Source organism: Vicugna pacos, unplaced genomic scaffold (assembly GCF_048564905.1).
Source record: "Vicugna pacos unplaced genomic scaffold, VicPac4 scaffold_19, whole genome shotgun sequence".
Lineage (NCBI taxonomy): Eukaryota > Metazoa > Chordata > Mammalia > Artiodactyla > Camelidae > Vicugna > Vicugna pacos.
The window spans coordinates 37762569-37906747 of NW_027328740.1; the positions used below are offsets into that span (position 1 = coordinate 37762569).

The 144179-nt window shown below is 45.5% G+C and overlaps 2 long non-coding RNA genes across 2 annotated transcripts; both read right to left on the bottom strand.

Moving 5' to 3' along the window:
* Window positions 1-7227: 7227 nt before the first annotated feature.
* LOC140693386 (uncharacterized) lies at window positions 7228-38738 on the bottom strand. The gene is made up of 3 exons (XR_012069122.1): window positions 38525-38738; window positions 29988-30060; window positions 7228-7491 (listed from the first exon to the last, which is right to left on the bottom strand). It is a non-coding gene; the product is annotated as an uncharacterized lncRNA (long non-coding RNA).
* A 16120-nt stretch (window positions 38739-54858) lies between these two features.
* Window positions 54859-70329, bottom strand: LOC140693399 (uncharacterized). The gene is made up of 3 exons (XR_012069135.1): window positions 70193-70329; window positions 61656-61728; window positions 54859-55004 (listed from the first exon to the last, which is right to left on the bottom strand). It is a non-coding gene; the product is annotated as an uncharacterized lncRNA (long non-coding RNA).
* Window positions 70330-144179: the final 73850 nt, after the last annotated feature.

The following is a 144179-nucleotide window of genomic DNA, read 5'->3' on the forward strand; positions in this document are numbered from 1 at the left end:
TGACTTTGAAGACTGGGGAACAGAAATCCCTCGGTCAGAAGCACACATAGCAAAGCAAGTGCAAACCAATGAAAACATTGCTGTTGAATCCTGGTTGAAGACAAGGCATGAAAGACTAAAATTCGAAAGAGTCCCAGATGGAAAAGCAAGAGATAAAGAAACAAACAATGTTTGAAAAGTTATGTGTAGAAAAATCAGACTGAAACTTGCTGAAAGCCAAGATAGAATCATCTAGGCGAATTCAGGAAGTACACAGCATCCAAAAGAGGTGGAATCCCAATAGACTTAGCAGCAGCTGTATGATCCAAATCAACAAAGTTCATGAGCATCCCAGTGATTTAAAATGCGCCTGGAGGAAAGCAACATAGTCACAAGAGAACCTCCAGAGGGGTTTCAGCTGCTATCTCAGCAGCAATATTGAAGGACAGGGAGGAGTGCCAGGATATAGACCATAGCTTGAAAGGCAAAATGCTGCCATCTAGGGTAGCCTATGCAACATGACCACCATTTCTAATAACAGCAGAGCTAGAGAATGCCACAGACCTGCAAATCTTAAAAGAATTCAGCAGTTCGAAACTTATCCTAAAAGAAAGATTGAGAATTCTCCCCTGAAGGGATAAGCAGCAAGATGAAATGGAAAGAAGAAAACCCTTATTGGAAATGCAAGAAGAGCATGAGTGGAAAAGAAGAAACAAGAAGAAAGCAAGGAGGACATCAAAACCCTAAAGATGGGAGAGGGAAGCAGGAAATCATAGGGGATTGGAAGCACTATCTTAAGGGAGTCAGTTTATATGACTCTCTGTTGGAAGCAAACGGAGAGATGCATGGCCTGACGTGTTTGCAAAGCAAACGAGAAGCAGACCAAGAAAGGATCAAACAAACAAACAACACCAAAAGCGTAGGGTAACATGAATATTCAAAAGAAATTACTCAAGGTGATGTCAAGGATCATTCAGTACGCATCGACCCAGTATCGCGGCTTGAATGTACTCAGCACACCTGTATTCGGAAATCAGAGGCGTGCATTTATATTCGTAAATATTGATTCATATGAGCATATCGTGACCTAACCCAAATGCCGATTTGGAATCCAATGGATTCCTAGTCCGTGATATAGACTTGCAAGTCTTCCAACAGGATGAATGAATGCCATATTATACACTACGTCGAGAAGAAAAGGCACAAGCCTATAACAAGGAAAAGAAGCTCCGCAAAAGTGTACTAAGATCAAAAGAGACAGGCAGTAAAGTGCACATTGGGGATTGTATCATTCCTAGGAATTTCAGCCCCCTTGAAACAAATGGATAGATGTCCCGTGCATGCGGGTGTTTCAGCAGAAATCAACCGACGGCTATGTATTGCAGGTGTGCCCATATTACAGGAACAATAGTTTCCCTTAGTGGGTCTCTGTGTACTGTGAACTGTTAGAAAGTTTAAAGACGTGTGAAACATTCAACTGAATATGGACACACTTCCCTCCGTTGCAACAGTGCATACAGATCTGAGCAAAAGGAAAGAGGGAAGAACAAAGGCCAACTGGATGCTAGTGGGTAGAATCACATTTACCTTAGCAACCTCTCGTCGGATGCAGCCCCTCCCCCAACACTGACAAGATGCAGCAGCCATTGGAGATGGCAGATAGCGGTTGGATTCCAGGTGGAATGTTGGTGTGTACCGCGAGGCTTGTTGTGGCTGGTGGGTCCTAAGTAACCGGGCAGAGCTCTGTGGGTGGACTAGTGCGATGGAGGGGCTGACGCCCTCTGTGGAGCTTGGCTTAGGTCTTTGGTCCGGGAAGCTGTGTCAGTTCGAGATACTGCTGCTGCCCAAAGACCTGAGTCCACGGGTCAGTTTCCAGAACCTGAAAGGGCAGACAGTGGAAGATCTGCCTGTCTTCAGCTTACTGGAGAGGCTCCGAGGTCCTTTCAGACTTGCCCAGTCCTGTTGAAGTCGACTTTATGGGAGACACGAAGAGAAGCTGGCCGAAAACATGGCTGCACGGATTGAGGAGAGATGCGAACACATTGATGAGAGATGTTCTGCTACAATAGAGAATACTGGCCTGGAGACAGCTGTAGAGGATAGCAGGCTCGAAAGGCATTCATGAGACATATTGAACCTCGCTGATACTAGCAGAAACCTACGGAGGGCCACCGTGGACTGGAGGAAGTTCCTCAATTCTCTGCTCCAAGAACGGGTCCAAGATCCCTGACGTCTAAAGAGAAGAGATGGCAGAGATGATAAAAACGCTCATGTTCTTGAAAGAGGTCAGATAATCCACACGACCCAAGGGGCAATTCCAAGCCATTCAGATCAAAGTGCACCAAGCCCAGGTAAGCCTTTTCCCAGGTTTGGGCCTAGATATCAAGCACTTGCTCTTCCCTCCCCTCCACTCAGGCATCCATTTTGAGGGATCAGTACCTGAGCTGCAATGAAGCCAGTAAGAGAAGAGCAAGCCCCTCCTAGAATCAGAGTTCCTCTAGCTTCATCCTCTGTGAACAACAGGGAACCCCATAAAGGTCAAATACTCTCGTATGAAATAGATAGGAATTGAATACTTAGCTCCCACAAAGAAACGATGGCCTTCCGCTAGATTCAGCAAATGCTGGGTTTATGTCTTCTCTGGGGTGAAGGGAGTGTGGTAAGTGAGGGGAATCTTTGACTGAACTTGAATCTGTATTAGGCCTCCGTTTTTCAAGACAGTCTAGATAAATATTAGAAGTCAGATAGTGAACGGAACTGTAAAAGTCGCCAATGACATGAAAGACACAGCTTATGTGGACCGTCTTTCAATTGAGTCAAGCCCCCGGGGGCAATCTATCATGGGGGTGCAGACTTGGTTGCATTCAAGTGCTTTACCCAACATGATCGGATGATTAAGCGTTCTCATCACTGATAGAAGAACACCTGGTTCTCAGTAGCCTAGCATAGCTGCAGCAGGGTTCTCATAGCTATAATGCCTCTAGGTTCTTTGGATTCAAAGCTAAATGTATATATTTAGATCGTTTCCTCTTGTATTTTCCTTGAGAGGGATGTTACACCTTGAAATGCCAACATTGAGCAGTAGGTGTCATCGGGAGTAAAGGGCACCACATGCACAAGTGAATCCAAGCTTGGGGGTTATTTCATGTTTCCATTAGTTATTTCATGGTTCCTGTTGGTTTCGGAGGCTTCAACAGTAAAGAGCTGACATGACCCCTTTAAAAGTTCGGACTGCTACTTTGCATTCTATCTGTCTATGTTTTCTTTGAGCTGACAAAATGTTACCGAAATTGACAAGTCTGGCTTCTAGGTCGATTTAGTATGTTTCAGAAACTAACTTCATTTTCGTATAACTCCCATAACATTTCTATAAATTCTATTAAATTTTTAAAAACTGCAAATGAGATATCAACACAATGTCAAAACTGGAGTCTTCGGACAATCCCTCCCACCACGGCTGTATAGAAACCAAGAGATAAAAAAAAATCACATTTCTGTGAAATGTATCTGGAAAGTGTTGATTCATCGATGCCCAGTTGACAGAGAAGCAGTGCAACCTGCGCTCACTCGCTCCCATGAACACAGCAATGGAAACATCCACTCACCCAGCCCTTGGCACAGGACACTTGCCGACGAGAGGTCTGTTACTTCCAAAGACAGGATGAGGCCTCAGAACACCTGGAAGCAGGAGAAGGAAAAGCAGGGAATGGATACCAGTGCATGGTCTGAGCCCTGTTGATGGAGCAGTAAAGGTGAAACTCTCTTTAACTTGGACGCACACTCTCAAGCGGACAGGAGACATGGGATTGAAGGTGATGCGCTGAGTGTTAGAAGAGTGCACAGCAGATGCTTGGCTGACAGAACTCAAAGAATCCAGTGCAAAATATCCCCACAGTTGATTCTGAGACCAAGCTCCGAGCTGCCAAATTTGAGGTAGCAGAGGCAGCGTTCAGGGAGGGATAGGGCTACGGATGGTGGCACACGCTGAGTCTCAGGGATCTGGAGTGCGTTGTGGGATGTGGTGGGTCCTATCAAGAGAGCAAACCGACCTGGGACCCCAATGAGCAAGCAACCACCCTGGCGCGCGCAGTTGAAATTATCGATATATCCCATGGCCACACCCAGTGCATCTGCAGGACCAGAGACCAATTTGGCATTTTGCCAATAGAGCATGTGTGGGGCTGAATCAGAGATATTGTGCATCGGGTCTGAGGGATCCAGGGGGCCTTGGGTTTGAATTCAGAATGAAAAGCCTTAGGATCTGCTACATTCATAACCTGGGCTGTGATTATGGTTTGGTTTGAGGCACAGGATGTGCAACAGCTCTGTGGTTGCCTTCGTGCACCCTTGCCACAAGGATGAGAGGACAAGGAAGTGTGGTCCAAGACCACAGCGTGAGAAGAGGAAGGATTTCCTTCCGTTTATCTCTCAAAAGCGGATGCTACATTTTGGATGGTACCGGCACGGTTCGGCAGCGAGGACACCAAGTTCGGGCTGCGGGATCATTCCAGCAGGCCCTGATGTGTGACATCCATAGATATGCTTCCACTGGTGTTTCTGTAGACAGAGAAGCTCTTGGAAGAACTGGTTTCAGTGGGACATTCCCGTGGCACTACAAAGCACAAGCGCACTCACACTCTGCTCTTCTGGAAACACTCCAAAATAACATAGAGTAGAATGCAGAGCTGAGAACGTTTAGAAGCTCCATTTCCACCAGAGGAAGTGTCCTGTGCTCTTTCAGATTTGTGAGATAAGCGTAATCAAAGTGAGGTTATCTAAATCGAAATAGTATGGGGTGTTCATCCCAACAAAGGCAACACCAGCAATTGGAGATAGACCAGACAGCACACACAGGAACAGGACATGGCATCAATGTCTAGAAAAATTTGTCCTCACAGAAACCCATGCAATTGTGTAGAGCCAAGAGTCTAAAGTTTTCACTTAACCAAGCCCTAGAAGTCTACATTAGATACCTGAAATTACCTGACCAGTAGAGATGAAGAAATACAGTAAAAGGAAAAGGAAGTACCATTTTCAGTTCCAAAGAGATTGAAGGCCCTAAAGATAAGCTTTCAGACAACTAGACTGCAAAACGCTCTCCAGAGCAAGTATTGAAAATGGAGGTGAGGGAAACACTGAAGAACAACAGTGTCTCAGAATCACAAAAGGCAGAATACCAGAAAAGGGGAAGAGAAAGCCTAAAGATGAGCCAAATAATCTCAGAAAACTCAGTGGATGAGAAAATATCAGGGCTAACATTCCGTCCTAAGCAGACGAGATATTGCAGAGGGACGTGTGAATGTCTTTGAAGACTGGGGAACAGAAATCCCTCGGTCAGAAGCACACATAGCAAAGCAAGTGCAAACCAATGAAAACATTGCTGTTGAATCCTGGTTGAAGACAAGGCATGAAAGACTAAAATTCGAAAGAGTCCCAGATGGAAAAGCAAGAGATAAAGAAACAAACAATGTTTGAAAAGTTATGTGTAGAAAAATCAGACTGAAACTTGCTGAAAGCCAAGATAGAATCATCTAGGCGAATTCAGGAAGTTCACAGCGTCCAAAAGAGGTGGAATCCCAATAGACTTAGCAGCAGCTGTATGATCCAAATCAACAAAGTTCATGAGCATCCCAGTGATTTAAAATGCGCCTGGAGGAAAGCAACATAGTCACAAGAGAACCTCCAGAGGGGTTTCAGCTGCTATCTCAGCAGCAATATTGCAGGACAGGGAGGAGTGCCAGGACAAAGACCATAGCTTGAATGGCAAAATGCTGCCATCTAGGGTAGCCTATGCCACATGACCACCATTTCTAATAACAGCAGATCTAGAGAATGCCACAGACCTGCAAATCTTAAAAGAATTCAGCAGTTCGAAACTTATCCTAAAAGAAAGATTGAGAATTCTCCCCTGAAGGGATAAGCAGCAAGATGAAATGGAAAGAAGAAAACCCTTATTGGAAATGCAAGAAGAGCATGAGTGGAAAAGAAGAAACAAGAAGAAAGCAAGGAGGACATCAAAACCCTAAAGATGGGAGAGGGAAGCAGGAAATCATAGGGGATTGGAAGCACTATCTTAAGGGAGTCAGCTTATATGACTCTCTGTTGGAAGCAAACGGAGAGATGCATGGCCTGACGTGTTTGCAAAGCAAACGAGAAGCAGACCAAGAAAGAATCAAACAAACAAACAACACAAAAAGGGTAGGGTAACATGAATATTCAAAAGAAATTACTCAAGGTGATGTCAAGGATCATTCAGTACGCATCAACCCAGTATCGCGGCTTGAATGTGCTCAGCACACCTGTATTCGGAAATCAGAGGCGTGCATTTATATTCGCAAATATTGATTCATATGAGCATATCGTGACCTAACCCAAATGCCGATTTGGAATGCAATGGATTCCTAGTCCGTGATATAGACTTGCAAGTCTTCCAACAGGATGAATGAATGCCATATTCTACACTACGTCGAGAAGAAATGGCACAAGCCTATAACAAGGAAAAGTAGCTCCGCAAAAGTGTACTAAGATCAAAAGAGACAGGCAGTAAAGTGCACATTGGGGATTGTATCAGTCCTAGGAATTTCAGCCCCCTTGAAACAAATGGATAGATGTCCCGTGCATGCGGGTGTTTCAGCAGAAATCAACCGACGGCTATGTATTGCGGGTGTGCCCATATTACAGGAACAATAGTTTCCCTTAGTGGGTCTCTGTGTACTGTGAACTGTTAGAAATTTTAAAGACGTGTGAAACATTCAACTGAAAATGGACACACTTCCCTCCGTTGCTACAGTGCATACAGATCTGAACAAAAGGAAAGAGGGTAGAAGAAAGGCCAATGGGACGCTAGTGGGTAGAATCACATTTACCTTAGGAACCTCTCGTCGGATGCAGCCCCTCCCCCAACACTGACAAGATGCAGCAGCCATTGGGGATGGCAGTTAGCGGTTGGATTCCAGGTGGAATGTTGTTGTGTACCGCGAGGCTTGTTGTGGCTGGTGGGTCCTAGATAACCGGGCAGAGCTCTGTGGGTGGATCAGTGCGATGGAGGGGCTGCCGCCCTCTGTGGAGCTTGGCTTAGGTCTTTGGTCCGGGAAGCTGTGTCAGTTCGAGATACTGCTGCTGCCCAAAGACCTGAGTTCACGGGTCAGTTTCCAGAACCTGAAAGGGCAGACAGTGGAAGATCTGCCTGTCTTCAGCTTACTGGAGAGGCTCCGACGTCCTTTCAGACTTGCCCAGTCCTGTTGAAGTCGACTTTATGGGAGACACGAAGAGAAGCTGGCCCAAAACATGGCTGCACGGATTGAGGAGAGATGCGAACACATTGATGAGAGATGTTCTGCTACAATAGAGAATACTGGCCTGGAGACAGCTGTAGAGGATAGCAGGCTCGAAAGGCATTCATGAGACATATTGAACCTCGCTGATACTAGCAGAAACCTACGGAGGGCCACCGTGGACTGGAGGAAGTTCCTCAATTCTCTGCTCCAAGATCGGGTCCAAGATCCCTGACGTCTAAAGAGAAGAGATGGCAGAGATGATAAAAACGCTCATGTTCTTGAAAGAGGTCAGATAATCCACACGACCCAAGGGGCAATTCCAAGCCATTCAGATCAAAGTGCACCAAGCCCAGGTAAGCCTTTTCCCAGGTTTGGGCCTAGCTATCAAGCACTTGCTCTTCCCTCCCCTCCACTCAGGCATCCATTTTGAGGGATCAGTACCTGAGCTGCAATGAAGCCAGTAAGAGAAGAGCAAGCCCCTCCTAGAATCAGAGTTCCTCTAGCTTCATCCTCTGTGAACAACAGGGAACCCCATAAAGGTCAAATACTCTCGTATGAAATAGATAGGAATTGAATACTTAGCTCCCACAAAGAAACGATGGCCTTCCGCTAGATTCAGCAAATGCTGGGTTTATGTCTTCTCTGGGGTGAAGGGAGTGTGGTAAGTGAGGGGAATCTTTGACTGAACTTGAATCTGTATTAGGCCTCCGTTTTTCAAGACAGTCTAGGTAAATATTCGAAGTCAGATAGTGAACGGAACTGTAAAAGTCGCCAATGACATGAAAGACACAGCTTATGTGGACCGTCTTTCAATTGAGTCAAGCCCCCGGGGGCAATCTATCATGGGGGTGCAGACTTGGTTGCATTCAAGTGCTTTACCCAACATGATCGGGTGATTAAGCGTTCTCATCACTGATAGAAGAACACCTGGTTCTCAGTAGCCTAGCATAGCTGCAGCAGGGTTCTCATAGATATAATGCCTCTAGGTTCTTTGGATTCATAGCTAAATTTATATATTTAGTTCGTTTCCTCTTGTATTTTCCTTGAGAGGGATGTTACACCTTGAAATGCCAACATGGAGCAGTAGGTGTCATCGGGAGTAAAGGGCACCACATGCACAAGTGAATCCAAGCTTGGGGGTTATTTCATGTTTCCATTAGTTATTTCATGGTTCCTGTTGGTTTCGGAGGCTTCAACAGTAAAGAGCTGACAGGACACCTTTAACAGTTCGGACTGCTACTTTGCATTCTATCTGTCTATGTTTTCCTTAGAGCTGACAAAATGTTACCGAAATTGACAAGTCTGGCGTCTAGGTCGATTTAGTATGTTTCAGAAACTAACTTCATTTTCGTATAACTCCCAAAACATTTCTATAAATTCTATTAAATTTTTAAAGACTGCAAATGAGATATCAACACAATGTCAAAACTGGAGTCTTCAACAATCCCTCCCACCACGGCTGTATAGAAACTAAGAGATAAAAAAAAATCACATTTCTGTGAAATGTATCTGGAAAGTGTTGATTCATCGATGCCCAGTTGACAGAGAAGCAGTGCAACCTGCGCTCACTCGCTCCCATGAACACAGCAATGGAAACATCCACTCACCCAGCCCTTGGCACAGGACACTTGCCGAAGAGAGGTCTGTTACTTCCAAAGACAGGATGAGGCCTCAGAACACCTGGAAGCAGGAGAAGGAAAAGCAGGGAATGGATACCAGTGCATGGTCTGAGCCCTGTTGATGGAGCAGTAAAGGTGAAACTCTCTTTAACTTGGACGCACACTCTCAAGCGGACAGGAGACATGGGACTGAAGGTGATGCGCTGAGTGTTAGAATAGTGCACAGCAGATGCTTGGCTGACAGAACTCAAAGAATCCAGTGCAAAATATCCCCACAGTTGATTCTGAGACCAAGCTCCGAGCTGCCAAATTTGAGGTAGCAGAGGCAGCGTTCAGGGAGGGATAGGGCTACGGATGGTGGCACACGCTGAGTCTCAGGGATCTGGAGTGCGTTGTGGGATGTGGTGGGTCCTATCAAGAGAGCAAACCGACCTGGGACCCCAATGAGCAAGCAAACACCCTGGCGCGCGCAGTTGAAATTATCGATATGTCCCATGGCCACACCCAGTGCATCTGCAGGACCAGAGACCAATTTGGCATTTTGCCAATAGAGCATGTGTGGGGCTAAATCAGAGATATTGTGCATCGGGTCTGAAGGATCCAGGGGGCCTTGGGTTTGAATTCAGAATGAAAAGCCTTAGGATCTGCTACATTCATAACCTGGGCTGTGATTATGGTTTGGTTTGAGGCACAGGATGTGCAACAGCTCTGTTTTTGCCTTCGTGCACCCGTGCCACAAGGATGAGAGGACAAGGAAGTGTGGTCCAAGACCACAGCGTGAGAAGAGGAAGGATTTCCTTCAGTTTATCTCTCAAAAGCGGATGCTACATTTTGGATGGCACCGGCACTGTTCGGCAGCGAGGACACCAAGTTCGGGCTGCGGGATCATTCCAGCAGGCCCTGATGTGTGACATCCATAGATATGCTTCCACTGGTGTTTCTGTAGACAGAGAAGCTCTTGGAAGAACTGGTTTCAGTGGGACATTCCCGTGGCACTACAAAGCACAAGCGCACTCACACTCTGCTCTTCTGGAAACACTCCAAACTAACATAGAGTAGAATGCAGAGCTGAGAAGCTTTAGAAGCTCCATTTCCACCAGAGGAAGTGTCCTGTGCTCTTTCAGATTTGTGAGATAAGCGTAATCAAAGTGAGGTTATCTAAATCGAAATAGTATGGGGGGTTCATCCCAACAAAGGCAACACAAGCAATTGGAGATAGACCAGACAGCACACACAGGAACAGGACATGGCATCAATGTCTAGGAAAATTTGTCCTCACAGAAATCCCATGCAATTGTGTAGAGCCAAGAGTCTAAAGTTTTCACTTAACCAAGCCCTAGAAGTCTACATTAGATACCTGAAATTACCTGACCAGTAGAGATGAAGAAATACAGTAAAAGGAAAAGGAAGTACCATTTTCAGTTCCAAAGAGATTGAAGGCCCTAAAGATAAGCTTTCAGACAACTAGACTGCAAAACGCTCTCCAGAGCAAGTATTGAAAATGGAGGTGAGGGAAACACTGAAGAACAACAGTGTCTCAGAATCACAAAAGGCAGAATATCAGAAAAGGGGAAGAGAAAGCCAAAAGACGAGCCAAATAATCTCAGATAACTCAGTGGATGAGAAAATATCAGGGCTATCATTCCGTCCTAAGCAGACGAGATATTGCAGAGGGAAGCGTGAATGACTTTGAAGACAGGGGAACACAAATCCCTCGGTCAGAAGCACACATAGGAAAGCAAGTGCAAACCAATGAAAACATTGCTGTTGAATCCTGGTTGAAGAAAAGGCATGAAAGACTAAAATTCGAAAGAGTCCCAGATGGAAAAGCAAGAGATAAAGAAACAAACAATGTTTGAAAAGTTATGTGTAGAAAAATCAGACTGAAACTTGCTGAAAGCCAAGATAGAATCATCTAGGCGAATTCAGGAAGTACACAGGGTCCAAAAGAGGTGGAATCCCAATAGACTTAGCAGCAGCTGTATGATCCAAATCAACAAAGTTCATGAGCATCCCAGTGATTTAAAATGCGCCTGGAGGAAAGCAACATAGTCACAAGAGAACCTCCAGAGGGGTTTCAGCTGCTATCTCAGCAGCAATATTGCAGGACAGGGAGGAGTGCCAGGACATAGACCATAGCTTGAATGGCAAAATGCTGCCATCTAGGGTAGCCTGTGCCACATGACCACCATTTCTAATAACAGCAGAGCTAGAGAATGCCACAGACCTGCAAATCTTAAAAGAATTCAGCAGTTCGAAACTTATCCTAAAAGAAAGGTTGAGAATTCTCCCCTGAAGGGATAAGCAGCAAGATGAAATGGAAAAAAGAAAACCCTTATTGGAAATGCAAGAAGAGCATGAGTGGAAAAGAAGAAACAAGGAGAAAGCAAGGAGGACATCAAAATCCTAAAGATGGGAGAGGGAAGCAGGAAATCATAGGGGATTGGAAGCACTATCTTAAGGGAGTCAGCTTATATGACTCTCTGTTGGAAGCAAACGGAGAGATGCATGGCCTGACGTGTTTGCAAAGCAAACGAGAAGCAGACCAAGAAAGAATCAAACAAACAAACAACACAAAAAGGGTAGGGTAACATGAATATTCAAAAGAAATTACTCAAGGTGATGTCAAGGATCATTCAGTACGCATCGACCCAGTATCGCGGCTTGAATGTACTCAGCACACCTGTATTCGGAAATCAGAAGCGTGCATTTATATTCGTAAATATTGATTCATATGAGCATATCGTGACCTAACCCAAATGCCGATTTGGAATCCAATGGATTCCTAGTCCGTGATATAGACTTGCAAGTCTTCCAACAGGATGAATGAATGCCATCTTCTACACTACGTCGAGAAGAAATGGCAGAAGCCTATAACAAGGAAAAGTAGCTCCGCAAAAGTGTACTAAGATCAAAAGAGTCAGGCAGTAAAGTGCACATTGGGGATTGTATCATTCCTAGGAATTTCAGCCCCCTTGAAACAAATGGATAGATGTCCCGTGCATGCGGTTGTTTCAGCAGAAATCAACCGACGGCTATGTATTGCGGGTGTGCCCATATTACAGGAACAATAGTTTCCCTTAGTGGGTCTCTGTGTACTGTGAACTGTTAGAAAGTTTAAAGACGTGTGAAACATTCAACTGAAAATGGACACACTTCCCTCCGTTGCTACAGTGCATACAGATCTGAACAAAAGGAAAGAGGGAAGAAGAAAGGCCCATGGGACGCTAGTGGGTAGAATCACATTTACCTTAGGAACCTCTCGTCGGATGCAGCCCCTCCCCCAACACTGACAAGATGCAGCAGCCATTGGGGATGGCAGTTAGCGGTTGGATTCCAGGTGGAATGTTGGTGTGTACCGCGAGGCTTGTTGTGGCTGGTGGATCCTAGGTAACCGGGCAGAGTTCTGTGGGTGGATCAGTGCGATGGAGGGGCTGCCGCCCTCTGTGGAGCTTGGCTTAGGTCTTTGGTCCGGGAAGCTGTGTCAGTTCGAGATACTGCTGCTGCCCAAAGACCTGAGTTCACGGGTCAGTTTCCAGAACCTGAAAGGGCAGGCAATGGAAGATCTGCCTGTCTTCAGCTTACTGGAGAGGCTCCGACGTCCTTTCAGACTTGCCCAGTCCTGTTGAAGTCGACTTTATGGGAGACACGAAGAGAAGCTGGCTGAAAACATGGCTGCATGGATTGAGGAGAGATGCGAACACATTGATGAGAGATGTTCTGCTACAATAGAGAATACTGGCCTGGAGACAGCTGTAGAGGATAGCAGGCTCGAAAGGCATTCATGAGACATATTGAACCTCGCTGATACTAGCAGAAACATACGGAGGGCCACCGTGGACTGGAGGAAGTTCCTCAATTCTCTGCTCCAAGAACGGGTCCAAGATCCCTGACGTCTAAAGAGAAGAGATGGCAGAGATGATAAAAACGCTCATGTTCTTGAAAGAGGTCAGATAATCCACACGACCCAAGGGGCAATTCCAAGCCATTCAGATCAAAGTGCACCAAGCCCAGGTAAGCCTTTTCCCAGATTTGGGCCTAGCTATCAAGCACTTGCTCTTCCCTCCCCTCCACTCAGGCATCCATTTTGAGGGATCAGTACCTGAGCTGCAATGAAGCCAGTAAGAGCAGAGCAAGCCCCTCCTAGAATCAGAGTTCCTCTAGCTTCATCCTCTGTGAACAACAGGGAACCCCAGAAAGGTCAAATACTCTCGTATGAAATAGATAGGAATTGAATACTTAGCTCCCACAAAGAAACGATGGCCTTCCGCTAGATTCAGCAAATGCTGGGTTTATGTCTTCTCTGGGGTGAAGGGAGTGTGGTAAGTGAGGGGAATCTTTGACTGAACTTGAATCTGTATTAGGCCTCCGTTTTTCAAGACAGTCTAGGTAAATATTCGAAGTCAGATAGTGAACGGAACTGTAAAAGTCGCCAATGACATGAAAGACACAGCTTATGTGGACCGTCTTTCAATTGAGTCAAGCCCCCGGGGGCAATCTATCATGGGGGTGCAGACTTGGTTGCATTCAAGTGCTTTACCCAACATGATCGGATGATTAAGCGTTCTCATCACTGATAGAAGAACACCTGGTTCTCAGTAGCCTAGCATAGCTGCAGCAGGGTTCTCATAGCTATCATGCCTCTAGGTTCTTTAGATTCAAAGATAAATGTATATATTTAGTTCGTTTCCTCTTGTATTTTCCTTGAGAGGGATGTTACACCTTGAAATGCCAACATTGAGCAGTAGGTGTCATCGGGAGTAAAGGGCACCACATGCACAAGTGAATCCAAGCTTGGGGGTTATTTCATGTTTCCATTAGTTATTTCATGGTTCCTGTTGATTTCGGAGGCTTCAACAGTAATGAGTTGACATGACCCCTTTAACAGTTCGGACTGCTAGTTTGCATTCAATCTGTCTATATTTTCCTTAGAGCTGACAAAATGTTACCGAAATTGACAAGTCTGGCTTCTAGGTCGATTTAGTATGTTTCAGAAACTAACTTCATTTTCGTATAACTCGCAAAACATTTCTATAAATTCTATTAAATTTTTAAAGACTGCAATTGAGATATCAGCACAATGTCAAAACTGGTGTCTTCGGACAATCCCTCCCACCACGGCTGTATAGAAACAAAGAGATAAAAAAAAATCACATTTCTGTGAAATGTATCTGGAAAGTGTTGATCCATCGATGCCCAGTTGACAGAGAAGCAGTGCAACCTGCGCTCACTCGCTCACATGAACACAGCAATGTAAACATCCACTCACCCAGCCCTTGGCACAGGACACTTGCCGAAGAGAGGTCTGTTACTTCCAAAGACAGGATGAGGCCTCAGAACACCTGGAAGCAGGAGAAGGAAAAGCAGGGAATGGATACCAGTTCATGGTCTGAGCCCTGTTGATGGAGCAGTAAAGGTGAAACTCTCTTTATCTTGGATGCACACTCTCAAGCGGACAGGACACATGGGACTGAAGGTGATGCGCTGAGTGTTAGAAGAGTGCACAGCAGATGCTTGGCTGACAGAACTCAAAGAATCCAGTGCAAAATATCCCCACAGTTGATTCTGAGACCAAGCTCCGAGCTGCCAAATTTGAGGTAGCAGAGGCTGCGTTCAGGGAGGGATAGGGCTACGGATGGTGGCACACGCTGAGTCTCAGGGATCTGGAGTGCGTTGTGGGATGTGGTGGGTCCTATCAAGAGAGCAAACCGACCTGGGACCCCAATGAGCAAGCAACCACCCTGGTGCGCACAGTCGAAATTATCGATATGTCCCATGGCCACACCCAGTGCATCTGCAGGACCAGAGACCAATTTGGCATTTTGCCAATAGAGCATGTGTGGGGCTGAATCAGAGATATTGTGCATCGGGTCTGAGGGATCCAGGGGGCCTTGGGTTTGAATTCAGAATGAAAAGCCTTAGGATCTGCTACATTCATAACCTGGGCTGTGATTATGGTTTGGTTTGAGGCACAGGATGTGCAACAGCTCTGTGGTTGCCTTCGTGCACCCGTGCCACAAGGATGAGAGGACAAGGAAGTGTGGTCCAAGACCACAGCGTGAGAAGAGGAAGGATTTCCTTCAGTTTATCTCTCAAAAGCGAATGCTACATTTAGGAAGGCACCGGCACGGTTCGGCAGCGAGGACACCAAGTTCGGGCTGTGGGATCATTCCAGCAGGCCCTGATGTGTGACATCCATAGATATGCTTCCACTGGTGTTTCTGTAGACAGAGAAGCTCTTGGAAGAACTGGTTTCAGTGGGACATTCCCGTGGCACTACAAAGCACAAGCGCACTCACACTCTGCTCTTCTGGAAACACTCCAAACTAACATAGAGTAGAATGCAGAGCTGAGAAGCTTTAGAAGCTCCATTTCCACCAGAGGAAGTGTCCTGTGCTCTTTCAGATTTGTGAGATAAGCGTAATCAAAATGAGGTTATCAAAATCGAAATAGTATGGGGGGTTCATCACAACAAAGGCAACACCTGCAATTGGAGATAGACCAGACAGCACACACAGGAACAGGACATGGCATCAATGTCTAGGAAAATTTGTCCTCACAGAAATCCCATGCAATTGTGTAGAGCCAAGAGTCTAAAGTTTTCACTTAACCAAGCCCTAGAAGTCTACATTAGATACCTGAAATTACCTGACCAGTAGAGATGAAGAAATACAGTAAAAGGAAAAGGAAGTACCATTTTCAGTTCCAAAGAGATTGAAGGCCCTAAAGATAAGCTTTCAGACAACTAGACTGCAAAAAGCTCTCCAGAGCAAGTATTGAAAATGGAGGTGAGGGAAACACTGAAGAACAACAGTGTCTCAGAATCAAAAAAAGGCAGAATAACAAAAAAGGGGAAGAGAAAGCCAAAAGACGAGCCAAATAATCTCAGATAACTCAGTGGATGAGAAAACATCAGGGCTATCATTCCGTCCTAAGCAGACGAGATATTGCAGAGGGAAGCGTGAATGACTTTGAAGACAGGGGAACACAAATCCCTCGGTCAGAAGCACACATAGGAAAGCAAGTGCAAACCAATGAAAACATTGCTGTTGAATCCTGGTTGAAGACAAGGCATGAAAGACTAAAATTCGAAAGAGTCCCAGATGGAAAAGCAAGAGATAAAGAAACAAACAATGTTTGAAAAGTTATGTGTAGAAAAATCAGACTGAAACTTGCTGAAAGCCAAGATAGAATCATCTAGGCGAATTCAGGAAGTACACAGGGTCCAAAAGAGGTGGAATCCCAATAGACTTAGCAGCAGCTGTATGATCCAAATCAACAAAGTTCATGAGCATCCCAGTGATTTAAAATGCACCTGGAGGAAAGCAACATAGTCACAAGAGAACCTCCAGAGGGGTTTCAGCTGCTATCTCAGCAGCAATATTGCAGGACAGGGAGGAGTGCCAGGACATAGACCATAGCTTGAATGGCAAAATGCTGCCATCTAGGGTAGCCTATGCCACATGACCACCATTTCTAATAACAGCAGAGCTAGAGAATGCCACAGACCTGCAAATCTTAAAAGAATTCAGCAGTTCGAAACTTATCCTAAAAGAAAGGTTGAGAATTCTCCCCTGAAGGGATAAGCAGCAAGATGAAATGGAAAAAAGAAAACCCTTATTGAAAATGCAAGAAGAGCATGAGTGGAAAAGAAGAAACAAGGAGAAAGCAAGGAGGACATCAAAATCCTAAAGATGGGAGAGGGAAGCAGGAAATCATAGGGGATTGGAAGCACTATCTTAAGGGAGTCAGCTTATATGACTCTCTGTTGGAAGCAAACGGAGAGATGCATGGCCTGACGTGTTTGCAAAGCAAACGAGAAGCAGACCAAGAAAGAATCAAACAAACAAACAACACAAAAAGGGTAGGGTAACATGAATATTCAAAAGAAATTACTCAAGGTGATGTCAAGGATCATTCAGTACGCATCGACCCAGTATCGCGGCTTGAATGTACTCAGCACACCTGTAATAGGAAATCAGAAGCGTGCATTTATATTCGTAAATATTGATTCATTTGAGCATATCGTGACCTAACCCAAATGCCGATTTGGAATCCAATGGATTCCTAGTCCGTGATATAGACTTGCAAGTCTTCCAACAGGATGAATGAATGCCATCTTCTACACTACGTCGAGAAGAAATGGCAGAAGCCTATAACAAGGAAAAGTAGCTCCGCAAAAGTGTACTAAGATCAAAAGAGTCAGGCAGTAAAGTGCACATTGGGGATTGTATCATTCCTAGGAATTTCAGCCCCCTTGAAACAAATGGATAGATGTCCCGTGCATGCGGTTGTTTCAGCAGAAATCAACCGACGGCTATGTATTGCGGGTGTGCCCATATTACAGGAACAATAGTTTCCCTTAGTGGGTCTCTGTGTACTGTGAACTGTTAGAAAGTTTAAAGACGTGTGAAACATTCAACTGAAAATGGACACACTTCCCTCCGTTGCTACAGTGCATACAGATCTGAACAAAAGGAAAGAGGGAAGAACAAAGGCCCATGGGACGCTAGTGGGTAGAATCACATTTACCTTAGGAACCTCTCGTCGGATGCAGCCCCTCCCCCAACACTGACAAGATGCAGCAGCCATTGGGGATGGCAGTTAGCGGTTGGATTCCAGGTGGAATGTTGGTGTGTACCGCGAGGCTTGTTGTGGCTGGTGGATCCTAGGTAACCGGGCAGAGTTCTGTGGGTGGATCAGTGCGATGGAGGGGCTGCCGCCCTCTGTGGAGCTTGGCTTAGGTCTTTGGTCCGGGAAGCTGTGTCAGTTCGAGATACTGCTGCTGCCCAAAGACCTGAGTTCACGGGTCAGTTTCCAGAACCTGAAAGGGAAGACAGTGGAAGATCTGCCTGTCTTCAGCTTACTGCAGAGGCTCCGAGGTCCTTTCAGACTTGCCCAGTCCTGTTGAAGTCGACTTTATGGGAGACACGAAGAGAAGCTGGCCGAAAATATGGCTGCACGGATTGAGGAGAGATGCGAACACATTGATGAGAGATGTTCTGCTACAATAGAGAATACTGGCCTGGAGACAGCTGTAGAGGATAGCAGGCTCGAAAGGCATTCATGAGACATATTGAACCTCGCTGATACTAGCAGAAACATACGGAGGGCCACCGTGGACTGGAGGAAGTTCCTCAATTCTCTGCTCCAAGAACGGGTCCAAGATCCCTGACGTCTAAAGAGAAGAGATGGCAGAGATGATAAAAACGCTCATGTTCTTGAAAGAGGTCAGATAATCCACACGACCCAAGGGGCAATTCCAAGCCATTCAGATCAAAGTGCACCAAGCCCAGGTAAGCCTTTTCCCAGGTTTGGGCCTAGCTATCAAGCACTTGCTCTTCCCTCCCCTCCACTCAGGCATCCATTTTGAGGGATCAGTACCTGAGCTGCAATGAAGCCAGTAAGAGAAGAGCAAGCCCCTCCTAGAATCAGAGTTCCTCTAGCTTCATCCTCTGTGAACAACAGGGAACCCCATAAAGGTCAAATACTCTCGTATGAAATAGATAGGAATTGAATACTTAGCTCCCACAAAGAAACGATGGCCTTCCGCTAGATTCAGCAAATGCTGGGTTTATGTCTTCTCTGGGGTGAAGGGAGTGTGGTAAGTGAGGGGAATCTTTGACTGAACTTGAATCTGTATTAGGCCTCCGTTTTTCAAGACAGTCTAGATAAATATTAGAAGTCAGATAGTGAACTGAAAGGTAAAAGTCGCCAATGACATGAAAGACACAGTTTATGTGGACCGTCTTTCAATTGAGTCAAGCCCCCGGGGGCAATCTATCATGGGGGTGCAGACTTGGTTGCATTCAAGTGCTTTACCCAACATGATCGGATGATTAAGCGTTCTCATCACTGATAGAAGTACACCTGGTTCTCAGTAGCCTAGCATAGCTGCAGCAGGGTTCTCATAGCTATAATGCCTCTAGGTTCTTTAGATTCAAAGCTAAATGTATATATTTAGTTCGTTTTCTCTTGTATTTTCCTTGAGAGGGATGTTACACCTTGAAATGCCAACATTGACCATTAGGTGTCTCGGGAGGAAAGGGCACCACATGCACAAGTGAATCCAAGCTTGGGGGTTATTTCATGTTTCCATTAGTTATTTCATGGTTCCTGTTGGTTTCGGAGGCTTCAACAGTAAAGAGTTGACATGACCCCTTTAACAGTTCGGACTGCTACTTTGCATTCTATCTGTCTATGTTTTCCTTAGAGCTGACAAAATGTTACCGAAATTGACAAGTCTGGCTTCTAGGTCGATTTAGTATTTTTCAGAAACTAACTTCATTTTCGTATAACTCCCAAAACATTTCTATAAATTCTATTAAATTTTTAAAGACTGCAAATGAGATATCAACACAATGTCAAAACTGGAGTCTTCGGACAATCCCTCCCACCACGGCTGAATAGAAACCAAGAGGTTAAAAAAAATCACATTTCTGTGAAATGTATCTGTAAAGTGTTGATTCATCGATGCCCAGTTGACAGAGAAGCAGTGCAACCTGCGCTCACTTGCTCCCATGAACACAGCAATGGAAACACCCACTCACCCAGCCCTTGGCACAGGACACTTGCCGAAGAGAGGTCTGTTACTTCCAAAGACAGGATGAAGCCTCAGAATCCCTGGAAGCAAGAGAAGGAAAAGCAGGGAATGGATACCAGTGCATGGTCTGAGCCCTGTTGATGGAGCAGTAAAGGTGAAACTCTCATTAACGTGGACGCACACTCTCAAGCGGACAGGAGACATGGGATTTAAGGTGATGCGCTGAGTGTTAGAAGAGTGCACAGCAGATACTTGGCTGACAGAACTCAAAGAATCCAGTGCAAAATATCCCCACCGTTGATTCTGAGACCAAGATCCGAGCTGCCAAATTTGAGGTAGCAGAGGCAGCGTTCAGGGAGGGATAGGGCTACGGATGGTGGCACACGCTGAGTCTCAGGGATCTGGAGTGCGTTGTGGGATGTGGTGGGTCCTATCAAGAGAGCAAACCGACCTGGGACCCCAATGAGCAAGCAACCACCCTGGCGCGCACAGTTGAAATTATCGATATGTCCCATGGCCACACCCAGTGCATCTGCAGGACCAGAGACCAATTTGGCATTTTGCCAATAGAGCATGTGTGGGGCTGAATCAGAGATATTGTGCATCGGGTCTGAGGGATCCAGGGGGCCTTGGGTTTGAATTCAGAATGAAAAGCCTTAGGATCTGCTACATTCATAACCTGGGCTGTGATTATGGTTTGGTTTGAGGCACAGGATGTGCAACAGCTCTGTGGTTGCCTTCGGGCACCCGTGCCACAAGGATGAGAGGACAAGGAAGTGTGGTCCAAGACCACAGTGTGAGAAGAGGAAGGATTTCCTTCAGTTTATCTCTCAAAAGCGGATGCTACATTTTGGATGGCACCGACACGGTTCGGCAGCGAGGACACCAAGTTCGGGCTGCGGGATCATTCCAGCAGGCCCTGATGTGTGACATCCATAGATATGCTTCCACTGGTGTTTCTGTAGACAGAGAAGCTCTTGGAAGAACTGGTTTCAGTGGGACATTCCCGTGGCACTACAAAGCACAAGCGCACTCACACTCTGCCCTTCTGGAAACACTCCAAAATATCATAGAGTAGAATGCAGAGCTGAAAAGCTTTAGAAGCTCCATTTCCACCAGAGGAAGTGTCCTGTGCTCTTTCAGATTTGTGAGATAAGCGTAATCAAAGTGAGGTTATCTAAATCGAAATAGTATGGGGTGTTCATCACAACAAAGGCAACACCAGCAATTGGAGATAGACCAGACCACACACACAGGAACAGGACATGGCATCAATGTCTAGGAAAATTTGTCCTCACAGAAATCCCATGCAATTGTGTAGAGCCAAGAGTCTAAAGTTTTCACTTAACCAAGCCCTAGAAGTCTACATTAGATACCTGAAATTACCTGACCAGTAGAGATGAAGAAATACAGTAAAAGGAAAAGGAAATACCATTTTCAGCTCCAAAGAGATTGAAGGACCTAAAGATAAGCTTTCAGACAACTAGACTGCAAAACGCTCTCCAGAGCAAGTATTGAAAATGGAGGTGAGGGAAACACTGAAGAACAACAGTGTCTCAGAATCACAAAAGGCAGAATACCAGAAAAGGGGAAGAGAAAGCCTAAAGACGAGCCAAATAATCTCAGAAAACTCAGTGGATGAGAAAATATCAGGGCTAACATTCCGTCCTAAGCAGACGAGATATTGCAGAGGGACGCGTGAATGACTTTGAAGACAGGGGAACACAAATCCCTCGGTCAGAAGCACACATAGCAAAGCAAGTGCAAACCAATGAAAACATTGCTGTTGAATCCTGGTTGAAGACAAGGCATGAAAGACTAAAATTCGAAAGAGTCCCAGATGGAAAAGCAAGAGATAAAGAAACAAACAATGTTTGAAAAGTTATGTGTAGAAAAATCAGACTGAAACTTGCTGAAAGCCAAGATAGAATCATCTAGGCGAATTCAGGAAGTACACAGCGTCCAAAAGAGGTGGAATCCCAATAGACTTAGCAGCAGCTGTATGATCCAAATCAACAAAGTTCATGAGCATCCCAGTGATTTAAAATGCGCCTGGAGGAAAGCAACATAGTCACAAAAGAACCTCCAGAGGGGTTTCAGCTGCTATCTCAGCAGCAGTATTGCAGGACAGGGAGGAGTGCCAGGATATAGACCATAGCTTAAATGGCAAAATGCTGCCATCTACGGTAGCCTATGCCATATGACCACCATTTCTAATAACAGCAGAGCTAGAGAATGCCACAGACCTGCAAATCTTAAAAGAATTCAGCAGTTCGAAACTTATCCTAAAAGAAAGGTTGAGAATTCTCCCCTGAAGGGATAAGCAGCAAGATGAAATTGAAAGAAGAAAACCCTTATTGGAAATGCAAGAAGAGCATGAGTGGAAAAGAAGAAACAAGAAGAAAGCAAGGAGGACATCAAAACCCTAAAGATGGGAGAGGGAAGCAGGAAATCACAGGGGATTGGAAGCACTATCTTAAGGGATTCAGCTTATATGACTCTCTGTTGGAAGCAAACGGAGAGATGCATGGCCTGACGTGTTTGCAAAGCAAACGAGAAGCAGACCAAGAGAGAATCAAACAAACAAACAACACAAAAAGGGTAGGGTAACATGAATATTCAAAAGAAATTACTCAAGGTGATGTCAAGGATCATTCAGTACGCATCGACCCAGTATCGCGGCTTGAATGTACTCAGCACACCTGTATTCGGAAATCAGAGGTGTGCATTTATATTCGTAAATATTGATTCATATGAGCATATCGTGACCTAACCCAAATGCCGATTTGGAATCCAATGGATTCCTAGTCCTTGATATAGACTTGCAAGTCTTCCAACAGGATGAATGAATGCCATCTTCTACACTACGTCGAGAAGAAATGGCACAAGCCTATAACAAGGAAAAGTAGCTCCGCAAAAGTGTACTAAGATCAAAAGAGACAGGCAGCAAAGTGCACATTTGGGATTGTATCATTCCTAGGAATTTCAGCCCCCTTGAAACAAATGGATAGATGTCCCGTGCATGCGGGTGTTTCAGCAGAAATCAACCGACGGCTATGTATTGCGGGTGTGCCCATATTACAGGAACAATAGTTTCCCTTAGTGGGTCTCTGTGTACTGTGAACTGTTAGAAAGTTTAAAGACGTGTGAAACATTCAACTGAAAATGGACACACTTCCCTCCGTTGCTACAGTGCATACAGATCTGAACAAAAGGAAAGAGGGAAGAACAAAGGCCCATGGGACGCTAGTGGGTAGAATCACATTTACCTTAGGGACCTCTCGTCGGATGCAGCCCCTCCCCCAACACTGACAAGATGCAGCAGCCATTGGGGATGGCAGTTAGCGGTTGGATTCCAGGTGGAATGTTGGTGTGTACCGCGAGGCTTGTTGTGGCTGGTGGATCCTAGGTAACCGGGCAGAGTTCTGTGGGTGGATCAGTGCGTTGGAGGGGCTGCCGCCCTCTGTGGAGCTTGGCTTAGGTCTTTGGTCCGGGAAGCTGTGTCAGTTCGAGATACTGCTGCTGCCCAAAGACCTGAGTTCACGGGTCAGTTTCCAGAACCTGAAAGGGCAGACAGTGGAAGATCTGCCTGTCTTCAGCTTACTGGAGAGGCTCCGAGGTCCTTTCAGACTTGCCCAGTCCTGTTGAAGTCGACTTTACGGGAGACACGAAGAGAAGCTGGCCGAAAATATGGCTGCACGGATTGAGGAGAGATGCGAACACATTGATGAGAGATGTTCTGCTACAATAGAGAATACTGGCCTGGAGACAGCTGTAGAGGATAGCAGGCTCGAAAGGCATTCATGAGACATATTGAACCTCGCTGATACTAGCAGAAACATACGGAGGGCCACCGTGGACTGGAGGAAGTTCCTCAATTCTCTGCTCCAAGAACGGGTCCAAGATCCCTGACGTCTAAAGAGAAGAGATGGCAGAGATGATAAAAACGCTCATGTTCTTGAAAGAGGTCAGATAATCCACACGACCCAAGGGGCAATTCCAAGCCATTCAGATCAAAGTGCACCAAGCCCAGGTAAGCCTTTTCCCAGGTTTGGGCCTAGCTATCAAGCACTTGCTCTTCCCTCCCCTCCACTCAGGCATCCATTTTGAGGGATCAGTACCTGAGCTGCAATGAAGCCAGTAAGAGAAGAGCAAGCCCCTCCTAGAATCAGAGTTCCTCTAGCTTCATCCTCTGTGAACAACAGGGAACCCCATAAAGGTCAAATACTCTCGTATGAAATAGATAGGAATTGAATACTTAGCTCCCACAAAGAAACGATGGCCTTCCGCTAGATTCAGCAAATGCTGGGTTTATGTCTTCTCTGGGGTGAAGGGAGTGTGGTAAGTGAGGGGAATCTTTGTCTGAACTTGAATCTGTATTAGGCCTCCGTTTTTCAAGACAGTCTAGATAAATATTAGAAGTCAGATAGTGAACTGAAAGGTAAAAGTCGCCAATGACATGAAAGACACAGCTTATGTGGACCGTCTTTCAATTGAGTCAAGCCCCCGGGGGCAATCTATCATGGGGGTGCAGACTTGGTTGCATTCAAGTGCTTTACCCAACATGATCGGATGATTAAGCGTTCTCATCACTGATAGAAGAACACCTGGTTCTCAGTAGCCTAGCATAGCTGCAGCAGGGTTCTCATAGCTATAATGCCTCTAGGTTCTTTGGATTCAAAGCTAAATGTATATATTTAGTTCGTTTTCTCTTGTATTTTCCTTGAGAGGGATGTTACACCTTGAAATGCCAACATTGACCAGTAGGTGTCATCGGGAGTAAAGGGCACCACATGCACAAGTGTATCCAAGCTTGGGGGTTATTTCAAGTTTCCATTAGTTATTTCATGGTTCCTGTTGGTTTCGGAGGCTTCAACAGTAAAGAGTTGACATGACCCCTTTAAGAGTTCGGACTGCTAGTTTGCATTCTATCTGTCTATGTTTTCCTTACAGCTGACAAAATGTTACCGAAATTGACAAGTCTGGCTTCTAGGTCGATTTAGTATGTTTCAGAAACTAACTTCATTTTCGTATAACTCCCAAAACATTTCTATAAATTCTATTAAATTTTTAAAGACTGCAAATGAGATATCAACACAATGTCAAAACTGGAGTCTTCGGACAATCCCTCCCACCACGGCTTTATAGAAACAAACAGATAAAAAAAAATCACATTTCTGTGAAATGTATCTGGAAAGTGTTGATTCATCGATGCCCAGTTGACAGAGAAGCAGTGCAACCTGCGCTCACTCGCTCCCATGAACACAGCAATGGAAACATCCACTCACCCAGCCCTTGGCAAAGGACACTTGCCGAAGAGAGGTCTGTTACTTCCAAAGACAGGATGAGGCCTCAGAACACCTGGAAGCAGGAGAAGGAAAAGCAGGGAATGGATACCACTGCATGGTCTGAGCCCTGTTGATGGATCAGTAAAGGTGAAACTCTCTTTAACTTGGACGCACACTCTCAAGCAGACAGGAGACATGGGATTGAAGGTGATGCGCTGAGTGTTAGAAGAGTGCACAGCAGATGCTTGGCTGACCGAACTCAAAGAATCCAGTGCAAAATATCCCCACATTTGATTCTGAGACCAAGCTCCGAGCTGTCAACTTTGAGGTAGCAGAGGCAGCGTTCAGGGAGGGATAGGGCTACGGATGGTGGCACACGCTGAGTCTCAGGGATCTGGAGTGCGTTGTGGGATGTGGTGGGTCCTATCAAGAGAGCAAACCGACTTGGGACCCCAATGAGCAAGCAACCACCCTGGTGCGCGCAGTTGAAATTATCGATATGTCCCATGGCCACACCCAGTGCATCTGCAGGACCAGAGACCAATTTGGCATTTTGCCAATAGAGCATGTGTGGGGCTGAATCAGAGATATTGTGCATCGGGTCTGAGGGATCCAGGGGGCCTAGGGTTTGAATTCAGAATGAAAAGCCTTAGGATCTGCTACATTCATAACCTGGGCTGTGATTATGGTTTGGTTTGAGGCACAGGATGTGCAACAGCTCTGTGGTTGCCTTCGTGCACCCGTGCAACAAGGATGAGAGGATAAGGAAGTGTGGTCCAAGACCACAGCGTGAGAAGAGGAAGGATTTCCTTCAGTTAATCTCTCAAAAGCGGATGCTACATTTTGGAAGGCACCGGCATGTTTCGGCAGCGAGGACACCAAGTTCGGGCTGCGGGATCATTCCAGCAGGCCCTGATGTGTGACATCCATAGATATGCTTCCACTGGTGTTTCTGTAGACAGAGAAGCTCTTGGAAGAACTGGTTTCAGTGGGACATTCCCGTGGCACTAAAAAGCACAAGCGCACTCACACTCTGCTCTTCTGGAAACACTCCAAAATAACATAGAGTAGAATGCAGAGCTGAGAACCTTTAGAAGTTCCATTTCCACCAGAGGAAGTGTCCTGTGCTCTTTCAGATTTGTGAGATAAGCGTAATCAAAGTGAGGTTATCTAAATCGAAATAGTATGGGGTGTTCATCACAACAAAGGCAACACCAGCAATTGCAGATTGACCAGACAACACACACAGGAACAGGACATGGCATCAATGTCTAGGAAAATTTGTCCTCACAGAAATCCCATGCAATTGTGTAGAGCCAAGAGTCTAAAGTTTTCACTTAACCAAGCCCTAGAAGTCTACATTAGATACCTGAAATTACCTGACCAGTAGAGATGAAGAAATACAGTAAAAGGAAAAGGAAATACCATTTTCAGCTCCAAAGAGATTGAAGGACCTAAAGATAAGCTTTCAGACAACTAGACTGCAAAACGCTCTCCAGAGCAAGTATTGAAAATGGAGGTGAGGGAAACACTGAAGAACAACAGTGTCTCAGAATCACAAAAGGCAGAATACCAGAAAAGGGGAAGAGAAAGCCTAAAGACGAGCCAAATAATCTCAGAAAACTCAGTGGATGAGAAAATATCAGGGCTAACATTCCGTCCTAAGCAGACGAGATATTGCAGAGGGACGCGTGAATGACTTTGAAGACAGGGGAACACAAATCCCTCGGTCAGAAGCACACATAGCAAAGCAAGTGCAAACCAATGAAAACATTGCTGTTGAATCCTGGTTGAAGACAAGGCATGAAAGACTAAAATTCGAAAGAGTCCCAGATGGAAAAGCAAGAGATAAAGAAACAAACAATGTTTGAAAAGTTATGTGTAGAAAAATCAGACTGAAACTTGCTGAAAGCCAAGATAGAATCATCTAGGCGAATTCAGGAAGTACACAGCGTCCAAAAGAGGTGGAATCCCAATAGACTTAGCAGCAGCTGTATGATCCAAATCAACAAAGTTCATAAGCAGCCCAGTGATTTAAAATGCTCCTGGAGGAAAGCAACGTAGTCACAAAAGAACCTCCAGAGGGGTTTCAGCTGCTATCTCAGCAGCAGTATTGCAGGACAGGGAGGAGTGCCAGGATATAGACCATAGCTTAAATGGCAAAATGCTGCCATCTACGGTAGCCTAAGCCACATGACCACCATTTCTAATAACAGCAGAGCTAGAGAATGCCACAGACCTGCAAATCTTAAAAGAATTCAGTAGTTCGAAACTTATCCTAAAAGAAAGGTTGAGAATTCTCCCCTGAAGGGATAAGCAGCAAGATGAAATGGAAAGAAGAAAACCCTTATTGGAAATGCAAGAAGAGCATGAGTGGAAAAGAAGAAACAAGAAGAAAGCAAGGAGGACATCAAAACCCTAAAGATGGGAGAGGGAAGCAGGAAATCACAGGGGATTGGAAGCACTATCTTAAGGGATTCAGCTTATATGACTCTCTGTTGGAAGCAAACGGAGAGATGCATGGCCTGACGTGTTTGCAAAGCAAACGAGAAGCAGACCAAGAGAGAATCAAACAAACAAACAACACAAAAAGGGTAGGGTAACATGAATATTCAAAAGAAATTACTCAAGGTGATGTCAAGGATCATTCAGTACGCATCGACCCAGTATCGCGGCTTGAATGTACTCAGCACACCTGTATTCGGAAATCAGAGGCGTGCATTTATATTCGTAAATATTGATTCATATGAGCATATCGTGACCTAACCCAAATGCCGATTTGGAATCCAATGGTTTCCTAGTCCTTGATATAGACTTGCAAGTCTTCCAACAGGATGAATGAATGCCATCTTCTACACTACGTCGAGAAGAAATGGCACAAGCCTATAACAAGGAAAAGTAGCTCCGCAAAAGTGTACTAAGATCAAAAGAGACAGGCAGCAAAGTGCACATTGGGGATTGTATCATTCCTAGGAATTTCAGCCCCCTTGAAACAAATGGATAGATGTCCCGTGCATGCGGGTGTTTCAGCAGAAATCAACCGACGGCTATGTATTGCGGGTGTGCCCATATTACAGGAACAATAGTTTCCCTTAGTGGGTCTCTCTGTACTGTGAACTGTTAGAAAGTTTAAAGACGTGTGAAACATTCAACTGAAAATGGACACACTTCCCTCCGTTGCTACAGTGCATACAGATCTGAACAAAAGGAAAGAGGGAAGAACAAAGGCCCATGGGACGCTAGTGGGTAGAATCACATTTACCTTAGGAACCTCTCGTCGGATGCAGCCCCTCCCCCAACACTGACAAGATGCAGCAGCCATTGCCGATGGCAGTTAGCGGTTGGATTCCAGGTGGAATGTTGGTGTGTACCGCGAGGCTTGTTGTGGCTGGTGGATCCTAGGAAACCGGGCAGAGTTCTGTGGGTGGATCAGTGCGATGGAGGGGCTGCCGCCCTCTGTGGAGCTTGGCTTAGGTCTTTGGTCCGGGAAGCTGTGTCAGTTCGAGATACTGCTGCTGCCCAAAGACCTGAGTTCACGGGTCAGTTTCCAGAAACTGAAAGGGCAGACAGTGGAAGATCTGCCTGTCTTCAGCTTACTGGAGAGGCTCCGAGGTCCTTTCAGACTTGCCCAGTCCTGTTGAAGTCGACTTTACGGGAGACACGAAGAGAAGCTGGCCGAAAATATGGCTGCACGGATTGAGGAGAGATGCGAACACATTGATGAGAGATGTTCTGCTACAATAGAGAATACTGGCCTGGAGACAGCTGTAGAGGATAGCAGGCTCGAAAGGCATTCATGAGACATATTGAACCTCGCTGATACTAGCAGAAACATACGGAGGGCCACCGTGGACTGGAGGAAGTTCCTCAATTCTCTGCTCCAAGAACGGGTCCAAGATCCCTGACGTCTAAAGAGAAGAGATGGCAGAGATGATAAAAACGCTCATGTTCTTGAAAGAGGTCAGATAATCCACACGACCCAAGGGGCAATTCCAAGCCATTCAGATCAAAGTGCACCAAGCCCAGGTAAGCCTTTTCCCAGGTTTGGGCCTAGCTATCAAGCACTTGCTCTTCCCTCCCCTCCACTCAGGCATCCATTTTGAGGGATCAGTACCTGAGCTGCAATGAAGCCAGTAAGAGAAGAGCAAGCCCCTCCTAGAATCAGAGTTCCTCTAGCTTCATCCTCTGTGAACAACAGGGAACCCCATAAAGTTCAAATACTCTCGTATGAAATAGATAGGCATTGAATACTTAGCTCCCACAAAGAAACGATGGCCTTCCGCTAGATTCAGCAAATGCTGGGTTTATGTCTTCTCTGGGGTGAAGGGAGTGTGGTAAGTGAGGGGAATCTTTGACTGAACTTGAATCTGTATTAGGCCTCCGTTTTTCAAGACAGTCTAGATAAATATTAGAAGTCAGATAGTGAACTGAAAGGTAAAAGTCGCCAATGACATGAAAGACACAGCTTATGTGGACCGTCTTTCAATTGAGTCAAGCCCCCGGGGGCAATCTATCATGGGGGTGCAGACTTGGTTGCATTCAAGTGCTTTACCCAACATGATCGGATGATTAAGCGTTCTCATCACTGATAGAAGAACACCTGGTTCTCAGTAGCCTAGCATAGCTGCAGCAGGGTTCTCATAGCTATAATGCCTCTAGGTTCTTTGGATTCAAAGCTAAATGTATATATTTAGTTCGTTTTCTCTTGTATTTTCCTTGAGAGGGATGTTACACCTTGAAATGCCAACATTGACCAGTAGGTGTCATCGGGAGTAAAGGGCACCACATGCACAAGTGAATCCAAGCTTGGGGGTTATTTCAAGTTTCCATTAGTTATTTCATGGTTCCTGTTGGTTTCGGAGGCTTCAACAGTAAAGAGTTGACATGACCCCTTTAAGAGTTCGGACTGCTAGTTTGCATTCTATCTGTCTATGTTTTCCTTACAGCTGACAAAATGTTACCGAAATTGACAAGTCTGGCTTCTAGGTCGATTTAGTATGTTTCAGAAACTAACTTCATTTTCGTATAACTCCCAAAACATTTCTATAAATTCTATTAAATTTTTAAAGACTGCAAATGAGATATCAACACAATGTCAAAACTGGAGTCTTCGGACAATCCCTCCCACCACGGCTTTATAGAAACAAACAGATAAAAAAAAATCACATTTCTGTGAAATGTATCTGGAAAGTGTTGATTCATCGATGCCCAGTTGACAGAGAAGCAGTGCAACCTGCGCTCACTCGCTCCCATGAACACAGCAATGGAAACATCCACTCACCCAGCCCTTGGCAAAGGACACTTGCCGAAGAGAGGTCTGTTACTTCCAAAGACAGGATGAGGCCTCAGAACACCTGGAAGCAGGAGAAGGAAAAGCAGGGAATGGATACCACTGCATGGTCTGAGCCCTGTTGATGGATCAGTAAAGGTGAAACTCTCTTTAACTTGGACGCACACTCTCAAGCAGACAGGAGACATGGGATTGAAGGTGATGCGCTGAGTGTTAGAAGAGTGCACAGCAGATGCTTGGCTGACCGAACTCAAAGAATCCAGTGCAAAATATCCCCACATTTGATTCTGAGACCAAGCTCCGAGCTGTCAACTTTGAGGTAGCAGAGGCAGCGTTCAGGGAGGGATAGGGCTACGGATGGTGGCACACGCTGAGTCTCAGGGATCTGGAGTGCGTTGTGGGATGTGGTGGGTCCTATCAAGAGAGCAAACCGACTTGGGACCCCAATGAGCAAGCAACCACCCTGGTGCGCGCAGTTGAAATTATCGATATGTCCCATGGCCACACCCAGTGCATCTGCAGGACCAGAGACCAATTTGGCATTTTGCCAATAGAGCATGTGTGGGGCTGAATCAGAGATATTGTGCATCGGGTCTGAGGGATCCAGGGGGCCTAGGGTTTGAATTCAGAATGAAAAGCCTTAGGATCTGCTACATTCATAACCTGGGCTGTGATTATGGTTTGGTTTGAGGCACAGGATGTGCAACAGCTCTGTGGTTGCCTTCGTGCACCCGTGCAACAAGGATGAGAGGATAAGGAAGTGTGGTTCAAGACCACAGCGTGAGAAGAGGAAGGATTTCCTTCAGTTAATCTCTCAAAAGCGGATGCTACATTTTGGAAGGCACCGGCATATTTCGGCAGCGAGGACACCAAGTTCGGGCTGCGGGATCATTCCAGCAGGCCCTGATGTGTGACATCCATAGATATGCTTCCACTGGTGTTTCTGTAGACAGAGAAGCTCTTGGAAGAACTGGTTTCAGTGGGACATTCCCGTGGCACTAAAAAGCACAAGCGCACTCACACTCTGCTCTTCTGGAAACACTCCAAAATAACATAGAGTAGAATGCAGAGCTGAGAACCTTTAGAAGTTCCATTTCCACCAGAGGAAGTGTCCTGTGCTCTTTCAGATTTGTGAGATAAGCGTAATCAAAGTGAGGTTATCTAAATCGAAATAGTATTGGGTGTTCATCACAACAAAGGCAACACCAGCAATTGCAGATAGACCAGACAACACACACAGGAACAGGACATGGCATCAATGTCTAGGAAAATTTGTCCTCACAGAAATCCCATGCAATTGTGTAGAGCCAAGAGTCTAAAATTTTCACTTAACCAAGCCCTAAAAGTCTACATTAGATACCTGAATTTACCTGACCAGTAGAGATGAAGAAATACAGTAAAAGGAAAAGGAAATACCATTTTCAGCTCCAAAGAGATTGAAGGCCCTAAAGATAACCTTTCAGACAACTAGACTGCCAAACGCTCTCCAGAGCAAGTATTGAAAAAGGAGGTGAGGGAAACACTGAAGAACAACAGTGTCTCAGAATCACAAAAGGCAGAATACCAGAAAAGGGGAAGAGAAAGCCTAAAGACGAGCCAAATAATCTCAGAAAACTCAGTGGATGAGAAAATATCAGGGCTAACATTCCGTCCTAAGCAGACGAGATATTGCAGAGGGACGCGTGAATGACTTTGAAGACAGGGGAACACAAATCCCTCGGTCAGAAGCACACATAGCAAAGCAAGTGCAAACCAATGAAAACATTGCTGTTGAATCCTGGTTGAAGACAAGGCATGAAAGACTAAAATTCGAAAGAGTCCCAGATGGAAAAGCAAGAGATAAAGAAACAAACAATGTTTGAAAAGTTATGTGTAGAAAAATCAGACTGAAACTTGCTGAAAGCCAAGATAGAATCATCTAGGCGAATTCAGGAAGTACACAGCGTCCAAAAGAGGTGGAATCCCAATAGACTTAGCAGCAGCTGTATGATCCAAATCAACAAAGTTCATAAGCAGCCCAGTGATTTAAAATGCGCCTGGAGGAAAGCAACATAGTCACAAGAGAACCTCCAGAGGGGTTTCAGCTGCTATCTCAGCAGGAATATTGCAGGACAGGGAGGAGTGCCAGGACATAGACCATAGCTTGAATGGCAAAATGCTGCCATCTAGGGTAGCCTATGCCACATGACCACCATTTCTAATAACAGCAGAGCTAGAGAATGCCACAGACCTGCAAATCTTAAAAGAATTCAGCCGTTCGAATCTTATCCTAAAAGAAAGGTTGAGAATTCTCCCCTGAAGGGATAAGCAGCAAGATGAAATGGAAAGAAGAAAACCCTTATTGGAAATGCAAGAAGAGCATGAGTGGAAAAGAAGAAACAAGAAGAAGGCAAGGAGGACATCAAAACCCTAAAGATGGGAGAGGGAAGCAGGAAATCATAGGGGATTGGAAGCACTATCTTAAGGGAGTCAGCTTATATGACTCTCTGTTGGAAGCAAACGGAGAGATGCATGGCCTGAAGTGTTTGCAAAGCAAACGAGAAGCAGACCAAGAAAGAATCAAACAAACAACACAAAAATGGTAGAGTAACATGAATATTCAAAAGAAATTATTCAAGGTGATGTCAAGGATCATTCAGTACGCATCGACCCAGTATCGCGGCTTGAATGTACTCAGCACACCTGTATTCGGAAATCAGAGGCGTGCATTTATATTCGTAAATATTGATTCATATGAGCATATCGTGACCTAACCCAAATGCCGATTTGGAATCCAATGGATTCCTAGTCCGTGATATAGACTTGCAAGTCTTCCAACAGGATGAATGAATGCCATCTTCTACACTACGTCAAGAAGAAATGGCACAAGCCTATAACAAGGAAAAGTAGCTCCGCAAAAGTGTACTAAGATCAAAAGAGACAGGCAGTAAAGTGCACATTGGGGATTGTATCAGTCCTAGGAATTTCAGCCCCCTTGAAACAAATGGATAGATGTCCCGTGAATGCGGGTGTTTCAGCAGAAATCAACCGACGGCTATGTATTGCGGGTGTGCCCATATTACAGGAACAATAGTTTCCCTTAGTGGGTCTCTGTGTACTGTGAACTGTTAGAAAGTTTAAAGACGTGTGAAACATTCAACTGAAAATGGACACACTTCCCTCCGTTGCTACAGTGCATACAGATCTTAACAAAAGGAAAGAGGGAAGAACAAAGGCCCATGGGACGCTAGTGGGTAGAATCACATTTACCTTAGGAACCTCTCGCCGGATGCAGCCCCTCCCCCAACACTGACAAGATGCAGCAGCCATTGGGGATGGCAGTTAGCGGTTGGATTCCAGGTGGAATGTTGGTGTGTACCGCGAGGCTTGTTGTGGCTGGTGGATCCTAGGTAACCGGGCAGAGTGCTGTGGGTGGATCAGTGCGATGGAGGGGCTGCCGCCCTCTGTGGAGCTTGGCTTAGGTCTTTGGTCCGGGAAGCTGTGTCAGTTCGAGATACTGCTGCTGCCCAAAGACCTGAGTTCACGGGTCAGTTTCCAGAAACTGAAAGGGCAGACAGTGGAAGATCTGCCTGTCTTCAGCTTACTGGAGAGGCTCCGAGGTCCTTTCAGACTTGCCCAGTCCTGTTGAAGTCGACTTTATGGGAGACACGAAGAGAAGCTGGCCGAAAACTTGGCTGCACGGATTGAGGAGAGATGCGAACACATTGATGAGAGATGTTCTGCTACAATAGAGAATACTGGCCTGGAGACAGCTGTAGAGGATAGCAGGCTCGAAAGGCATTCATGAGACATATTGAACCTCGCTGATACTAGCAGAAACATACGGAGGGCCACCGTGGACTGGAGGAAGTTCCTCAATTCTCTGCTCCAAGAACGGGTCCAAGATCCCTGACGTCTAAAGAGAAGAGATGGCAGAGATGATAAAAACGCTCATGTTCTTGAAAGAGGTCAGATAATCCACACGACCCAAGGGGCAATTCCAAGCCATTCAGATCAAAGTGCACCAAGCCCAGGTAAGCCTTTTCCCAGGTTTGGGCCTAGCTATCAAGCACTTGCTCTTCCCTCCCCTCCACTCAGGCATCCATTTTGAGGGATCAGTACCTGAGCTGCAATGAAGCCAGTAAGAGAAGAGCAAGCCCCTCCTAGAATCAGAGTTCCTCTAGCTTCATCCTCTGTGAACAACAGGGAACCCAATAAAGGTCAAATACTCTCGTATGAAATAGATAGGAATTGAATACTTAGCTCCCACAAAGAAACGATGGCCTTCCGCTAGATTCAGCAAATGCTGGGTTTATGTCTTCTCTGGGGTGAAGGGAGTGTGGTAAGTGAGGGGAATCTTTGACTGAACTTGAATCTGTATTAGGCCTCCGTTTTTCAAGACAGTCTAGGTAAATATTAGAAGTCAGATAGTGAACGGAACTGTAAAAGTCGCCAATGACATGAAAGACACAGCTTATGTGGACCATCTTTCAATTGAGTCAAGCCCCCGGGGGCAATCTATCATGGGGGTGCAGACTTGGTTGCATTCAAGTGCTTTACCCAACATGATCGGATGATTAATCGTTCTCATCACTGATAGAAGAACACCTGGTTCTCAGTAGCCTAGCATAGCTGCAGCAGGGTTCTCATAGCTATAATGCCTCTAGGTTCTTTGGATTCAAAGCTAAATGTATATATTTAGTTCGTTTCCTCTTGTATTTTCCTTGAGAGGGATGTTACACCTTGAAATGCCAACATGGAGCAGTAGGTGTCATCGGGAGTAATGGGCACCACATGCACAAGTGAATCCAAGCTTGGGGGTTATTTCATGTTTCCATTAGTTATTTCATGGTTCCTGTTGGTTTCGGAGGCTTCAAAAGTAAAGAGTTGACATGACCCCTTTAACAGTTCGGACTGCTCGTTTGCATTCTATCTGTCTATGTTTTCCTTAGAGCTGACATAATGTTACCGAAATTGACAAGTCTGGCTTCTAGGTCGATTTAGTATGTTTCAGAAACTAACTTCATTTTCGTATAACTCCCAAAACATTTATATAAATTCAATTAAATTTTTAAAGACTGCAAATGAGACATCAACACAATGTCAAAACTGGAGTCTTCGGACAATCCCTACCACCACGGCTGTATAGAAACAAAGAGATAAAATAAAATCACATTTCTGTGAAATGTATCTGGAAAGTGTTGATTCATCGATGCCCATTTGACAGAGAAGCAGTGTAAACTGCGCTCACTCGCTCCCATGAACACAGCAATGGAAACATCCACTCACCCAGCCCTTGGCACAGGACACTTACCGACGAGAGGTCTGTTACTTCCAAAGACAGGATGAGGCCTCAGAACACCTGGAAGCAGGAGAAGCAAAAGCAGTGAATGGATACCAGTGCATGGTCTGAGCCCTGTTGATGGAGCACTAAAGGTGAAACCCTCTATAACTTGGACGCACACTCTCAAGCGGACAGGAGACAAGGGTTTGAAGGTGATGCGCTGAGTGTTAGAAGAGTGCACAGCAGATGCTTGGCTGACAGAACTCAAAGAATCCAGTGCAAAATATCCCCACCATTGATTCTGAGACCAAGCTCCGAGCTTCCAAATTTGAAGTAGCAGAGGCAGCGTTCAGGGAGGGATAGGGCTACGGATGTTGGCACACGCTGAGTCTCAGGGATCTGGAGTGCGTTGTGGGATGTGTTGGGTCCTATCAAGAGAGCAAACCGACCTGTGGCCCCAATGAGCAAGCAACCACCCTGGCGCGCGCAGTTGAAATTATCGATATGTCCCATGGCCACACCCAGTGCATCTGCAGGACCAGAGACCAATTTGGCATTTTGCCAATAGAGCATGTGTGGGGCTGAATCAGAGATATTGTGCATCGGGTCTGAGGGATCCAGGGGGCCTTGGGTTTGAATTCAGAATGAAAAGCCTTAGGATCTGCTACATTCATAACCTGGGCTGTGATTATGGTTCGGTTTGAGGCACAGGATGTGCAACAGCTCTGTGGTTGCCTTCGTGCACCCGTGCCACAAGATGAGAGGACAAGGAAGTGTGGTCCAAGACCACAGCGTGAGAAGAGGAAGGATTTCCTTCAGTTTATCTCTCAAAAGCGGATGCTACATTTTGGATGGCACCGGCACGGTTCGGCAGCGAGGACAACAAGTTCGGGCTGTGGGATCATTCCAGCAGGCCCTGATGTGTGACATCCATAGATATGCTTCCACTGGTGTTTCTGTAGACAGAGAAGCTCTTGGAAGAACTGGTTTCAGTGGGACATTCCCGTGGCACTACAAAGCACAAGCGCACTCACACTCTGCTCTTCTGGAAACACTCCAAAATAACATAGAGTAGAATGCAGAGCTGAGAAGCTTTAGAAGCTCCATTTCCACCAGAGGAAGTGTCCTGTGCTCTTTCAGATTTGTGAGATAAGCGTAATCAAAGTGAGGTTATCTAAATCGAAATAGTATGGGCTGTTCATCACAACAAAGGCAACACCAGCAATTGGAGATAGACCAGACAGCACACACAGGAACAGACATGGCATCAATGTCTAGGAAAATTTGTCCTCACAGAAATCCCATGCAATTGTGTAGAGCCAAGAGTCTAAAGTTTTCACTTAACCAAACCCTTGAATTCTACATTACATACCTGAAATTACCTGACCAGTAGAGATGAAGAAATACAGTAAAAGGAAAAGGAAGTACCATTTTCATTTCCAAAGAGATTGAAGGCCCTAAAGATAAGCTTTCAGACAACTAGACTGCAAAACGCTCTCCAGAGCAAGTATTGAAAATGGAGGTGAGGGAAACACTGAAGAACAACAGTGTCTCAGAATCACAAAAGGCAGAATACCAGAAAAGGGGAAGAGAAAGCCTAAAGACGAGCCAAATAATCTCAGAAAACTCAGTGGATGAGAAAATATCAGGGATAACATTCCGTCCTAAGCAGACGAGATATTGCAGAGGGACACGTGAATGACTTTGAAGACAGGGGAACAGAAATCCCTTGGTCAGAAGCACACATAGCAAAGCAAGTGCAAACCAATGAAAACATTGCTGTTGAATCCTGGTTGAAGACAAGGCATGAAAGACAAAAATTCGAAAGAGTCCCAGATGGAAAAGCAAGAGATAAAGAAACAAACAATGTTTGAAAAGTTATGTGTACAAAAATCAGACTGAAACTTGCTGAAAGCCAAGATAGAATCATCTAGGCGAATTCAGGAAGTACACAGCGTCCAAAAGAGGTGGAATCCCAATAGACTTAGCAGCAGCTTTATGATCCAAATCAACAAAGATCATGAGCATCCCAGTGATTTAAAATGCTCCTGGAGGAAAGCAACATAGTCACAAGAGAACCTCCAGAGGGGTTTCAGCTGCTATCTCAGCAGCAATATTGCAGGACAGGGAGGAGTGCCAGGACATAGACCATAGCTTGAATGGCAAAATGCTGCCATCTAGGGTAGCCTAAGCCACATGACCACCATTTCTAATAACAGCAGAGCTAGAGAATGCCACAGACCTGCAAATCTTAAAAGAATTCAGCAGTTCGAAACTTATCCTAAAAGAAAGGTTGAGAATTCTCCCCTGAAGGGATAAGCAGCAAGATGAAATGGAAAGAAGAAAACCCTTATTGGGAATGCAAGAAGAGCATGAGTGGAAAAGAAGAAACAAGAAGAAGGCAAGGAGGACATCAAAACCCTAAAGATGGGAGAGGGAAGCAGGAAATCATAGGGGATTGGAAGCACTATCTTAAGGGAGTCAGCTTATATGACTCTCTGTTGGAAGAAAACGGAGAGATGCATGGCCTGACGTGTTTGCAAAGCAAACGAGAAGCAGACCAAGAAAGAATCAAACAAACAAACAACACAAAAAGGGTAGGGTAACATGAATATTCAAAAGAAATTACTCAAGGTGATGTCAAGGATCATTCAGTACGCATCGACCCAGTATCGCGGCTTGAATGTACTCAGCACACCTGTATTCGGAAATCAGAGGCGTGCATTTATATTCGTAAATATTGATTCATATGAGCATATCGTGACCTAACCCAAATGCCGATTTGGAATCCAATGGATTCCTAGTCCGTGATATAGACTTGCAAGTCTTCCAACAGGATGAATGAATGCCATCTTCTACACTACGTCGAGAAGAAATGGCACAAGCCTATAACAAGGAAAAGTAGCTCCGCAAAAGTGTACTAAGATCAAAAGAGACAGGCAGTAAAGTGCACATTGGGGATTGTATCAGTCCTAGGAATTTCAGCCCCCTTGAAACAAATGGATAGATGTCCCGTGAATGCGGGTGTTTCAGCAGAAATCAACCGACGGCTATGTATTGCGCGTGTGCCCATATTACAGGAACAATAGTTTCCCTTAGTGGGTCTCTGTGTACTGTGAACTGTTAGAAAGTTTAAAGACGTGTGAAACATTCAACTGAAAATGGACACACTTCCCTCCGTTGCTACAGTGCATACAGATCTGAACAAAAGGAAAGAGGGAAGAACAAAGGCCCATGGGACTCTAGTGGGTAGAATCACATTTACCTTAGGAACCTCTCGTCGGATGCAGCCCCTCCCCCAACACTGACAAGATGCAGCAGCCATTGGGGATGGCAGTTAGCCGTTGGATTCCAGGTGGAATGTTGGTGTGTACCGCGAGGCTTGTTGTGGCTGGTGGATCCTAGGTAACCGGGCAGAGTTCTGTGGGTGGATCAGTGCGATGGAGGGGCTGCCGCCCTCTGTGGAGCTTGGCTTAGGTCTTTGGTCCGGGAAGCTGTGTCAGTTCGAGATACTGCTGCTGCCCAAAGACCTGAGTTCACGGGTCAGTTTCCAGAACCTGAAAGGGCAGACAGTGGAAGATCTGCCTGTCTTCAGCTTACTGGACAGGCTCCGAGGTCCTTTCAGACTTGCCAAGTCCTGTTGAAGTCGACTTTATGGGAGACACGAAGAGAAGCTTGCCGAAAACATGGCTGCACGGATTGAGGAGAGATGCGAACACATTGATGAGAGATGTTCTGCTACAATAGAGAATACTGGCCTGGAGACAGCTGTAGAGGATAGCAGGCTCGAAAGGCATTCATGAGACATATTGAACCTCACTGATACTAGCAGAAACATACGGAGGGCCACCGTGGACTGGAGGAAGTTCCTCAATTCTCTGCTCCCAGAATGGGTCCAAGATCCCTGACGTCTAAAGAGAAGAGATGGCAGAGATGATAAAAACGCTCATGTTCTTGAAAGAGGTCAGATAATCCACACGACCCAAGGGGCAATTCCAAGCCATTCAGATCAAAGTTCACCAAGCCCAGGTAAGCCTTTTCTCAGGTTTGGGCCTAGCTATCAAGCACTTGCTCTTCCCTCCCCTCCACTCAGGCATCCATTTTGAGGGATCAGTACCTGAGCTGCAATGAAGCCAGTAAGAGAAGAGCAAGCCCCTCCTAGAATCAGAGTTCCTCTAGCTTCATCCTCTGTGAACAACAGGGAAACCCATAAAGGTCAAATACTCTCGTATGAAATAGATAGGAATTGAATACTTAGCTCCCACAAAGAAACGATGGCCTTCCGCTAGATTCAGCAAATGCTGGGTTTATGTCTTCTCTGGGGTGAAGGGAGTGTGGTAAGTGAGGGGAATCTTTGACTGAACTTGAATCTCTATTAGGCCTCCATTTTTCAAGACAGTCTAGGTAAATATTAGAAGTCAGATAGTGAACGGAACTGTAAAAGTCGCCAATGACAAGAAAGACACAGCTTATGTGGACCGTCTTTCAATTGAGTCAAGCCCCCGGAGGCAATCTATCATGGGGGTGCAGACTTGGTTGCATTCAAGTGCTTTACCCAACATGATCGGATGATTAAGCGTTCTCATCACTGATAGAAGAACACCTGGTTCTAAGTAGCCTAGCATAGCTGCAGCAGGGTTCTCATAGCTATAATGCCTCTTGGTTCTTTGGATTCAAAGCTAAATGTATATATTTAGTTCGTTTCCTCTTGTATTTTCCTTGAGAGGGATGTTACACCTTGAAATGCCAACATTGACCAGTAGGTGTCATCGGGAGTAAAGGGCACCACATGCACAAGTGAATCAAAGCTTGGGGGTTATTTCATGTTTCCATTAGTTATTTCATGGTTCCTCTTGGTTTCGGAGGCTTCAACAGTAAAGTGTTGACATGACCCCTTTAACAGTTCGGACTGCTACTTTGCATTCTATCTGTCTATGTTTTCCTTAGAGCTGACAAAATGTAACCGAAATTGACAAGTCTGGCTTCTAGGTCGATTTAGTATGTTTCAGAAACTAACTTCATTTTCGTATAACTCCCAAAACATTTCTATAAATTCTATTAAATTTTTAAAGACTGCAAATGAGATATCAACACAATGTCAAAACTGGAGTCTTCGGACAATCCCTCCCACCACGGCTGTATAGAAACAAAGAGATAAAAAAAAATCACATTTCTGTGAAATGTATCTGGAAAGTGTTGATTCATCGATGCCCAGTTGACAGAGAAGCAGTGCAACCTGCGCTCACTCGCTCCCATGAACACAGCAATGGAAACATCCACTCACACAGCCCTTGGCACAGGACACTTGCCGAAGAGAGGTCTGTTACTTCCAAAGACATGATGAGGCCTCAGAACACCTGGAAGCAGGAGAAGGAAAAGCAGGGAATGGATACCAGTGCATGGTCTGAGCCCTGTTGATGGAGCAGTAAAGGTGAAACTCTCTTTAACTTGGACACACACTCTCAAGCGGCCAGGAGACATGGGATTGAAGGTGATGTGCTGAGTGTTAGAAGAGTGCACAGCAGGTGCTTGGCTGACAGAACTCAAAGAATCCAGTGCAAAATATCCCCACAATTGATTCTGAGACCAAGATCCGAGCTGCCAAATTTGAGGTAGCAGAGGCAGCGTTCAGGGAGGGATAGGGCTACGGATGGTGGCAGACGCTGAGTCTCAGGGATCTGGAGTGCGTTGTGGGATGTGGTGGGTCCTATCAAGAGAGCAAACCGACCTGGGACCCCAATGAGCAAGCAACCACCCCGGCGCACGCAGTTGAAATTATCGATATGTCCCATGGCCACACCCAGTGTATCTGCAGGACCAGAGACCAATTTGGCATTTTGCCAATACAGCATGTGTGGGGCTGAATCAGAGATATTGTGCATCGGGTCTGAGGGTACCAGGGGGCCTTGGGTTTGAATTCAGAATGAAAAGCCTTAGGATCAGCTATATTCATAACCTGGGCTGTGATTATGGTTTGGTTTGAGGCACAGGATGTGCAACAGCTCTGTGGTTGCCTTCGTGCACCCGTGCCACAAGGATGAGAGGACAAGGAAGTGTGGTCCAAGACCACAGCGTGAGAAGAGGAAGGATTTCCTTCAGTTAATCTCTCAAAAGCGGATGCTACATTTTGGATGGCACCGGCACGGTTCGGCAGCGAGGACAACAAGTTCGGGCTGCGGGAACATTCCAGCAGGCCCTGATGTGTGACTTCCATAGATATGCTTCCACTGGTGTTTCTGTAGACAGAGAAGCTCTTGGAAGAACTGGTTTCAGTGGGACATTCCCGTGGCACTACAAAGCACAAGCGCACTCACACTCTGCCCTTCTGGAAACACTCCAAAATAACATAGAGTAGAATGCAGAGCTGAGAACCTTTAGAAGCTCCATTTCCACCAGAGGAAGTGTCCTGTGCTCTTTCAGATTTGTGAGATAAGCATAATCAAAGTGAGGTTATCTAAATCGAAACAGTATGGGGTGTTCATCACAACAAAGGCAACACCAGCAATTGGAGATAGACCAGACAGTACACACAGGAACAGGACATGGCTTCAATGTCTAGGAAAATTTGTCCTCACAGAAATCCCATGCAATTGTGTAGAGCCAAAAGTCTAAACTTTTCACTTAACAAAGCCCTCGAATTCTACATTAGATACCTGAAATTACCTGACCAGTAGAGATGAAGAAATACAGTAAAAGGAAAAGGAAGTACCATTTTCAGTTCCGAAGAGATTGAAGGCCCTAAAGGTATGCTTTCAGACAACTAGACTGCAAAACGCTCTCCAGAGCAAGTATTGAAAATGGAGGTGAGGGAAACACTGAAGTACAACAGTGTCTCAGAATCACAAAAGGCAGAATACCAGAAAAGGGGAAGAGAAAGCCTAAGGACGAGCCAAATAATATCAGAATACTCAGTGTATGAGAAAATATCAGGGCTAACATTCCGTACTAAGCAGACGAGATATTGCAGAGGGACGCGTGAATGACTTTGAAGACAGGGGAACAGAAATCCCTCGGTCAGAAGCACACATAGCAAAGCAAGTGCAAACCAATGAAAACATTGCTGTTGAATCCTGGTTGAAGACAAGGCATGAAAGACTAAAATTCGAAAGAGTCCCAGATGGAAAAGCAAGAGATAAAGAAACAAACAATGTTTGAAAAGTTATGTGTAGAAAAATCAGACTGAAACTTGCTGAAAGCCAAGATAGAATCATCTAGGCCAATTCAGGAAGTACACAGCGTCCAAAAGAGGTGGAATCCCAATAGACTTAGCAGCAGCTGTATGATCCAAATCAACCAAGTTCATGAGCATCCCAGTGATTTAAAATGCGCCTGGAGGAAAGCAACATAGTCACAAGAGAACCTCCAGAGGGGTTTCAGCTGCTATCTCAGCAGCAGTATTGCAGGACAGGGAGGAGTGCCAGGACATAGATCATAGCTTGAATGGCAAAATGCTGCCATCTAGGGTAGCCTAAGCCACATGACCATCATTTCTAATAACAGCAGAGCTAGAGAATGCCACAGACCTGCAAATCATAAAAGAATTCAGCAGTTCGAAACTTATCCTAAAAGAAAGGTTGAGAATTCTCCCCTGAAGGGATAAGCAGCAAGATGAAATGGAAAGAAGAAAACCCTTATTGGAAATGCAAGAAGAGCATGAGTGGAAAAGAAGAAACAAGAAGAAAGCAAGGAGGACATCAAAACCCTAAAGATGGGAGAGGGAAGCAGGAAATCATAGGGGATTGGAAGCACTATCTTAAGGGAGTCAGCTTATATGACTATCTGTTGGAAGCAAACGGAGAGATGCATGGCCTGACGTGTTTGCAAAGCAAACGAGAAGCAGACCAAGAAAGAATCAAACAAACAAACAACACAAAAAGGGTAGGGTAACATGAATATTCAAAAGAAATTACTCAAGGTGATGTCAAGGATCATTCAGTACGCATCGACCCAGTATCGCGGCTTGAATGTACTCAGCACACCTGTATTCGGAAATCAGAGGCGTGCATTTATATTTGTAAATATTGATTCATATGAGCATATCGTGACCTAACCCAAATGCCGATTTGGAATCCAATGGATTCCTAGTCCGTGATATAGACTTGCAAGTCTTCCAACAGAATGAATGAATGCCATATTCTACACTACGTCGAGAAGAAATGGCACAAGCCTATAACAAGGATAAGTAGCTCCGCAAAAGTGTACTAAGATCAAAAGAGACAGGCAGTAAAGTGCACATTGGGGATTGTATCAGTCCTAGGAATTTCAGCCCCCTTGAAACAAATGGATAGATGTCCCGTGCATGCGGGTGTTTCAGCAGAAATCAACCGACGGCTATGTATTGCGGGTGTGCCCATATTACAGGAACAATAGTTTCCCTTAGTGGGTCTCTGTGTACTGTGAACTGTTAGAAAGTTTAAAGACGTGTGAAACATTCAACTGAAAATGGACACACTTCCCTCCGTTGCTACAGTGCATACAGATCTTAACAAAAGGAAAGAGGGAAGAACAAAGGCCCATGGGACGCTAGTGGGTAGAATCACATTTACCTTAGGAACCTCTCGTCGGATGCAGCCCCTCCCCCAACACTGACAAGATGCAGCAGCCATTGGAGATGGCAGTTAGCGGTTGGATTCCAGGTGGAATGTTGGTGTGTACCGCGAGGCTTGTTGTGGCTGGTGGATCCTAGGTAACCGGGCAGAGTTCTGTGGGTGGATCAGTGCGATGGAGGGGCTGCCGCCCTCTGTGGAGCTTGGCTTAGGTCTTTGGTCCGGGAAGCTGTGTCAGTTCGAGATACTGCTGCTGCCCAAAGACCTGAGTTCACGGGTCAGTTTCCAGAACCTGAAAGGGCAGACAGTGGAAGATCTGGCTGTCTTCAGCTTACTGGACAGGCTCCGAGGTCCTTTCAGACTTGCCCAGTCCTGTTGAAGTCGACTTTATGGGAGACACGAAGAGAAGCTGGCCGAAAACATGGCTGCACGGATTGAGGAGAGATGCGAACACATTGATGAGAGATGTTCTGCTACAATAGAGAATACTGGCCTGGAGACAGCTGTAGAGGATAGCAGGCTCGAAAGGCATTCATGAGACATATTGAACCTCGCTGATACTAGCAGAAACATACGGAGGGCCACCGTGGACTGGAGGAAGTTCCTCAATTCTCTGCTCCAAGAACGGGTCCAAGATCCCTGACGTCTAAAGAGAAGAGATGGCAGAGATGATAAAAACGCTCATGTTCTTGAAAGAGGTCAGATAATCCACACGACCCAAGGGGCAATTCCAAGCCATTCAGATGAAAGTGCACCAAGCCCAGGTAAGCCTTTTCCCAGGTTTGGGCCTAGCTATCAAGCACTTGCTCTTCCCTCCCCTCCACTCAGGCATCCATTTTGAGGGATCAGTACCTGAGCTGCAATGAAGCCAGTAAGAGAAGAGCAAGCCCCTCCTAGAATCAGAGTTCCTCTAGCTTCATCCTCTGTGAACAACAGGGAACCCCATAAAGTTCAAATACTCTCGTATGAAATAGATAGGCATTGAATACTTAGCTCCCACAAAGAAACGATGGCCTTCCGCTAGATTCAGCAAATGCTGGGTTTATGTCTTCTCTGGGGTGAAGGGAGTGTGGTAAGTGAGGGGAATCTTTGACTGAACTTGAATCTCTATTAGGCCTCCGTTTTTCAAGACAGTCTAGGTAAATATTCGAAGTCAGATAGTGAACGGAACTGTAAAAGTCGCCAATGACATGAAAGACACAGCTTATGTGGACCGTCTTTCAATTGAGTCAAGCCCCCGGGGGCAATCTATCATGGAGGTGCAGACTTGGTTGCATTCAAGTGCTTTACCCAACATGATTGGATGATTAAGCGTTCTCATCACTGATAGAAGAACACCTGGTTCTCAGTAGCCTAGCATAGCTGCAGAAGGGTTCTCATAGCTATAATGCCTCTAGGTTCTTTGGATTCAAAGCTAAATGTATATATTTAGTTCGTTTTCTCTTGTATTTTCCTTGAGAGGGATGTTACACATTGAAATGCCAACATTGACCAGTAGGTGTCATCGGGTGTAAAGGGCACCACATGCAAAAGTGAATACAAGCTTGGGGGTTATTTCATGTTTCCATTAGTTATTTCATGGTTCCTCTTGGTTTCGGAGGCTTCAACAGTAAAGAGCTGACAGGACCCCTTTAACAGTTCGAACTGCTAGTTTGCATTCTATCTGTCTATGTTTCCCTTAGAGCTGACAAAATGTTACCGAAATTGACAAGTCTGGCTTCTAGGTCGATTTAGTATGTTTCAGAAACTAACTTCATTTTCGTATAACTCCCAAAACATTTCTATAAATTCTATTAAATTTTTCAAGACTGCAAATGAGATATCAACACAATGTCAAAACTGGAGTCTTCGGACAATCCCTCCCACCAAGGCTGTATAGAAACAAAGAGATAAAAAAGTCACATTTCTGTGAAATGTATCTGGAAAGTGTTGATTCATCGATGCCCAGTTGACAGAGAAACAGTGCAACCTGCTCTCACTCGCTCCCATGAACACAGCAATGAAACATCCACTCACCCAGCCCTTGGCACAGGACACTTGCCGAAGAGAGGTCTGTTACTTCCAAAGACAGGATGAGGCCTCAGAACACCTGGAAGCAGGAGAAGGAAAAGCAGGGAATGGATACCAGTGCATGGTCTGAGCCCTGTTGATGGAGCAGTAAAGGTGAAACTCTCTTTAACTTGGACGCACACTCTCAAGTGGACAGGAGACATGGGATTGAAGGTGATGCGCTGAGTGTTAGAAGAGTGCACAGCAGATGCTTGGCTGACAGAACTCAAAGAATCCAGTGCAAAATATCCCCACAGTTGATTCTGAGACCAAGCCCCGAGCTGCCAATTTTGAGGTAGCAGAGGCAGCGTTCAGGTGGGGATAGGGCTACGGATGATGGCACCCGCTGAGTCTCAGGGATCTGGAGTGTGTTGTGGGATGTGGTGGGTCCTATCAAGAGAGCAAACCGACCTGGGACCCCAATGAGCAAGCAACCACCCTGGCGCGCGCAGTTGAAATTATCGATATGTCCCATGGCCACACCCAGTGCATCTGCAGGACCAGAGACCATTTTGGCATTTTGCCAATAGAGCATGTGTGGGGCTGAATCAGAGATATTGTGCATCGGGTCTGAGGGATCCAGGGGGCCTTGGGTTTGAATTCAGAATGAAAAGCCTTAGGATCTGCTACATTCATGACCTGGGCTGTGATTATGGTTTGGTTTGAGGCACAGGATGTGCAACAGCTCTGTGGTTGCCTTCGTGCACCCGTGCCACAAGGATGAGAGGACAAGGAAGTGTGGTCCAAGACCACAGCGTGAGAAGAGGAAGGATTTCCTTCAGTTTATCTCTCAAAAGCGGATGCTACATTTTTAATGGCACCGGCACTGTTCGGCAGCAAGGACACCAAGTTCGGGCTGCGGGATCATTCCAGCAGGCCCTGATGTGTGACATCCATAGATATGCTTCCACTGGTGTTTCTGTAGACAGAGAAGCTCTTGGAAGAACTGGTTTCAGTGGGACATTCCCGTGGCACTACAAAGCACAAGCGCACTCACACTCTGCTCTTCTGGAAACACTCCAAAATAACATAGAGTAGAATGCAGAGCTGAGAACCTTTAGAAGCTCCATTTCCACCAGAGGAAGTGTCCTGTGCTCTTTCAGATTTGTGAGATAAGCGTAATCAAAGTGAGGTTATCTAAATCGAAATAGTATGGGGTGTTCATCACAACAAAGGCAACACCAGCAATTGGAGATAGACCAGACAGCACACACAGGAACAGGACATGGCATCAAAGTCTAGGAAAATTTGTCCTCACAGAAATCCCATGCAATTGTGTAGAGCCAAGAGTCTAAAGTTTTCACTTAACCAAGCCCTTGAAGTCTACAATAGATACCTGAAATTACTTGACCAGTAGAGATGAAGAAATACAGTAAAAGGAAAAGGAAGTACCATTTTCAGTTCCAAAGAGATTGAAGGCCCTAAAGATAAGCTTTCAGACAACTAGACTGCAAAACGCTCTCCAGAGCAAGTATTGAAAATGGAGGTGAGGGAAACACTGAAGAACAACAGTGTCTCAGAATCACAAAAGGCAGAATACCAGAAAAGGGGAAGAGAAAGCCTAAAGACGAGCCAAATAATCTCAGAAAACTCAGTGGATGAGAAAATATCAGGGCTAACATTCTGTCCTAAGCAGACGAGATATTGCAGAGGGACCCGTGAAAGACCTTGAAGACAGGGGAACAGAAATCCCTCGGTGAGAAGCACACATAGGAAAGCAAGTTCAAACCAATGAAAACATTGCTGTTGAATCCTGGTTGAAGACAAGGCATGAAAGACTAAAATTCGAAAGAGTCCCAGATGGAAAAGCAAGAGATAAAGAAACAAACAATGTTTGAAAAGTGATGTGTAGAAAAATCAGACTGAAACTTGCTGAAAGCCAAGATAGAATCATCTAGGCGAATTCAGGAAGTACACAGCGTCCAAAAGAGGTGGAATCCCAATAGACTTAGCAGCAGCTGTATGATCCAAATCAACACAGTTCATGAGCATCCCAGTGATTAAAAATGCGCCTGGAGGAAAGCAAGATAGTCACAAGAGAACCTCCAGAGGGGTTTCAGCTTCTATCTCAGCAGCAATATTGCAGGACAGGGAGGAGTGCCAGGACATAGACCATAGCTTGAATGGCAAAATGCTGCCATCTAGGGTAGCCTATGCCACATGACCATCATTTCTAATAACAGCAGAGCTAGAGAATGCCACAGACCTGCAAATCTTAAAAGAATTCAGCAGTTCGAAACTTATCCTAAAAGAAAGGTTGAGAATTCTCCCCTGAAGGGATAAGCAGCAAGATGAAATGGAAAGAAGAAAACCCTTATTGGAAATGCAAGAAGAGCATGAGTGGAAAAGAAGAAACAAGGAGAAAGCAAGGAGGACATCAAAACCCTAAAGATGGGAGAGGGAAGCAGGAAATCATAGGGGATTGGAAGCACTATCTTAAGGGAGTCAGCTTATATGACTCTCTGTTGGAAGCAAACGGAGAGATGCATGGCCTGACGTGTTTGCAAAGCAAACGAGAAGCAGACCAAGAAAGAATCAAACAAAAAAACAACACCAAAAGCGTAGGGTAACATGAATATTCAAAAGAAATTACTCAAGGTGATGTCAAGGATCATTCAGTACGCATCGACCCAGTATCGCGGCTTGAATGTACTCAGCACACCTGTATTCGGAAATCAGAAGCGTGCATTTATATTCGTAAATATTGATTCATATGAGCATATCGTGACCTAACCCAAATGCCGATTTGGAATCCAATGGATTCCTAGTCCGTGATATAGACTTGCAAGTCTTCCAACAGGATGAATGAATGACATATTCTACACTACGTCGATAAGAAATGGCACAAGCCTATAACAAGGCAAAGTAGCTCCGCAAAAGTGTACTAAGATCAAAAGAGACAGGCAGTAACGTGCACATTGGGGATTGTATCAGTCCTAGGAATTTCAGCCCCCTTGAAACAAATGGATAGATGTCCCGTGAATGCGGGTGTTTCAGCAGAAATCAACCGACGGCTATGTATTGCGGGTGTGCCCATATTACAGGAACAATAGTTTCCCTTAGTGGGTCTCTGTGTACTGTGAACTGTTAGAAAGTTTAAAGACGTGTGAAACATTCAACTGAAAATGGACACACTTCCCTCCGTTGCTACAGTGCATACAGATCTGAACAAAAGGAAAGAGGGAAGAACAAAGGCCCATGGGACGCTAGTGGGTAGAATCACATTTACCTTAGGAACCTCTCGTCGGATGCAGCCCCTCCCCCAACACTGACAAGATGCAGCAGCCATTGGGGATGGCAGTTAGCCGTTGGATTCCAGGTGGAATGTTGGTGTGTACCGCGAGGCTTGTTGTGGCTGGTGGATCCTAGGTAACCGGGCAGAGTTCTGTGGGTGGATCAGTGCGATGGAGGGGCTGCCGCCCTCTGTGGAGCTTGGCTTAGGTCTTTGGTCCGGGAAGCTGTGTCAGTTCGAGATACTGCTGCTGCCCAAAGACCTGAGTTCACGGGTCAGTTTCCAGAACCTGAAAGGGCAGACAGTGGAAGATCTGCCTGTCTTCAGCTTACTGGAGAGGCTCCGAGGTCCTTTCAGTCTTGCCCAGTCCTGTTGAAGTCGACTTTATGGGAGACACGAAGAGAAGCTGGCCGAAAACATGGCTGCACGGATTGAGGAGAGATGCGAACACATTGATGAGAGATGTTCTGCTACAATAGAGAATACTGGCCTGGAGACAGCTGTAGAGGATAGCAGGCTCGAAAGGCATTCATGAGACATATTGAACCTAGCTGATACTAGCAGAAACATACGGAGGGCCACCGTGGACTGGAGGAAGTTCCTCAATTCTCTGCTCCAAGAACGGGTCCAAGATCCCTGACGTCCAAAGAGAAGAGATGGCTGAGATGATAAAAACGCTCATGTTCTTGAAAGAGGTCAGATAATCCACACGACCCAAGGGGCAATTCCAAGCCATTCAGATCAAAGTGCACCAAGCCCAGGTAAGCCTTTTCCCAGGTTTGGGCCTAGCTATCAAGCACTTGCTCTTCCCTCCCCTCCACTCAGGCATCCATTTGAGGGATCAGTACCTGAGCTGCAATGAAGCCAGTAAGAGAAGAGCAAGCCTCTCCTAGAATCAGAGTTCCTCTAGCTTCATTCTCTGTGAACAACAGGGAACCCCATAAAGGTCAAATACTCTCGTATGAAATAGATAGGCATTGAATACTTAGCTCCCACAAAGAAACGATGGCCTTCCGCTAGATTCAGCAAATGCTGGGTTTATGTCTTCTCTGGGGTGAAGGGAGTGTGGTAAGTGAGGGGAATCTTTGACTGAACTTGAATCTCTATTAGGCCTCCGTTTTTCAAGACAGTCTAGGTAAATATTCGAAGTCAGATAGTGAACGGAACTGTAAAAGTTGCCAATGACATGAAAGACACATCTTATGTGGACCGTCTTTCAATTGAGTCAAGCCCCCGGGGCAATCTATCATGGGGGTGCAGACTTGGTTGCATTCAAGTGCTTTACCCAACATGATCGGATGATTAAGCGTTCTCATCACTGATAGAAGAACACCTGGTTCTCAGTAGCCTAGCATAGCTGCAGCAGGGTTCTCATAGCTATAATGCCTCTAGGTTCTTTGGATTCAAAGCTAAATGTATATATTTAGTTCGTTTTCTCTTGTATTTTCCTTGAGAGGGATGTTACTCTTTGAAATGCCAACATTGACCAGTAGGTGTCATCGGGAGTAAAGGGCACCACATGCACAAGTGAATCCAAGCTTGGGGGTTATTTCATGTTTCCATTAGTTATTTCATGGTTCCTCTTGGTTTCGGGGCTTCAACAGTAAAGAGTTGACATGACCCCTTTAAGAGTTCGGACTGCTAGTTTGCATTCTATCTGTCTATGTTTCCCTTAGAGCTGACAAAATGTTACCGAAATTGACAAGTCTGGCTTCTAGGTCGATTTAGTATGTTTCAGAAACTAACTTCATTTTCGTATAACTCCCAAAAAATTTATATAAATTCTATTAAATTTTTAAAGACTGCAAATGAGATATCAACACAATGTCAAAACTGGAGTCTTCGGACAATCCCTCCCACCAAGGCTGTATAGAAACAAAGAGATAAAAAAATCACATTTCTGTGAAATGTATCTGGAAAGTGTTGATTCATCGATGCCCAGTTGACAGAGAAGCAGTGCAACCTGCGCTCACTCGCTCCCATGAACACAGCAATGAAACATTCACTCACCCAGCCCTTGGCACAGGACACTTGCCGAAGGGAGGTCTGTTACTTCCAAAGACAGGATGAGGCCTCAGAACACCTGGAAGCAGGAGAAGGAAAAGCAGTGAATGGATACCAGTGCATGGTCTGAGCCCTGTTGATGGAGCAGTAAAGGTGAAACTCTCTTTAACTTGGACGCACACTCTCAAGCGGACAGGAGACATGGGATTGAAGGTGATGCGCTGAGTGTTAGAAGAGTGCACAGCAGATGCTTGGCTGACAGAACTCAAAGAATCCAGTGCAAAATATCCCCACAGTTGATTCTGAGACCAAGCTCCGAGCTGCCAAATTTGAGGTAGCAGAGGCAGCGTTCAGGTGGGGATAGGGCTACGGATGATGGCACACGCTGAGTCTCAAGGATCTGGAGTGCGTTGTGGGATGTGGTGGGTCCTATCAAGAGAGCAAACCGACCTGGGACCCCAATGAGCAAGCAACCACCCTGGCGCGCGCAGTTGAATTTATCGATATGTCCCATGGCCACACCCAGTGCATCTGCAGGACCAGAGACCAATTTGGCATTTTGCCAATAGAGCATGTGTGGGGCTGAATCAGAGATATTGTGCATTGGGTCTGAGGGATCCAGGGGGCCTTGGGTTTGAATTCAGAATGAAAAGCCTTTGGATCTGCTACATTCATAACCTGGGCTGTGATTATGGTTTGGTTTGAGGCACAGGATGTGCAACAGCTCTGTGGTTGCCTTCGTGCACCCGTGCCACAAGGATGAGAGGACAAAGAAGTGTGGTCCAAGTCCACAGCGTGAGAAGAGAAAGGATTTCCTTCAGTTTATCTCTCAAAAGCGGATGCTACATTTTGGATGGCACCGGCACTGTTCGGCAGCGAGGACACCAAGTTCGGGCTGCGGGATCATTCCAGCAGGCCCTGATGTGTGACATCCATAGATATGCTTCCACTGGTGTTTCTGTAGACAGAGAAGCTCTTGGAAGAACTGGTTTCAGTGGGACATTCCCGTGGCACTACAAAGCACAAGCGCACTCACACTCTGCTCTTCTGGAAACACTCCAAAATAACATAGAGTAGAATGCAGAGCTGAGAAGCTTTAGAAGCTCCATTTCCACCAGAGGAAGTGTCCTGTGCTCTTTCAGATTTGTGAGATAAGCGTAATCAAAGTGAGGTTATCTAAATCGAAATATTATGGGGGGTTCATCACAACAAAGGCAACACCAGCAATTGGAGATAGACCAGACAGCACACACAGGAACAGGACATGGCATCAAAGTCTAGGAAAATTTGTCCTCACAGAAATCCCATGCAATTGTGTAGAGCCAAGAGTCTAAAGTTTTCACTTAACCAAGCCCTAGAAGTCTACATTAGATACCTGAAATTACCTGACCAGTAGAGATGAAGAAATACAGTAAAAGGAAAAGGAAGTACCATTTTCAGTTCCAAAGAGATTGAAGGCCCTAAAGATAAGCTTTCAGACAACTAGACTGCAAAACGCTCTCCAGAGCAAGTATTGAAAATGGAGGTGAGGGAAACACTGAAGAACAACAGTGTCTCAGAATCACAAAAGGCAGAATACCAGAAAAGGGGAAGAGAAAGCCTAAAGACGAGCCAAATAATCTCAGAAAACTCAGTGGATGAGAAAATATCAGGGCTAACATTCCGTCCTAAGCAGACGAGATATTGCAGAGGGACGCGTGAATGACTTTGAAGACAGGGGAACACAAACCCCTCGGTCAGAAGCACACATAGCAAAGCAAGTGCAAACCAATGAAAACATTGCTGTTGAATCCTGGTTGAAGACAAGGCATGAAAGACTAAAATTCGAAAGAGTCCCAGATGGAAAAGCAAGAGATAAAGAAACAAACAATGTTTGAAAAGTTATGTGTAGAAAAATCAGACTGAAAATTGCTGAAAGCCAAGATAGAATCATCTAGGCGAATTCAGGAAGTACACAGCGTCCAAAAGAGGTGGAATCCCAATAGACTTAGCAGCAGCTGTATGATCCAAATCAACAGAGTTCATGAGCATCCCAGTGATTTAAAATGCGCCTGGAGGAAAGCAACATAGTCACAAGAGAACCTCCAGAGGGGTTTCAGCTGCTATCTCAGCAGCAATATTGCAGGACAGGGAGGAGTGCCAGGACATAGACCATAGCTTGAATGGCAAAATGCTGCCATCTAGGGTAGCCTATGCCACATGACCACCATTTCTAATAACAGCAGAGCTAGAGAATGCCAGAGACCTGCAAATCTTAAAAGAATTCAGTAGTTCGAAACTTATCCTAAGAGAAAGGTTGAGAATTCTCCCCTGAAGGGATAAGCAGCAAGATGAAATGGAAAGAAGAAAACCCTTATTGGAAATGCAAGAAGAGCATGAGTGGAAAAGAAGAAACAAGAAGAAAGCAAGGAGGACATCAAAACCCTAAAGATGGGAGAGGGAAGCAGGAAATCATAGGGGATTGGAAGCACTATCTTAAGGGAGTCAGCTTATATGACTCTCTGTTGGAAGCAAACGGAGAGATGCATGGCCTGACGTGTTTGCAAAGCAAACGAGAAGCAGACCAAGAAAGAATCAAACAAACAAACAACACAAAAAGGGTAGGGTAACATGAATATACAAAAGAAATTACTCAAGGTGATGTCAAGGATCATTCAGTACGCATCGACCCAGTATCGCGGCTTGAATGTACTCAGCACACCTGTATTCGGAAATCAGAGGCGTGCATTTATATTCATAAATATTGATTCATATGAGCATATCATGACCTAACCCAAATGCCGATTTGGAATCCAATGGATTCCTAGTCCGTGATATAGCCTTGCAAGTCTTCCAACAGGATGAATGAATGCCATCTTCTACACTACGTCGAGAAGAAATGGCACAAGCCTATAACAAGTAAAAGTAGCTCCGCAAAAGTGTACTAAGATCAAAAGAGACAGGCAGTAAAGTGCACATTGGGGATTGTATCAGTCCTAGGAATTTCAGCCCCCTTGAAACAAATGGATAGTTGTCCCGTGAATGCGGGTGTTTCAGCAGAAATCAACCGACGGCTATGTATTGCGGGTGTGCCCATATTACAGGAACAATAGTTTCCCTTAGTGGGTCTCTGTGTACTGTGAACTGTTAGAAAGTTTAAAGACGTGTGAAACATTCAAGTGAAAATGGACACACTTCCCTCCGTTGCTACAGTGCATACAGATCTGAACAAAAGGAAAGAGGGAAGAACAAAGGCCCATGGGACGCTAGTGGGTAGAATCACATTTACCTTAGGAACCTCTCGTCGGATGCAGCCCCTCCCCCAACACTGACAAGATGCAGCAGCCATTGGGGCTGGCAGTTAGCGGTTGGATTCCAGGTGGAATTTTGGTGTGTACCGCGAGGCTTGTTGTGGCTGGTGGATCCTAGGTAACCGGGCAGAGTTCTGTGGGTGGATCAGTGCGATGGAGGGGCTGCCGCCCTCTGTGGAGCTTGGCTTAGGTCTTTGGTCCGGGAAGCTGTGTCAGTTCGAGATACTGCTGCTGCCCAAAGACCTGAGTTCACGGGTCAGTTTCCAGAACCTGAAAGGGCAGACAGTGGAAGATCTGCCTGTCTTCAGCTTACTGGAGAGGCTCCGAGGTCCTTTCAGACTTGCCCAGTCCTGTTGAAGTCGACTTTATGGGAGACACGAAGAGAAGCTGGCCGAAAACATGGCTGCACGGATTGAGGAGAGATGCGAACACATTGATGAGAGATGTTCTGCTACAATAGAGAATACTGGCCTGGAGACAGCTGTAGAGGATAGCAGGCTCGAAAGGCATTCATGAGACATATTGAACCTCGCTCATACTAGCAGAAACCTACGGAGGGCCACCGTGGACTGGAGGAAGTTCCTCAATTCTCTGCTCCAAGAACGGGTCCAAGATCCCTGACGTCTAAAGAGAAGAGATGGCAGAGATGATAAAAACGCTCATGTTCTTGAAAGAGGTCAGATAATCCACACGACCCAAGGGGCAATTCCAAGCCATTCAGATCAAAGTGCACCAAGCCCAGGTAAGCCTTTTCCCAGGTTTGGGCCTAGCTATCAAGCACTTGCTCTTCCCTCCCCTCCACTCAGGCATCCATTTTGAGGGATCAGTACCTGAGCTGCAATGAAGCCAGTAAGAGAAGAGCAAGCCTCTCCTAGAATCAGAGTTCCTCTAGCTTCATCCTCTGTGAACAACAGGGAACCCCATAAAGGTCAAATACTCTCGTATGAAATAGATAGGAATTGAATACTTAGCTCCCACACAGAAACGATGGCCTTCCGCTAGATTCAGCAAATGCTGGGTTTATGTCTTCTCTGGGGTGAAGGGAGTGTGGTAAGTGAGGGGAATCTTTGACTGAACTTGAATCTGTATTAGGCCTCCGTTTTTCAAAACAGTCTAGGTAAATATTCGAAGTCAGATAGTGAACGGAACTGTAAAAGTCGCCAATGACATGAAAGACACAGCTTATGTGGACCGTCTTTCAATTGAGTCAATCCCCCGGGGGCAATCTATCATGGGGGTGCAGACTTGGTTGCATTCAAGTGCTTTACCCAACATGATCGGATGATTAAGCGTTCTCATCACTGATAGAAGAACACCTGGTTCTCAGTAGCCTAGCATAGCTGCAGCAGGATTCTCATAGCTATAATGCCTCTAGGTTCTTTGGATTCAAAGCTAAATATATATATTTAGTTCGTTTTCTCTTGTATTTTCCTTGAGAGGGATGTTACACCTTGAAATGCCAACATTGACCAGTAGGTGTCATCGGGAGTAAAGGGCACCACATGCACAAGTGAATCCAAGCTTGGGGGTTATTTCATGTTTCCATTAGTTATTTCATGGTTCCTGTTGGTTTCGGAGGCTTCAACAGTAAAGAGCTGACAGGACCCCTTTAACAGTTCGGACTGCTAGTTTGCATTCTATCTGTCTATGTTTCCCTTAGAGCTGACAAAATGTTACCGAAATTGACAAGTCTGGCTTCTAGGTCGATTTAGTATGTTTCAGAAACTAACTTCATTTTCGTATAACTCCCAAAACATTTCTATAAATTCTATTAAATTTTTAAAGACTGCAAATGAGATATCAACACAATGTCAAAACTGGAGTCTTCGGACAATCCCTCCCACCACGGCTGTATAGAAACCAAGAGATAAAAAAATCACATTTCTGTGAAATGTATCTGGAAAGTGTTGATTCATCGATGCCCAGTTGACAGAGAAGCAGTGCAACCTGCGCTCACTCGCTCCCATGAACACAGCAATGGAAACATCCACTCACCCAGCCCTTGGCACAGGACACTTGCTGAAGAGAGGTCTGTTACTTCCAAAGACAGGATGAGGCCTCAGAACACCTGGAAGCAGGAGAAGGAAAAGCAGGGAATGGATACCAGTGCATGGTCTGAGCCCTGTTGATGGAGCAGTAAAGGTGAAACTCTCTTTAACTTGGACGCACACTCTCAAGCGGACAGGAGACATGGGATTGAAGGTGATGCGCTGAGTGTTAGAAGAGTGCACAGCAGATGCTTGGCTGACAGAACTCAAAGAATCCAGTGCAAAATATCCCCACAGTTGATTCTGAGACCAAGATCCGAGCTGCCAAATTTGAGGTAGCAGAGGCAGCGTTCAGGGAGGGATAGGGCTACGGATGGTGGCACACGCTGAGTCTCAGGGATCTGGAGTGCGTTGTGGGATGTGGTGGGTCCTATCAAGAGAGCAAACCGACCTGGGACCCCAATGAACAAGCAACCACCCTGGTGCGCGCAGTTGAAATTATCGATATGTCCCATGGCCACACCCAGTGCATCTGCAGGACCAGAGACCAATTTGGCATTTTGCCAATAGAGCATGTGTGGGGCTGAATCAGAGATATTGTGGATCGGGTCTGAGGGATCCAGGGGGCCTTGGGTTTGAATTCAGAATGAAAAGCCTTAGGATCTGCTACATTCATAACCTGGGCTGTGATTATGGTTTGGTTTGAGGCACAGGATGTGCAACAGCTCTGTGGTTGCCTTCGTGCACCCGTGCTACAAGGATGAGAGGACAAGGAAGTGTGGTCCAAGACCACAGCGTGAGAAGAGGAAGGATTTCCTTCAGTTTATCTCTCAAAAGCGGATGCTACATTTTGGATGGCACCGGCACTGTTCGGCAGCGAGGACACCAAGTTCGGGCTGCGGGATCATTCCAGCAGGCCCTGATGTGTGACATCCATAGATATGCTTCCACTGGTGTTTCTGTAGACAGAGAAGCTCTTGGAAGAACTGGTTTCAGTGGTATATTCCCGTGGCACTACAAAGCACAAGCGCACTCACACTCTGCTCTTCTGGAAACACTCCAAAATAACATAGAGTAGAATGCAGAGCTGAGAACCTTTAGAAGCTCCATTTCCACCAGAGGAAGTGTCCTGTGCTCTTTCAGATTTGTGAGATAAGCGTAATCAAAGTGAGGTTATCTAAATCGAAATAGTATGGGGTGTTCATCACAACAAAGGCAACACCAGCAATTGGAGATAGACCAGACAGCACACACAGGAACAGGACATGGCATCAAAGTCTAGGAAAATATGTCCTCACAGAAATCCCATGCAATTGTGTAGAGCCAAGAGTCTAAAGTTTTCACTTAACCAAGCCCTAGAAGTCTACATTAGATACCTGAAATTACCTGACCAGTAGAGATGAAGAAATACAGTAAAAGGAAAAGGAAGTACCATTTTCAATTCCAAAGAGATTGAAGGCCCTAAAGATAAGCTTTCAGACAACTAGACTGCAAAACGCTCTCCAGAGCAAGTATTGAAAATGGAGGTGAGGGAAACACTGAAGAACAACAGTGTCTCAGAATCACAAAAGGCAGAATACCAGAAAAGGGGTAGAGAAAGCATAAGACGAGCCAAATAATCTCAGAAAACTCAGTGGATGAGAAAATATCAGGGCTAACATTCCGTCCTAAGCAGACGAGATATTGCAGAGGGACGCGTGAAAGACTTTAAAGACAGGGGAACAGAAATCCCTCGGTCAGTAGCACACATAGGAAATCAAGTGCAAACAAATGAAAACATTGCTGTTGAATCCTGGTTGAAGACAAGGCATGAAAGACTAAAATTCGAAAGAGTCCCAGATGGAAAAGCAAGAGATAAAGAAACAAACAATGTTTGAAATGTTATGTGTACAAAAATCAGACTGAAACTTGCTGAAAGCCAAGATAGAATCATCTAGGCGAATTCAGGAAGTACACAGCGTCCAAAAGAGGTGGAATCCCAATAGACTTAGCAGCAGCTGTATGATCCAAATCAACAAAGTTCATGAGCATCCCAGTGATTTAAAATGCGCCTGGAGGAAAGCAACATAGTCACAAGAGAACCTCCAGAGGGGTTTCAGCTGCTATCTCAGCAGCAATATTGCAGGACAGGGAGGAGTGCCAGGACATAGACCATAGCTTGAATGGCAAAATGCTGCCATCTAGGGTAGCCTATGCCACATGACCACCATTTCTAATAAGAGCAGAGCTAGAGAATGCCACAGACCTGCAAATCTTAAAAGAATTCAGCAGTTCGAAACTTATCCTAAAAGAAAGGTTGAGAATTCTCCCCTGAAGGGATAAGCAGCAAGATGAAATGGAAAGAAGAAAACCCTTATTGGAAATGCAAGAAGAGCATGAGTGGAAAAGAAGAAACAAGAAGAAAGCAAGGAGGACATCAAAACCCTTAAGATGGGAGAGGGAAGCAGGAAATCATAGGGGATTGGAAGCACTATCTTAAGGGAGTCAGCTTATATGACTCTCTGTTGGAAGCAAACGGAGAGATGCATGGCCTGACGTGTTTGCAAAGCAAACGAGAAGCAGACCAAGAAAGAATCAAACAAACAAACAACACAAAAAGGGTAGGGTAACATGAATATTCAAAAGAAATTACTCAAGGTGATGTCAAAGATCATTCAGTACGCAACGACCCAGTATCGCGGCTTGAATGTACTCAGCACACCTGTATTCGGAAATCAGAGGCGTGCATTTATATTCGTAAATATTGATTCATATGAGCATATCGTGACCTAACCCAAATGCCGATTTGGAATCCAATGGATTCCTAGTCCGTGATATAGCCTTGCAAGTCTTCCAACAGGATGAATGAATGCCATCTTCTACACTACGTCGAGAAGAAATGGCACAAGCCTATAACAAGGAAAAGTAGCTCCGCAAAAGTGTACTAAGATCAAAAGAGACAGGCAGTAACGTGCACATTGGGGATTGTATCAGTCCTAGGAATTTCAGCCCCCTTGAAACAAATGGATAGATGTCCCGTGAATGCGGGTGTTTCAGCAGAAATCAACCGACGGCTATGTATTGCGGGTGTGCCCATATTACAGGAACAATAGTTTCCCTTAGTGGGTCTCTGTGTACTGTGAACTGTTAGAAAGTTTAAAGACGTGTGAAACATTCAAGTGAAAATGGACACACTTCCCTCCGTTGCTACAGTGCATACAGATCTGAACAAAAGGAAAGAGGGAAGAACAAAGGCCCATGGGACGCTAGTGGGTAGAATCACATTTACCTTAGGAACCTCTCGTCGGATGCAGCCCCTCCCCCAACATTGACAAGATGCAGCAGCCATTGGGGATGGCAGTGAGCGGTTGGATTCCAGATGGAATGTTGGTGTGTACCGCGAGGCTTGTTGTGGCTGGTGGATCCTAGGTAACCGGGCAGAGTTCTGTGGGTGGATCAGTGCGATGGAGGGGCTGCCGCCCTCTGTGGAGCTTGGCTTAGGTCTTTGGTCCGGGAAGCTGTGTCAGTTCGAGATACTGCTGCTGCCCAAAGACCTGAGTTCACGGGTCAGTTTCCAGAACCTGAAAGGGCAGACAGTGGAAGATCTGCCTGTCTTCAGCTTACTGGAGAGGCTCCGAGGTCCTTTCAGACTTGCCCAGTCCTGTTGAAGTCGACTTTATGGGAGACACGAAGAGAAGCTGGCCGAAAACATGGCTGCACGGATTGAGGAGAGATGCGAACACATTGATGAGAGATGTTCTGCTACAATAGAGAATACTGGCCTGGAGACAGCGGTAGAGGATAGCAGGCTCGAAAGGCATTCATGAGACATATTGAACCTCGCTGATACTAGCAGAAACATACGGAGGGCCACCGTGGACTGGAGGAAGTTCCTCAATTCTCTGCTCCAAGAACGGGTCCAAGATCCCTGACGTCTAAAGAGAAGAGATGGCAGAGATGATAAAAACGCTCATGTTCTTGAAAGAGGTCAGATAATCCACACGATCCAAGGGGCAATTCCAAGCCATTCAGATCAAAGTGCACCAAGCCCAGGTAAGCCTTTTCCCAGGTTTGGGCCTAGCTATCAAGCACTTGCTCTTCCCTCCCCTCCACTCAGGCATCCATTTTGAGGGATCAGTACCTGAGCTGCAATGAAGCCAGTAAGAGAAGAGCAAGCCCCTCCTAGAATCAGAGTTCCTCTAGCTTCCATCCTCTGTGAACAACAGGGAACCCCATAAAGGTCAAATACTCTCGTATGAAATAGATAGGAATTGAATAATTAGCTCCCACAAAGAAACGATGGCCTTCCGCTAGATTCAGCAAATGCTGGGTTTATGTCTTCTCTGGGGTGAAGGGAGTGTGGTAAGTGAGGGGAATCTTTGACTGAACTTGAATCTGTATTAGGCCTCCGTTTTTCAAGACAGTCTAGGTAAATATTCGAAGTCAGATAGTGAACGGAACTGTAAAAGTCGCCAATGACATGAAAGACACAGCTTATGTGGACCGTCTTTCAATTGAGTCAAGCCCCCGGGGGCAATCTATCATGGGGGTGCAGACTTGGTTGCATTCAAGTGCTTTACCCAACATGATCGGATGATTAAGCGTTCTCATCACTGATAGAAGAACACCTGGTTCTCAGTAGACTAGCATAGTTGCAGCAGGGTTCTCATAGCTATAATGCCTCTAGGTTCTTTGGATTCAAAGCTAAATGTATATATTTAGTTCGTTTTCTCTTGTATTTTCCTTGAGAGGGATGTTACACCTTGAAATGCCAACATTGACCAGTAGGTGTCATCGGGAGTAAAGGGCACCACATGCACAAGTGAATCCAAGCTTGGGGGTTATTTCATGTTTCCATTAGTTATTTCATGGTTCCTGTTGGTTTCGGAGGCTTCAACAGTAAAGAGTTGACATGACCCCTTTAACAGTTCGGACTGCTACTTTGCATTCTATCTGTCTATGTTTTCCTTTGAGCTGACAAAATGTTACCGAAATTGACAAGTCTGGCTTCTAGGTCGATTTAGTATGTTTCAGAAACTAACTTCATTTTCGTATAACTCCCAAAACATTTCTATAAATTCTATTAAATTTTTAAAGACTGCAAATGAGATATCAACACAATGTCAAAACTGGAGTCTTCGGACAATCCCTCCCACCACGGCTGTATAGAAACAAAGAGATAAAAAAAATCACATTTCTGTGAAATGTATCTGGAAAGTGTTGATTCATCGATGCCCAGTTGACAGAGAAGCAGTGCAACCTGCGCTCACTCGCTCCCATGAACACAGCAATGGAAACATCCACTCACCCAGCCCTTGGCACAGGACACTTGCCGAAGAGAGGTCTGTTACTTCCAAAGACAGGATGAGGCCTCAGAACACCTGGAAGCAGGAGAAGGAAAAGCAGGGAATGGATACCAGTGCATGGTCTGAGCCCTGTTGATGGAGCAGTAAAGGTGAAACTCTCTTTAACTTGGACGCACACTCTCAAGCGGACAGGAGACATGGGATTGAAGGTGATGCGCTGAGTGTTAGAAGAGGGCACAGCAGATGCTTGGCTGACAGAACTCAAAGAATCCAGTGCAAAATATCCCCAGAGTTGATTCTGAGACCAAGCTCCGAGCTGCCAAATTTGAGGTAGCAGAGGCAGCGTTCAGGTGGGGATAGGGCTACGGATGATGGCACATGCTGAGTCTCAAGGATCTGGAGTGCGTTGTGGGATGTGGTGGGTCCTATCAAGAGAGCAAACCGACCTGGGACCCCAATGAGCAAGTAACCACCCTGGCGCGCGCAGTTGAATTTATCGATATGTCCCATGGCCACACCCAGTGCATCTGCAGGACCTGAGACCAATTTGGCATTTTGCCAATAGAGCATGTGTGGGGCTGAATCAGAGATATTGTGCATCGGGTCTGAGGGATCCAGGGGGCCTTGGGTTTGAATTCAGAATGAAAAGCCTTTGGATCTGCTACATTCATAACCTGGGCTGTGATTATGGTTTGGTTTGAGGCACAGGATGTGCAACAGCTCTGTGGTTGCCTTCGTGCACCCGTGCCACAAGGATGAGAGGACAAGGAAGTGTGGTCCAAGACCACAGTGTGAGAAGAGGAAGGATTTCCTTCAGTTTATCTCTCAAAAGCGGATGCTACATTTTGGATGGCACCGGCACTGTTCGGCAGCGAGGACACCAAGTTCGGGCTGCGGGATCATTCCAGCAGGCCCTGATGTGTGACATCCATAGATATGCTTCCACTGATGTTTCTGTAGACAGAGAAGCTCTTGGAAGAACTGGTTTCAGTGGGACATTCCCGTGGCACTACAAAGCACAAGCGCACTCACACTCTGCCCTTCTGGAAACACTCCAAAATAACATAGAGTAGAATGCAGAGCTGAGAACCTTTAGAAGCTCCATTTCCACCAGAGGAAGTGTCCTGTGCTCTTTCAGATTTGTGAGATAAGCGTAATCAAAGTGAGGTTATCTAAATCGAAATAGTATGGGGTGTTCATCACAACAAAGGCAACACCAGCAATTGGAGATAGACCAGACAGCACACACAGGAATAGGACATGGCATCAAAGTCTAGGAAAATTTGTCCTCACAGAAATCCCATGCAATTGTGTAGAGCCAAGAGTCTAAAGTTTTCACTTAACCAAGCCCTAGAAGTCTACATTAGATACCTGAAATTACCTGACCAGTAGAGATGAAGAAATACAGTAAAAGGAAAAGGAAGTACCATTTTCAGTTCCAAAGAGATTGAAGGCCCTAAAGATAAGCTTTCAGACAACTAGACTGCAAAACGCTCTCCAGAGCAAGTATTGAAAATGGAGGTGAGGGAAACACTGAAGAACAACAGTGTCTCAGAATCACAAAAGGCAGAATACCAGAAAAGGGGTAGAGAAAGCCTAAAGACGAGCCAAATAATCTCAGAAAACTCAGTGGATGAGAAAATATCAGGGCTAACATTCCGTCCTAAGCAGACGAGATATTGCAGAGGGACGCGTGAAAGACTTTAAAGACAGGGAAACAGAAATCCCTCGGTCAGAAGCACACATAGGAAAGCAAGTGCAAACAAATGAAAACATTGCTGTTGAATCCTGGTTGAAGACAAGGCATGAAAGACTAAAATTCGAAAGAGTCCCAGATGGAAAAGCAAGAGATAAAGAAACAAACAATGTTTGAAAAGTTATGTGTACAAAAATCAGACTGAAACTTGCTGAAAGCCAAGATAGAATCATCTAGGCGAATTCAGGAAGTACACAGCGTCCAAAAGAGGTGGAATCCCAATAGACTTAGCAGCAGGTGTATGATCCAAATCAACAAAGTTCATGAGCATCCCAGTGATTTAAAATGCGCCTGGAGGAAAGCAACATAGTCACAAGAGAACCTCCAGAGGGGTTTCAGCTGCTATCTCAGCAGCAATATTGCAGGACAGGGAGGAGTGCCAGGACATAGACCATAGCTTGAATGGCAAAATGCTGCCATCTAGGGTAGCCTATGCCACATGACCACCATTTCTAATAAGAGCAGAGCTAGAGAATGCCACAGACCTGCAAATCTTAAAAGAATTCAGCAGTTCGAAACTTATCCTAAAAGAAAGGTTGAGAATTCTCCCCTGAAGGGATAAGCAGCAAGATGAAATGGAAAGAAGAAAACCCTTATTGGAAATGCAAGAAGAGCATGAGTGGAAAAGAAGAAACAAGAAGAAAGCAAGGAGGACATCAAAACCCTTAAGATGGGAGAGGGAAGCAGGAAATCATAGGGGATTGGAAGCACTATCTTAAGGGAGTCAGCTTATATGACTCTCTGTTGGAAGCAAACGGAGAGATGCATGGCCTGACGTGTTTGCAAAGCAAACGAGAAGCAGACCAAGAAAGAATCAAACAAACAAACAACACAAAAAGGGTAGGGTAACATGAATATTCAAAAGAAATTACTCAAGGTGATGTCAAAGATCATTCAGTACGCAACGACCCAGTATCGCGGCTTGAATGTACTCAGCACACCTGTATTCGGAAATCAGAGGCGTGCATTTATATTCGTAAATATTGATTCATATGAGCATATCGTGACCTAACCCAAATGCCGATTTGGAATCCAATGGATTCCTAGTCCGTGATATAGCCTTGCAAGTCTTCCAACAGGATGAATGAATGCCATCTTCTACACTACGTCGAGAAGAAATGGCACAAGCCTATAACAAGGAAAAGTAGCTCCGCAAAAGTGTACTAAGATCAAAAGAGACAGGCAGTAACGTGCACATTGGGGATTGTATCAGTCCTAGGAATTTCAGCCCCCTTGAAACAAATGGATAGATGTCCCGTGAATGCGGGTGTTTCAGCAGAAATCAACCGACGGCTATGTATTGCGGGTGTGCCCATATTACAGGAACAATAGTTTCCCTTAGTGGGTCTCTGTGTACTGTGAACTGTTAGAAAGTTTAAAGACGTGTGAAACATTCAACTGAAAATGGACACACTTCCCTCCGTTGCTACAGTGCATACAGATCTGAACAAAAGGAAAGAGGGAAGAACAAAGGCCCATGGGACGCTAGTGGGTAGAATCACATTTACCTTAGGAACCTCTCGTCGGATGCAGCCCCTCCCCCAACACTGACAAGATGCAGCAGCCATTGGGGATGGCAGTTAGCCGTTGGATTCCAGGTGGAATGTTGGTGTGTACCGCGAGGCTTGTTGTGGCTGGTGGATCCTAGGTAACCGGGCAGAGTTCTGTGGGTGGATCAGTGCGATGGAGGGGCTGCCGCCCTCTGTGGAGCTTGGCTTAGGTCTTTGGTCCGGGAAGCTGTGTCAGTTCGAGATACTGCTGCTGCCCAAAGACCTGAGTTCACGGGTCAGTTTCCAGAACCTGAAAGGGCAGACAGTGGAAGATCTGCCTGTCTTCAGCTTACTGGAGAGGCTCCGAGGTCCTTTCAGTCTTGCCCAGTCCTGTTGAAGTCGACTTTATGGGAGACACGAAGAGAAGCTGGCCGAAAACATGGCTGCACGGATTGAGGAGAGATGCGAACACATTGATGAGAGATGTTCTGCTACAATAGAGAATACTGGCCTGGAGACAGCTGTAGAGGATAGCAGGCTCGAAAGGCATTCATGAGACATATTGAACCTAGCTGATACTAGCAGAAACATACGGAGGGCCACCGTGGACTGGAGGAAGTTCCTCAATTCTCTGCTCCAAGAACGGGTCCAAGATCCCTGACGTCCAAAGAGAAGAGATGGCTGAGATGATAAAAACGCTCATGTTCTTGAAAGAGGTCAGATAATCCACACGACCCAAGGGGCAATTCCAAGCCATTCAGATCAAAGTGCACCAAGCCCAGGTAAGCCTTTTCCCAGGTTTGGGCCTAGCTATCAAGCACTTGCTCTTCCCTCCCCTCCACTCAGGCATCCATTTGAGGGATCAGTACCTGAGCTGCAATGAAGCCAGTAAGAGAAGAGCAAGCCTCTCCTAGAATCAGAGTTCCTCTAGCTTCATTCTCTGTGAACAACAGGGAACCCCATAAAGGTCAAATACTCTCGTATGAAATAGATAGGCATTGAATACTTAGCTCCCACAAAGAAACGATGGCCTTCCGCTAGATTCAGCAAATGCTGGGTTTATGTCTTCTCTGGGGTGAAGGGAGTGTGGTAAGTGAGGGGAATCTTTGACTGAACTTGAATCTCTATTAGGCCTCCGTTTTTCAAGACAGTCTAGGTAAATATTCGAAGTCAGATAGTGAACGGAACTGTAAAAGTTGCCAATGACATGAAAGACACATCTTATGTGGACCGTCTTTCAATTGAGTCAAGCCCCCGGGGCAATCTATCATGGGGGTGCAGACTTGGTTGCATTCAAGTGCTTTACCCAACATGATCGGATGATTAAGCGTTCTCATCACTGATAGAAGAACACCTGGTTCTCAGTAGCCTAGCATAGCTGCAGCAGGGTTCTCATAGCTATAATGCCTCTAGGTTCTTTGGATTCAAAGCTAAATGTATATATTTAGTTCGTTTTCTCTTGTATTTTCCTTGAGAGGAATGTTACACTTTGAAATGCCAACATTGACCAGTAGGTGTCATCGGGAGTAAAGGGCACCACATGCACAAGTGAATCCAAGCTTGGGGGTTATTTCATGTTTCCATTAGTTATTTCATGGTTCCTCTTGGTTTCGGGGCTTCAACAGTAAAGAGTTGACATGACCCCTTTAAGAGTTCGGACTGCTAGTTTGCATTCTATCTGTCTATGTTTCCCTTAGAGCTGACAAAATGTTACCGAAATTGACAAGTCTGGCTTCTAGGTCGATTTAGTATGTTTCAGAAACTAACTTCATTTTCGTATAACTCCCAAAAAATTTATATAAATTCTATTAAATTTTTAAAGACTGCAAATGAGATATCAACACAATGTCAAAACTGGAGTCTTCGGACAATCCCTCCCACCAAGGCTGTATAGAAACAAAGAGATAAAAAAATCACATTTCTGTGAAATGTATCTGGAAAGTGTTGATTCATCGATGCCCAGTTGACAGAGAAGCAGTGCAACCTGCGCTCACTCGCTCCCATGAACACAGCAATGAAACATTCACTCACCCAGCCCTTGGCACAGGACACTTGCCGAAGGGAGGTCTGTTACTTCCAAAGACAGGATGAGGCCTCAGAACACCTGGAAGCAGGAGAAGGAAAAGCAGTGAATGGATACCAGTGCATGGTCTGAGCCCTGTTGATGGAGCAGTAAAGGTGAAACTCTCTTTAACTTGGACGCACACTCTCAAGCGGACAGGAGACATGGGATTGAAGGTGATGCGCTGAGTGTTAGAAGAGTGCACAGCAGATGCTTGGCTGACAGAACTCAAAGAATCCAGTGCAAAATATCCCCACAGTTGATTCTGAGACCAAGCTCCGAGCTGCCAAATTTGAGGTAGCAGAGGCAGCGTTCAGGTGGGGATAGGGCTACGGATGATGGCACACGCTGAGTCTCAAGGATCTGGAGTGCGTTGTGGGATGTGGTGGGTCCTATCAAGAGAGCAAACCGACCTGGGACCCCAATGAGCAAGCAACCACCCTGGCGCGCGCAGTTGAATTTATCGATATGTCCCATGGCCACACCCAGTGCATCTGCAGGACCAGAGACCAATTTGGCATTTTGCCAATAGAGCATGTGTGGGGCTGAATCAGAGATATTGTGCATTGGGTCTGAGGGATCCAGGGGGCCTTGGGTTTGAATTCAGAATGAAAAGCCTTTGGATCTGCTACATTCATAACCTGGGCTGTGATTATGGTTTGGTTTGAGGCACAGGATGTGCAACAGCTCTGTGGTTGCCTTCGTGCACCCGTGCCACAAGGATGAGAGGACAAAGAAGTGTGGTCCAAGTCCACAGCGTGAGAAGAGAAAGGATTTCCTTCAGTTTATCTCTCAAAAGCGGATGCTACATTTTGGATGGCACCGGCACTGTTCGGCAGCGAGGACACCAAGTTCGGGCTGCGGGATCATTCCAGCAGGCCCTGATGTGTGACATCCATAGATATGCTTCCACTGGTGTTTCTGTAGACAGAGAAGCTCTTGGAAGAACTGGTTTCAGTGGGACATTCCCGTGGCACTACAAAGCACAAGCGCACTCACACTCTGCTCTTCTGGAAACACTCCAAAATAACATAGAGTAGAATGCAGAGCTGAGAAGCTTTAGAAGCTCCATTTCCACCAGAGGAAGTGTCCTGTGCTCTTTCAGATTTGTGAGATAAGCGTAATCAAAGTGAGGTTATCTAAATCGAAATATTATGGGGGGTTCATCACAACAAAGGCAACACCAGCAATTGGAGATAGACCAGACAGCACACACAGGAACAGGACATGGCATCAAAGTCTAGGAAAATTTGTCCTCACAGAAATCCCATGCAATTGTGTAGAGCCAAGAGTCTAAAGTTTTCACTTAACCAAGCCCTAGAAGTCTACATTAGATACCTGAAATTACCTGACCAGTAGAGATGAAGAAATACAGTAAAAGGAAAAGGAAGTACCATTTTCAGTTCCAAAGAGATTGAAGGCCCTAAAGATAAGCTTTCAGACAACTAGACTGCAAAACGCTCTCCAGAGCAAGTATTGAAAATGGAGGTGAGGGAAACACTGAAGAACAACAGTGTCTCAGAATCACAAAAGGCAGAATACCAGAAAATGGGAAGAGAAAGCCTAAAGACGAGCCAAATAATCTCAGAAAACTCAGTGGATGAGAAAATATCAGGGCTAACATTCCGTCCTAAGCAGACGAGATATTGCAGAGGGACGCGTGAATGACTTTGAAGACAGGGGAACACAAACCCCTCGGTCAGAAGCACACATAGCAAAACAAGTGCAAACCAATGAAAACATTGCTGTTGAATCCTGGTTGAAGACAAGGCATGAAAGACTAAAATTCGAAAGAGTCCCAGATGGAAAAGCAAGAGATAAAGAAACAAACAATGTTTGAAAAGTTATGTGTAGAAAAATCAGACTGAAAATTGCTGAAAGCCAAGATAGAATCATCTAGGCGAATTCAGGAAGTACACAGCGTCCAAAAGAGGTGGAATCCCAATAGACTTAGCAGCAGCTGTATGATCCAAATCAACAGAGTTCATGAGCATCCCAGTGATTTAAAATGCGCCTGGAGGAAAGCAACATAGTCACAAGAGAACCTCCAGAGGGGTTTCAGCTGCTATCTCAGCAGCAATATTGCAGGACAGGGAGGAGTGCCAGGACATAGACCATAGCTTGAATGGCAAAATGCTGCCATCTAGGGTAGCCTATGCCACATGACCACCATTTCTAATAACAGCAGAGCTAGAGAATGCCAGAGACCTGCAAATCTTAAAAGAATTCAGTAGTTCGAAACTTATCCTAAGAGAAAGGTTGAGAATTCTCCCCTGAAGGGATAAGCAGCAAGATGAAATGGAAAGAAGAAAACCCTTATTGGAAATGCAAGAAGAGCATGAGTGGAAAAGAAGAAACAAGAAGAAAGCAAGGAGGACATCAAAACCCTAAAGATGGGAGAGGGAAGCAGGAAATCATAGGGGATTGGAAGCACTATCTTAAGGGAGTCAGCTTATATGACTCTCTGTTGGAAGCAAACGGAGAGATGCATGGCCTGACGTGTTTGCAAAGCAAACGAGAAGCAGACCAAGAAAGAATCAAACAAACAAACAACACAAAAAGGGTAGGGTAACATGAATATACAAAAGAAATTACTCAAGGTGATGTCAAGGATCATTCAGTACGCATCGACCCAGTATCGCGGCTTGAATGTACTCAGCACACCTGTATTCGGAAATCAGAGGCGTGCATTTATATTCATAAATATTGATTCATATGAGCATATCATGACCTAACCCAAATGCCGATTTGGAATCCAATGGATTCCTAGTCCGTGATATAGCCTTGCAAGTCTTCCAACAGGATGAATGAATGCCATCTTCTACACTACGTCGAGAAGAAATGGCACAAGCCTATAACAAGTAAAAGTAGCTCCGCAAAAGTGTACTAAGATCAAAAGAGACAGGCAGTAAAGTGCACATTGGGGATTGTATCAGTCCTAGGAATTTCAGCCCCCTTGAAACAAATGGATAGTTGTCCCGTGAATGCGGGTGTTTCAGCAGAAATCAACCGACGGCTATGTATTGCGGGTGTGCCCATATTACAGGAACAATAGTTTCCCTTAGTGGGTCTCTGTGTACTGTGAACTGTTAGAAAGTTTAAAGACGTGTGAAACATTCAAGTGAAAATGGACACACTTCCCTCCGTTGCTACAGTGCATACAGATCTGAACAAAAGGAAAGAGGGAAGAACAAAGGCCCATGGGACGCTAGTGGGTAGAATCACATTTACCTTAGGAACCTCTCGTCGGATGCAGCCCCTCCCCCAACACTGACAAGATGCAGCAGCCATTGGGGCTGGCAGTTAGCGGTTGGATTCCAGGTGGAATTTTGGTGTGTACCGCGAGGCTTGTTGTGGCTGGTGGATCCTAGGTAACCGGGCAGAGTTCTGTGGGTGGATCAGTGCGATGGAGGGGCTGCCGCCCTCTGTGGAGCTTGGCTTAGGTCTTTGGTCCGGGAAGCTGTGTCAGTTCGAGATACTGCTGCTGCCCAAAGACCTGAGTTCACGGGTCAGTTTCCAGAACCTGAAAGGGCAGACAGTGGAAGATCTGCCTGTCTTCAGCTTACTGGAGAGGCTCCGAGGTCCTTTCAGACTTGCCCAGTCCTGTTGAAGTCGACTTTATGGGAGACACGAAGAGAAGCTGGCCGAAAACATGGCTGCACGGATTGAGGAGAGATGCGAACACATTGATGAGAGATGTTCTGCTACAATAGAGAATACTGGCCTGGAGACAGCTGTAGAGGATAGCAGGCTCGAAAGGCATTCATGAGACATATTGAACCTCGCTCATACTAGCAGAAACCTACGGAGGGCCACCGTGGACTGGAGGAAGTTCCTCAATTCTCTGCTCCAAGAACGGGTCCAAGATCCCTGACGTCTAAAGAGAAGAGATGGCAGAGATGATAAAAACGCTCATGTTCTTGAAAGAGGTCAGATAATCCACACGACCCAAGGGGCAATTCCAAGCCATTCAGATCAAAGTGCACCAAGCCCAGGTAAGCCTTTTCCCAGGTTTGGGCCTAGCTATCAAGCACTTGCTCTTCCCTCCCCTCCACTCAGGCATCCATTTTGAGGGATCAGTACCTGAGCTGCAATGAAGCCAGTAAGAGAAGAGCAAGCCTCTCCTAGAATCAGAGTTCCTCTAGCTTCATCCTCTGTGAACAACAGGGAACCCCATAAAGGTCAAATACTCTCGTATGAAATAGATAGGAATTGAATACTTAGCTCCCACACAGAAACGATGGCCTTCCGCTAGATTCAGCAAATGCTGGGTTTATGTCTTCTCTGGGGTGAAGGGAGTGTGGTAAGTGAGGGGAATCTTTGACTGAACTTGAATCTGTATTAGGCCTCCGTTTTTCAAAACAGTCTAGGTAAATATTCGAAGTCAGATAGTGAACGGAACTGTAAAAGTCGCCAATGACATGAAAGACACAGCTTATGTGGACCGTCTTTCAATTGAGTCAATCCCCCGGGGGCAATCTATCATGGGGGTGCAGACTTGGTTGCATTCAAGTGCTTTACCCAACATGATCGGATGATTAAGCGTTCTCATCACTGATAGAAGAACACCTGGTTCTCAGTAGCCTAGCATAGCTGCAGCAGGATTCTCATAGCTATAATGCCTCTAGGTTCTTTGGATTCAAAGCTAAATATATATATTTAGTTCGTTTTCTCTTGTATTTTCCTTGAGAGGGATGTTACACCTTGAAATGCCAACATTGACCAGTAGGTGTCATCGGGAGTAAAGGGCACCACATGCACAAGTGAATCCAAGCTTGGGGGTTATTTCATGTTTCCATTAGTTATTTCATGGTTCCTGTTGGTTTCGGAGGCTTCAACAGTAAAGAGCTGACAGGACCCCTTTAACAGTTCGGACTGCTAGTTTGCATTCTATCTGTCTATGTTTCCCTTAGAGCTGACAAAATGTTACCGAAATTGACAAGTCTGGCTTCTAGGTCGATTTAGTATGTTTCAGAAACTAACTTCATTTTCGTATAACTCCCAAAACATTTCTATAAATTCTATTAAATTTTTAAAGACTGCAAATGAGATATCAACACAATGTCAAAACTGGAGTCTTCGGACAATCCCTCCCACCACGGCTGTATAGAAACCAAGAGATAAAAAAATCACATTTCTGTGAAATGTATCTGGAAAGTGTTGATTCATCGATGCCCAGTTGACAGAGAAGCAGTGCAACCTGCGCTCACTCGCTCCCATGAACACAGCAATGGAAACATCCACTCACCCAGCCCTTGGCACAGGACACTTGCTGAAGAGAGGTCTGTTACTTCCAAAGACAGGATGAGGCCTCAGAACACCTGGAAGCAGGAGAAGGAAAAGCAGGGAATGGATACCAGTGCATGGTCTGAGCCCTGTTGATGGAGCAGTAAAGGTGAAACTCTCTTTAACTTGGACGCACACTCTCAAGCGGACAGGAGACATGGGATTGAAGGTGATGCGCTGAGTGTTAGAAGAGTGCACAGCAGATGCTTGGCTGACAGAACTCAAAGAATCCAGTGCAAAATATCCCCACAGTTGATTCTGAGACCAAGATCCGAGCTGCCAAATTTGAGGTAGCAGAGGCAGCGTTCAGGGAGGGATAGGGCTACGGATGGTGGCAGACGCTGAGTCTCAGGGATCTGGAGTGCGTTGTGGGATGTGGTGGGTCCTATCAAGAGAGCAAACCGACCTGGGACCCCAATGAACAAGCAACCACCCTGGTGCGCGCAGTTGAAATTATCGATATGTCCCATGGCCACACCCAGTGCATCTGCAGGACCAGAGACCAATTTGGCATTTTGCCAATAGAGCATGTGTGGGGCTGAATCAGAGATATTGTGGATCGGGTCTGAGGGATCCAGGGGGCCTTGGGTTTGAATTCAGAATGAAAAGCCTTAGGATCTGCTACATTCATAACCTGGGCTGTGATTATGGTTTGGTTTGAGGCACAGGATGTGCAACAGCTCTGTGGTTGCCTTCGTGCACCCGTGCTACAAGGATGAGAGGACAAGGAAGTGTGGTCCAAGACCACAGCGTGAGAAGAGGAAGGATTTCCTTCAGTTTATCTCTCAAAAGCGGATGCTACATTTTGGATGGCACCGGCACTGTTCGGCAGCGAGGACACCAAGTTCGGGCTGCGGGATCATTCCAGCAGGCCCTGATGTGTGACATCCATAGATATGCTTCCACTGGTGTTTCTGTAGACAGAGAAGCTCTTGGAAGAACTGGTTTCAGTGGTATATTCCCGTGGCACTACAAAGCACAAGCGCACTCACACTCTGCTCTTCTGGAAACACTCCAAAATAACATAGAGTAGAATGCAGAGCTGAGAACCTTTAGAAGCTCCATTTCCACCAGAGGAAGTGTCCTGTGCTCTTTCAGATTTGTGAGATAAGCGTAATCAAAGTGAGGTTATCTAAATCGAAATAGTATGGGGTGTTCATCACAACAAAGGCAACACCAGCAATTGGAGATAGACCAGACAGCACACACAGGAACAGGACATGGCATCAAAGTCTAGGAAAATATGTCCTCACAGAAATCCCATGCAATTGTGTAGAGCCAAGAGTCTAAAGTTTTCACTTAACCAAGCCCTAGAAGTCTACATTAGATACCTGAAATTACCTGACCAGTAGAGATGAAGAAATACAGTAAAAGGAAAAGGAAGTACCATTTTCAATTCCAAAGAGATTGAAGGCCCTAAAGATAAGCTTTCAGACAACTAGACTGCAAAACGCTCTCCAGAGCAAGTACTGAAAATGGAGGTGAGGGAAACACTGAAGAACAACAGTGTCTCAGAATCACAAAAGGCAGAATACCAGAAAAGGGGTAGAGAAAGCATAAGACGAGCCAAATAATCTCAGAAAACTCAGTGGATGAGAAAATATCAGGGCTAACATTCCGTCCTAAGCAGACGAGATATTGCAGAGGGACGCGTGAAAGACTTTAAAGACAGGGGAACAGAAATCCCTCGGTCAGTAGCACACATAGGAAATCAAGTGCAAACAAATGAAAACATTGCTGTTGAATCCTGGTTGAAGACAAGGCATGAAAGACTAAAATTCGAAAGAGTCCCAGATGGAAAAGCAAGAGATAAAGAAACAAACAATGTTTGAAATGTTATGTGTACAAAAATCAGACTGAAACTTGCTGAAAGCCAAGATAGAATCATCTAGGCGAATTCAGGAAGTACACAGCGTCCAAAAGAGGTGGAATCCCAATAGACTTAGCAGCAGCTGTATGATCCAAATCAACAAAGTTCATGAGCATCCCAGTGATTTAAAATGCGCCTGGAGGAAAGCAACATAGTCACAAGAGAACCTCCAGAGGGGTTTCAGCTGCTATCTCAGCAGCAATATTGCAGGACAGGGAGGAGTGCCAGGACATAGACCATAGCTTGAATGGCAAAATGCTGCCATCTAGGGTAGCCTATGCCACATGACCACCATTTCTAATAAGAGCAGAGCTAGAGAATGCCACAGACCTGCAAATCTTAAAAGAATTCAGCAGTTCGAAACTTATCCTAAAAGAAAGGTTGAGAATTCTCCCCTGAAGGGATAAGCAGCAAGATGAAATGGAAAGAAGAAAACCCTTATTGGAAATGCAAGAAGAGCATGAGTGGAAAAGAAGAAACAAGAAGAAAGCAAGGAGGACATCAAAACCCTTAAGATGGGAGAGGGAAGCAGGAAATCATAGGGGATTGGAAGCACTATCTTAAGGGAGTCAGCTTATATGACTCTCTGTTGGAAGCAAACGGAGAGATGCATGGCCTGACGTGTTTGCAAAGCAAACGAGAAGCAGACCAAGAAAGAATCAAACAAACAAACAACACAAAAAGGGTAGGGTAACATGAATATTCAAAAGAAATTACTCAAGGTGATGTCAAAGATCATTCAGTACGCAACGACCCAGTATCGCGGCTTGAATGTACTCAGCACACCTGTATTCGGAAATCAGAGGCGTGCATTTATATTCGTAAATATTGATTCATATGAGCATATCGTGACCTAACCCAAATGCCGATTTGGAATCCAATGGATTCCTAGTCCGTGATATAGCCTTGCAAGTCTTCCAACAGGATGAATGAATGCCATCTTCTACACTACGTCGAGAAGAAATGGCACAAGCCTATAACAAGGAAAAGTAGCTCCGCAAAAGTGTACTAAGATCAAAAGAGACAGGCAGTAACGTGCACATTGGGGATTGTATCAGTCCTAGGAATTTCAGCCCCCTTGAAACAAATGGATAGATGTCCCGTGAATGCGGGTGTTTCAGCAGAAATCAACCGACGGCTATGTATTGCGGGTGTGCCCATATTACAGGAACAATAGTTTCCCTTAGTGGGTCTCTGTGTACTGTGAACTGTTAGAAAGTTTAAAGACGTGTGAAACATTCAAGTGAAAATGGACACACTTCCCTCCGTTGCTACAGTGCATACAGATCTGAACAAAAGGAAAGAGGGAAGAACAAAGGCCCATGGGACGCTAGTGGGTAGAATCACATTTACCTTAGGAACCTCTCGTCGGATGCAGCCCCTCCCCCAACACTGACAAGATGCAGCAGCCATTGGGGATGGCAGTGAGCGGTTGGATTCCAGATGGAATGTTGGTGTGTACCGCGAGGCTTGTTGTGGCTGGTGGATCCTAGGTAACCGGGCAGAGTTCTGTGGGTGGATCAGTGCGATGGAGGGGCTGCCGCCCTCTGTGGAGCTTGGCTTAGGTCTTTGGTCCGGGAAGCTGTGTCAGTTCGAGATACTGCTGCTGCCCAAAGACCTGAGTTCACGGGTCAGTTTCCAGAACCTGAAAGGGCAGACAGTGGAAGATCTGCCTGTCTTCAGCTTACTGGAGAGGCTCCGAGGTCCTTTCAGACTTGCCCAGTCCTGTTGAAGTCGACTTTATGGGAGACACGAAGAGAAGCTGGCCGAAAACATGGCTGCACGGATTGAGGAGAGATGCGAACACATTGATGAGAGATGTTCTGCTACAATAGAGAATACTGGCCTGGAGACAGCGGTAGAGGATAGCAGGCTCGAAAGGCATTCATGAGACATATTGAACCTCGCTGATACTAGCAGAAACATACGGAGGGCCACCGTGGACTGGAGGAAGTTCCTCAATTCTCTGCTCCAAGAACGGGTCCAAGATCCCTGACGTCTAAAGAGAAGAGATGGCAGAGATGATAAAAACGCTCATGTTCTTGAAAGAGGTCAGATAATCCACACGACCCAAGGGGCAATTCCAAGCCATTCAGATCAAAGTGCACCAAGCCCAGGTAAGCCTTTTCCCAGGTTTGGGCCTAGCTATCAAGCACTTGCTCTTCCCTCCCCTCCACTCAGGCATCCATTTTGAGGGATCAGTACCTGAGCTGCAATGAAGCCAGTAAGAGAAGAGCAAGCCCCTCCTAGAATCAGAGTTCCTCTAGCTTCCATCCTCTGTGAAAAACAGGGAACCCCATAAAGGTCAAATACTCTCGTATGAAATAGATAGGAATTGAATAATTAGCTCCCACAAAGAAACGATGGCCTTCCGCTAGATTCAGCAAATGCTGGGTTTATGTCTTCTCTGGGGTGAAGGGAGTGTGGTAAGTGAGGGGAATCTTTGACTGAACTTGAATCTGTATTAGGCCTCCGTTTTTCAAGACAGTCTAGGTAAATATTCGAAGTCAGATAGTGAACGGAACTGTAAAAGTCGCCAATGACATGAAAGACACAGCTTATGTGGACCGTCTTTCAATTGAGTCAAGCCCCCGGGGGCAATCTATCATGGGGGTGCAGACTTGGTTGCATTCAAGTGCTTTACCCAACATGATCGGATGATTAAGCGTTCTCATCACTGATAGAAGAACACCTGGTTCTCAGTAGACTAGCATAGTTGCAGCAGGGTTCTCATAGCTATAATGCCTCTAGGTTCTTTGGATTCAAAGCTAAATGTATATATTTAGTTCGTTTTCTCTTGTATTTTCCTTGAGAGGGATGTTACACCTTGAAATGCCAACATTGACCAGTAGGTGTCATCGGGAGTAAAGGGCACCACATGCACAAGTGAATCCAAGCTTGGGGGTTATTTCATGTTTCCATTAGTTATTTCATGGTTCCTGTTGGTTTCGGAGGCTTCAACAGTAAAGAGTTGACATGACCCCTTTAACAGTTCGGACTGCTACTTTGCATTCTATCTGTCTATGTTTTCCTTTGAGCTGACAAAATGTTACCGAAATTGACAAGTCTGGCTTCTAGGTCGATTTAGTATGTTTCAGAAACTAACTTCATTTTCGTATAACTCCCAAAACATTTCTATAAATTCTATTAAATTTTTAAAGACTGCAAATGAGATATCAACACAATGTCAAAACTGGAGTCTTCGGACAATCCCTCCCACCACGGCTGTATAGAAACCAAGAGATAAAAAAATCACATTTCTGTGAAATGTATCTGGAAAGTGTTGATTCATCGATGCCCAGTTGACAGAGAAGCAGTGCAACCTGCGCTCACTCGCTCCCATGAACACAGCAATGGAAACATCCACTCACCCAGCCCTTGGCACAGGACACTTGCCGAAGAGAGGTCTGTTACTTCCAAAGATAGGATGAGGCCTCAGAACACCTGGAAGCAGGAGAAGGAAAAGCAGGGAATGGATACCAGTGCATGGTCTGAGCCCTGTTGATGGAGCAGTAAAGGTGAAACTCTCTTTAACTTGGACGCACACTCTCAAGCGGACAGGAGACATGGGATTGAAGGTGATGCGCTGAGTGTTAGAAGAGGGCACAGCAGATGCTTGGCTGACAGAACTCAAAGAATCCAGTGCAAAATATCCCCAGAGTTGATTCTGAGACCAAGCTCTGAGCTGCCAAATTTGAGGTAGCAGAGGCAGCGTTCAGGTGGGGATAGGGCTACGGATGATGGCACACGCTGAGTCTCAAGGATCTGGAGTGCGTTGTGGGATGTGGTGGGTCCTATCAAGAGAGCAAACCGACCTGGGACCCCAATGAGCAAGTAACCACCCTGGCGCGCGCAGTTGAATTTATCGATATGTCCCATGGCCACACCCAGTGCATCTGCAGGACCTGAGACCAATTTGGCATTTTGCCAATAGAGCATGTGTGGGGCTGAATCAGAGATATTGTGCATCGGGTCTGAGGGATCCAGGGGGCCTTGGGTTTGAATTCAGAATGAAAAGCCTTAGGATCTGCTACATTCATAACCTGGGCTGTGATTATGGTTTGGTTTGAGGCACAGGATGTGCAACAGCTCTGTGGTTGCCTTCGTGCACCCGTGCCACAAGGATGAGAGGACAAGGAAGTGTGGTCCAAGACCACAGCGTGAGAAGAGGAAGGATTTCCTTCAGTTTATCTCTCAAAAGCGGATGCTACATTTTGGATGGCACCGGCACTGTTCGGCAGCGAGGACACCAAGTTCGGGCTGCGGGATCATTCCAGCAGGCCCTGATGTGTGACATCCATAGATATGCTTCCACTGGTGTTTCTGTAGACAGAGAAGCTCTTGGAAGAACTGGTTTCAGTGGGACATTCCCGTGGCACTACAAAGCACAAGCGCACTCACACTCTGCCCTTCTGGAAACACTCCAAAATAACATAGAGTAGAATGCAGAGCTGAGAACCTTTAGAAGCTCCATTTCCACCAGAGGAAGTGTCCTGTGCTCTTTCAGATTTGTGAGATAAGCGTAATCAAAGTGAGGTTATCTAAATCGAAATAGTATGGGGTGTTCATCACAACAAAGGCAACACCAGCAACTGGAGATAGAGCAGACAGCACACACATGAACAGGACATGGCATCAAAGTCTAGGAAAATTTGTCCTCACAGAAATCCCATGCAATTGTGTAGAGCCAAGAGTCTAAACTTTTCACTTAACCAAGCCCTAGAAGTCTACATTAGATACCTGAAATTACCTGACCAGTAGAGATGAAGAAATACAGTAAAAGGAAAAGGAAGTACCATTTTCAGTTCCAAAGAGATTGAAGGCCCTAAAGATAAGCTTTCAGACAACTAGACTGCAAAACGCTCTCCAGAGCAAGTATTGAAAATGGAGGTGAGGGAAACACTGAAGAACAACAGTGTCTCAGAATCACAAAAGGCAGAATACCAGAAAAGGGGTAGAGAAAGCCTAAAGATGAGCCAAATAATCTCAGAAAACTCAGTGGATGAGAAAATATCAGGGCTAACATTCCGTCCTAAGCAGACGAGATATTGCAGAGGGACGCGTGAAACACTTTAAAGACAGGGGAACAGAAATCCCTCGGTCAGAAGCACACATAGGAAAGCAAGTGCAAACCAATGAAAACATTGCTGTTGAATCCTGGTTGAAGACAAGGCATGAAAGACTAAAATTCGAAAGAGTCCCAGATGGAAAAGCAAGAGATAAAGAAACAAACAATGTTTGAAAAGTGATGTGTAGAAAAATAAGACTGAAACTTGCTGAAAGCCAAGATAGAATCATCTAGGCGAATTCAGGAAGTACACAGCGTCCAAAAGAGGTGGAATCCCAATAGACTTAGCAGCAGCTGTATGATCCAAATCAACAAAGTTCATGAGCATCCCAGTGATTTAAAATGCGCCTGGAGGAAAGCAACATAGTCACAAGAGAACCTCCAGAGGGGTTTCAGCTGCTATCTCAGCAGCAATATTGCAGGACAGGGAGGAGTGCCAGGACATAGACCATAGCTTGAATGGCAAAATGCTGCCATCTAGGGTAGCCTATGCCACATGACCACCATTTCTAATAACAGCAGAGCTAGAGAATGCCACAGACCTGCAAATCTTAAAAGAATTCAGCAGTTCGAAACTTATCCTAAAAGAAAGGTTGAGAATTCTCCCCTGAAGGGATAAGCAGCAAGATGAAATGGAAAGAAGAAAACCCTTATTGGAAATGCAAGAAGAGCATGAGTGGAAAAGAAGAAACAAGAAGAAGGCAAGGAGGACATCAAAACCCTAAAGATGGGAGAGGGAAGCAGGAAATCATAGGGGATTGGAAGCACTATCTTAAGGGAGTCAGCTTATATGACTCTCTGTTGGAAGCAAACGGAGAGATGCATGGCCTGACGTGTTTGCAAAGCAAACGAGAAGCAGACCAAGAAAGAATCAAACAAACAAACAACACAAAAAGGGTAGGGTAACATGAATATTCAAAAGAAATTACTCAAGGTGATGTCAAGGATCATTCAGTACGCATCGACCCAGTATCGCGGCTTGAATGTACTCAGCACACCTGTATTCGGAAATCAGAGGCGTGCATTTATATTCGTAAATATTGATTCATATGAGCATATCGTGACCTAACCCAAATGCCGATTTGGAATCCAATGGATTCCTAGTCCGTGATATAGCCTTGCAAGTCTTCCAACAGGATGAATGAATGCCATATACTACACTACGTCGAGACGAAATGGCACAAGCCTATAACAAGGAAAAGTAGCTCCGCAAAAGTGTACTAAGATCAAAAGAGACAGGCAGTAAAGTGCACATTGGGGATTGTATCATTCCTAGGATTTTCAGCCCCCTTGAAACAAATGGATAGATGTCCCGTGAATGCGGGTGTTTCAGCAGAAATCAACCGATGGCTATGTATTGCGGGTGTGCCCATATTACAGGAACAATAGTTTCCCTTAGTGGGTCTCTGTGTACTGTGAACTGTTAGAAAGTTTAAAGACGTGTGAAATATTCAACTGAAAATGGACACACTTCCCTCCGTTGCTACAGTGCATACAGATCTGAACAAAAGGAAAGAGGGAAGAACAAAGGCCCATGGGACGCTAGTGGGTAGAATCACATTTACCTTAGGAACCTCTCGTCGGATGCAGCCCCTCCCCCAACACTGACAAGATGCAGCAGCCATTGGGGATGGCAGTTAGCCGTTGGATTCCAGGTGGAATGTTGGTGTGTACCGCGAGGCTTGTTGTGGCTGGTGGATCCTAGGTAACCGGGCAGAGTTCTGTGGGTGGATCAGTGCGATGGAGGGGCTGCCGCCCTCTGTGGAGCTTGGCTTAGGTCTTTGGTCCGGGAAGCTGTGTCAGTTCGAGATACTGCTGCTGCCCAAAGACCTGAGTTCACGGGTCAGTTTCCAGAACCTGAAAGGGCAGACAGTGGAAGATCTGCCTGTCTTCAGCTTACTGGACAGGCTCCGAGGTCCTTTCAGACTTGCCCAGTCCTGTTGAAGTCGACTTTATGGGAGACACGAAGAGAAGCTGGCCGAAAACATGGCTGCACGGATTGAGGAGAGATGCGAACACATTGATGAGAGATGTTCTGCTACAATAGAGAATACTGGCCTGGAGACAGCGGTAGAGGATAGCAGGCTCGAAAGGCATTCATGAGACATATTGAACCTCGCTGATACTAGCAGAAACATACGGAGGGCCACCGTGGACTGGAGGAAGTTCCTCAATTCTCTGCTCCAAGAACGGGTCCAAGATCCCTGACGTCCAAAGAGAAGAGATGGCAGAGATGATAAAAACGCTCATGTTCTTGAAAGAGGTCAGATAATCCACACGACCCAAGGGGCAATTCCAAGCCATTCAGATCAAAGTGCACCAAGCCCAGGTAAGCCTTTTCCCAGGTTTGGGCCTAGCTATCAAGCACTTGCTCTTCCCTCCCCTCCACTCAGGCATCCATTTTGAGGGATCAGTACCTGAGCTGCAATGAAGCCAGTAAGAGAAGAGCAAGCCTCTCCTAGAATCAGAGTTCCTCTAGCTTCATTCTCTGTGAAAAACAGGGAACCCCATAAAGGTCAAATACTCTCGTATGAAATAGATAGGAATTGAATACTTAGCTCCCACAAAGAAACGATGGCCTTCCGCTAGATTCAGCAAATGCTGGGTTTATGTCTTCTCTGGGGTGAAGGGAGTGTGGTAAGTGAGGGGAATCTTTGACTGAACTTGAATCTGTATTAGGCCTCCGTTTTTCAAGACAGTCTAGGTAAATATTCGAAGTCAGATAGTGAACGGAACTGTAAAAGTCGCCAATGACATGAAAGACACAGCTTATGTGGACCGTCTTTCAATTGAGTCAAGCCCCCGGGGGCAATCTATCATGGGGGTGCAGACTTGGTTGCATTCAAGTGCTTTACCCAACATGATCGGATGATTAAGCGTTCTCATCACTGATAGAAGAACACCTGGTTCTCAGTAGCCTAGCATAGCTGCAGCAGGATTCTCATAGCTATAATGCCTCTAGGTTCTTTGGATTCAAAGCTAAATGTATATATTTAGTTCGTTTTCTCTTGTATTTTCCTTGAGAGGGATGTTACACCTTGAAATGCCAACATTGACCAGTAGGTGTCATCGGGAGTAAAGGGCACCACATGCACAAGTGAATCCAAGCTTGGGGGTTATTTCATGTTTCCATTAGTTATTTCATGGTTCCTGTTGGTTTCGGAGGCTTCAACAGTAAAGAGCTGACAGGACCCCTTTAACAGTTCGGACTGCTAGTTTGCATTCTATCTGTCTATGTTTCCCTTAGAGCTGACAAAATGTTACCGAAATTGACAAGTCTGGCTTCTAGGTCGATTTAGTATGTTTCAGAAACTAACTTCATTTTCGTATAACTCCCAAAACATTTCTATAAATTCTATTAAATTTTTAAAGACTGCAAATGAGATATCCACACAATGTCAAAACTGGAGTCTTCGGACAATCCCTCCCACCACGGCTGTATAGAAACCAAGAGATAAAAAAAATCACATTTCTGTGAAATGTATCTGGAAAGTGTTGATTCATCGATGCCCAGTTGACAGAGAAGCAGTGCAACCTGCGCTCACTCGCTCCCATGAACACAGCAATGGAAACATCCACTCACCCAGCCCTTGGCACAGGACACTTGCTGAAGAGAGGTCTGTTACTTCCAAAGACAGGATGAGGCCTCAGAACACCTGGAAGCAGGAGAAGGAAAAGCAGGGAATGGATACCAGTGCATGGTCTGAGCCCTGTTGATGGAGCAGTAAAGGTGAAACTCTCTTTAACTTGGACGCACACTCTCAAGCGGACAGGAGACATGGGATTGAAGGTGATGCGCTGAGTGTTAGAAGAGTGCACAGCAGATGCTTGGCTGACAGAACTCAAAGAATCCAGTGCAAAATATCCCCACAGTTGATTCTGAGACCAAGATCCGAGCTGCCAAATTTGAGGTAGCAGAGGCAGCGTTCAGGGAGGGATAGGGCTACGGATGGTGGCAGACGCTGAGTCTCAGGGATCTGGAGTGCGTTGTGGGATGTGGTGGGTCCTATCAAGAGAGCAAACCGACCTGGGACCCCAATGAACAAGCAACCACCCTGGTGCGCGCAGTTGAAATTATCGATATGTCCCATGGCCACACCCAGTGCATCTGCAGGACCAGAGACCAATTTGGCATTTTGCCAATAGAGCATGTGTGGGGCTGAATCAGAGATATTGTGGATCGGGTCTGAGGGATCCAGGGGGCCTTGGGTTTGAATTCAGAATGAAAAGCCTTAGGATCTGCTACATTCATAACCTGGGCTGTGATTATGGTTTGGTTTGAGGCACAGGATGTGCAACAGCTCTGTGGTTGCCTTTGTGCACCCGTGCCACAAGGATGAGAGGACAAGGAAGTGTGGTCCAAGACCACAGCGTGAGAAGAGGAAGGATTTCCTTCAGTTTATCTCTCAAAAGCGGATGCTACATTTTGGATGGCACCGGCACTGTTCGGCAGCGAGGACACCAAGTTCGGGCTGCGGGATCATTCCAGCAGGCCCTGATGTGTGACATCCATAGATATGCTTCCACTGGTGTTTCTGTAGACAGAGAAGCTCTTGGAAGAACTGGTTTCAGTGGGACATTCCCGTGGCACTACAAAGCACAAGCGCACTCACACTCTGCTCTTCTGGAAACACTCCAAAATAACATAGAGTAGAATGCAGAGCTGAGAACCTTTAGAAGCTCCATTTCCACCAGAGGAAGTGTCCTGTGCTCTTTCAGATTTGTGAGATAAGCGTAATCAAAGTGAGGTTATCTAAATCGAAATAGTATGGGGTGTTCATCACAACAAAGGCAACACCAGCAATTGGAGATAGACCAGACAGCACACACAGGAACAGGACATGGCATCAAAGTCTAGGAAAATTTGTCCTCACAGAAATCCCATGCAATTGTGTAGAGCCAAGAGTCTAAAGTTTTCAGTTTACCAAGCCCTAGAAGTCTACATTAGATACCTGAAATTACCTGACCAGTAGAGATGAAGAAATACACTAAAAGGAAAAGGAAGTACCATTTTCAGTTCCAAAGAGATTGAAGGCCCTAAAGATAAGCTTTCAGACAACTAGACTGCAAAACGCTCTCCAGAGCAAGTATTGAAAATGGAGGTGAGGGAAACACTGAAGAACAACAGTGTCTCAGAATCACAAAAGGCAGAATACCAGAAAAGGGGAAGAGAAAGCCTAAAGACGAGCCAAATAATCTCAGAAAACTCAGTGGATGAGAAAATATCAGGGCTAACATTCTGTCCTAAGCAGACGAGATATTGCAGAGGGACGCGAGAAAGTCCTTGAAGACAGGGGAACAGAAATCCCTCGGTCAGAAGCACACATAGGAAAGCAAGTGCAAACCAATGAAAACATTGCTGTTGAATCCTGGTTGAAGACAAGGCATGAAAGACTAAAATTCGAAAGAGTCCCAGATGGAAAAGCAAGAGATAAAGAAACAAACAATGTTTGAAAAGTTATGTGTACAAAAATCAGACTGAAACTTGCTGAAAGCCAAGATAGTATCATCTAGGCGAATTCAGGAAGTACACAGCGTCCAAAAGAGGTGGAATCCCAATTGACTTAGCAGCAGCTGTATGATCCAAATCAACAAAGTTCATGAGCATCCCAGTGATTTAAAATGCGCCTGGAGGAAAGGAACATAGTGACAAGAGAACCTCCAGAGGGGTTTCAGCTGCTATCTCAGCAGCAATATTGCAGGACAGGGAGGAGTGCCAGGACATAGACCATAGCTTGAATGGCAAAATGCTGCCATCTAGGGTAGCCTATGCCACATGACCACCATTTCTAATAAGAGAAGATCTAGAGAATGCCACAGACCTGCAAATCTTAAAAGAATTCAGCAGTTCGAAACTTATCCTAAGAGAAAGGTTGAGAATTCTCCCCTGAAGGGATAAGCAGCAAGATGAAATGGAAAGAAGAAAACCCTTATTGGAAATGCAAGAAGAGCATGAGTGGAAAAGAAGAAACAAGAAGAAAGCAAGGAGGACATCAAAACCCTTAAGATGGGAGAGGGAAGCAGGAAATCATAGGGGATTGGAAGCACTATCTTAAGGGAGTCAGCTTATATGACTCTCTGTTGGAAGCAAACGGAGAGATGCATGGCCTGACGTGTTTGCAAAGCAAACGAGAAGCAGACCAAGAAAGAATCAAACAAACAAACAACACAAAAAGGGTAGGGTAACATGAATATTCAAAAGAAATTACTCAAGGTGATGTCAAAGATCATTCAGTACGCAACGACCCAGTATCGCGGCTTGAATGTACTCAGCACACCTGTATTCGGAAATCAGAGGCGTGCATTTATATTCGTAAATATTGATTCATATGAGCATATCGTGACCTAACCCAAATGCCGATTTGGAATCCAATGGATTCCTAGTCCGTGATATAGCCTTGCAAGTCTTCCAACAGGATGAATGAATGCCATCTTCTACACTACGTCGAGAAGAAATGGCACAAGCCTATAACAAGGAAAAGTAGCTCCGCAAAAGTGTACTAAGATCAAAAGAGACAGGCAGTAACGTGCACATTGGGGATTGTATCAGTCCTAGGAATTTCAGCCCCCTTGAAACAAATGGATAGATGTCCCGTGAATGCGGGTGTTTCAGCAGAAATCAACCGACGGCTATGTATTGCGGGTGTGCCCATATTACAGGAACAATAGTTTCCCTTAGTGGGTCTCTGTGTACTGTGAACTGTTAGAAAGTTTAAAGACGTGTGAAACATTCAAGTGAAAATGGACACACTTCCCTCCGTTGCTACAGTGCATACAGATCTGAACAAAAGGAAAGAGGGAAGAACAAAGGCCCATGGGACGCTAGTGGGTAGAATCACATTTACCTTAGGAACCTCTCGTCGGATGCAGCCCCTCCCCCAACACTGACAAGATGCAGCAGCCATTGGGGATGGCAGTGAGCGGTTGGATTCCAGATGGAATGTTGGTGTGTACCGCGAGGCTTGTTGTGGCTGGTGGATCCTAGGTAACCGGGCAGAGTTCTGTGGGTGGATCAGTGCGATGGAGGGGCTGCCGCCCTCTGTGGAGCTTGGCTTAGGTCTTTGGTCCGGGAAGCTGTGTCAGTTCGAGATACTGCTGATGCCCAAAGACCTGAGTTCACGGGTCAGTTTCCAGAACCTGAAAGGGCAGACAGTGGAAGATCTGCCTGTCTTCAGCTTACTGGAGAGGCTCCGAGGTCCTTTCAGACTTGCCCAGTCCTGTTGAAGTCGACTTTATGGGAGACACGAAGAGAAGCTGGCCGAAAATATGGCTGCACGGATTGAGGAGAGATGCGAACACATTGATGAGAGATGTTCTGCTACAATAGAGAATACTGGCCTGGAGACAGCTTTAGAGGATAGCAGGCTCGAAAGGCATTCATGAGACATATTGAACCTCACTGATACTAGCAGAAACATACGGAGGGCCACCGTGGACTTGAGGAAGTTCCTCAATTCTCTGCTCCAAGAACGGGTCCAAGATCCCTGACGTCTAAAGAGAAGAGATGGCAGAGATGATAAAAACGCTCATGTTCTTGAAAGAGGTCAGATAATCCACACGACCCAAGGGGCAATTCCAAGCCATTCAGATCAAAGTGCACCAAGCCCAGGTAAGCCTTTTCCCAGGTTTGGGCCTAGCTATCAAGCACTTGCTCTTCCCTCCCCTCCACTCAGGCATCCATTTTGAGGGATCAGTACCTGAGCTGCAATGAAGCCAGTAAGAGAAGAGCAAGCCTCTCCTAGAATCGGAGTTCCTCTAGCTTCATTCTCTGTGAACAACAGGGAACCCCATAAAGGTCAAATACTCTCGTATGAAATAGATAGGAATTGAATACTTAGCTCCCACAAAGAAACGATGGCCTTCCGCTAGATTCAGCAAATGCTGGGTTTATGTCTTCTCTGGGGTGAAGGGAGTGTGGTAAGTGAGGGGAATCTTTGACTGAACTTGAATCTGTATTAGGCCTCCTTTTTTCAAGACACTGTAGGTAAATATTAGAAGTCAGATAGTGAACGGAACTGTAAAAGTCGCCAATGACATGAAAGACACAGCTTATGTGGACCGTCTTTCAATTGAGTCAAGCCCCCGGGGGCAATCTATCATGGGGGTGCAGACTTGGTTGCATTCAAGTGCTTTACCCAACATGATCGGATGATTAAGCGTTCTCATCACTGATAGAAGAACACCTGGTTCTCAGTAGACTAGCATAGTTGCAGCAGGGTTCTCATAGCTATAATGCCTCTAGGTTCTTTGGATTCAAAGCTAAATGTATATATTTAGTTCGTTTTCTCTTGTATTTTCCTTGAGAGGGATGTTACACCTTGAAATGCCAACATTGACCAGTAGGTGTCATCGGGAGTAAAGGGCACCACATGCACAAGTGAATCCAAGCTTGGGGGTTATTTCATGTTTCCATTAGTTATTTCATGGTTCCTGTTGGTTTCGGAGGCTTCAACAGTAAAGAGTTGACATGACCCCTTTAACAGTTCGGACTGCTACTTTGCATTCTATCTGTCTATGTTTTCCTTAGAGCTGACAAAATGTTACCGAAATTGACAAGTCTGGCTTCTAGGTCGATTTAGTATGTTTCAGAAACTAACTTCATTTTCGTATAACTCCCAAAACATTTCTATAAATTCTATTAAATTTTTCAAGACTGCAAATGAGATATCAACACAATGTCAAAACTGGAGTCTTCGGACAATCCCTCCCACCACGGCTGTATAGAAACCAAGAGATAAAAAAAAATCACATTTCTGTGAAATGTATCTGGAAAGTGTTGATTCATCGATGCCCAGTTGACAGAGAAGCAGTGCAACCTGCGCTCACTCGCTCCCATGAACACAGCAATGGAAACATCCACTCACCCAGCCCTTGGCACAGGACACTTGCTGAAGAGAGGTCTGTTACTTCCAAAGACAGGATGAGGCCTCAGAACACCTGGAAGCAGGAGAAGGAAAAGCAGGGAATGGATACCAGTGCATGGTCTGAGCCCTGTTGATGGAGCAGTAAAGGTGAAACTCTCTTTAACTTGGACGCACACTCTCAAGTGGACAGGAGACATGGGATTGAAGGTGATGCGCTGAGTGTTAGAAGAGGGCACAGCAGATGCTTGGCTGACAGAACTCAAAGAATCCAGTGCAAAATATCCCCAGAGTTGATTCTGAGACCAAGCTCCGAGCTGCCAAATTTGAGGTAGCAGAGGCAGCGTTCAGGTGGGGATAGGGCTACGGATGATGGCACACGCTGAGTCTCAAGGATCTGGAGTGCGTTGTGGGATGTGGTGGGTCCTATCAAGAGAGCAAACCGACCTGGGACCCCAATGAGCAAGCAACCACCCTGGCGCGCGCAGTTGAATTTATCGATATGTCCCATGGCCACACCCAGTGCATCTGCAGGACCAGAGACCAATTTGGCATTTTGCCAATAGAGCATGTGTGGGGCTGAATCAGAGATATTGTGCATCGGGTCTGAGGGATCCAGGGGGCCTTGGGTTTGAATTCAGAATGAAAAGCCTTAGGATCTGCTACATTCATAACCTGGGCTGTGATTATGGTTTGGTTTGAGGCACAGGATGTGCAACAGCTCTGTGGTTGCCTTCGTGCACCCGTGCCACAAGGATGAGAGGACAAGGAAGTGTGGTCCAAGACCACAGCGTGAGAAGAGGAAGGATTTCCTTCAGTTTATCTCTCAAAAGCGGATGCTACATTTTGGATGGCACCGGCACTGTTCGGCAGCGAGGACACCAAGTTCGGGCTGCGGGATCATTCCAGCAGGCCCTGATGTGTGACATCCATAGATATGCTTCCACTGGTGTTTCTGTAGACAGAGAAGCTCTTGGAAGAACTGGTTTCAGTGGGACATTCCCGTGGCACTACAAAGCACAAGCGCACTCACACTCTGCTCTTCTGGAAACACTCCAAAATAACATAGAGTAGAATGCAGAGCTGAGAACCTTTAGAAGCTCCATTTCCACCAGAGGAAGTGTCCTGTGCTCTTTCAGATTTGTGAGATAAGCGTAATCAAAGTGAGGTTATCTAAATCGAAATAGTATGGGGTGTTCATCACAACAAAGGCAACACCAGCAATTGGAGATAGACCAGACAGCACACACAGGAACAGGACATGGCATCAAAGTCTAGGAAAATTTGTCCTCACAGAAATCCCATGCAATTGTGTAGAGCCAAGAGTCTAAAGTTTTCACTTAACCAAGCCCTAGAAGTCTACATTAGATACCTGAAATTACCTGACCAGTAGAGATGAAGAAATACAGTAAAAGGAAAAGGAAGTACCATTTTCAGTTCCAAAGAGATTGAAGGCCCTAAAGATAAGCTTTCAGACAACTAGACTGCAAAACGCTCTCCAGAGCAAGTATTGAAAATGGAGGTGAGGGAAACACTGAAGAACAACAGTGTCTCAGAATCACAAAAGGCAGAATACCAGAAAAGGGGAAGAGAAAGCCTAAAGACGAGCCAAATAATCTCAGAAAACTCAGTGGATGAGAAAATATCAGGGCTAACATTCCGTCCTAAGCAGACGAGATATTGCAGAGGGACGCGAGAAAGACCTTGAAGACAGGGGAACAGAAATCCCTCGGTCAGAAGCACACATAGGAAAGCAAGTGCAAACCAATGAAAACATTGCTGTTGAATCCTGGTTGAAGACAAGGCATGAAAGACTAAAATTCGAAAGAGTCCCAGATGGAAAAGCAAGAGATAAAGAAACAAACAATGTTTGAAAAGTTCTGTGTACAAAAATCAGACTGAAACTTGCTGAAAGCCAAGATAGAATCATCTAGGCGAATTCAGGAAGTACACAGCGTCCAAAAGAGGTGGAATCCCAATAGACTTAGCAGCAGCTGTATGATCCAAATCAACAAAGTTCATGAGCATCCCAGTGATTTAAAATGCGCCTGGAGGAAAGCAACATAGTCACAAGAGAACCTCCAGAGGGGTTTCAGCTGCTATCTCAGCAGCAATATTGCAGGACAGGGAGGAGTGCCAGGACATAGACCATAGCTTGAATGGCAAAATGCTGCCATCTAGGGTAGCCTATGCCACATGACCACCATTTCTAATAAGAGCAGAGCTAGAGAATGCCACAGACCTGCAAATCTTAAAAGAATTCAGCAGTTCGAAACTTATCCTAAAAGAAAGGTTGAGAATTCTCCCCTGAAGGGATAAGCAGCAAGATGAAATGGAAAGAAGAAAACCCTTATTGGAAATGCAAGAAGAGCATGAGTGGAAAAGAAGAAACAAGAAGAAAGCAAGGAGGACATCAAAACCCTTAAGATGGGAGAGGGAAGCAGGAAATCATAGGGGATTGGAAGCACTATCTTAAGGGAGTCAGCTTATATGACTCTCTGTTGGAAGCAAACGGAGAGATGCATGGCCTGACGTGTTTGCAAAGCAAACGAGAAGCAGACCAAGAAAGAATCAAACAAACAAACAACACAAAAAGGGTAGGGTAACATGAATATTCAAAAGAAATTACTCAAGGTGATGTCAAGGATCATTCAGTACGCCTCGACCCAGTATCGCGGCTTGAATGTACTCAGCACACCTGTATTCGGAAATCAGAGGCGTGCATTTATATTCGTAAATATTGATTCATATGAGCATATCGTGACCTAACCCAAATGCCGATTTGGAATCCAATGGATTCCTAGTCCGTGATATAGCCTTGCAAGTCTTCCAACAGGATGAATGAATGCCATCTTCTACACTACGTCGAGAAGAAATGGCACAAGCCTATAACAAGGAAAAGTAGCTCCGCAAAAGTGTACTAAGATCAAAAGAGACAGGCAGTAAAGTGCACATTGGGGATTGTATCAGTCCTAGGAATTTCAGCCCCCTTGAAACAAATGGATAGATGTCCCGTGAATGCGGGTGTTTCAGCAGAAATCAACCGACGGCTATGTATTGCGGGTGTGCCCATATTACAGGAACAATAGTTTCCCTTAGTGGGTCTCTGTGTACTGTGAACTGTTAGAAAGTTTAAAGACGTGTGAAACATTCAACTGAAAATGGACACACTTCCCTCCGTTGCTACAGTGCATACAGATCTGAACAAAAGGAAAGAGGGAAGAACAAAGGCCCATGGGACGCTAGTGGGTAGAATCACATTTACCTTAGGAACCTCTCGTCGGATGCAGCCCCTCCCCCAACACTGACAAGATGCAGCAGCCATTGGGGATGGCAGTTAGCTTTTGGATTCCAGGTGGAATGTTGGTGTGTACCGCGAGGCTTGTTGTGGCTGGTGGATCCTAGGTAACCGGGCAGAGTTCTGTGGGTGGATCAGTGCGATGGAGGGGCTGCCGCCCTCTGTGGAGCTTGGCTTAGGTCTTTGGTCCGGGAAGCTGTGTCAGTTCGAGATACTGCTGATGCCCAAAGACCTGAGTTCACGGGTCAGTTTCCAGAACCTGAAAGGGCAGACAGTGGAAGATCTGCCTGTCTTCAGCTTACTGGAGAGGCTCCGAGGTCCTTTCAGACTTGCCCAGTCCTGTTGAAGTCGACTTTATGGGAGACACGAAGAGAAGCTGGCCGAAAATATGGCTGCACGGATTGAGGAGAGATGCGAACACATTGATGAGAGATGTTCTGCTACAATAGAGAATACTGGCCTGGAGACAGCTTTAGAGGATAGCAGGCTCGAAAGGCATTCATGAGACATATTGAACCTCACTGATACTAGCAGAAACATACGGAGGGCCACCGTGGACTTGAGGAAGTTCCTCAATTCTCTGCTCCAAGAACGGGTCCAAGATCCCTGACGTCTAAAGAGAAGAGATGGCAGAGATGATAAAAACGCTCATGTTCTTGAAAGAGGTCAGATAATCCACACGACCCAAGGGGCAATTCCAAGCCATTCAGATCAAAGTGCACCAAGCCCAGGTAAGCCTTTTCCCAGGTTTGGGCCTAGCTATCAAGCACTTGCTCTTCCCTCCCCTCCACTCAGTCATCCATTTTGAGGGATCAGTACCTGAGCTGCAATGAAGCCAGTAAGAGAAGAGCAAGCCTCTCCTAGAATCGGAGTTCCTCTAGCTTCATTCTCTGTGAACAACAGGGAACCCCATAAAGGTCAAATACTCTCGTATGAAATAGATAGGAATTGAATACTTAGCTCCCACAAAGAAACGATGGCCTTCCGCTAGATTCAGCAAATGCTGGGTTTATGTCTTCTCTGGGGTGAAGGGAGTGTGGTAAGTGAGGGGAATCTTTGACTGAACTTGAATCTGTATTAGGCCTCCTTTTTTCAAGACACTGTAGGTAAATATTAGAAGTCAGATAGTGAACGGAACTGTAAAAGTCGCCAATGACATGAAAGACACAGCTTATGTGGACCGTCTTTCAATTGAGTCAAGCCCCCGGGGGCAATCTATCATGGGGGTGCAGACTTGGTTGCATTCAAGTGCTTTACCCAACATGATCGGATGATTAAGCGTTCTCATCACTGATAGAAGAACACCTGGTTCTCAGTAGACTAGCATAGTTGCAGCAGGGTTCTCATAGCTATAATGCCTCTAGGTTCTTTGGATTCAAAGCTAAATGTATATATTTAGTTCGTTTTCTCTTGTATTTTCCTTGAGAGGGATGTTACACCTTGAAATGCCAACATTGACCAGTAGGTGTCATCGGGAGTAAAGGGCACCACATGCACAAGTGAATCCAAGCTTGGGGGTTATTTCATGTTTCCATTAGTTATTTCATGGTTCCTGTTGGTTTCGGAGGCTTCAACAGTAAAGAGTTGACATGACCCCTTTAACAGTTCGGACTGCTACTTTGCATTCTATCTGTCTATGTTTTCCTTAGAGCTGACAAAATGTTACCGAAATTGACAAGTCTGGCTTCTAGGTCGATTTAGTATGTTTCAGAAACTAACTTCATTTTCGTATAACTCCCAAAACATTTCTATAAATTCTATTAAATTTTTCAAGACTGCAAATGAGATATCAACACAATGTCAAAACTGGAGTCTTCGGACAATCCCTCCCACCACGGCTGTATAGAAACAAAGAGATAAAAAAAAATCACATTTCTGTGAAATGTATCTGGAAAGTGTTGATTCATCAATGCCCAGTTGACAGAGAAGCAGTGCAACCTGCGCTCACTCGCTCCCATGAACACAGCAATGGAAACATCCACTCACCCAGCCCTTGGCACAGGACACTTGCTGAAGAGAGGTCTGTTACTTCCAAAGACAGGATGAGGCCTCAGAACACCTGGAAGCAGGAGAAGGAAAAGCAGGGAATGGATACCAGTGCATGGTCTGAGCCCTGTTGATGGAGCAGTAAAGGTGAAACTCTCTTTAACTTGGACGCACACTCTCAAGTGGACAGGAGACATGGGATTGAAGGTGATGCGCTGAGTGTTAGAAGAGGGCACAGCAGATGCTTGGCTGACAGAACTCAAAGAATCCAGTGCAAAATATCCCCAGAGTTGATTCTGAGACCAAGCTCCGAGCTGCCAAATTTGAGGTAGCAGAGGCAGCGTTCAGGTGGGGATAGGGCTACGGATGATGGCACACGCTGAGTCTCAAGGATCTGGAGTGCGTTGTGGGATGTGGTGGGTCCTATCAAGAGAGCAAACCGACCTGGGACCCCAATGAGCAAGCAACCACCCTGGCGCGCGCAGTTGAATTTATCGATATGTCCCATGGCCACACCCAGTGCATCTGCAGGACCAGAGACCAATTTGGCATTTTGCCAATAGAGCATGTGTGGGGCTGAATCAGAGATATTGTGCATCGGGTCTGAGGGATCCAGGGGGCCTTGGGTTTGAATTCAGAATGAAAAGCCTTAGGATCTGCTACATTCATAACCTGGGCTGTGATTATGGTTTGGTTTGAGGCACAGGATGTGCAACAGCTCTGTGGTTGCCTTCGTGCACCCGTGCCACAAGGATGAGAGGACAAGGAAGTGTGGTCCAAGACCACAGCGTGAGAAGAGGAAGGATTTCCTTCAGTTTATCTCTCAAAAGCGGATGCTACATTTTGGATGGCACCGGCACTGTTCGGCAGCGAGGACACCAAGTTCGGGCTGCGGGATCATTCCAGCAGGCCCTGATGTGTGACATCCATAGATATGCTTCCACTGGTGTTTCTGTAGACAGAGAAGCTCTTGGAAGAACTGGTTTCAGTGGGACATTCCCGTGGCACTACAAAGCACAAGCGCACTCACACTCTGCTCTTCTGGAAACACTCCAAAATAACATAGAGTAGAATGCAGAGCTGAGAACCTTTAGAAGCTCCATTTCCACCAGAGGAAGTGTCCTGTGCTCTTTCAGATTTGTGAGATAAGCGTAATCAAAGTGAGGTTATCTAAATCGAAATAGTATGGGGTGTTCATCACAACAAAGGCAACACCAGCAATTGGAGATAGACCAGACAGCACACACAGGAACAGGACATGGCATCAAAGTCTAGGAAAATTTGTCCTCACAGAAATCCCATGCAATTGTGTAGAGCCAAGAGTCTAAAGTTTTCACTTAACCAAGCCCTAGAAGTCTACATTAGATACCTGAAATTACCTGACCAGTAGAGATGAAGAAATACAGTAAAAGGAAAAGGAAGTACCATTTTCAGTTCCAAAGAGATTGAAGGCCCTAAAGATAAGCTTTCAGACAACTAGACTGCAAAACGCTCTCCAGAGCAAGTATTGAAAATGGAGGTGAGGGAAACACTGAAGAACAACAGTGTCTCAGAATCACAAAAGGCAGAATACCAGAAAAGGGGAAGAGAAAGCCTAAAGACGAGCCAAATAATCTCAGAAAACTCAGTGGATGAGAAAATATCAGGGCTAACATTCCGTCCTAAGCAGACGAGATATTGCAGAGGGACGCGAGAAAGACCTTGAAGACAGGGGAACAGAAATCCCTCGGTCAGAAGCACACATAGGAAAGCAAGTGCAAACCAATGAAAACATTGCTGTTGAATCCTGGTTGAAGACAAGGCATGAAAGACTAAAATTCGAAAGAGTCCCAGATGGAAAAGCAAGAGATAAAGAAACAAACAATGTTTGAAAAGTTATGTGTACAAAAATCAGACTGAAACTTGCTGAAAGCCAAGATAGAATCATCTAGGCGAATTCAGGAAGTACACAGCGTCCAAAAGAGGTGGAATCCCAATAGACTTAGCAGCAGCTGTATGATCCAAATCAACAAAGTTCATGAGCATCCCAGTGATTTAAAATGCGCCTGGAGGAAAGCAACATAGTCACAAGAGAACCTCCAGAGGGGTTTCAGCTGCTATCTCAGCAGCAATATTGCAGGACAGGGAGGAGTGCCAGGACATAGACCATAGCTTGAATGGCAAAATGCTGCCATCTAGGGTAGCCTATGCCACATGACCACCATTTCTAATAAGAGCAGAGCTAGAGAATGCCACAGACCTGCAAATCTTAAAAGAATTCAGCAGTTCGAAACTTATCCTAAGAGAAAGGTTGAGAATTCTCCCCTGAAGGGATAAGCAGCAAGATGAAATGGAAAGAAGAAAACCCTTATTGGAAATGCAAGAAGAGCATGAGTGGAAAAGAAGAAACAAGAAGAAAGCAAGGAGGACATCAAAACCCTTAAGATGGGAGAGGGAAGCAGGAAATCATAGGGGATTGGAAGCACTATCTTAAGGGAGTCAGCTTATATGACTCTCTGTTGGAAGCAAACGGAGAGATGCATGGCCTGACGTGTTTGCAAAGCAAACGAGAAGCAGACCAAGAAAGAATCAAAAAAACAAACAACACAAAAAGGGTAGGGTAACATGAATATTCAAAAGTAATTACTCAAGGTGATGTCAAAGATCATTCAGTACGCATCGACCCAGTATCGCGGCTTGAATGTACTCAGCACACCTGTATTCGGAAATCAGAGGCGTGCATTTATATTCGTAAATATTGATTCTTATGAGCATATCGTGACCTAACCCAAATGCCGATTTGGAATCCAATGGATTCCTAGTCCGTGATATAGCCTTGCAAGTCTTCCAACAGGATGAATGAATGCCATCTTCTACACTACGTCGAGAAGAAATGGCACAAGCCTATAACAAGGAAAAGTAGCTCCGCAAAAGTGTACTAAGATCAAAAGAGACAGGCAGTAAAGTGCACATTGGGGATTGTATCAGTCCTAGGAATTTCAGCCCCCTTGAAACAAATGGATAGATGTCCCGTGAATGCGGGTGTTTCAGCAGAAATCAACCGACGGCTATGTATTGCGGGTGTGCCCATATTACAGGAACAATAGTTTCCCTTAGTGGGTCTCTGTGTACTGTGAACTGTTAGAAAGTTTAAAGACGTGTGAAACATTCAACTGAAAATGGACACACTTCCCTCCGTTGCTACAGTGCATACAGATCTGAACAAAAGGAAAGAGGGAAGAACAAAGGCCCATGGGACGCTAGTGGGTAGAATCACATTTACCTTAGGAACCTCTCGTCGGATGCAGCCCCTCCCCCAACACTGACAAGATGCAGCAGCCATTGGGGATGGCAGTTAGCGGTTGGATTCCAGGTGGAATGTTGGTGTGTACCGCGAGGCTTGTTGTGGCTGGTGGATCCTAGGTAACCGGGCAGAGTTCTGTGGGTGGATCAGTGCGATGGAGGGGCTGCCGCCCTCTGTGGAGCTTGGCTTAGGTCTTTGGTCCGGGAAGCTGTGTCAGTTCGAGATACTGCTGCTGCCCAAAGACCTGAGTTCACGGGTCAGTTTCCAGAACCTGAAAGGGCAGACAGTGGAAGATCTGCCTGTCTTCAGCTTACTGGAGAGGCTCCGAGGTCCTTTCAGACTTGCCCAGTCCTGTTGAAGTCGACTTTATGGGAGACATGAAGAGAAGCTGGCCGAAAATATGGCTGCACGGATTGAGGAGAGATGCGAACACATTGATGAGAGATGTTCTGCTACAATAGAGAATACTGGCCTGGAGACAGCTTTAGAGGATAGCAGGCTCGAAAGGCATTCATGAGACATATTGAACCTCACTGATACTAGCAGAAACATACGGAGGGCCACCGTGGACTGGAGGAAGTTCCTCAATTCTCTGCTCCAAGAACGGGTCCAAGATCCCTGACGTCTAAAGAGAAGAGATGGCAGAGATGATAAAAACGCTCATGTTCTTGAAAGAGGTCAGATAATCCACACGACCCAAGGGGCAATTCCAAGCCATTCAGATCAAAGTGCACCAAGCCCAGGTAAGCCTTTTCCCAGGTTTGGGCCTAGCTATCAAGCACTTGCTCTTCCCTCCCCTCCACTCAGGCATCCATTTTGAGGGATCAGTACCTGAGCTGCAATGAAGCCAGTAAGAGAAGAGCAAGCCTCTCCTAGAATCGGAGTTCCTCTAGCTTCATTCTCTGTGAACAACAGGGAACCCCATAAAGGTCAAATACTCTCGTATGAATTAGATAGGAATTGAATACTTAGCTCCCACAAAGAAACGATGGCCTTCCGCTAGATTCAGCAAATGCTGGGTTTATGTCTTCTCTGGGGTGAAGGGAGTGTGGTAAGTGAGGGGAATCTTTGACTGAACTTGAATCTGTATTAGTCCTCCTTTTTTCAAGACACTGTAGGTAAATATTAGAAGTCAGATAGTGAACGGAACTGTAAAAGTCGCCAATGACATGAAAGACACAGCTTATGTGGACCGTCTTTCAATTGAGTCAAGCCCCCGGGGGCAATCTATCATGGGGGTGCAGACTTGGTTGCATTCAAGTGCTTTACCCAACATGATCGGATGATTAAGCGTTCTCATCACTGATAGAAGAACACCTGGTTCTCAGTAGACTAGCATAGTTGCAGCAGGGTTCTCATAGCTATAATGCCTCTAGGTTCTTTGGATTCAAAGCTAAATGTATATATTTAGTTCGTTTTCTCTTGTATTTTCCTTGAGAGGGATGTTACACCTTGAAATGCCAACATTGACCAGTAGGTGTCATCGGGAGTAAAGGGCACCACATGCACAAGTGAATCCAAGCTTGGGGGTTATTTCATGTTTCCATTAGTTATTTCATGGTTCCTGTTGGTTTCGGAGGCTTCAACAGTAAAGAGTTGACATGACCCCTTTAACAGTTCGGACTGCTACTTTGCATTCTATCTGTCTATGTTTTCCTTAGAGCTGACAAAATGTTACCGAAATTGACAAGTCTGGCTTCTAGGTCGATTTAGTATGTTTCAGAAACTAACTTCATTTTCGTATAACTCCCAAAACATTTCTATAAATTCTATTAAATTTTTAAAGACTGCAAATGAGATATCAACACAATGTCAAAACTGGAGTCTTCGGACAATCCCTCCCACCACGGCTGTATAGAAACAAAGAGATAAAAAAAAATCACATTTCTGTGAAATGTATCTGGAAAGTGTTGATTCATCGATGCCCAGTTGACAGAGAAGCAGTGCAACCTGCGCTCACTCGCTCCCATGAACACAGCAATGGAAACATCCACTCACCCAGCCCTTGGCACAGGACACTTGCTGAAGAGAGGTCTGTTACTTCCAAAGACAGGATGAGGCCTCAGAACACCTGGAAGCAGGAGAAGGAAAAGCAGGGAATGGATACCAGTGCATGGTCTGAGCCCTGTTGATGGAGCAGTAAAGGTGAAACTCTCTTTAACTTGGACGCACACTCTCAAGTGGACAGGAGACATGGGATTGAAGGTGATGCGCTGAGTGTTAGAAGAGGGCACAGCAGATGCTTGGCTGACAGAACTCAAAGAATCCAGTGCAAAATATCCCCAGAGTTGATTCTGAGACCAAGCTCCGAGCTGCCAAATTTGAGGTAGCAGAGGCAGCGTTCAGGTGGGGATAGGGCTACGGATGATGGCACACGCTGAGTCTCAAGGATCTGGAGTGCGTTGTGGGATGTGGTGGGTCCTATCAAGAGAGCAAACCGACCTGGGACCCCAATGAGCAAGCAACCACCCTGGCGCGCGCAGTTGAATTTATCGATATGTCCCATGGCCACACCCAGTGCATCTGCAGGACCAGAGACCAATTTGGCATTTTGCCAATAGAGCATGTGTGGGGCTGAATCAGAGATATTGTGCATCGGGTCTGAGGGATCCAGGGGGCCTTGGGTTTGAATTCAGAATGAAAAGCCTTAGGATCTGCTACATTCATAACCTGGGCTGTGATTATGGTTTGGTTTGAGGCACAGGATGTGCAACAGCTCTGTGGTTGCCTTCGTGCACCCGTGCCACAAGGATGAGAGGACAAGGAAGTGTGGTCCAAGACCACAGCGTGAGAAGAGGAAGGATTTCCTTCAGTTTATCTCTCAAAAGCGGATGCTACATTTTGGATGGCACCGGCACTGTTCGGCAGCGAGGACACCAAGTTCGGGCTGCGGGATCATTCCAGCAGGCCCTGATGTGTGACATCCATAGATATGCTTCCACTGGTGTTTCTGTAGACAGAGAAGCTCTTGGAAGAACTGGTTTCAGTGGGACATTCCCGTGGCACTACAAAGCACAAGCGCACTCACACTCTGCTCTTCTGGAAACACTCCAAAATAACATAGAGTAGAATGCAGAGCTGAGAACCTTTAGAAGCTCCATTTCCACCAGAGGAAGTGTCCTGTGCTCTTTCAGATTTGTGAGATAAGCGTAATCAAAGTGAGGTTATCTAAATCGAAATAGTATGGGGTGTTCATCACAACAAAGGCAACACCAGCAATTGGAGATAGACCAGACAGCACACACAGGAACAGGACATGGCATCAAAGTCTAGGAAAATTTGTCCTCACAGAAATCCCATGCAATTGTGTAGAGCCAAGAGTCTAAAGTTTTCACTTAACCAAGCCCTAGAAGTCTACATTAGATACCTGAAATTACCTGACCAGTAGAGATGAAGAAATACAGTAAAAGGAAAAGGAAGTACCATTTTCAGTTCCAAAGAGATTGAAGGCCCTAAAGATAAGCTTTCAGACAACTAGACTGCAAAACGCTCTCCAGAGCAAGTATTGAAAATGGAGGTGAGGGAAACACTGAAGAACAACAGTGTCTCAGAATCACAAAAGGCAGAATACCAGAAAAGGGGAAGAGAAAGCCTAAAGACGAGCCAAATAATCTCAGAAAACTCAGTGGAAGAGAAAATATCAGGGCTAACATTCCGTCCTAAGCAGACGAGATATTGCAGAGGGACGCGAGAAAGACCTTGAAGACAGGGGAACAGAAATCCCTTGGTCAGAAGCACACATAGGAAAGCAAGTGCAAACCAATGAAAACATTGCTGTTGAATCCTGGTTGAAGACAAGGCATGAAAGACTAAAATTCGAAAGAGTCCCAGATGGAAAAGCAAGAGATAAAGAAACAAACAATGTTTGAAAAGTTCTGTGTACAAAAATCAGACTGAAACTTGCTGAAAGCCAAGATAGAATCATCTAGGCGAATTCAGGAAGTACACAGCGTCCAAAAGAGGTGGAATCCCAATAGACTTAGCAGCAGCTGTATGATCCAAATCAACAAAGTTCATGAGCATCCCAGTGATTTAAAATGCGCCTGGAGGAAAGCAACATAGTCACAAGAGAACCTCCAGAGGGGTTTCAGCTGCTATCTCAGCAGCAATATTGCAGGACAGGGAGGAGTGCCAGGACATAGACCATAGCTTGAATGGCAAAATGCTGCCATCTAGGGTAGCCTATGCCACATGACCACCATTTCTAATAAGAGCAGAGCTAGAGAATGCCACAGACCTGCAAATCTTAAAAGAATTCAGCAGTTCGAAACTTATCCTAAAAGAAAGGTTGAGAATTCTCCCCTGAAGGGATAAGCAGCAAGATGAAATGGAAAGAAGAAAACCCTTATTGGAAATGCAAGAAGAGCATGAGTGGAAAAGAAGAAACAAGAAGAAAGCAAGGAGGACATCAAAACCCTTAAGATGGGAGAGGGAAGCAGGAAATCATAGGGGATTGGAAGCACTATCTTAAGGGAGTCAGCTTATATGACTCTCTGTTGGAAGCAAACGGAGAGATGCATGGCCTGACGTGTTTGCAAAGCAAACGAGAAGCAGACCAAGAAAGAATCAAACAAACAAACAACACAAAAAGGGTAGGGTAACATGAATATTCAAAAGAAATTACTCAAGGTGATGTCAAAGATCATTCAGTACGCATCGACCCAGTATCGCGGCTTGAATGTACTCAGCACACCTGTATTCGGAAATCAGAGGCGTGCATTTATATTCGTAAATATTGATTCATATGAGCATATCGTGACCTAACCCAAATGCCGATTTGGAATCCAATGGATTCCTAGTCCGTGATATAGCCTTGCAAGTCTTCCAACAGGATGAATGAATGCCATCTTCTACACTACGTCGAGAAGAAATGGCACAAGCCTATAACAAGGAAAAGTAGCTCCGCAAAAGTGTACTAAGATCAAAAGAGACAGGCAGTAAAGTGCACATTGGGGATTGTATCAGTCCTAGGAATTTCAGCCCCCTTGAAACAAATGGATAGATGTCCCGTGAATGCGGGTGTTTCAGCAGAAATCAACCGACGGCTATGTATTGCGGGTGTGCCCATATTACAGGAACAATAGTTTCCCTTAGTGGGTCTCTGTGTACTGTGAACTGTTAGAAAGTTTAAAGACGTGTGAAACATTCAACTGAAAATGGACACACTTCCCTCCGTTGCTACAGTGCATACAGATCTGAACAAAAGGAAAGAGGGAAGAACAAAGGCCCATGGGACGCTAGTGGGTAGAATCACATTTACCTTAGGAACCTCTCGTCGGATGCAGCCCCTCCCCCAACACTGACAAGATGCAGCAGCCATTGGGGATGGCAGTTAGCGGTTGGATTCCAGGTGGAATGTTGGTGTGTACCGCGAGGCTTGTTGTGGCTGGTGGATCCTAGGTAACCGGGCAGAGTTCTGTGGGTGGATCAGTGCGATGGAGGGGCTGCCGCCCTCTGTGGAGCTTGGCTTAGGTCTTTGGTCCGGGAAGCTGTGTCAGTTCGAGATACTGCTGCTGCCCAAAGACCTGAGTTCACGGGTCAGTTTCCAGAACCTGAAAGGGCAGACAGTGGAAGATCTGCCTGTCTTCAGCTTACTGGAGAGGCTCCGAGGTCCTTTCAGACTTGCCCAGTCCTGTTGAAGTCGACTTTATGGGAGACACGAAGAGAAGCTGGCCGAAAATATGGCTGCACGGATTGAGGAGAGATGCGAACACATTGATGAGAGATGTTCTGCTACAATAGAGAATACTGGCCTGGAGACAGCTTTAGAGGATAGCAGGCTCGAAAGGCATTCATGAGACATATTGAACCTCACTGATACTAGCAGAAACATACGGAGGGCCACCGTGGACTGGAGGAAGTTCCTCAATTCTCTGCTCCAAGAACGGGTCCAAGATCCCTGACGTCTAAAGAGAAGAGATGGCAGAGATGATAAAAACGCTCATGTTCTTGAAAGAGGTCAGATAATCCACACGACCCAAGGGGCAATTCCAAGCCATTCAGATCAAAGTGCACCAAGCCCAGGTAAGCCTTTTCCCAGGTTTGGGCCTAGCTATCAAGCACTTGCTCTTCCCTCCCCTCCACTCAGGCATCCATTTTGAGGGATCAGTACCTGAGCTGCAATGAAGCCAGTAAGAGAAGAGCAAGCCTCTCCTAGAATCGGAGTTCCTCTAGCTTCATTCTCTGTGAACAACAGGGAACCCCATAAAGGTCAAATACTCTCGTATGAAATAGATAGGAATTGAATACTTAGCTCCCACAAAGAAACGATGGCCTTCCGCTAGATTCAGCAAATGCTGGGTTTATGTCTTCTCTGGGGTGAAGGGAGTGTGGTAAGTGAGGGGAATCTTTGACTGAACTTGAATCTGTATTAGGCCTCCTTTTTTCAAGACAATGTAGGTAAATATTCGAAGTCAGATAGTGAACGGAACTGTAAAAGTCGCCAATGACATGAAAGACACAGCTTATGTGGACCGTCTTTCAATTGAGTCAAGCCCCCGGGGGCAATCTATCATGGGGGTGCAGACTTGGTTGCATTCAAGTGCTTTACCCAACATGATCGGATGATTAAGCGTTCTCATCACTGATAGAAGAACACCTGGTTCTCAGTAGACTAGCATAGTTGCAGCAGGGTTCTCATAGCTATAATGCCTCTAGGTTCTTTGGATTCAAAGCTAAATGTATATATTTAGTTCGTTTTCTCTTGTATTTTCCTTGAGAGGGATGTTACACCTTGAAATGCCAACATTGACCAGTAGGTGTCATCGGGAGTAAAGGGCACCACATGCACAAGTGAATCCAAGCTTGGGGGTTATTTCATGTTTCCATTAGTTATTTCATGGTTCCTGTTGGTTTCGGAGGCTTCAACAGTAAAGAGTTGACATGACCCCTTTAACAGTTCGGACTGCTACTTTGCATTCTATCTGTCTATGTTTTCCTTAGAGCTGACAAAATGTTACCGAAATTGACAAGTCTGGCTTCTAGGTCGATTTAGTATGTTTCAGAAACTAACTTCATTTTCGTATAACTCCCAAAACATTTCTATAAATTCTATTAAATTTTTAAAGACTGCAAATGAGATATCAACACAATGTCAAAACTGGAGTCTTCGGACAATCCCTCCCACCACGGCAGTATAGAAACCAAGAGATAAAAAAATCACATTTCTGTGAAATGTATCTGGAAAGTGTTGATTCATCGATGCCCAGTTGACAGAGAAGCAGTGCAACCTGCGCTCACTCGCTCCCATGAACACAGCAATGGAAACATCCACTCACCCAGCCCTTGGCACAGGACACTTGCTGAAGAGAGGTCTGTTACTTCCAAAGACAGGATGAGGCCTCAGAACACCTGGAAGCAGGAGAACGAAAAACAGGGAATGGATACCAGTGCATGGTCTGAGCCCTGTTGATGGAGCAGTAAAGGTGAAACTCTCTTTAACTTGGACGCACACTCTCAAGCGGACAGGAGACATGGGATTGAAGGTTATTCGCTGAGTGTTAGAAGAGTGCACAGCAGATGCTTGGCTGACAGAACTCAAAGAATCCAGTGCAAAATATCCCCACAGTTGATTCTGAGACCAAGATCCGAGCTGCCAAATTTGAGGTAGCAGAGGCAGCGTTCAGGGAGGGATAGGGCTACGGATGGTGGCAGACGCTGAGTCTCAGGGATCTGGAGTGCGTTGTGGGATGTGGTGGGTCCTATCAAGAGAGCAAACCGACCTGGGACCCCAATGAACAAGCAACCACCCTGGTGCGCGCAGTTGAAATTATCGATATGTCCCATGGCCACACCCAGTGCATCTGCAGGACCATAGACCAATTTGGCATTTTGCCAATAGAGCATGTGTGGGGCTGAATCAGAGATATTGTGGATCGGGTCTGAGGGATCCAGGGGGCCTTGGGTTTGAATTCAGAATGAAAAGCCTTAGGATCTGCTACATTCATAACCTGGGCTGTGATTATGGTTTGGTTTGAGGCAGAGGATGTGCAAGAGCTCTGTGGTTGCCTTCGTGCACCCGTGCCACAAGGATGAGAGGACAAGGAAGTGTGGTCCAAGACCACAGCGTGAGAAGAGGAAGGATTTCCTTCAGTTTATCTCTCAAAAGCGGATGCTACATTTTGGATGGCACCGGCACTGTTCGGCAGCGAGGACACCAAGTTCGGGCTGCGGGATCATTCCAGCAGGCCCTGATGTGTGACATCCATAGATATGCTTCCACTGGTGTTTCTGTAGACAGAGAAGCTCTTGGAAGAACTGGTTTCAGTGGGACATTCCCGTGGCACTACAAAGCACAAGCGCACTCACACTCTGCTCTTCTGGAAACACTCCAAAATAACATAGAGTAGAATGCAGAGCTGAGAACTTTTAGAAGCTCCATTTCCACCAGAGGAAGTGTCCTGTGCTCTTTCAGATTTGTGAGATAAGCGTAATCAAAGTGAGGTTATCTAAGTCGAAATAGTATGGGGTGTTCATCACAACAAAGGCAACACCAGCAATTGGAGATAGACCAGACAGCACACACAGGAACAGGACATGGCATCAAAGTCTAGGAAAATTTGTCCTCACAGAAATCCCATGCAATTGTGTAGAGCCAAGAGTCTAAAGTTTTCACTTAACCAAGCCCTAGAAGTCTACATTAGATACCTGAAATTACCTGACCAGTAGAGATGAAGAAATACAGTAAAAGGAAACGGAAGTACCATTTTCAGTTCCAAAGAGATTGAAGGCCCTAAAGATAAGCTTTCAGACAACTAGACTGCAAAACGCTCTCCAGAGCAAGTATTGAAAATGGAGGTGAGGGAAACACTGAAGAACAACAGTGTCTCAGAATCACAAAAGGCAGAATACCAGAAAAGGGGAAGAGAAAGCCTAAAGACGAGCCAAATAATCTCAGAAAACTCAGTGGATGAGAAAATATCAGGGCTAACATTCCGTCCTAAGCAGACGAGATATTGCAGAGGGACGCAAGAAAGACCTTGAAGACAGGGGAACAGAAATCCCTCGGTCAGAAGCACACATAGGAAAGCAAGTGCAAACCAATGAAAACATTGCTGTTGAATCCTGGTTGAAGACAAGGCATGAAAGACTAAAATTCGAAAGAGTCCCAGATGGAAAAGCAAGAGATAAAGAAACAAACAATGTTTGAAAAGTTATGTGTACAAAAATCAGACTGAAACTTGCTGAAAGCCAAGATAGAATCATCTAGGCGAATTCAGGAAGTACACAGCGTCCAAAAGAGGTGGAATCCCAATACACTTAGCAGCAGCTGTATGATCCAAATCAACAAAGTTCATGAGCATCCCAGTGATTTAAAATGCGCCTGTAGGAAAGCAACATAGTCACAAGAGAACCTCCAGAGGGGTTTCAGCTGCTATCTCAGCAGCAATATTGCAGGACAGGGAGGAGTGCCAGGACATAGACCATAGCTTGAATGGCAAAATGCTGCCATCTAGGGTAGCCTATGCCACATGACCACCATTTCTAATAACAGCAGAGCTAGAGAATGCCACAGACCTGCAAATCTTAAAAGAATTCAGCAGTTCGAAACTTATCCTAAGAGAAAGGTTGAGAATTCTCCCCTGAAGGGATAAGCAGCAAGATGAAATGGAAAGAAGAAAACCCTTATTGGAAATGCAAGAAGAGCATGAGTGGAAAAGAAGAAACAAGAAGAAGGCTAGGAGGGCATCAAAACCCTAAAGATGGGAGAGGGAAGCAGGAAATCATAGGGGATTGGAAGCACTATCTTAAGGGAGTCAGCTTATATGACTCTCTGTTGGAAGCAAACGGAGAGATGCATGGCCTGACGTGTTTGCAAAGCAAACGAGAAGCAGACCAAGAAAGAATCAAACAAACAAACAACACAAAAAGGGTAGGGTAACATGAATATTCAAAAGAAATTACTCAAGGTGATGTCAATGATCATCAGTACGCATCGACCCAGTATCGCGGCTTGAATGTACTCAGCACACCTGTATTCGGAAATCAGAGGCGTGCATTTATATTCGTAAATATTGATTCATATGAGCATATCGTGACCTAACCCAAATGCCGATTTGGAATCCAATGGTTTCCTAGTCCGTGATATAGCCTTGCAAGTCTTCCAACAGGATGAATGAATGCCATCTTCTACACTACGTCGTGACGAAATGGCACAAGCCTATAACAAGGAAAAGTAGCTCCGCAAAAGTGTACTAAGATCAGAAGAGACAGGCAGTAAAGTGCACATTGGGGATTGTATCATTCCTAGGATTTTCAGCCCCCTTGAAACAAATGGATAGATGTCCCGTGAATGCGGGTGTTTCAGCAGAAATCAACCGACGGCTATGTATTGCGGGTGTGCCCATATTACAGGAACAATAGTTTCCCTTAGTGGGTCTCTGTGTACTGTGAACTGTTAGAAAGTTTAAAGACGTGTGAAACATTCAACTGAAAATGGACACACTTCCCTCCGTTGCTACAGTGCATACAGATCTGAACAAAAGGAAAGAGGGAAGAACAAAGGCCCATGGGACGCTAGTGGGTAGAATCACATTTACCTTAGGAACCTCTCGTCGGATGCAGCCCCTCCCCCAACACTGACAAGATGCAGCAGCCATTGGGGATGGCAGTTAGCGGTTGGATTCCAGGTGGAATGTTGGTGTGTACCGCGAGGCTTGTTGTGGCTGGTGGATCCTAGGTAACCGGGCAGAGTTCTGTGGGTGGATCAGTGCGATGGAGGGGCTGCCGCCCTCTGTGGAGCTTGGCTTAGGTCTTTGGTCCGGGAAGCTGTGTCAGTTCGAGATACTGCTGCTGCCCAAAGACCTGAGTTCACGGGTCAGTTTCCAGAACCTGAAAGGGCAGACAGTGGAAGATCTGCCTGTCTTCAGCTTACTGGAGAGGCTCCGAGGTCCTTTCAGACTTGCCCAGTCCTGTTGAAGTCGACTTTATGGGAGACACGAAGAGAAGCTGGCCGAAAATATGGCTGCACGGATTGAGGAGAGATGCGAACACATTGATGAGAGATGTTCTGCTACAATAGAGAATACTGGCCTGGAGACAGCTTTAGAGGATAGCAGGCTCGAAAGGCATTCATGAGACATATTGAACCTCACTGATACTAGCAGAAACATACGGAGGGCCACCGTGGACTGGAGGAAGTTCCTCAATTCTCTGCTCCAAGAACGGGTCCAAGATCCCTGACGTCTAAAGAGAAGAGATGGCAGAGATGATAAAAACGCTCATGTTCTTGAAAGAGGTCAGATAATCCACACGACCCAAGGGGCAATTCCAAGCCATTCAGATCAAAGTGCACCAAGCCCAGGTAAGCCTTTTCCCAGGTTTGGGCCTAGCTATCAAGCACTTGCTCTTCCCTCCCCTCCACTCAGGCATCCATTTTGAGGGATCAGTACCTGAGCTGCAATGAAGCCAGTAAGAGAAGAGCAAGCCTCTCCTAGAATCGGAGTTCCTCTAGCTTCATTCTCTGTGAACAACAGGGAACCCCATAAAGGTCAAATACTCTCGTATGAAATAGATAGGAATTGAATACTTAGCTCCCACAAAGAAACGATGGCCTTCCGCTAGATTCAGCAAATGCTGGGTTTATGTCTTCTCTGGGGTGAAGGGAGTGTGGTAAGTGAGGGGAATCTTTGACTGAACTTGAATCTGTATTAGGCCTCCATTTTTCAAGACAATGTAGGTAAATATTCGAAGTCAGATAGTGAACGGAACTGTAAAAGTCGCCAATGACATGAAAGACACAGCTTATGTGGACCGTCTTTCAATTGAGTCAAGCCCCCGGGGGCAATCTATCATGGGGGTGCAGACTTGGTTGCATTCAAGTGCTTTACCCAACATGATCGGATGATTAAGCGTTCTCATCACTGATAGAAGAACACCTGGTTCTCAGTAGACTAGCATAGTTGCAGCAGGGTTCTCATAGCTATAATGCCTCTAGGTTCTTTGGATTCAAAGCTAAATGTATATATTTAGTTCGTTTTCTCTTGTATTTTCCTTGAGAGGGATGTTACACCTTGAAATGCCAACATTGACCAGTAGGTGTCATCGGGAGTAAAGGGCACCACATGCACAAGTGAATCCAAGCTTGGGGGTTATTTCATGTTTCCATTAGTTATTTCATGGTTCCTGTTGGTTTCGGAGGCTTCAACAGTAAAGAGTTGACATGACCCCTTTAACAGTTCGGACTGCTACTTTGCATTCTATCTGTCTATGTTTTCCTTAGAGCTGACAAAATGTTACCGAAATTGACAAGTCTGGCTTCTAGGTCGATTTAGTATGTTTCAGAAACTAACTTCATTTTCGTATAACTCCCAAAACATTTCTATAAATTCTATTAAATTTTTAAAGACTGCAAATGAGATATCAACACAATGTCAAAACTGGAGTCTTCGGACAATCCCTCCCACCACGGCAGTATAGAAACCAAGAGATAAAAAAATCACATTTCTGTGAAATGTATCTGGAAAGTGTTGATTCATCGATGCCCAGTTGACAGAGAAGCAGTGCAACCTGCGCTCACTCGCTCCCATGAACACAGCAATGGAAACATCCACTCACCCAGCCCTTGGCACAGGACACTTGCTGAAGAGAGGTCTGTTACTTCCAAAGACAGGATGAGGCCTCAGAACACCTGGAAGCAGGAGAACGAAAAACAGGGAATGGATACCAGTGCATGGTCTGAGCCCTGTTGATGGAGCAGTAAAGGTGAAACTCTCTTTAACTTGGACGCACACTCTCAAGCGGACAGGAGACATGGGATTGAAGGTTATTCGCTGAGTGTTAGAAGAGTGCACAGCAGATGCTTGGCTGACAGAACTCAAAGAATCCAGTGCAAAATATCCCCACAGTTGATTCTGAGACCAAGATCCGAGCTGCCAAATTTGAGGTAGCAGAGGCAGCGTTCAGGGAGGGATAGGGCTACGGATGGTGGCAGACGCTGAGTCTCAGGGATCTGGAGTGCGTTGTGGGATGTGGTGGGTCCTATCAAGAGAGCAAACCGACCTGGGACCCCAATGAACAAGCAACCACCCTGGTGCGCGCAGTTGAAATTATCGATATGTCCCATGGCCACACCCAGTGCATCTGCAGGACCATAGACCAATTTGGCATTTTGCCAATAGAGCATGTGTGGGGCTGAATCAGAGATATTGTGGATCGGGTCTGAGGGATCCAGGGGGCCTTGGGTTTGAATTCAGAATGAAAAGCCTTAGGATCTGCTACATTCATAACCTGGGCTGTGATTATGGTTTGGTTTGAGGCACAGGATGTGCAAGAGCTCTGTGGTTGCCTTCGTGCACCCGTGCCACAAGGATGAGAGGACAAGGAAGTGTGGTCCAAGACCACAGCGTGAGAAGAGGAAGGATTTCCTTCAGTTTATCTCTCAAAAGCGGATGCTACATTTTGGATGGCACCGGCACTGTTCGGCAGCGAGGACACCAAGTTCGGGCTGCGGGATCATTCCAGCAGGCCCTGATGTGTGACATCCATAGATATGCTTCCACTGGTGTTTCTGTAGACAGAGAAGCTCTTGGAAGAACTGGTTTCAGTGGGACATTCCCGTGGCACTACAAAGCACAAGCGCACTCACACTCTGCTCTTCTGGAAACACTCCAAAATAACATAGAGTAGAATGCAGAGCTGAGAACTTTTAGAAGCTCCATTTCCACCAGAGGAAGTGTCCTGTGCTCTTTCAGATTTGTGAGATAAGCGTAATCAAAGTGAGGTTATCTAAGTCGAAATAGTATGGGGTGTTCATCACAACAAAGGCAACACCAGCAATTGGAGATAGACCAGACAGCACACACAGGAACAGGACATGGCATCAAAGTCTAGGAAAATTTGTCCTCACAGAAATCCCATGCAATTGTGTAGAGCCAAGAGTCTAAAGTTTTCACTTAACCAAGCCCTAGAAGTCTACATTAGATACCTGAAATTACCTGACCAGTAGAGATGAAGAAATACAGTAAAAGGAAACGGAAGTACCATTTTCAGTTCCAAAGAGATTGAAGGCCCTAAAGATAAGCTTTCAGACAACTAGACTGCAAAACGCTCTCCAGAGCAAGTATTGAAAATGGAGGTGAGGGAAACACTGAAGAACAACAGTGTCTCAGAATCACAAAAGGCAGAATACCAGAAAAGGGGAAGAGAAAGCCTAAAGACGAGCCAAATAATCTCAGAAAACTCAGTGGATGAGAAAATATCAGGGCTAACATTCCGTCCTAAGCAGACGAGATATTGCAGAGGGACGCAAGAAAGACCTTGAAGACAGGGGAACAGAAATCCCTCGGTCAGAAGCACACATAGGAAAGCAAGTGCAAACCAATGAAAACATTGCTGTTGAATCCTGGTTGAAGACAAGGCATGAAAGACTAAAATTCGAAAGAGTCCCAGATGGAAAAGCAAGAGATAAAGAAACAAACAATGTTTGAAAAGTTATGTGTACAAAAATCAGACTGAAACTTGCTGAAAGCCAAGATAGAATCATCTAGGCGAATTCAGGAAGTACACAGCGTCCAAAAGAGGTGGAATCCCAATACACTTAGCAGCAGCTGTATGATCCAAATCAACAAAGTTCATGAGCATCCCAGTGATTTAAAATGCGCCTGTAGGAAAGCAACATAGTCACAAGAGAACCTCCAGAGGGGTTTCAGCTGCTATCTCAGCAGCAATATTGCAGGACAGGGAGGAGTGCCAGGACATAGACCATAGCTTGAATGGCAAAATGCTGCCATCTAGGGTAGCCTATGCCACATGACCACCATTTCTAATAACAGCAGAGCTAGAGAATGCCACAGACCTGCAAATCTTAAAAGAATTCAGCAGTTCGAAACTTATCCTAAGAGAAAGGTTGAGAATTCTCCCCTGAAGGGATAAGCAGCAAGATGAAATGGAAAGAAGAAAACCCTTATTGGAAATGCAAGAAGAGCATGAGTGGAAAAGAAGAAACAAGAAGAAGGCTAGGAGGGCATCAAAACCCTAAAGATGGGAGAGGGAAGCAGGAAATCATAGGGGATTGGAAGCACTATCTTAAGGGAGTCAGCTTATATGACTCTCTGTTGGAAGCAAACGGAGAGATGCATGGCCTGACGTGTTTGCAAAGCAAACGAGAAGCAGACCAAGAAAGAATCAAACAAACAAACAACACAAAAAGGGTAGGGTAACATGAATATTCAAAAGAAATTACTCAAGGTGATGTCAATGATCATCAGTACGCATCGACCCAGTATCGCGGCTTGAATGTACTCAGCACACCTGTATTCGGAAATCAGAGGCGTGCATTTATATTCGTAAATATTGATTCATATGAGCATATCGTGACCTAACCCAAATGCCGATTTGGAATCCAATGGATTCCTAGTCCGTGATATAGCCTTGCAAGTCTTCCAACAGGATGAATGAATGCCATCTTCTACACTACGTCGTGACGAAATGGCACAAGCCTATAACAAGGAAAAGTAGCTCCGCAAAAGTGTACTAAGATCAGAAGAGACAGGCAGTAAAGTGCACATTGGGGATTGTATCATTCCTAGGATTTTCAGCCCCCTTGAAACAAATGGATAGATGTCCCGTGAATGCGGGTGTTTCAGCAGAAATCAACCGACGGCTATGTATTGCGGGTGTGCCCATATTACAGGAACAATAGTTTCCCTTAGTGGGTCTCTGTGTACTGTGAACTGTTAGAAAGTTTAAAGACGTGTGAAACATTCAACTGAAAATGGACACACTTCCCTCCGTTGCTACAGTGCATACAGATCTGAACAAAAGGAAAGAGGGAAGAACAAAGGCCCATGGGACGCTAGTGGGTAGAATCACATTTACCTTAGGAAACTCTCGTCGGATGCAGCCCCTCCCCCAACACTGACAAGATGCAGCAGCCATTGGGGATGGCAGTTAGCGGTTGGATTCCAGGTGGAATGTTGGTGTGTACCGCGAGGCTTGTTGTGGCTGGTGGATCCTAGGTAACCGGGCAGAGTTCTGTGGGTGGATCAGTGCGATGGAGGGGCTGCCGCCCTCTGTGGAGCTTGGCTTAGGTCTTTGGTCCGGGAAGCTGTGTCAGTTCGAGATACTGCTGCTGCCCAAAGACCTGAGTTCACGGGTCAGTTTCCAGAACCTGAAAGGGCAGACAGTGGAAGATCTGCCTGTCTTCAGCTTACTGGAGAGGCTCCGAGGTCCTTTCAGACTTGCCCAGTCCTGTTGAAGTCGACTTTATGGGAGACACGAAGAGAAGCTGGCCGAAAATATGGCTGCACGGATTGAGGAGAGATGCGAACACATTGATGAGAGATGTTCTGCTACAATAGAGAATACTGGCCTGGAGACAGCTTTAGAGGATAGCAGGCTCGAAAGGCATTCATGAGACATATTGAACCTCACTGATACTAGCAGAAACATACGGAGGGCCACCGTGGACTGGAGGAAGTTCCTCAATTCTCTGCTCCAAGAACGGGTCCAAGATCCCTGACGTCTAAAGAGAAGAGATGGCAGAGATGATAAAAACGCTCATGTTCTTGAAAGAGGTCAGATAATCCACACGACCCAAGGGGCAATTCCAAGCCATTCAGATCAAAGTGCACCAAGCCCAGGTAAGCCTTTTCCCAGGTTTGGGCCTAGCTATCAAGCACTTGCTCTTCCCTCCCCTCCACTCAGGCATCCATTTTGAGGGATCAGTACCTGAGCTGCAATGAAGCCAGTAAGAGAAGAGCAAGCCTCTCCTAGAATCGGAGTTCCTCTAGCTTCATTCTCTGTGAACAACAGGGAACCCCATAAAGGTCAAATACTCTCGTATGAAATAGATAGGAATTGAATACTTAGCTCCCACAAAGAAACGATGGCCTTCCGCTAGATTCAGCAAATGCTGGGTTTATGTCTTCTCTGGGGTGAAGGGAGTGTGGTAAGTGAGGGGAATCTTTGACTGAACTTGAATCTGTATTAGGCCTCCTTTTTTCAAGACAATGTAGGTAAATATTCGAAGTCAGATAGTGAACGGAACTGTAAAAGTCGCCAATGACATGAAAGACACAGCTTATGTGGACCGTCTTTCAATTGAGTCAAGCCCCCGGGGGCAATCTATCATGGGGGTGCAGACTTGGTTGCATTCAAGTGCTTTACCCAACATGATCGGATGATTAAGCGTTCTCATCACTGATAGAAGAACACCTGGTTCTCAGTAGACTAGCATAGTTGCAGCAGGGTTCTCATAGCTATAATGCCTCTAGGTTCTTTGGATTCAAAGCTAAATGTATATATTTAGTTCGTTTTCTCTTGTATTTTCCTTGAGAGGGATGTTACACCTTGAAATGCCAACATTGACCAGTAGGTGTCATCGGGAGTAAAGGGCACCACATGCACAAGTGAATCCAAGCTTGGGGGTTATTTCATGTTTCCATTAGTTATTTCATGGTTCCTGTTGGTTTCGGAGGCTTCAACAGTAAAGAGTTGACATGACCCCTTTAACAGTTCGGACTGCTACTTTGCATTCTATCTGTCTATGTTTTCCTTAGAGCTGACAAAATGTTACCAAAATTGACAAGTCTGGCTTCTAGGTCGATTTAGTATGTTTCAGAAACTAACTTCATTTTCGTATAACTCCCAAAACATTTCTATAAATTCTATTAAATTTTTAAAGACTGCAAATGAGATATCAACACAATGTCAAAACTGGAGTCTTCGGACAATCCCTCCCACCACGGCAGTATAGAAACCAAGAGATAAAAAAATCACATTTCTGTGAAATGTATCTGGAAAGTGTTGATTCATCGATGCCCAGTTGACAGAGAAGCAGTGCAACCTGCGCTCACTCGCTCCCATGAACACAGCAATGGAAACATCCACTCACCCAGCCCTTGGCACAGGACACTTGCTGAAGAGAGGTCTGTTACTTCCAAAGACAGGATGAGGCCTCAGAACACCTGGAAGCAGGAGAACGAAAAACAGGGAATGGATACCAGTGCATGGTCTGAGCCCTGTTGATGGAGCAGTAAAGGTGAAACTCTCTTTAACTTGGACGCACACTCTCAAGCGGACAGGAGACATGGGATTGAAGGTTATTCGCTGAGTGTTAGAAGAGTGCACAGCAGATGCTTGGCTGACAGAACTCAAAGAATCCAGTGCAAAATATCCCCACAGTTGATTCTGAGACCAAGATCCGAGCTGCCAAATTTGAGGTAGCAGAGGCAGCGTTCAGGGAGGGATAGGGCTACGGATGGTGGCAGACGCTGAGTCTCAGGGATCTGGAGTGCGTTGTGGGATGTGGTGGGTCCTATCAAGAGAGCAAACCGACCTGGGACCCCAATGAACAAGCAACCACCCTGGTGCGCGCAGTTGAAATTATCGATATGTCCCATGGCCACACCCAGTGCATCTGCAGGACCAGAGACCAATTTGGCATTTTGCCAATAGAGCATGTGTGGGGCTGAATCAGAGATATTGTGGATCGGGTCTGAGGGATCCAGGGGGCCTTGGGTTTGAATTCAGAATGAAAAGCCTTAGGATCTGCTACATTCATAACCTGGGCTGTGATTATGGTTTGGTTTGAGGCACAGGATGTGCAAGAGCTCTGTGGTTGCCTTCGTGCACCCGTGCCACAAGGATGAGAGGACAAGGAAGTGTGGTCCAAGACCACAGCGTGAGAAGAGGAAGGATTTCCTTCAGTTTATCTCTCAAAAGCGGATGCTACATTTTGGATGGCACCGGCACTGTTCGGCAGCGAGGACACCAAGTTCGGGCTGCGGGATCATTCCAGCAGGCCCTGATGTGTGACATCCATAGATATGCTTCCACTGGTGTTTCTGTAGACAGAGAAGCTCTTGGAAGAACTGGTTTCAGTGGGACATTCCCGTGGCACTACAAAGCACAAGCGCACTCACACTCTGCTCTTCTGGAAACACTCCAAAATAACATAGAGTAGAATGCAGAGCTGAGAACTTTTAGAAGCTCCATTTCCACCAGAGGAAGTGTCCTGTGCTCTTTCAGATTTGTGAGATAAGCGTAATCAAAGTGAGGTTATCTAAGTCGAAATAGTATGGGGTGTTCATCACAACAAAGGCAACACCAGCAATTGGAGATAGACCAGACAGCACACACAGGAACAGGACATGGCATCAAAGTCTAGGAAAATTTGTCCTCACAGAAATCCCATGCAATTGTGTAGAGCCAAGAGTCTAAAGTTTTCACTTAACCAAGCCCTAGAAGTCTACATTAGATACCTGAAATTACCTGACCAGTAGAGATGAAGAAATACAGTAAAAGGAAACGGAAGTACCATTTTCAGTTCCAAAGAGATTGAAGGCCCTAAAGATAAGCTTTCAGACAACTAGACTGCAAAACGCTCTCCAGAGCAAGTATTGAAAATGGAGGTGAGGGAAACACTGAAGAACAACAGTGTCTCAGAATCACAAAAGGCAGAATACCAGAAAAGGGGAAGAGAAAGCCTAAAGACGAGCCAAATAATCTCAGAAAACTCAGTGGATGAGAAAATATCAGGGCTAACATTCCGTCCTAAGCAGACGAGATATTGCAGAGGGACGCAAGAAAGACCTTGAAGACAGGGGAACAGAAATCCCTCGGTCAGAAGCACACATAGGAAAGCAAGTGCAAACCAATGAAAACATTGCTGTTGAATCCTGGTTGAAGACAAGGCATGAAAGACTAAAATTCGAAAGAGTCCCAGATGGAAAAGCAAGAGATAAAGAAACAAACAATGTTTGAAAAGTTATGTGTACAAAAATCAGACTGAAACTTGCTGAAAGCCAAGATAGAATCATCTAGGCGAATTCAGGAAGTACACAGCGTCCAAAAGAGGTGGAATCCCAATACACTTAGCAGCAGCTGTATGATCCAAATCAACAAAGTTCATGAGCATCCCAGTGATTTAAAATGCGCCTGTAGGAAAGCAACATAGTCACAAGAGAACCTCCAGAGGGGTTTCAGCTGCTATCTCAGCAGCAATATTGCAGGACAGGGAGGAGTGCCAGGACATAGACCATAGCTTGAATGGCAAAATGCTGCCATCTAGGGTAGCCTATGCCACATGACCACCATTTCTAATAACAGCAGAGCTAGAGAATGCCACAGACCTGCAAATCTTAAAAGAATTCAGCAGTTCGAAACTTATCCTAAAAGAAAGGTTGAGAATTCTCCCCTGAAGGGATAAGCAGCAAGATGAAATGGAAAGAAGAAAACCCTTATTGGAAATGCAAGAAGAGCATGAGTGGAAAAGAAGAAACAAGAAGAAGGCTAGGAGGGCATCAAAACCCTAAAGATGGGAGAGGGAAGCAGGAAATCATAGGGGATTGGAAGCACTATCTTAAGGGAGTCAGCTTATATGACTCTCTGTTGGAAGCAAACGGAGAGATGCATGGCCTGACGTGTTTGCAAAGCAAACGAGAAGCAGACCAAGAAAGAATCAAACAAACAAACAACACAAAAAGGGTAGGGTAACATGAATATTCAAAAGAAATTACTCAAGGTGATGTCAATGATCATCAGTACGCATCGACCCAGTATCGCGGCTTGAATGTACTCAGCACACCTGTATTCGGAAATCAGAGGCGTGCATTTATATTCGTAAATATTGATTCATATGAGCATATCGTGACCTAACCCAAATGCCGATTTGGAATCCAATGGATTCCTAGTCCGTGATATAGCCTTGCAAGTCTTCCAACAGGATGAATGAATGCCATCTTCTACACTACGTCGTGACGAAATGGCACAAGCCTATAACAAGGAAAAGTAGCTCCGCAAAAGTGTACTAAGATCAGAAGAGACAGGCAGTAAAGTGCACATTGGGGATTGTATCATTCCTAGGATTTTCAGCCCCCTTGAAACAAATGGATAGATGTCCCGTGAATGCGGGTGTTTCAGCAGAAATCAACCGACGGCTATGTATTGCGGGTGTGCCCATATTACAGGAACAATAGTTTCCCTTAGTGGGTCTCTGTGTACTGTGAACTGTTAGAAAGTTTAAAGACGTGTGAAACATTCAACTGAAAATGGACACACTTCCCTCCGTTGCTACAGTGCATACAGATCTGAACAAAAGGAAAGAGGGAAGAACAAAGGCCCATGGGACGCTAGTGGGTAGAATCACATTTACCTTAGGAACCTCTCGTCGGATGCAGCCCCTCCCCCAACACTGACAAGATGCAGCAGCCATTGGGGATGGCAGTTAGCGGTTGAATTCCAGGTGGAATGTTGGTGTGTACCGCGAGGCTTGTTGTGGCTGGTGGATCCTAGGTAACCGGGCAGAGTTCTGTGGGTGGATCAGTGCGATGGAGGGGCTGCCGCCCTCTGTGGAGCTTGGCTTAGGTCTTTGGTCCGGGAAGCTGTGTCAGTTCGAGATACTGCTGCTGCCCAAAGACCTGAGTTCACGGGTCAGTTTCCAGAACCTGAAAGGGCAGACAGTGGAAGATCTGCCTGTCTTCAGCTTACTGGAGAGGCTCCGAGGTCCTTTCAGACTTGCCCAGTCCTGTTGAAGTCGACTTTATGGGAGACACGAAGAGAAGCTGGCCGAAAACATGGCTGCACGGATTGAGGAGAGATGCGAACACATTGATGAGAGATGTTCTGCTACAATAGAGAATACTGTCCTGGAGACAGCTGTAGAGGATAGCAGGCTCGAAAGGCATTCATGAGACATATTGAACCTCGCTGATACTAGCAGAAACATACGGAGGGCCACCGTGGACTGGAGGAAGTTCCTCAATTCTCTGCTCCAAGAACGGGTCCAAGATCCCTGACGTCCAAAGAGAAGAGATGGCAGAGATGATAAAAACGCTCATGTTCTTGAAAGAGGTCAGATAAACCACACGACCCAAGGGGCAATTCCAAGCCATTCAGATCAAAGTGCACCAAGCCCAGGTAAGCCTTTTCCCAGGTTTGGGCCTAGCTATCAAGCACTTGCTCTTCCCTCCCCTCCACTCAGGCATCCATTTTGAGGGATCAGTACCTGAGCTGCAATGAAGCCAGTAAGAGAAGAGCAAGCCTCTCCTAGAATCAGAGTTCCTCTAGCTTCATTCTCTGTGAACAACAGGGAACCCCATAAAGGTCAAATACTCTCGTATGAAATAGATAGGCATTGAATACTTAGCTCCGACAAAGAAACGATGGCCTTCCGCTAGATTCAGCAAATGCTGGGTTTATGTCTTCTCTGGGGTGAAGGGAGTGTGGTAAGTGAGGGGAATCTTTGACTGAACTTGAATCTGTATTAGGCCTCCGTTTTTCAAGACAGTCTAGGTAAATATTCGAAGTCAGATAGTGAACGGAACTGTAAAAGTCGCCAATGACATGAAAGACACAGCTTATGTGGACCGTCTTTCAATTGAGTCAAGCCCCCGGGGGCAATCTATCATGGGGGTGCAGACTTGGTTGCATTCAAGTGCTTTACCCAACATGATCGGATGATTAAGCGTTCTCATCACTGATAGAAGAACACCTGGTTCTCAGTAGCCTAGCATAGCTGCAGCAGGATTCTCATAGCTATAATGCCTCTAGTTTCTTTGGATTCAAAGCTAAATGTATATATTTAGTTCGTTTTCTCTTGTATTTTCCTTGAGAGGGATGTTACACCTTGAAATGCCAACATTGACCAGTAGGTGTCATCGGGAGTAAAGGGCACCACATGCACAAGTGAATCCAAGCTTGGGGGTTATTTCATGTTTCCATTAGTTATTTCATGGTTCCTCTTGGTTTCGGAGGCTTCAACAGTAAAGAGCTGACAGGACCCCTTTAACAGTTCGGACTGCTAGTTTGCATTCTATCTGTCTATGTTTCCCTTAGAGCTGACAAAATGTTACCGAAATTGACAAGTCTGGCTTCTAGGTCGATTTAGTATGTTTCAGAAACTAACTTCATTTTCGTATAACTCCCAAAACATTTCTATAAATTCTATTAAATTTTTAAAGACTGCAAATGAGATATCCACACAATGTCAAAACTGGAGTCTTCGGACAATCCCTCCCACCACGGCTGTATAGAAACCAAGAGATAAAAAAAATCACATTTCTGTGAAATGTATCTGGAAAGTGTTGATTCATCGATGCCCAGTTGACAGAGAAGCAGTGCAACCTGCGCTCACTCGCTCCCATGAACACAGCAATGGAAACATCCACTCACCCAGCCCTTGGCACAGGACACTTGCTGAAGAGAGGTCTGTTACTTCCAAAGACAGGATGAGGCCTCAGAACACCTGGAAGCAGGAGAAGGAAAAGCAGGGAATGGATACCAGTGCATGGTCTGAGCCCTGTTGATGGAGCAGTAAAGGTGAAACTCTCTTTAACTTGGACGCACACTCTCAAGCGGACAGGAGACATGGGATTGAAGGTGATGCGCTGAGTGTTAGAAGAGTGCACAGCAGATGCTTGGCTGACAGAACTCAAAGAATCCAGTGCAAAATATCCCCACAGTTGATTCTGAGACCAAGATCCGAGCTGCCAAATTTGAGGTAGCAGAGGCAGCGTTCAGGGAGGGATAGGGCTACGGATGGTGGCAGACGCTGAGTCTCAGGGATCTGGAGTGCGTTGTGGGATGTGGTGGGTCCTATCAAGAGAGCAAACCGACCTGGGACCCCAATGAACAAGCAACCACCCTGGTGCGCGCAGTTGAAATTATCGATATGTCCCATGGCCACACCCAGTGCATCTGCAGGACCAGAGACCAATTTGGCATTTTGCCAATAGAGCATGTGTGGGGCTGAATCAGAGATATTGTGGATCGGGTCTGAGGGATCCAGGGGGCCTTGGGTTTGAATTCAGAATGAAAAGCCTTAGGATCTGCTACATTCATAACCTGGGCTGTGATTATGGTTTGGTTTGAGGCACAGGATGTGCAACAGCTCTGTGGTTGCCTTCGTGCACCCGTGCCACAAGGATGAGAGGACAAGGAAGTGTGGTCCAAGACCACAGCGTGAGAAGAGGAAGGATTTCCTTCAGTTTATCTCTCAAAAGCGGATGCTACATTTTGGATGGCACCGGCACTGTTCGGCAGCGAGGACACCAAGTTCGGGCTGCGGGATCATTCCAGCAGGCCCTGATGTGTGACATCCATAGATATGCTTCCACTGGTGTTTCTGTAGACAGAGAAGCTCTTGGAAGAACTGGTTTCAGTGGGACATTCCCGTGGCACTACAAAGCACAAGCGCACTCACACTCTGCTCTTCTGGAAACACTCCAAAATAACATAGAGTAGAATGCAGAGCTGAGAACCTTTAGAAGCTCCATTTCCACCAGAGGAAGTGTCCTGTGCTCTTTCAGATTTGTGAGATAAGCGTAATCAAAGTGAGGTTATCTAAATCGAAATAGTATGGGGTGTTCATCACAACAAAGGCAACACCAGCAATTGGAGATAGACCAGACAGCACACACAGGAACAGGACATGGCATCAAAGTCTAGGAAAATTTGTCCTCACAGAAATCCCATGCAATTGTGTAGAGCCAAGAGTCTAAAGTTTTCACTTAACCAAGCCCTAGAAGTCTACATTAGATACCTGAAATTACCTGACCAGTAGAGATGAAGAAATACAGTAAAAGGAAAAGGAAGTACCATTTTCAGTTCCAAAGAGATTGAAGGCCCTAAAGATAAGCTTTCAGACAACTAGACTGCAAAACGCTCTCCAGAGCAAGTATTGAAAATGGAGGTGAGGGAAACACTGAAGAACAACAGTGTCTCAGAATCACAAAAGGCAGAATACCAGAAAAGGGGAAGAGAAAGCCTAAAGACGAGCCAAATAATCTCAGAAAACTCAGTGGATGAGAAAATATCAGGGCTAACATTCCGTCCTAAGCAGACGAGATATTGCAGAGGGACGCGAGAAAGTCCTTGAAGACAGGGGAACTGAAATCCCTCGGTCAGAAGCACACATAGGAAAGCAAGTGCAAACCAATGAAAACATTGCTGTTGAATCCTGGTTGAAGACAAGGCATGAAAGACTAAAATTCGAAAGAGTCCCAGATGGAAAAGCAAGAGATAAAGAAACAAACAATGTTTGAAAAGTTATGTGTAGAAAAATCAGACTGAAACTTGCTGAAAGCCAAGATAGAATCATCTAGGCGAATTCAGGAAGTACACAGCGTCCAAAAGAGGTGGAATCCCAATAGACTTAGCAGCAGCTGTATGATCCAAATCAACAGAGTTCATGAGCATCCCAGTGATTTAAAATGCGCCTGGAGGAAAGCAACATAGTCACAAGAGAACCTCCAGAGGGGTTTCAGCTGCTATCTCAGCAGCAATATTGCAGGACAGGGAGGAGTGCCAGGACATAGACCATAGGTTGAATGGCAAAATGCTGCCATCTAGGGTAGCCTATGCCACATGACCACCATTTCTAATAAGAGCAGAGCTAGAGAATGCCACAGACCTGCAAATCTTAAAAGAATTCAGCAGTTCGAAACTTATCCTAAAAGAAAGGTTGAGAATTCTCCCCTGAAGGGATAAGCAGCAAGATGAAATGGAAAGAAGAAAACCCTTATTGGAAATGCAAGAAGAGCATGAGTGGAAAAGAAGAAACAAGAAGAAAGCAAGGAGGACATCAAAACCCTTAAGATGGGAGAGGGAAGCAGGAAATCATAGGGGATTGGAAGCACTATCTTAAGGGAGTCAGCTTATATGACTCTCTGTTGGAAGCAAACGGAGAGATGCATGGCCTGACGTGTTTGCAAAGCAAACGAGAAGCAGACCAAGAAAGAATCAAACAAACAAACAACACAAAAAGGGTAGGGTAACATGAATATTCAAAAGAAATTACTCAAGGTGATGTCAAAGATCATTCAGTACGCATCGACCCAGTATCGCGGCTTGAATGTACTCAGCACACCTGTATTCGGAAATCAGAGGCGTGCATTTATATTCGTAAATATTGATTCATATGAGCATATCATGACCTAACCCAAATGCCGATTTGGAATCCAATGGATTCCTAGTCCGTGATATAGGCTTGCAAGTCTTCCAACAGGATGAATGAATGCCATCTTCTACACTACGTCGAGAAGAAATGGCACAAGCCTATAACAAGGAAAAGTAGCTCCGCAAAAGTGTACTAAGATCAAAAGAGACAGGCAGTAAAGTGCACATTGGGAATTGTATCATTCGTAGGAATTTCAGCCCCCTTGAAACAAATGGATAGATGTCCCATGAATGCGGGTGTTTCAGCAGAAATCAACCGACGGCTATGTATTGCGGGTGTGCCCATATTACAGGAACAATAGTTTCCCTTAGTGGGTCTCTGTGTACTGTGAACTGTTAGAAAGTTTAAAGACGTGTGAAACATTCAACTGAAAATGGACACACTTCCCTCCGTTGCTACAGTGCATACAGATCTGAACAAAAGGAAAGAGGGAAGAACAAAGGCCCATGGGACGCTAGTGGGTAGAATCACATTTACCTTAGGAACCTCTCGTCGGATGCAGCCCCTCCCCCAACACTGACAAGATGCAGCAGCCATTGGGGATGGCAGTTAGCGGTTGGATTCCAGGTGGAATGTTGGTGTGTACCGCGAGGCTTGTTGTGGCTGGTGGATCCTAGGTAACCGGGCAGAGTTCTGTGGGTGGATCAGTGCGATGGAGGGGCTGCCGCCCTCTGTGGAGCTTGGCTTAGGTCTTTGGTCCGGGAAGCTGTGTCAGTTCGAGATACTGCTGCTGCCCAAAGACCTGAGTTCACGGGTCAGTTTCCAGAACCTGAAAGGGCAGACAGTGGAAGATCTGCCTGTCTTCAGCTTACTGGAGAGGCTCCGAGGTCCTTTCAGACTTGCCCAGTCCTGTTGAAGTCGACTTTATGGGAGACACGAAGAGAAGCTGGCCGAAAACATGGCTGCACGGATTGAGGAGAGATGCGAACACATTGATGAGAGATGTTCTGCTACAATAGAGAATACTGGCCTGGAGACAGCTTTAGAGGATAGCAGGCTCGAAAGTCATTCATGAGACATATTGAACCTCACTGATACTAGCAGAAACATACGGAGGGCCACCGTGGACTGGAGGAAGTTCCTCAATTCTCTGCTCCAAGAACGGGTCCAAGATCCCTGACGTCTAAAGAGAAGAGATGGCAGAGATGATAAAAACGCTCATGTTCTTGAAAGAGGTCAGATAAACCACACGACCCAAGGGGCAATTCCAAGCCATTCAGATCAAAGTGCACCAAGCCCAGGTAAGCCTTTTCCCAGGTTTGGGCCTAGCTATCAAGCACTTGCTCTTCCCTCCCCTCCACTCAGGCATCCATTTTGAGGGATCAGTACCTGAGCTGCAATGAAGCCAGTAAGAGAAGAGCAAGCCTCTCCTAGAATCAGAGTTCCTCTAGCTTCATTCTCTGTGAACAACAGGGAACCCCATAAAGGTCAAATACTCTCGTATGAAATAGATAGGAATTGAATACTTAGCTCCCACAAAGAAACGATGGCCTTCCGCTAGATTCAGCAAATGCTGGGTTTATGTCTTCTCTGGGGTGAAGGGAGTGTGGTAAGTGAGGGGAATCTTTGACTGAACTTGAATCTGTATTAGGCCTCCGTTTTTCAAGACAGTCTAGGTAAATATTCGAAGTCAGATAGTGAACGGAACTGTAAAAGTCGCCAATGACATGAAAGACACAGCTTATGTGGACCGTCTTTCAATTGAGTCAAGCCCCCGGGGGCAATCTATCATGGGGGTGCAGACTTGGTTGCATTCAAGTGCTTTACCCAACATGATCGGATGATTAAGCGTTCTCATCACTGATAGAAGAACACCTGGTTCTCAGTAGCCTAGCATAGCTGCAGCAGGATTCTCATAGCTATAATGCCTCTAGGTTCTTTGGATTCAAAGCTAAATGTATATATTTAGTTCGTTTTCTCTTGTATTTTCCTTGAGAGGGATGTTACACCTTGAAATGCCAACATTGACCAGTAGGTGTCATCGGGAGTAAAGGGCACCACATGCACAAGTGAATCCAAGCTTGGGGGTTATTTCATGTTTCCATTAGTTATTTCATGGTTCCTGTTGGTTTCGGAGGCTTCAACAGTAAAGAGCTGACAGGACCCCTTTAACAGTTCGGACTGCTAGTTTGCATTCTATCTGTCTATGTTTCCCTTAGAGCTGAAAAATGTTACCGAAATTGACAAGTCTGGCTTCTAGGTCGATTTAGTATGTTTCAGAAACTAACTTCATTTTCGTATAACTCCCAAAACATTTCTATAAATTCTATTAAATTTTTAAAGACTGCAAATGAGATATCCACACAATGTCAAAACTGGAGTCTTCGGACAATCCCTCCCACCACGGCTGTATAGAAACCAAGAGATAAAAAAATCACATTTCTGTGAAATGTATCTGGAAAGTGTTGATTCATCGATGCCCAGTTGACAGAGAAGCAGTGCAACCTGCGCTCACTCGCTCCCATGAACACAGCAATGGAAACATCCACTCACCCAGCCCTTGGCACAGGACACTTGCTGAAGAGAGGTCTGTTACTTCCAAAGACAGGATGAGGCCTCAGAACACCTGGAAGCAGGAGAAGGAAAAGCAGGGAATGGATACCAGTGCATGGTCTGAGCCCTGTTGATGGAGCAGTAAAGGTGAAACTCTCTTTAACTTGGACGCACACTCTCAAGCGGACAGGAGACATGGGATTGAAGGTGATGCGCTGAGTGTTAGAAGAGTGCACAGCAGATGCTTGGCTGACAGAACTCAAAGAATCCAGTGCAAAATATCCCCACAGTTGATTCTGAGACCAAGATCCGAGCTGCCAAATTTGAGGTAGCAGAGGCAGCGTTCAGGGAGGGATAGGGCTACGGATGGTGGCAGACGCTGAGTCTCAGGGATCTGGAGTGCGTTGTGGGATGTGGTGGGTCCTATCAAGAGAGCAAACCGACCTGGGACCCCAATGAACAAGCAACCACCCTGGTGCGCGCAGTTGAAATTATCGATATGTCCCATGGCCACACCCAGTGCATCTGCAGGACCAGAGACCAATTTGGCATTTTGCCAATAGAGCATGTGTGGGGCTGAATCAGAGATATTGTGGATCGGGTCTGAGGGATCCAGGGGGCCTTGGGTTTGAATTCAGAATGAAAAGCCTTAGGATCTGCTACATTCATAACCTGGGCTGTGATTATGGTTTGGTTTGAGGCACAGGATGTGCAACAGCTCTGTGGTTGCCTTCGTGCACCCGTGCCACAAGGATGAGAGGACAAGGAAGTGTGGTCCAAGACCACAGCGTGAGAAGAGGAAGGATTTCCTTCAGTTTATCTCTCAAAAGCGGATGCTACATTTTGGATGGCACCGGCACTGTTCGGCAGCGAGGACACCAAGTTCGGGCTGCGGGATCATTCCAGCAGGCCCTGATGTGTGACATCCATAGATATGCTTCCACTGGTGTTTCTGTAGACAGAGAAGCTCTTGGAAGAACTGGTTTCAGTGGGACATTCCCGTGGCACTACAAAGCACAAGCGCACTCACACTCTGCTCTTCTGGAAACACTCCAAAATAACATAGAGTAGAATGCAGAGCTGAGAACCTTTAGAAGCTCCATTTCCACCAGAGGAAGTGTCCTGTGCTCTTTCAGATTTGTGAGATAAGCGTAATCAAAGTGAGGTTATCTAAATCGAAATAGTATGGGGTGTTCATCACAACAAAGGCAACACCAGCAATTGGAGATAGACCAGACAGCACACACAGGAACAGGACATGGCATCAAAGTCTAGGAAAATTTGTCCTCACAGAAATCCCATGCAATTGTGTAGAGCTAAGAGTCTAAAGTTTTCACTTAACCAAGCCCTAGAAGTCTACATTAGATACCTGAAATTACCTGACCAGTAGAGATGAAGAAATACAGTAAAAGGAAAAGGAAGTACCATTTTCAGTTCCAAAGAGATTGAAGGCCCTAAAGATAAGCTTTCAGACAACTAGACTGCAAAACGCTCTCCAGAGCAAGTATTGAAAATGGAGGTGAGGGAAACACTGAAGAACAACAGTGTCTCAGAATCACAAAAGGCAGAATACCAGAAAAGGGGAAGAGAAAGCCTAAAGACGAGCCAAATAATCTCAGAAAACTCAGTGGATGAGAAAATATCAGGGCTAACATTCCGTCCTAAGCAGACGAGATATTGCAGAGGGACGCGAGAAAGTCCTTGAAGACAGGGGAACTGAAATCCCTCGGTCAGAAGCACACATAGGAAAGCAAGTGCAAACCAATGAAAACATTGCTGTTGAATCCTGGTTGAAGACAAGGCATGAAAGACTAAAATTCGAAAGAGTCCCAGATGGAAAAGCAAGAGATAAAGAAACAAACAATGTTTGAAAAGTTATGTGTAGAAAAATCAGACTGAAACTTGCTGAAAGCCAAGATAGAATCATCTAGGCGAATTCAGGAAGTACACAGCGTCCAAAAGAGGTGGAATCCCAATAGACTTAGCAGCAGCTGTATGATCCAAATCAACAGAGTTCATGAGCATCCCAGTGATTTAAAATGCGCCTGGAGGAAAGCAACATAGTCACAAGAGAACCTCCAGAGGGGTTTCAGCTGCTATCTCAGCAGCAATATTGCAGGACAGGGAGGAGTGCCAGGACATAGACCATAGGTTGAATGGCAAAATGCTGCCATCTAGGGTAGCCTATGCCACATGACCACCATTTCTAATAAGAGCAGAGCTAGAGAATGCCACAGACCTGCAAATCTTAAAAGAATTCAGCAGTTCGAAACTTATCCTAAAAGAAAGGTTGAGAATTCTCCCCTGAAGGGATAAGCAGCAAGATGAAATGGAAAGAAGAAAACCCTTATTGGAAATGCAAGAAGAGCATGAGTGGAAAAGAAGAAACAAGAAGAAAGCAAGGAGGACATCAAAACCCTTAAGATGGGAGAGGGAAGCAGGAAATCATAGGGGATTGGAAGCACTATCTTAAGGGAGTCAGCTTATATGACTCTCTGTTGGAAGCAAACGGAGAGATGCATGGCCTGACGTGTTTGCAAAGCAAACGAGAAGCAGACCAAGAAAGAATCAAACAAACAAACAACACAAAAAGGGTAGGGTAACATGAATATTCAAAAGAAATTACTCAAGGTGATGTCAAAGATCATTCAGTACGCATCGACCCAGTATCGCGGCTTGAATGTACTCAGCACACCTGTATTCGGAAATCAGAGGCGTGCATTTATATTCGTAAATATTGATTCATATGAGCATATCATGACCTAACCCAAATGCCGATTTGGAATCCAATGGATTCCTAGTCCGTGATATAGGCTTGCAAGTCTTCCAACAGGATGAATGAATGCCATCTTCTACACTACGTCGAGAAGAAATGGCACAAGCCTATAACAAGGAAAAGTAGCTCCGCAAAAGTGTACTAAGATCAAAAGAGACAGGCAGTAAAGTGCACATTGGGAATTGTATCATTCGTAGGAATTTCAGCCCCCTTGAAACAAATGGATAGATGTCCCATGAATGCGGGTGTTTCAGCAGAAATCAACCGACGGCTATGTATTGCGGGTGTGCCCATATTACAGGAACAATAGTTTCCCTTAGTGGGTCTCTGTGTACTGTGAACTGTTAGAAAGTTTAAAGACGTGTGAAACATTCAACTGAAAATGGACACACTTCCCTCCGTTGCTACAGTGCATACAGATCTGAACAAAAGGAAAGAGGGAAGAACAAAGGCCCATGGGACGCTAGTGGGTAGAATCACATTTACCTTAGGAACCTCTCGTCGGATGCAGCCCCTCCCCCAACACTGACAAGATGCAGCAGCCATTGGGGATGGCAGTTAGTGGTTGGATTCCAGGTGGAATGTTGGTGTGTACCGCGAGGCTTGTTGTGGCTGGTGGATCCTAGGTAACCGGGCAGAGTTCTGTGGGTGGATCAGTGCGATGGAGGGGCTGCCGCCCTCTGTGGAGCTTGGCTTAGGTCTTTGGTCCGGGAAGCTGTGTCAGTTCGAGATACTGCTGCTGCCCAAAGACCTGAGTTCACGGGTCAGTTTCCAGAACCTGAAAGGGCAGACAGTGGAAGATCTGCCTGTCTTCAGCTTACTGGAGAGGCTCCGAGGTCCTTTCAGACTTGCCCAGTCCTGTTGAAGTCGACTTTATGGGAGACACGAAGAGAAGCTGGCCGAAAACATGGCTGCACGGATTGAGGAGAGATGCGAACACATTGATGAGAGATGTTCTGCTACAATAGAGAATACTGGCCTGGAGACAGCTTTAGAGGATAGCAGGCTCGAAAGTCATTCATGAGACATATTGAACCTCACTGATACTAGCAGAAACATACGGAGGGCCACCGTGGACTGGAGGAAGTTCCTCAATTCTCTGCTCCAAGAACGGGTCCAAGATCCCTGACGTCTAAAGAGAAGAGATGGCAGAGATGATAAAAACGCTCATGTTCTTGAAAGAGGTCAGATAAACCACACGACCCAAGGGGCAATTCCAAGCCATTCAGATCAAAGTGCACCAAGCCCAGGTAAGCCTTTTCCCAGGTTTGGGCCTAGCTATCAAGCACTTGCTCTTCCCTCCCCTCCACTCAGGCATCCATTTTGAGGGATCAGTACCTGAGCTGCAATGAAGCCAGTAAGAGAAGAGCAAGCCTCTCCTAGAATCAGAGTTCCTCTAGCTTCATTCTCTGTGAACAACAGGGAACCCCATAAAGGTCAAATACTCTCGTATGAAATAGATAGGAATTGAATACTTAGCTCCCACAAAGAAACGATGGCCTTCCGCTAGATTCAGCAAATGCTGGGTTTATGTCTTCTCTGGGGTGAAGGGAGTGTGGTAAGTGAGGGGAATCTTTGACTGAACTTGAATCTGTATTAGGCCTCCGTTTTTCAAGACAGTCTAGGTAAATATTCGAAGTCAGATAGTGAACGGAACTGTAAAAGTCGCCAATGACATGAAAGACACAGCTTATGTGGACCGTCTTTCAATTGAGTCAAGCCCCCGGGGGCAATCTATCATGGGGGTGCAGACTTGGTTGCATTCAAGTGCTTTACCCAACATGATCGGATGATTAAGCGTTCTCATCACTGATAGAAGAACACCTGGTTCTCAGTAGCCTAGCATAGCTGCAGCAGGATTCTCATAGCTATAATGCCTCTAGGTTCTTTGGATTCAAAGCTAAATGTATATATTTAGTTCGTTTTCTCTTGTATTTTCCTTGAGAGGGATGTTACACCTTGAAATGCCAACATTGACCAGTAGGTGTCATCGGGAGTAAAGGGCACCACATGCACAAGTGAATCCAAGCTTGGGGGTTATTTCATGTTTCCATTAGTTATTTCATGGTTCCTGTTGGTTTCGGAGGCTTCAACAGTAAAGAGCTGACAGGACCCCTTTAACAGTTCGGACTGCTAGTTTGCATTCTATCTGTCTATGTTTCCCTTAGAGCTGACAAAATGTTACCGAAATTGACAAGTCTGGCTTCTAGGTCGATTTAGTATGTTTCAGAAACTAACTTCATTTTCGTATAACTCCCAAAACATTTCTATAAATTCTATTAAATTTTTAAAGACTGCAAATGAGATATCCACACAATGTCAAAACTGGAGTCTTCGGACAATCCCTCCCACCACGGCTGTATAGAAACCAAGAGATAAAAAAATCACATTTCTGTGAAATGTATCTGGAAAGTGTTGATTCATCGATGCCCAGTTGACAGAGAAGCAGTGCAACCTGCGCTCACTCGCTCCCATGAACACAGCAATGGAAACATCCACTCACCCAGCCCTTGGCACAGGACACTTGCTGAAGAGAGGTCTGTTACTTCCAAAGACAGGATGAGGCCTCAGAACACCTGGAAGCAGGAGAACGAAAAACAGGGAATGGATACCAGTGCATGGTCTGAGCCCTGTTGATGGAGCAGTAAAGGTGAAACTCTCTTTAACTTGGACGCACACTCTCAAGCGGACAGGAGACATGGGATTGAAGGTTATTCGCTGAGTGTTAGAAGAGTGCACAGCAGATGCTTGGCTGACAGAACTCAAAGAATCCAGTGCAAAATATCCCCACAGTTGATTCTGAGACCAAGATCCGAGCTGCCAAATTTGAGGTAGCAGAGGCAGCGTTCAGGGAGGGATAGGGCTACGGATGGTGGCAGACGCTGAGTCTCAGGGATCTGGAGTGCGTTGTGGGATGTGGTGGGTCCTATCAAGAGAGCAAACCGACCTGGGACCCCAATGAACAAGCAACCACCCTGGTGCGCGCAGTTGAAATTATCGATATGTCCCATGGCCACACCCAGTGCATCTGCAGGACCATAGACCAATTTGGCATTTTGCCAATAGAGCATGTGTGGGGCTGAATCAGAGATATTGTGGATCGGGTCTGAGGGATCCAGGGGGCCTTGGGTTTGAATTCAGAATGAAAAGCCTTAGGATCTGCTACATTCATAACCTGGGCTGTGATTATGGTTTGGTTTGAGGCACAGGATGTGCAACAGCTCTGTGGTTGCCTTCGTGCACCCGTGCCACAAGGATGAGAGGACAAGGAAGTGTGGTCCAAGACCACAGCGTGAGAAGAGGAAGGATTTCCTTCAGTTTATCTCTCAAAAGCGGATGCTACATTTTGGATGGCACCGGCACGGTTCGGCAGCGAGGACACCAAGTTCGGGCTGCGGGATCATTCCAGCAGGCCCTGATGTGTGACATCCATAGATATGCTTCCACTGGTGTTTCTGTAGACAGAGAAGCTCTTGGAAGAACTGGTTTCAGTGGGACATTCCCGTGGCACTACAAAGCACAAGCGCACTCACACTCTGCTCTTCTGGAAACACTCCAAAATAACATAGAGTAGAATGCAGAGCTGAGAACTTTTAGAAGCTCCATTTCCACCAGAGGAAGTGTCCTGTGCTCTTTCAGATTTGTGAGATAAGCGTAATCAAATTGAGGTTATCTAAGTCGAAATAGTATGGGGTGTTCATCACAACAAAGGCAACACCAGCAATTGGAGATAGACCAGACAGCACACACAGGAACAGGACATGGCATCAAAGTCTAGGAAAATTTGTCCTCACAGAAATCCCATGCAATTGTGTAGAGCCAAGAGTCTAAAGTTTTCACTTAACCAAGCCCTAGAAGTCTACATTAGATACCTGAAATTACCTGACCAGTAGAGATGAAGAAATACAGTAAAAGGAAAAGGAAGTACCATTTTCAGTTCCAAAGAGATTGAAGGCCCTAAAGATAAGCTTTCAGACAACTAGACTGCAAAACGCTCTCCAGAGCAAGTATTGAAAATGGAGGTGAGGGAAACACTGAAGAACAACAGTGTCTCAGAATCACAAAAGGCAGAATACCAGAAAAGGGGAAGAGAAAGCCTAAAGACGAGCCAAATAATCTCAGAAAACTCAGTGGATGAGAAAATATCAGGGCTAACATTCCGTCCTAAGCAGACGAGATATTGCAGAGGGACGCAAGAAAGACCTTGAAGACAGGGGAACAGAAATCCCTCGGTCAGAAGCACACATAGGAAAGCAAGTGCAAACCAATGAAAACATTGCTGTTGAATCCTGGTTGAAGACAAGGCATGAAAGACTAAAATTCGAAAGAGTCCCAGATGGAAAAGCAAGAGATAAAGAAACAAACAATGTTTGAAAAGTTATGTGTACAAAAATCAGACTGAAACTTGCTGAAAGCCAAGATAGAATCATCTAGGCGAATTCAGGAAGTACACAGCGTCCAAAAGAGGTGGAATCCCAATACACTTAGCAGCAGCTGTATGATCCAAATCAACAAAGTTCATGAGCATCCCAGTGATTTAAAATGCGCCCGGAGGAAAGCAACATAGTCACAAGAGAACCTCCAGAGGGGTTTCAGCTGCTATCTCAGCAGCAATATTGCAGGACAGGGAGGAGTGCCAGGACATAGACCATAGCTTGAATGGCAAAATGCTGCCATCTAGGGTAGCCTATGCCACATGACCACCATTTCTAATAACAGCAGAGCTAGAGAATGCCACAGACCTGCAAATCTTAAAAGAATTCAGCAGTTCGAAACTTATCCTAAGAGAAAGGTTGAGAATTCTCCCCTGAAGGGATAAGCAGCAAGATGAAATGGAAAGAAGAAAACCCTTATTGGAAATGCAAGAAGAGCATGAGTGGAAAAGAAGAAACAAGAAGAAGGCTAGGAGGGCATCAAAACCCTAAAGATGGGAGAGGGAAGCAGGAAATCATAGGGGATTGGAAGCACTATCTTAAGGGAGTCAGCTTATATGACTCTCTGTTGGAAGCAAACGGAGAGATGCATGGCCTGACGTGTTTGCAAAGCAAACGAGAAGCAGACCAAGAAAGAATCAAACAAACAAACAACACAAAAAGGGTAGGGTAACATGAATATTCAAAAGAAATTACTCAAGGTGATGTCAATGATCATCAGTACGCATCGACCCAGTATCGCGGCTTGAATGTACTCAGCACACCTGTATTCGGAAATCAGAGGCGTGCATTTATATTCGTAAATATTGATTCATATGAGCATATCGTGACCTAACCCAAATGCCGATTTGGAATCCAATGGATTCCTAGTCCGTGATATAGCCTTGCAAGTCTTCCAACAGGATGAATGAATGCCATCTTCTACACTACGTCGTGACGAAATGGCACAAGCCTATAACAAGGAAAAGTAGCTCCGCAAAAGTGTACTAAGATCAGAAGAGACAGGCAGTAAAGTGCACATTGGGGATTGTATCATTCCTAGGATTTTCAGCCCCCTTGAAACAAATGGATAGATGTCCCGTGAATGCGGGTGTTTCAGCAGAAATCAACCGACGGCTATGTATTGCGGGTGTGCCCATATTACAGGAACAATAGTTTCCCTTAGTGGGTCTCTGTGTACTGTGAACTGTTAGAAAGTTTAAAGACGTGTGAAACATTCAACTGAAAATGGACACACTTCCCTCCGTTGCTACAGTGCATACAGATCTGAACAAAAGGAAAGAGGGAAGAACAAAGGCCCATGGGACGCTAGTGGGTAGAATCACATTTACCTTAGGAACCTCTCGTCGGATGCAGCCCCTCCCCCAACACTGACAAGATGCAGCAGCCATTGGGGATGGCAGTTAGCGGTTGGATTCCAGGTGGAATGTTGGTGTGTACCGCGAGGCTTGTTGTGGCTGGTGGATCCTAGGTAACCGGGCAGAGTTCTGTGGGTGGATCAGTGCGATGGAGGGGCTGCCGCCCTCTGTGGAGCTTGGCTTAGGTCTTTGGTCCGGGAAGCTGTGTCAGTTCGAGATACTGCTGCTGCCCAAAGACCTGAGTTCACGGGTCAGTTTCCAGAACCTGAAAGGGCAGACAGTGGAAGATCTGCCTGTCTTCAGCTTACTGGAGAGGCTCCGAGGTCCTTTCAGACTTGCCCAGTCCTGTTGAAGTCGACTTTATGGGAGACACGAAGAGAAGCTGGCCGAAAACATGGCTGCACGGATTGAGGAGAGATGCGAACACATTGATGAGAGATGTTCTGCTACAATAGAGAATACTGTCCTGGAGACAGCTGTAGAGGATAGCAGGCTCGAAAGGCATTCATGAGACATATTGAACCTCGCTGATACTAGCAGAAACATACGGAGGGCCACCGTGGACTGGAGGAAGTTCCTCAATTCTCTGCTCCAAGAACGGGTCCAAGATCCCTGACGTCCAAAGAGAAGAGATGGCAGAGATGATAAAAACGCTCATGTTCTTGAAAGAGGTCAGATAAACCACATGACCCAAGGGGCAATTCCAAGCCATTCAGATCAAAGTGCACCAAGCCCAGGTAAGCCTTTTCCCAGGTTTGGGCCTAGCTATCAAGCACTTGCTCTTCCCTCCCCTCCACTCAGGCATCCATTTTGAGGGATCAGTACCTGAGCTGCAATGAAGCCAGTAAGAGAAGAGCAAGCCTCTCCTAGAATCAGAGTTCCTCTAGCTTCATTCTCTGTGAACAACAGGGAACCCCATAAAGGTCAAATACTCTTGTATGAAATAGATAGGCATTGAATACTTAGCTCCGACAAAGAAACGATGGCCTTCCGCTAGATTCAGCAAATGCTGGGTTTATGTCTTCTCTGGGGTGAAGGGAGTGTGGTAAGTGAGGGGAATCTTTGACTGAACTTGAATCTGTATTAGGCCTCCGTTTTTCAAGACAGTCTAGGTAAATATTCGAAGTCAGATAGTGAACGGAACTGTAAAAGTCGCCAATGACATGAAAGACACAGCTTATGTGGACCGTCTTTCAATTGAGTCAAGCCCCCGGGGGCAATCTATCATGGGGGTGCAGACTTGGTTGCATTCAAGTGCTTTACCCAACATGATCGGATGATTAAGCGTTCTCATCACTGATAGAAGAACACCTGGTTCTCAGTAGCCTAGCATAGCTGCAGCAGGATTCTCATAGCTATAATGCCTCTAGGTTCTTTGGATTCAAAGCTAAATGTATATATTTAGTTCGTTTTCTCTTGTATTTTCCTTGAGAGGGATGTTACACCTTGAAATGCCAACATTGACCAGTAGGTGTCATCGGGAGTAAAGGGCACCACATGCACAAGTGAATCCAAGCTTGGGGGTTATTTCATGTTTCCATTAGTTATTTCATGGTTCCTCTTGGTTTCGGAGGCTTCAACAATAAAGAGCTGACAGGACCCCTTTAACAGTTCGGACTGCTAGTTTGCATTCTATCTGTCTATGTTTCCCTTAGAGCTGACAAAATGTTACCGAAATTGACAAGTCTGGCTTCTAGGTCGATTTAGTATGTTTCAGAAACTAACTTCATTTTCGTATAACTCCCAAAACATTTCTATAAATTCTATTAAATTTTTAAAGACTGCAAATGAGATATCCACACAATGTCAAAACTGGAGTCTTCGGACAATCCCTCCCACCACGGCTGTATAGAAACCAAGAGATAAAAAAAATCACATTTCTGTGAAATGTATCTGGAAAGTGTTGATTCATCGATGCCCAGTTGACAGAGAAGCAGTGCAACCTGCGCTCACTCGCTCCCATGAACACAGCAATGGAAACATCCACTCACCCAGCCCTTGGCACAGGACACTTGCTGAAGAGAGGTCTGTTACTTCCAAAGACAGGATGAGGCCTCAGAACACCTGGAAGCAGGAGAAGGAAAAGCAGGGAATGGATACCAGTGCATGGTCTGAGCCCTGTTGATGGAGCAGTAAAGGTGAAACTCTCTTTAACTTGGACGCACACTCTCAAGCGGACAGGAGACATGGGATTGAAGGTGATGCGCTGAGTGTTAGAAGAGTGCACAGCAGATGCTTGGCTGACAGAACTCAAAGAATCCAGTGCAAAATATCCCCACAGTTGATTCTGAGACCAAGATCCGAGCTGCCAAATTTGAGGTAGCAGAGGAAGCGTTCAGGGAGGGATAGGGCTACGGATGGTGGCAGACGCTGAGTCTCAGGGATCTGGAGTGCGTTGTGGGATGTGGTGGGTCCTATCAAGAGAGCAAACCGACCTGGGACCCCAATGAACAAGCAACCACCCTGGTGCGCGCAGTTGAAATTATCGATATGTCCCATGGCCACACCCAGTGCATCTGCAGGACCAGAGACCAATTTGGCATTTTGCCAATAGAGCATGTGTGGGGCTGAATCAGAGATATTGTGGATCGGGTCTGAGGGATCCAGGGGGCCTTGGGTTTGAATTCAGAATGAAAAGCCTTAGGATCTGCTACATTCATAACCTGGGCTGTGATTATGGTTTGGTTTGAGGCACAGGATGTGCAACAGCTCTGTGGTTGCCTTCGTGCACCCGTGCCACAAGGATGAGAGGACAAGGAAGTGTGGTCCAAGACCACAGCGTGAGAAGAGGAAGGATTTCCTTCAGTTTATCTCTCAAAAGCGGATGCTACATTTTGGATGGCACCGGCACTGTTCGGCAGCGAGGACACCAAGTTCGGGCTGCGGGATCATTCCAGCAGGCCCTGATGTGTGACATCCATAGATATGCTTCCACTGGTGTTTCTGTAGACAGAGAAGCTCTTGGAAGAACTGGTTTCAGTGGGACATTCCCGTGGCACTACAAAGCACAAGCGCACTCACACTCTGCTCTTCTGGAAACACTCCAAAATAACATAGAGTAGAATGCAGAGCTGAGAACCTTTAGAAGCTCCATTTCCACCAGAGGAAGTGTCCTGTGCTCTTTCAGATTTGTGAGATAAGCGTAATCAAAGTGAGGTTATCTAAATCGAAATAGTATGGGGTGTTCATCACAACAAAGGCAACACCAGCAATTGGAGATAGACCAGACAGCACACACAGGAACAGGACATGGCATCAAAGTCTAGGAAAATTTGTCCTCACAGAAATCCCATGCAATTGTGTAGAGCCAAGAGTCTAAAGTTTTCACTTAACCAAGCCCTAGAAGTCTACATTAGATACCTGAAATTACCTGACCAGTAGAGATGAAGAAATACAGTAAAAGGAAACGGAAGTACCATTTTCAGTTCCAAAGAGATTGAAGGCCCTAAAGATAAGCTTTCAGACAACTAGACTGCAAAACGCTCTCCAGAGCAAGTATTGAAAATGGAGGTGAGGGAAACACTGAAGAACAACAGTGTCTCAGAATCACAAAAGGCAGAATACCAGAAAAGGGGAAGAGAAAGCCTAAAGACGAGCCAAATAATCTCAGAAAACTCAGTGGATGAGAAAATATCAGGGCTAACATTCCGTCCTAAGCAGACGAGATATTGCAGAGGGACGCGAGAAAGTCCTTGAAGACAGGGGAACTGAAATCCCTCGGTCAGAAGCACACATAGGAAAGCAAGTGCAAACCAATGAAAACATTGCTGTTGAATCCTGGTTGAAGACAAGGCATGAAAGACTAAAATTCGAAAGAGTCCCAGATGGAAAAGCAAGAGATAAAGAAACAAACAATGTTTGAAAAGTTATGTGTACAAAAATCAGACTGAAACTTGCTGAAAGCCAAGATAGAATCATCTAGGCGAATTCAGGAAGTACACAGCGTCCAAAAGAGGTGGAATCCCAATTGACTTAGCAGCAGCTGTATGATCCAAATCAACAGAGTTCATGAGCATCCCAGTGATTTAAAATGCGCCTGGAGGAAAGCAACATAGTCACAAGAGAACCTCCAGAGGGGTTTCAGCTGCTATCTCAGCAGCAATATTGCAGGACAGGGAGGAGTGCCAGGACATAGACCATAGGTTGAATGGCAAAATGCTGCCATCTAGGGTAGCCTATGCCACATGACCACCATTTCTAATAACAGCAGAGCTAGAGAATGCCACAGACCTGCAAATCTTAAAAGAATTCAGCAGTTCGAAACTTATCCTAAAAGAAAGGTTGAGAATTCTCCCCTGAAGGGATAAGCAGCAAGATGAAATGGAAAGAAGAAAACCCTTATTGGAAATGCAAGAAGAGCATGAGTGGAAAAGAAGAAACAAGAAGAAAGCAAGGAGGACATCAAAACCCTTAAGATGGGAGAGGGAAGCAGGAAATCATAGGGGATTGGAAGCACTATCTTAAGGGAGTCAGCTTATATGACTCTCTGTTGGAAGCAAACGGAGAGATGCATGGCCTTACGTGTTTGCAAAGCAAACGAGAAGCAGACCAAGAAAGAATCAAACAAACAAACAACACAAAAAGGGTAGGGTAACATGAATATTCAAAAGAAATTACTCAAGGTGATGTCAAAGATCATTCAGTACGCATCGACCCAGTATCGCGGCTTGAATGTACTCAGCACACCTGTATTCGGAAATCAGAGGCGTGCATTTATATTCGTAAATATTGATTCATATGAGCATATCATGACCTAACCCAAATGCCGATTTGGAATCCAATGGATTCCTAGTCCGTGATATAGGCTTGCAAGTCTTCCAACAGGATGAATGAATGCCATCTTCTACACTACGTCGAGAAGAAATGGCACAAGCCTATAACAAGGAAAAGTAGCTCCGCAAAAGTGTACTAAGATCAAAAGAGACAGGCAGTAAAGTGCACATTGGGAATTGTATCATTCGTAGGAATTTCAGCCCCCTTGAAACAAATGGATAGATGTCCCGTGAATGCGGGTGTTTCAGCAGAAATCAACCGACGGCTATGTATTGCGGGTGTGCCCATATTACAGGAACAATAGTTTCCCTTAGTGGGTCTCTGTGTACTGTGAACTGTTAGAAAGTTTAAAGACGTGTGAAACATTCAACTGAAAATGGACACACTTCCCTCCGTTGCTACAGTGCATACAGATCTGAACAAAAGGAAAGAGGGAAGAACAAAGGCCCATGGGACGCTAGTGGGTAGAATCACATTTACCTTAGGAACCTCTCGTCGGATGCAGCCCCTCCCCCAACACTGACAAGATGCAGCAGCCATTGGGGATGGCAGTTAGCGGTTGGATTCCAGGTGGAATGTTGGTGTGTACCGCGAGGCTTGTTGTGGCTGGTGGATCCTAGGTAACCGGGCAGAGTTCTGTGGGTGGATCAGTGCGATGGAGGGGCTGCCGCCCTCTGTGGAGCTTGGCTTAGGTCTTTGGTCCGGGAAGCTGTGTCAGTTCGAGATACTGCTGCTGCCCAAAGACCTGAGTTCACGGGTCAGTTTCCAGAACCTGAAAGGGCAGACAGTGGAAGATCTGCCTGTCTTCAGCTTACTGGAGAGGCTCCGAGGTCCTTTCAGACTTGCCCAGTCCTGTTGAAGTCGACTTTATGGGAGACACGAAGAGAAGCTGGCCGAAAACATGGCTGCACGGATTGAGGAGAGATGCGAACACATTGATGAGAGATGTTCTGCTACAATAGAGAATACTGGCCTGGAGACAGCTTTAGAGGATAGCAGGCTCGAAAGTCATTCATGAGACATATTGAACCTCACTGATACTAGCAGAAACATACGGAGGGCCACCGTGGACTGGAGGAAGTTCCTCAATTCTCTGCTCCAAGAACGGGTCCAAGATCCCTGACGTCTAAAGAGAAGAGATGGCAGAGATGATAAAAACGCTCATGTTCTTGAAAGAGGTCAGATAAACCACACGACCCAAGGGGCAATTCCAAGCCATTCAGATCAAAGTGCACCAAGCCCAGGTAAGCCTTTTCCCAGGTTTGGGCCTAGCTATCAAGCACTTGCTCTTCCCTCCCCTCCACTCAGGCATCCATTTTGAGGGATCAGTACCTGAGCTGCAATGAAGCCAGTAAGAGAAGAGCAAGCCTCTCCTAGAATCAGAGTTCCTCTAGCTTCATTCTCTGTGAACAACAGGGAACCCCATAAAGGTCAAATACTCTCGTATGAAATAGATAGGAATTGAATACTTAGCTCCCACAAAGAAACGATGGCCTTCCGCTAGATTCAGCAAATGCTGGGTTTATGTCTTCTCTGGGGTGAAGGGAGTGTGGTAAGTGAGGGGAATCTTTGACTGAACTTGAATCTGTATTAGGCCTCCGTTTTTCAAGACAGTCTAGGTAAATATTCGAAGTCAGATAGTGAATGGAACTGTAAAAGTCGCCAATGACATGAAAGACACAGCTTATGTGGACCGTCTTTCAATTGAGTCAAGCCCCCGGGGGCAATCTATCATGGGGGTGCAGACTTGGTTGCATTCAAGTGCTTTACCCAACATGATCGGATGATTAAGCGTTCTCATCACTGATAGAAGAACACCTGGTTCTCAGTAGCCTAGCATAGCTGCAGCAGGATTCTCATAGCTATAATGCCTCTAGGTTCTTTGGATTCAAAGCTAAATGTATATATTTAGTTCGTTTTCTCTTGTATTTTCCTTGAGAGGGATGTTACACCTTGAAATGCCAACATTGACCAGTAGGTGTCATCGGGAGTAAAGGGCACCACATGCACAAGTGAATCCAAGCTTGGGGGTTATTTCATGTTTCCATTAGTTATTTCATGGTTCCTGTTGGTTTCGGAGGCTTCAACAGTAAAGAGCTGACAGGACCCCTTTAACAGTTCGGACTGCTAGTTTGCATTCTATCTGTCTATGTTTCCCTTAGAGCGGACAAAATGTTACCGAAATTGACAAGTCTGGCTTCTAGGTCGATTTAGTATGTTTCAGAAACTAACTTCATTTTCGTATAACTCCCAAAACATTTCTATAAATTCTATTAAATTTTTAAAGACTGCAAATGAGATATCCACACAATGTCAAAACTGGAGTCTTCGGACAATCCCTCCCACCACGGCTGTATAGAAACCAAGAGATAAAAAAAATCACATTTCTGTGAAATGTATCTGGAAAGTGTTGATTCATCGATGCCCAGTTGACAGAGAAGCAGTGCAACCTGCGCTCACTCGCTCCCATGAACACAGCAATGGAAACATCCACTCACCCAGCCCTTGGCACAGGACACTTGCTGAAGAGAGGTCTGTTACTTCCAAAGACAGGATGAGGCCTCAGAACACCTGGAAGCAGGAGAAGGAAAAGCAGGGAATGGATACCAGTGCATGGTCTGAGCCCTGTTGATGGAGCAGTAAAGGTGAAACTCTCTTTAACTTGGACGCACACTCTCAAGCGGACAGGAGACATGGGATTGAAGGTGATGCGCTGAGTGTTAGAAGAGTGCACAGCAGATGCTTGGCTGACAGAACTCAAAGAATCCAGTGCAAAATATCCCCACAGTTGATTCTGAGAACAAGCTCCGAGCTGCCAAATTTGAGGTAGCAGAGGCAGCGTTCAGGTGGGGATAGGGCTACGGATGATGGCACACGCTGAGTCTCAAGGATCTGGAGTGCGTTGTGGGATGTGGTGGGTCCTATCAAGAGAGCAAACCGACCTGGGACCCCAATGAGCAAGCAACCACCCTGGCGCGCGCAGTTGAATTTATCGATATGTCCCATGGCCACACCCAGTGCATCTGCAGGACCAGAGACCAATTTGGCATTTTGCCAATAGAGCATGTGTGGGGCTGAATCAGAGATATTGTGCATCGGGTCTGAGGGATCCAGGGGGCCTTGGGTTTGAATTCAGAATGAAAAGCCTTAGGATCTGCTACATTCATAACCTGGGCTGTGATTATGGTTTGGTTTGAGGCACAGGATGTGCAACAGCTCTGTGGTTGCCTTCGTGCACCCGTGCCACAAGGATGAGAGGACAAGGAAGTGTGGTCCAAGACCACAGCGTGAGAAGAGGAAGGATTTCCTTCAGTTTATCTCTCAAAAGCGGATGCTACATTTTGGATGGCACCGGCACTGTTCGGCAGCGAGGACACCAAGTTCGGGCTGCGGGATCATTCCAGCAGGCCCTGATGTGTGACATCCATAGATATGCTTCCACTGTTGTTTCTGTAGACAGAGAAGCTCTTGGAAGAACTGGTTTCAGTGGGACATACCCGTGGCACTACAAAGCACAAGCGCACTCACACTCTGCTCTTCTGGAAACACTCCAAAATAACATAGAGTAGAATGCAGAGCTGAGAACCTTTAGAAGCTCCATTTCCACCAGAGGAAGTGTCCTGTGCTCTTTCAGATTTGTGAGATAAGCGTAATCAAAGTGAGGTTATCTAAATCGAAATAGTATGGGGTGTTCATCACAACAAAGGCAACACCAGCAATTGGAGATAGACCAGACAGCACACACAGGAACAGGACATGGCATCAAAGTCTAGGAAATTTGTCCTCACAGAAATCCCATGCAATTGTGTAGAGCCAAGAGTCTAAAGTTTTCACTTAACCAAGCCCTAGAAGTCTACATTAGATACCTGAAATTACCTGACCAGTAGAGATGAAGAAATACAGTAAAAGGAAAAGGAAGTACCATTTTCAGTTCCAAAGAGATTGAAGGCCCTAAAGATAAGCTTTCAGACAACTAGACTGCAAAACGCTCTCCAGAGCAAGTATTGAAAATGGAGGTGAGGGAAACACTGAAGAACAACAGTGTCTCAGAATCACAAAAGGCAGAATACCAGAAAAGGGGAAGAGAAAGCCTAAAGACGAGCCAAATAATCTCAGAAAACTCAGTGGATGAGAAAATATCAGGGCTAACATTCCGTCCTAAGCAGACGAGATATTGCAGAGGGACGCGAGAAAGACCTTGAAGACAGGGGAACAGAAATCCCTCGGTCAGAAGCACACATAGGAAAGCAAGTGCAAACCAATGAAAACATTGCTGTTGAATCCTGGTTGAAGACAAGGCATGAAAGACTAAAATTCGAAAGAGTCCCAGATGGAAAAGCAAGAGATAAAGAAACAAACAATGTTTGAAAAGTTATGTGTACAAAAATCAGACTGAAACTTGCTGAAAGCCAAGATAGAATCATCTAGGCGAATTCAGGAAGTACACAGCGTCCAAAAGAGGTGGAATCCCAATAGACTTAGCAGCAGCTGTATGATCCAAATCAACAAAGTTCATGAGCATCCCAGTGATTTAAAATGCGCCTGGAGGAAAGCAACATAGTCACAAGAGAACCTCCAGAGGGGTTTCAGCTGCTATCTCAGCAGCAATATTGCAGGACAGGGAGGAGTGCCAGGACATAGACCATAGCTTGAATGGCAAAATGCTGCCATCTAGGGTAGCCTATGCCACATGACCACCATTTCTAATAACAGCAGAGCTAGAGAATGCCACAGACCTGCAAATCTTAAAAGAATTCAGCAGTTCGAAACTTATCCTAAAAGAAAGGTTGAGAATTCTCCCCTAAAGGGATAAGCAGCAAGATGAAATGGAAAGAAGAAAACCCTTATTGGAAATGCAAGAAGAGCATGAGTGGAAAAGAAGAAACAAGAAGAAAGCAAGGAGGACATCAAAACCCTTAAGATGGGAGAGGGAAGCAGGAAATCATAGGGGATTGGAAGCACTATCTTAAGGGAGTCAGCTTATATGACTCTCTGTTGGAAGCAAACGGAGAGATGCATGGCCTGACGTGTTTGCAAAGCAAACGAGAAGCAGACCAAGAAAGAATCAAAAAAACAAACAACACAAAAAGGGTAGGGTAACATGAATATTCAAAAGAAATTACTCAAGGTGATGTCAAAGATCATTCAGTACGCATCGACCCAGTATCGCGGCTTGAATGTACTCAGCACACCTGTATTCGGAAATCAGAGGCGTGCATTTATATTCGTAAATATTGATTCATATGAGCATATCGTGACCTAACCCAAATGCCGATTTGGAATCCAATGGATTCCTAGTCCGTGATATAGCCTTGCAAGTCTTCCAACAGGATGAATGAATGCCATCTTCTACACTACGTCGAGAAGAAATGGCACAAGCCTATAACAAGGAAAAGTAGCTCCGCAAAAGTGTACTAAGATCAAAAGAGACAGGCAGTAAAGTGCACATTGGGGATTGTATCAGTCCTAGGAATTTCAGCCCCCTTGAAACAAATGGATAGATGTCCCGTGAATGCGGGTGTTTCAGCAGAAATCAACCGACGGCTATGTATTGCGGGTGTGCCCATATTACAGGAACAATAGTTTCCCTTAGTGGGTCTCTGTGTACTGTGAACTGTTAGAAAGTTTAAAGACGTGTGAAACATTCAACTGAAAATGGACACACTTCCCTCCGTTGCTACAGTGCATACAGATCTGAACAAAAGGAAAGAGGGAAGAACAAAGGCCCATGGGACGCTAGTGGGTAGAATCACATTTACCTTAGGAACCTCTCGTCGGATGCAGCCCCACCCCCAACACTGACAAGATGCAGCAGCCATTGGGGATGGCAGTTAGC